At 42.5% G+C, this 121,896-nt stretch overlaps 3 protein-coding genes across 7 annotated transcripts; 1 reads left to right on the top strand and 2 right to left on the bottom strand.

Moving 5' to 3' along the window:
- Positions 1–2,581: 2,581 nt before the first annotated feature.
- On the bottom strand, positions 2,582–24,062 carry LAYN (layilin). 3 transcript variants are annotated; one of them, XM_076002499.1, is made up of 7 exons: positions 23,826–24,062; positions 20,596–20,893; positions 14,827–14,984; positions 8,706–8,738; positions 8,008–8,091; positions 5,695–5,794; positions 2,582–3,522 (listed from the first exon to the last, which is right to left on the bottom strand). In XM_076002499.1, the coding sequence occupies exons 1-7, from the start codon at positions 23,908–23,910 to the stop codon at positions 3,156–3,158; spliced, it is 1,125 nt and encodes a 374-aa protein (XP_075858614.1). In that variant the 5' UTR covers positions 23,911–24,062; the 3' UTR covers positions 2,582–3,155. The 3 variants fall into 3 exon arrangements, with proteins under 3 accessions (XP_075858614.1, XP_012605061.2, XP_012605060.2); XM_012749606.2 differs by having other exon boundaries at positions 2,599–3,522; positions 5,695–5,797; XM_012749607.2 differs by lacking the exon at positions 8,706–8,738 and having other exon boundaries at positions 2,587–3,522; positions 5,695–5,797.
- Positions 24,063–31,172: 7,110 nt separating this feature from the next.
- HOATZ (HOATZ cilia and flagella associated protein) lies at positions 31,173–53,053 on the bottom strand. The gene is made up of 6 exons (XM_012749604.3): positions 52,793–53,053; positions 52,253–52,291; positions 51,731–51,801; positions 34,053–34,112; positions 33,396–33,448; positions 31,173–31,529 (listed from the first exon to the last, which is right to left on the bottom strand). Exons 1-6 carry the CDS (start codon positions 53,016–53,018, stop codon positions 31,472–31,474), a joined length of 507 nt encoding a protein of 168 aa, XP_012605058.2. The 5' UTR covers positions 53,019–53,053; the 3' UTR covers positions 31,173–31,471.
- A 20-nt stretch (positions 53,054–53,073) lies between these two features.
- BTG4 (BTG anti-proliferation factor 4) lies at positions 53,074–73,847 on the top strand. Of its 3 annotated transcripts, none has more exons than XM_012749600.3 (6): positions 53,074–53,131; positions 58,990–59,202; positions 69,904–70,102; positions 70,573–70,710; positions 71,271–71,469; positions 73,346–73,847. In XM_012749600.3, exons 3-6 carry the CDS (start codon positions 69,930–69,932, stop codon positions 73,523–73,525), a joined length of 690 nt encoding a protein of 229 aa, XP_012605054.1. In that variant the 5' UTR covers positions 53,074–53,131; positions 58,990–59,202; positions 69,904–69,929; the 3' UTR covers positions 73,526–73,847. The 3 variants fall into 3 exon arrangements, with proteins under 3 accessions (XP_012605054.1, XP_012605055.1, XP_075858613.1); XM_012749601.3 differs by lacking the exon at positions 53,074–53,131 and adding an exon at positions 54,933–55,131; XM_076002498.1 differs by lacking the exon at positions 53,074–53,131 and adding an exon at positions 54,933–55,131 and having other exon boundaries at positions 69,971–70,102; positions 73,346–73,841.
- The last annotated feature ends 48,049 nt before the right edge of the window (positions 73,848–121,896 follow it).

The raw sequence follows: 121,896 nt of genomic DNA, 5'->3' as shown, positions 1-121,896 counted from the left end.
GAAAGCCATGAGGTGACTCCAGTGTTTCTAATTTCATTCTTACACTGTAGGGCCCATTCCAGTTTTCTTCCACTTCATATCTGCCTTCTGTGACAGTGAGAAACCTGGCTCTCCTTATCCTCAGTGTGCTTACTTATTTCATCCACCCCCTTGTATGCAACCAATCCCCCACTGTTGCTGCTGCCCCTCCCCTATGTGGGTGGCCTCCTCACCTACCCAGGCCACACCTGCACCAGGTCTCTCCTCTGCATGGGAACCCTCCTCACCCTGCTTGGGCCTGACACCCCACTCTGAGCTACCAAGTCCCCCCACCTCCTTGAGCACAGATGCTTACCATCCTCTCAATTTGGCTTTAGGACCCAAGTGTTCGGGAACAGAAAGGAAGGGAAAGGAAGGGAAAAAGGAAGGAGAATAGAAAAAGCTGCAAATAATTTTAAAAACAAATTATGGCAAGTTCTCTTCCACTCACTTATGTTCTGATATATTTTTCCGTGAGATGGAGCCTGGGTCTGTCTTATTTACCATGATAAGGTACTATGCCTAGTACCTAGCACATTTCCTAACACAAAGTAGGTGTGTCTAAAGCTTTCTGAATAAATAAATAAGGGGATAGCACAAGGAAAAAAATAAGAGCCTCACAGCTACCACGTTGGGAAATGCATATAACCTACAACCCAACGTATCTGAGCCTCAGCCTGAAGTCTGGCTGTGTGTCACATCTAGCACAGCGTGTGGCACTTGGTGAGTATTCAAGAAACTCTTGTCCAGTGGAGAGACCCAGGGGGTTATCTGATGCATGCATTTCCTCTGTCATTGTGTCACAGTGGAGCAAAAGTTGGGGAACTAGGTTTTAAATGATTGTCTTAGTCTGTTTTCTGTTGCTTATAATATGTGAAGTGGGGTAATTTATAAAGAAAAAAATTGATTTCTTATAGTTCTGCAGACCAGAAAGTCCAAGGTTGAGGGGCCGTGTCTGGTGAGGGTGTTTTTGCTGATGGGGACTCTCTGTGGAGCCAGTGGTGAGGGGCTGAGTATGCTCGCTCAGGTCCCTCTTCCTCTTCTCATAGAGCCATAAGTCCCACTCCCATGATAACCCATTAATCTGTTAACTAATTAATCCATTAATCCATGAAAGGATTAACCCATTCACGAAGGCAGAGGCCCTCAAGACCCAGTCACCTGTTAAAGCTCTCAACACTGTCACATTGCAGATTAAGTTTCAACATGAGTTTTGGAGGGGACAGACATTCAAACCGTAGCAATTATGAAACAGGCTTACTGAATTTCCATACGATACTAGCTCATCGAATAAGCTCAATGTTCAATTTGAGCATAGCAAACACTTAACATTTAGCAACTCTTTGTTAAATAAGGAAACACAATTATTAGAGATAGAAGTGGAGTTGGACAAACCCAGGATAGTACATCTTAGGAAGAAAAAAGAAATCGAATAACTAAAATATGGGGGAAGACAGCCTGTGTGCAAACACAGAAAGAAGAGATCTATGGGGCCCAGCAGAGATCACCCACAAATGACAAAGAGAAGATGCTGACGGTCCACTCTGATTGTAACCTTACCCCCTGTACAGATTAAGAACGGGTCCTCATTTCAAGAGTTAGCGATACCATTCAAGTAAGTTGTTAACACAGTTCACCAGCTTCTCTTTGCTTGTTACTATGTTTCCTCCTTCTAGGCGTTAGGAGTGCTTTCCCAACAAAAATTACTCAATTACTTTCTCCACCAGGGGGACTGTGAAAAAACGATTCCCACAAAATTTTAAGCTGAAACATTTAGGCTACTTTTTACATCACTCTGAAAGATACATTGTCCATTCATTCAATTGATACTGATTGCTACTCTGCAAGGCGCTGTCAGGGTTGCCAGGAGGTGTGATGGGATTCCTACCCTCGTGGGGCTGGCAACCTACAGCAGACAGAGCTGTGGGGCAAAATGAAGGATAAAGGGAAGGGTTATAGAGCCAGGGTGCCTGCAGCAAAATGGGAACTTGGGCGTTTTAGAGCAATGAATCAGTCCTTCGGACCATGTGCTCCCTGTTTATGCTTGAAATTTTGAACTGCAAAACACATTTCCTGGAGAAGGCAGGAATGATGTTTTTGTTTCCCAGCATGTTCACCGCCCCAGTAGGGCAGATAATTGGGCGGTGATTACGATCTACTACATTCGACACTGCTCTGACCCAGACTAGTTAACTCTGCCTAGGTTGTGGCTCCATAGGTTGCTAAACTTTTAAAAAATAAGGTATGTGAGGAAAGGTTAAAATAACATTATTAAGCTGATGGAGGGAGGTTGCTGGTAATTTAAATAATGGCTTTCAGACCTTCAAACTGTACATGACTGATGCTGGGCTGAGAAACTTTTCTCTTGATTTGAGACCAAAAGTCCCTAAGAAGCGGCAGAATTAGTATCATTATGAGTAATATGATGTCGATGCTGCAGTAAAACAAGCATGCAAACAGAACAACGTGGGCTGAGAGCACAGATACGCCTAGAAGCTGAGACTCAAATTTCAGTTTTAGTTTCTCAAGTTGGGTATTTCCAAGTTTGGATGTCAGGAGAAAGAAAAAAAAGGTCCCCGGAGGTCATATGCGGAGGGAGGGGTTGCAGACACAGACTAACATTCTGCTTCCTGCTTTTTATTTGATTTTATTCTTTGAATAAAACAGATAAGAGAATTGCCCATATGCAGGCTAGCCTGGCGCCTTTGGAAAGAGTCTGTAGTTTCTGTCTCCTTTTGATTCTATGTGCTGCTGCACACACAAGGAAAACAGGACGTAGAGGTGGCTTTTCTAAGCTCCACAGCTGACCTTAACCCGGCCAGGTAAAGCACCGTCCTTGAAAGTCAGATGTGACCAAGTAACTGACATTTATTGAGACTCTACTATGTGCCAGACCCTGGGCAACATACTTTCTCTCTCGTAAGGTAGAGCTGGGTGAGAGGCTGGGATAAAGGGTACAGCCAAAACTTGGGGGATCCAACAGGGGCTAATGGGGGCCACATGCTCAACCACAGGACCTGATCTGAGCATGTCCATAGACCTTCCGGGTATTCTCCTTATAGAAAATAGAATTTTGCTTCTCATTTCTTCCCTATTCTTGTCAGTTCAAGTCTTTTTTTTTTTTTTTTCCATGCGTCCTAATAACCATATATCTCATTTTCCACCCATCCGGACTCCTTGCTCCTCCCCATTCGGTCTGGGGAGGACTCGTAAATGTCGTTGGTCACAAATCCACTCTCCACGCTCACCAGAGTCACGAACCCACTTTCCGATGGGTTCACAGCCATGTTGTCATAGTCACAAGACGTGTCATCGGGGGTGGCTTCTCCGGAACACACCCGGAATGAAATATTCTTCAGGTCTGGCCGGGGCTCGGCTAAGTCAGCTTCACTTTGTTTCCTTATGACATTGTAAACCTCTAGGTCCGGGCTGTCCCCGACTTGGTGCTGAGAGGGCCAGATGGTGTGTGGCTCCTTTGTGCTGGGGTCGGTCTGCTCCTGTTTCCTAGGAACAAAGAAAACCAGGGCTGAGTATTCTAGGCCAGGTGATTGCGAACATCTCTGTGCTTCCTGCCCAGGCTGGAGGGAGAAGTCTTGCGCAGTCTCTAAGCTGCACTTCTCACCTGCTAACTCACAGGCTTTGCAGGGCGCTGGGTTGGGGTGGGGGACTGAGCCAGGGAAGGGTGGTTAAAGTGATTGTTGTATCTGTCATTCACTGATGCCAGAGTGTAGGACAGGGTTATCATCCTGGAGTCCCCAGAGTCCCCATAGAACTGAATGGGGAAAGAGATCACATTTTAAAAAATCCATCTCTAAGTGAAAATTGCCATATCCTTGCAGTATGACTGTAAGCAATGAACCAGAGTAGAATTCAATAACATCTTTGACTTGACCACCAACAGAAATCATAGATGTTTTCACATCACATCACAGTTAGTATAAATGCCCTGCAATATTTTACCTTCATCTCTACTTCAAAATTATGGTAATTGTATCCACCACTACATAAAGATGCATTAATAAAGAAGCACATATATTACCGAATTATATATTCATTTTTGGAAATATTTTGCTAAACAATATATAATAATAGTATAATTATTTCCTTTGCAACCCAATGTACCTTATGCATTTAAAGATATTGTTCTGGAAGGAGTCTCTAGGCTTCACTAGACTGCTACAGGGGTCTGTGACACACACACACACGCAAAAAGGGTTAAAAACCTTTGGGATAGACAGAACCCCACTCTAGAGTTGCAATTCCCAAATCCTGGGGAGGTGCTAAATAGATAGAGTCAGGAAGGGAAATCAACAACCAACTGCAGAGTAAGCAGTTGGAAAATATATCTGTAATTTTTTGAACTGAATTCTGCTTCTAGATTCAAAGGAAATAACTAATAAAAATGATCATAGTAACAGCTAATAGTTTTTTGAGTGCTTATGATAGGCCCATTCTGCATGTATTAACTGCTTTAACCCTTATAATAATCCTATAAAGAAGTTATTATTAACTGAAATAGCTTCTACATTGGAATCTTGCTAATTCATTTCAAATTAGTCATCAAATCTTAAATTGGACCTTAGTTTTCCCATTGTAAAATGGGAATCCTAGGCCTCTATGTATACCATGATAAGAGAGAATAGAAAGATAACTGAGAAGAGCTCTGGGCACCTAAAAAATGGTGGCATACGATGCTGACCATAATCAGAGGTTGTCTAGGCTACCTGCTGTAGCTATTAATATTTTGTGGCAATCTGTACTTGTGTATTCCATTAAAAGAAAAGTCAATTAAAAGGAATTGGGTGCTTTCATTTTAAATTAAGTGGTGTAGTTTCAGGTGTTTACCGGAATGCTTCGGGACAGTCATTTTTCACATGGCTCACTATTAATTCCTTCACTCCCTCCACAGACATTTTTGGAGTGAGGGCATGCATTCATGAGACGGCACTTTTTCTGGGTGACGTGTGGGTGCACAGGAGGTGAATAACACAGTTTCACTCTTCAAGTCATTTCAAATCTTTTACACATACAAAATAAGCAATGTAAGACCACTCTCTTCCCACAACTCAGCACAAATGCTTAGTACTTCTGAATGCCCTAAGCCTGTCAGAGAATGTACTCTTAAATCTGCAATGGTGATTCTCTTGGAGCTGCCACAGCTTCCCCCCCCCCCCAAATATTCAGGGGGTACAAATGTTTTTGGTTACGTGGATCACTTTTGTAATGCTTGAGTTGTGGCTACAGGTATGCCCATCACCCAAATAGTGTTCACTGTACCCATTAGGTAGGTTTTTGTCCCTCCCCCACCCCACTTGATTTCCACTGGGTTTTATTTCCCTTTGTGCACGTGTGCTCATTGGTTAGTTCCAATTTAACAATGAGTAGATGTGGTGGGTTTTTTTATTTTTTCTATTTTTGAGATACTTAGGAGAATGGTCTCCAGTTTCATTCAAATTGTTGCAGAAGGAATTAATTCATCCTTTTTTATGGCTGAGTAGTACTCCATGGCATATACATACACCACATTTTATCAAGCCACTCATGAACTGATGGGCACTTGGGTTGATCAAGATGTGGATCTTTGCGGTTGTGAACTGTGTTGCAATTCCATGGCTTTTAATGAAGTAACAACATCCAAATCTCAAAGAGGGCAGAAGACACAAAGGTTTTACTTGCCTTCTTCTACAGATCCAAACCCAGCATATGACTGCAGTGACCACAAGGAGGAGGAGAAGGGGGATGCTGGGGATTAGGATGTAGGCAAGATTCAAGGCAGCTTCTGAAAAGAAAAAAGCACATCATCAGCATTGGTGATTTTTCTGTGTACTTCAAACTGGGCTTAAAAAGGCATAATCAACACAGTATTCCAAAGAGCACATTCCTAGCAGGGGACAGATACACAGTCAGTTAGCAAAGAGTCTCCTAGTTTCAGCAAATTGAGCATTTTCTACTGTCCTGTGCCCTAAGTAATAACAAAAATAAGTTTAAATTTTTGGGTCTCTTGCAAATATCAGAAGGGTACTTTTGTTAATTTTAAAAACAAAAATTTTTTTTTCCTCAGAGAAAGGAGATTCTTTATTCTTCTTTTTTCTTAGCAAAGGAGGGGCTATTGGGGTAGTGTTGATACCTTTGCCCCTAAGGACAGCCACGGTAGTTCCCAAGGTGGGGGTGAAGGGAGAGAGAGGGACAAATAAGCAAGTCAGAAGTCTCGGTGTCAACACCAGGGAAGAGAAGGTCACAGGAAACACATGAATTAGACTATAAAACCTTCCCAACATTTCTGACTAAGACCAGCAGGACTCAGTTGGGTCCATGAGCATGACTGTGCAGTACACTTACAGGTTTGCTTTTCTGAACTTTCTAGTCTTTTTAGATTTAGAACCAAAGCCATTTCCCTCAAGGGGCTTTGGGAGGAATCAAGGGTTAGAGACTAGCCCCCTTCTTAATCCCACGGATTCAAGATTCTTGACCATCTAGGAGCTACTGCTTTTTTTTTTTTTTTTCTGTGAGGCTGCACACCTGACAACCATCAAAAAACCAAATCCTCAAAACCCACTTTAAATAATAACAATGCGCAACAGAAATGGTTCCCGCCTTTGCACAGCACTTTGTATTTTTTTCAAAGCATTTCCACGCATTGTATCTGTTGTATAATAAAGAATTTGACTGGCCTTTTTCGCTGTTCCTGGGAAGGAGGCTATAAGTCCTTGAAATTTCCCAAGTAACAGGAATGACTCTGTTATTCACAAGCCACTCAGACCGTACTGAAATTGATTGTAAGGAGATGTCTCGGGTTGGGGGCTGGCCATGCCAGAAAGCCCAACCATGGGATTACAGTGTTGGGGCTGTGAGCTGGGTGACATCAGCCTGACCTCCTCTGCAGACTGAGTTCCACCACACAGCCAATGATCAAATCAATCATGCCTATATAATGAAGCCCCAATAAAACCTCTGGACACCAAAGCTCAGTGGAGCTTCCCGGTTGGTGAACACATTAATGCACCAAGGAGGATGATGATGTATTCGGATTCCATGGGGAGAGGACAAGGAAGCTCCCCATTTGGCACCCTCCCAGACATCACTCTGTGTCTCTCTTCATTTGGCCATTTCTAATTTGTATCCTGTATAATAAAATGTAGTCACAAGTATAGTGTTTTCCTGAGTTCTGTTAGTTTTTCTGAATTATTAAAGCTGAGGTGGGAGTAGGTGGGTTGTGGTCACTCCTGGGTTTGTGGCCAGTTGGTCAGAGTGCAAGTTACATACAGCTGATGTCTGAAGTGAGGGCAGTCATGCTCTGAATTGGGCCCTTAAGCTATGGGGTCTCTGCTGACTCTGGTGGAATTGAATTGCACTATTGCAATATCCTATTTCATTTTGTGGACACAGTGATGCTCTCAAGAAAAATATTATTACTTCTATTATGCCCAAAATTAAACTGATGCACAGAGAAGAAAAGTGGTTTTTTTAAAGCTGTCCAGTGACAAAAACACAGATTTTTCCTCTTGAAACTTAGGGCAAGAATGAGATTGAAAGTCCATTAGCACTCCAATTTGTTATCCCATTTTATTTTATCTTTTATGATCTAACTTTTAAAATGTTTTTGCCCATTTCTCTATTTGCTTTGCAAATGACTATTAATCACAGATGTTATGCATCATGACTTGGGGCTTTCTGCTCTTATTTCTCCACATCCACTCTGTCCATCCTATCCTCATTCCATCTCCCATGACCTCTGGGTGGCTCTATCTTCATGCAGACTTTTCACCTCCTGTCTAGTCTAATCCCCACAATGGTCGTAGGATAGCTCCATTTACATATTTCACTGATGATAACCTTACATTTAGAATAGTTTTGCAAAGCCACAGATGTCCTGTCTAGTTCCATTTTTAAGTAGCTGTGGAAAAGAACCAAGTAGGGTGTTTAAACATGAGTAATTTGTGATCAAGGGAGTCTCCTTATCTATTTTTCCCAGGAGAGTTCTGTACCTACCTGTACTTTCTTTGAATGTTTCTTTGGCATCTTCTTCCTGTGTTTCTTCTGGAACTATGGGCCTTGCTGGCTCTATTTCCTCACCTGGAGAGAGACACATGGATTTGAGAATTTGGAGAAAGGCATCACAATCCAGGTATTCTCTGAGGTCCTACCACGTTCAAAGTCGGATGCAAAAAAAGCAGTAGCAATTTGACCAGTGTCTATAAACCTAGAAAAGCAAAGGGTTGAATTTGCTACCCTAGAGATTTAATTGTCTTCATCTTTTTGGTGAGACCCTTACTGCCAAGAATCTGGTACCAAGATAGCCAACAAGCAGCTGACATGGAGGCACCTAAAGTACTGCGGTGCCAAGGGAAGGACCAATGACTCATTTCTAGGACCATAAATTATCAGTTTGGCTCATTTCTTGTCTCATTAGATTAGATTATTCGTTTCATATTGTGAGTAATGCCAAGTAACAAACTGAATTTGCAACTGTTGCTTTTCAGCTTTGAGAGAAATAGACAACACTAGAGAGTGAGACAACGAACTAGTGGTCATGGCTACGTGTGGCGTACACCTGCCCAAATTGCCTGGGTTGACACCCAGTGGTCTTTCTGTCGAATAATCTGATCTAAAGGGCATACGGTTCTAAACCTATGAAGAGGGGCTATGAAACAGCCCCATTTAACTCAAGTCTCAAGTGACAGGCTTACCTCCAGGCCTCAGAGAAGGAACTGGTGGTTTCTCTGTAGCAGAAAGAAACAGAAACAAAAATAATAACTAAATTTTCATGCCATCTGAATGAAATCAGCTGGAGCATGGCATCCATTAATTTCCCCATTTAGTCATCCAATAAACTTTATTTACTGTTACCTGATACCAGGAACTGGGTTAGTAAGTCAAAAGAATTGCTTCTTCGCAAAGACTAGCATTCCCGGAGCTTTACTTCAGTGGCTTTTTCTTTTTTTTTTTTCTTTTCTTTTTCTTTTCTTTTTTTTTTTTTGAGACAGAGTCTCACTTTGTTGCCTAGGCTAGAGTGAGTGCCGTGGCGTCAGCCTAGCTCACAGCAACCTCAAACTCCTGGGCTCAAGCAATCCTGCTGCCTCAGCCTCCCAAGTAGCTGGGACTACAGGCATGTGCCACCATGCCCGGCTAATTTTTTCTATATATATTAGTTGGCCAATTAGTTTCTTTCTATTTATAGTAGAGACGGGGTCTCGCTCTTGCTCAGGCTGGTTTCGAACTCCTGACCTCGAGCAATCCGCCCGCCTCGGCCTCCCAGAGAGCTAGGATTACAGGTGTGAGCCACCGCGCCCGGTGGCTTTTTCTTTTTTACAAAGTATTTAAAACCTTTAAATATGAGAATTTCTAAATATTCACAAAAGTAGAAATTCTGTTCTAATGAATCCCTATGTGCCATTACACTTCAACTCTTATAGCTAATAATACAGCTAATAATCCCTACTCCTCCCCCACTATGCTCCTGGCCTGGATTATTTTAAAACAATCTAAGACATTTTATCAATTCATGTTGAGGGTGTTCTGGAGAGCAACAAACACTTTTTTCCAAGTAGTGGAAATCTCTGAGGGGCTAAGTAGACCACTGGCCAACACCAGGGCAGAGACTAGTGATCTAGAACTCTTGAGTCATTTAAAATATTTCAAAGAGCCTCAGGAAAGTCAGGCTGCGCACACAATCTACATCCAGTGTTTTTGCTTTTGGCTGAGAGTGTGTATTCTTGTATTGGCAGTGAGTGTCTTATGCTAATCAGATGCTCTGGAGTTCACAGGGACAGGGTTCTTGAGGACAAGACTTTAGAAATCACAGTCCTAAGCCATGATGTCATGCCTATTCTGAACTTTCATTCAGAAAGGACAGAAACTTTCTGTCATCTTCCCATAAGTGTATGTGTGTAGAGGTGATGCAAATTCATTTATTTATTTTAATAAAACCCACTTGAGTAATACATGCTATATGGTAGAAATCGCTCTAAGTGTTTTATAAAAACAAACTCAATTAATCCTGATAACAGCCTTGTGAGGTAGCCTTATTATTATTCTGGTTTTGTACATTAGGAAGCCAAGATACAGGGAGATTAAGTGACTTGCCCAAATCTCACAGCTAATTAGCAGCTGAACTGGGATTTCAGCCAAATAAATGCAAATGCAAATTGAGATGGTAAGGAGACATAACTGTGCTAAGTAGTAGAGATAAAACAGCAAGTGAGAAATAATCCCAGCCCTTTAATTCTTCCTAATCCTAGTTCATTCTACAGGATGGTCATAAAATCTGGAAATACAAAAGACTATCAATTAATATTAATTTTGTGATATTATATTGAAATGCATAGTATATTCAATGACATTCCATGATCTGTTCAAAATGTTGTCCCTCCACAGCTCAATCCAGTGTGCAAAATTGCAGTAAACGTGGCACATCGATGCAGCATTTCCATCCGTCTTGCACCTGCATCTGAGATGCCGCAGACGATTTGCGTCTGATTTTCCCTGAGTATGCCTTTAGCATATCCCAGTAGTAATCAAGTGTTCAGGTCTGGCTAGCATGCTGTCTCTCTATGTGGCCATGTTCTCAAATCTAATTGAGGGTGTTATCATTAGCCCCGCCCCTTGCCACCCAGGCATAATGGGGTGCCATCCTGTCGGAACCACTCAAGGGAGCTTCCCCTAGCCCATCAAGCGGTTAAACACACGCCAACCACGTGGTGAAGGGGACAAACTTGCAAACAGGCAGTTAAAGTCCTGTGTGTTGGAGAGTGCTAAGATCCTCATGGGAGGAACACCGGACCTGGTTTGGAGGGGCCCTGAAAGGCTTCCTAAAGGAAGTTACTTTTTAAACTTATTTTGAAATAATTTCACAGTTATGAAAATTTGCAAGAATAGTACAAAGAATTCTCACATATCCTTCACCTTATCATTTGACCACATTTCATTTACTTCATTATCCTCTCTCTCTCCCTTCTCTCTCTCTCTCTCTAGATATACTGTGTTTCCCTGAAAATAAGGCCTACCCATAAAATAAGCCCTAGCAGGATTTCTAAGCATTTGCGCAATATAAGCCCTACCCGAAAATAAGACCTAGTGATGGGCGTGTCTACGCAGCGTATCTGCACAACCCATGCATTTCATCGCAGAGCGGTAAAGAAGACAAGCAGCCCTTCTCATCTGCCCCATGACAGCTCTATTGCTCAACGTGAGAGATTGGGGCCAATGGTTCTAAAGGAAATAGAGTCGCAAGAAATTCAGGATGGAATTCGGGGTTTGGAGAGTTATAATGATGTTCCAGAAGAAGACAACTTAACTATATTTTGATAAATGGTAGATTGTTGTACTGTACTTAAAAAAATAACACATCCCCTGAAAATAAGCCCTAGGATATCTTCTTGAGGAAAAATAAATATAAGACCCTGTCTTATTTTGGGGGAAACACAGTATATATAAAATATATATAAACACATACATATCCTGATATCTATACATACGCATACATAATTTTTTTGAGAATAATTTGCAGATGTCGTACTCCTTTACTCTTAAAGACTTCAGTCTATATTTAAAAGGGGGGAGGGGCATTCTCTTACAAAACTGCAGTACAAACTGCAGTACAAGCCAGGTGCCGTGGCTCATGCCTGTAATCCTAGCACTTTGGGAGGCTGAGGCGGGCAGATTGCTCGAGGTCAGGAGTTTGAAACCAGCCTGAGCAAGAGCAAGACCCCGTCTCTACTATAATTAGAAAGAAATTAATTGGTCAACTAATATATACAGAAAAAATTAGCCGGGCATGGTGGTGTATGCCTGTAGTCCCAGCTACTCGGGAGGCTGAGGCAGAAGGATTGCTTGAGCCCAGGAGTTTGAGGTTGCTGTGAGCCAGGCTGATGCCATGGCACTCACTCTAGCCTGGGCAACAAAGCGAGACTCTGTCTCAAAACCCAAAAACAAAAACAAAAAACTGCAGTACAAATCAAAACCAAGAAATCAACATTGACATAATACTATAATCTACAGACCTCCTTCAAATTCTGCTAATTGTCCTAATAATGTCATTTATAGAAAATCATCATCATCATCATCATCATCATCACATTATGATCCAGGATCCAGTCCAGGATCATCTGTTGCACTTATTAGTTATGAGAAAAGGTGATGTCTAACCGGAACCGGGAGGGGGAGAATGAGTTGACTGGGAAAGGGGGAAGGGTGTTCCAAGCATGGAACAGCAATGAAGACCTCTTGGGGAACAGCATTGAGTGCAAAGGTATTGGAATAGGATGGGGAGAGGAATAAGAGTGGTGAGAATTGAGGCTGGACAGGCAGGCAAGGGCCCGATTGTGCCCATCTTTTCCTGGCAAGCTAAGGTATATGAACTTATCCTGAGGATAGGTGGCCACATAAAGCCAATGTGTTAGTTTTTCTCCACATGCCCCCCGCCCTCTGTTGGCTTCATTTTCTGTCCTTCTCTGTGTCCTGGGAGGTTGACCTCTACGGACTGTTTCAATGTGGATCCCTTGTCCTTTGATCTCTTTTTCTTTGAGGTAGAAACTTTTATTATCTCTAAATACAAAGAGGCAACTGAGGCATAAGAACCTTGCCCTTTGATCTCTGATTGGACTTAGCCAATGGGAGGCAAAGGCAGGAGATCAGAGGGTAGGAGGAGAGAGGTCTCTGTATTTACTCCCATATGGTTTGACAGTAGCATATACTGTGATAACAGCTCCTGCTGGGTGGGTCCTCTTCCCAGACCCCAGGCTTTCTCCCGGTTCTGCTAAAACCGTTCCCTCCCTTTGCCCATTTGAGCCTAGGTGTGGTAGCAGCTTCCACTATAGCTAGTTCCTGGGTGCTTTACCATCTCTTGCTCTCTGCCTACCCCTCAGCAAATATCCTTTTTAATACACTCTCCTCGTCAGACCCTTTGAGTGTGCAATGTTTTTCTTGCCAGGATTCAGTGTAACTAATACAGACAATAGCAAAAAATAATGAATATGATTTTTTTTTCCAAAAAAGGTTCCAAGTTCAAAAATAAAAGGCTATTAAAGCAAATTTCAAAACTTCACATTTCAAAAAATGTTAAAGAAATGCAAAAGTTTAAACCATGGAGCTAATAGAATATAATTAACAAAAGTGATGGAAAACCAGCATGTACCAAGTACCTTGCTTTCACTGCTTTAAAAAGGCAACCTGCTAAGCCAGTCTCCCTGCCTAAAGACAACTCAGTGGTGGGGAGGCCAGGTCGCTGGAAAGAAGAATTCATCTGAGAAGGAAAAAAGGGAGGACAAACATCTCTTAGCAGCAAAAATTGCCCCCAAAGCATGGTGCAATTCAAACGATTTTATAATGACAGGATTATTTAGTCCCAAACTAACTACCGTGTTTCCCTGAAAATAAGACAGGGTCTTATATTTATTTTTCCTCAAGAGGACACCCTAGGGCTTATTTTCAGGGGATGTGTTATTTTCCCCTCAAAGCCTCAGCTTACAGCATGCAAAGGATGACAGGGACCTGATGGGGACCTGACAGTGGGATCCAACCTTGTTGGTGGGGCTGCCCGCACCTTTCCGGTCACCCCTGGGATAGTAGCTGTCACGATGGGGCAGATGAAAAGTTCTGCTCATCTTCTTTACCGCTCTGTGACAAAATGCTTGGGTTGTGCAGATATGCTGTATAGCCACGCCCATCACTAGGTCTTATTTTCAGGGTAGGGCTTATATTGTGCAAATGCTTAGAAATCCTGCTAGGGCTTATGTTATGGGTAGGTCTTATATTCGGGGAAACACGGTAGCTCATAGCAACCTCAAACTCCTGGGCTCAAGCAATCCTTCTGCTTCAGGCTCCTGAGTAGCTGGGACTACAGGCATGTGCCACCATGCCCGGCCAAATTTTTCTATATATATTTTTGTTGGCCACTTAATTTCTTTCTATTTGTAGTAGAGATAGGGTCTCGCTCTTGCTCAAGCTGGTTTTGAACTCCTGACCTTGAGCGATCCACTCGCCTGGGCCTCCCAGAGTGCTAGGATTACAGGAGTGAGCCACCACGCCCGGCCATCACTCTACTTCTGTCAGGAAAGAATGCAGAATTGGGGCCAAGCAGTTGGCTTCAGGGAGGTGAGAAACTTCAAGAACAAGTGAAGGACCAGTTGATGTTTAAATCTAAATCGGTTATAATGGAGGAGTCTGGGAAACTCCAGCAGATTGAAACTATGGGGCTTGTAGCCAACTGAAAACCCTTAAAGATCTGGATGCAAACGTAAATTAAATTTGCAAGGCATAAATAGTGGATAGTCTGGGGAGATTAAACCTGCTCATCAAAGTGCCTGCTGTCTCTGCCCGGTGCTGGAGAAATTGGTGTACTTTATCATTTATCTCCTCTGGGTGTTACTATGTTTCCTTAAAGCCCCAGACAATAATCTCACATGGCCGGTAGAAGACTTGCAGGAGCAATGGCCAGCTTATTCCAAGCTCTTACAGCCAACCTCACATATGGAAAGAATAAGAATTTGTGGCTCTCCACTTAGAGGGCTTTTTATTTCCTGCAGTTCTTGTAAGTCTTCCTTCATCACATATAAGTTAGACCCTTTATTTATTTATTTATTTTTATCCCTTCTCTTAGCATCTGATAACCTTTCCTTTGCTGGACTCACTCCTCAGTGCGAAAGTGCCATTACATTTCCCTTTACAAGAATTCCCAAAGTTTAACGTTGCTGGCATTTGCAACAAGCTTTCTTAGAGACCACATGACAAATGCTGGGTACTCGCAGCTGCTTATGAAATGAGAGAGGAGGTTGAGAACTCAGCTGCACAGCTGGGGAGAGGATTCATTACCATCAGAATATTTGCAAATGAAATTGTTCTTCATGTTGCATCGGTCGTCGTTCCACTGGAACATGTAGGGGCCTCCGATGCCTGCGGGTGCCGATGGCTGATGGTACATGACCACGCAGACCTCGCTGCCGCAGGAAGGCTCGTCCACGTACCAGTGCCTGTAGGAAAGGGGTCGACAAAGTGGGCAGCTGGAGAAGGATACCCCAAGACTTCAAAGCCCTTGTTTCCCCATCAAGTTCCACTGAGCCATGAACATAAGCAGCTGCTTCAGAACACAATACAGAGACAGGGAGGAATTGAAGTGCTGCCAATAAGTAGAATTGCACGCTTTCTAATACGGACAGCGCAATCAGTCATCTGACATTTGCCACGGTCTCTTTGCAGGGAGGAATATATCATCATATGATGTCTGCAAAGTAATTATGAGAAAAAGCAGCTAGCAGAGCTAGTCTGGGCGATCTTATTTCTTTCTTGCTTTTTGCTAATTGGGTTTTGTTTCTCTCTCTCTTTTTTTTTTAGAGATTAGATGCACTGGGAAGAGGCATGGTTTATCTCACCCAGAGCTTGCCCTGCTCCCATCTCCCCAGGCTTTTCAAAGGCCACTGCTGCCTTCCCAGGTCTGGGAAGGAGGTGGGAAATCCAAGCATGTGAGCAAGACATTCCAAAGTATAGAGGCTGTCAATGCAAGTAAGAAGGTGGAGACAAGAGCGGGAGGAGCATTTGGTCTTTTTTCAGTTTTTAAGTTGTTTCCACTTGATCAGGCTGATAAGCCCCTCAGCCTTTATTGCCAGATGTCTTGTCATTGTCTCCCCAGCCCTGTGAAGGGGTGCACTGGTGGCCTTAGCTCTACTGTCTTGAAATTAAATGGTGCTGCCACCCAGCTAGATATGTGTGTGCCAGGTTAAAACCCTGGATCCCACAGAAGGTTTAAATCTTCAAGCACCTACCCCAGGTGTTGACTTAGAGCTGGGCTTTGAAGTCTGCTGGTTACTCACCTGAGCTCTTTCCTCCAGGGCTCAAGTCTTGCCCTGATGCTCAGAGCAGGTACTGCTGCTCTGCATGGCTCTTGTCAGAACCCCTCCATAGGAAAGAGACAGCTAAGAGACAGGTCCCTGTTGGCATCACAATAAGTCTCTGTTTGAGTCTGTGTTGCTGTCACCAAAAGGAAGATCCCTTGCTACACCCATTGGACTGAATTTCCTGGACGGTAGCTGAGCTTGCAACCAACATTCCTTGGATGCCATGCCTGGACAGCTGGGGGCCCTGAAGAGGGCTGGGCTCTGCATCTCATTAGTTATCCCATTATTTAGCCCATTTGCCAACCCTATTGGGCCTCTTACTCTGACTTTCCTTGTTCCCTTCCCCAGTGGCCTTATGGCTTTATGATATTTTGTTCCATGGATAGAAGGAATATTATGCTGACCACATAATTTCTAGACTTAAGCCAATTCCCAAACTCAGAACTCACTGATGCAGGGAGAAGCCAGGTTTCTAGTAAGAAGGACCCTGCAACACCATGGTAGGTGCACATTTTAATAATTTTCACTGTTCTTCCCCCAAAAGGACCTATGGCCATTTACTCAAATAACCATGCCCTGGGGAAAGAGGAATATCCAAATACTATGAGGACTATTGGACACAGGGTGCAAGTTGACATTAATACACAGACATGAACTGTTATCAAAGTTACCCATCAGAGTGGAAGCATATTGGGGCCAGGTATTAAATAGGATCTGGTCCAGGACCATCTCACAGTGAGACTCCAGCCAGTGATCATTCTTCAGTCCCCAAATATATGACATATTGGTAGTTGGTACAGTTCCACATTGGCTCCTTAGCTTATGGCGGGCAAATTGAGCTGCATGGTCTCTTGGTGCTCCTTGTCTAGTGGCAAGGGGCTATTTACCCATGAGGTAAGAACCATCATAGTGGACAAGGCCAAGTGGAAGTCTCTGAAACTGCACTTTCCCCCATCTTCACCAAGATAGTAAATCATCAACAATATCTTATCCAGGGAAAATGCATAAAGTAATGCCCCACTTAAAGAACCAGAGAATGCAGGGGTTACCCATCATATCTCTATTTAATTCACTAGTGTGACTCCTGCAAAAACCAGGCAGATCCTGAAGGATGATGCTAGAAAACTCAACCAAGTGGAAGCTGTAATTTTAGCTGCTGTGAAATATGTGGTATCTTTGCTAGAGCAGGTTAACATGCCCTCAGGTTCTTAGTTTGTAGATCAGGTGAACACATTCTTTTCCATCTGTATCAGAAAGGGGATCTGAAACAGTCTGTTGGAATAGACAACAGTATATACTTATGGTCTTGCCTCAAGGCTATGTGAATTTTTCCCACCCTCTGTCATAATATGGTGTGAGGAGACCTGGACTTCCTAGACATCTCGCAGAAAATCAGACAGGCCCACTATATTGCTGATATCATGATAATTGGACAAGATGAACAAGAAGTGTTTAGTGCATTGGAGACCTTAGTAAGACTCATATACTCCAGAGGGTTGACAATAGATCCTAGGAAGAATCAGGGACCTACCACTTCAATAAAATCTGTAGGTGTCTAGTGATCTAGAGGATACCAGAGCATCTCTTTCAAATGAAACTATTGCATCTTGCAATAATTTGAAGAAGGAAGCACAGCACTTGGCAGGCCTCTCTGGGTTCTAGAGGCAGCGTATTTCACACCTGGGAATACCGTTCTAGCATGTATACCAAGTGACATGAAAGATGGGCATCTTTGAGTGGGATCCACAGCAGAAAAGAACTTGGAAGTGGGTCTAGGCTGTGTGCAAACAGACTTGCCACCTGGGCTCCATGATCGAGTAGACCCTATTATTAGAGATGTAGTGGTGGGGAAAAATAATGCCATATGGAATTTGTGACAAGCCCCAATGAGAGAATCACAGTGCAGACCCTAGGATTCTAGAGCAAGGCCATGCCATCTATAGCTGAAAATTAGTCGCTTGTTCAAAAACAACTCCTGGCTTGCCACTAGGCAAGAAGCACCGAGAGACCATGTAGCACAACCTGCCCATCATGACACAGGCTTTGCCAGACATACCTCATCACAGGTTGGGCACGCCCAGATTCAATCCATTGTAAGATGGAAGAAATACATCCAGGACTGAAGGGCACTGTGTAAGCAGGGCTAAGTGGCAGTGTATGGTCAGGTAGAGCAGACTGCCCTGACACCTGCCACTGTTGGACCAGAGCCTCTCCCTCAGCTCACACCGATGCCTGCATGGAGGAATCCCTTATGACTAGAGGATTCAGGCAGCCAGAGCATGGTTCATGGGTAGGTCAGCTAAATATGGGAGTACATGCTGAAATAGACAGCAGCTGCCCTGCAGCCCCACTCGGAGGTGGCCTTGAGAGATAGTGGTAAGGACACATCCTCCCAGTGGCCAGAGCTTTAGTTGGTGGATAGAGTGATGCGAATAGACATATGGGAGTGAGCATAGAGTTTGAGAATCTTTCCATGAGATGTTAAAGCTCTCCAGGGAGCATCTACCATGGAAGAAGCACAAAACAACCGGGGAGACAAGACGACTCAGCCAGGGGATGCCAGCCAGCCCATTATCAACCACCCCAGTGCTTGAACAATAGATACATGAATAGAGTTGCTGTCATGGCAGAGATGAAGGTTATGCATGGGTTCAACAGATAGGCTCCCACTCACGAAGGCCAAATCTAGGTCCTGCTAATGCCAAACGTTCAACCTGCCAGCAACAGAGACCAATGTTAAGTCTATGACACAGCACTAACACTTGACGCACTTGAGCACCAATACCAACAATAACATGGTACTTGGTGACAGGTTGACTGCATTGGACCCCTGGAAGGGGCAATGATTCATTCTGATAGGAACATACACACAATCTGGGGTTTGGTTTGCCTTTCCTGCCTCAGGGCCTTAGTCAGCACCACGAACCAAAGGCTTACAAAATATTTAATCGACCAGAACAGGATCCCAAATAACATCTCATTGGACAAAGGGACCTACGTTAGCAAAGAAGGTGTGGGGGTAGGCACCCAGCCATGGGATGTATTAGTTATGTCACAAATTATACCATCCTGAAGCTGGCAGTCTGACAGAGTGATAGAATAGCTTGTTGAAAACACCATGGGAACATCAGCTTAGAGGCACTATTTTGTAGGGATGGGGCATCATCCGTCAAGATGTGGTTTACGCTTTAAATGGATGCCCTTAATATGGTCCTGTGTCCCCAATAGTATGAATACATAGGTCTGAGAGCCAAGGGGTGGAAGAATGAGTAGCCCTGCTTAGCTTCACCCAATTGAGGAATTTATGCTTCCTGTCTCTGCAACTCCAGGCTCTGGAAGTTTAGAGGACCTGGCTCCCACAAGGGAATACTTTTTGCCAGAAGATACTGCAAGAGTCTTATTAAACTTTGAGCTATCACTGCCACTTGAACACTTTGGGATCCTGTGTCCAGAAACCAGCAGGCAAGGAAAGGAGCCATTATCTTGGCAGGAGGTAATTGACTGTGATTATTAGGAGGATGTAAGTTCGCTGTTAGGTATTATGGGGATGTAGAAGGCACCCATGTTATGTACTTGGGTATCTCTTGGTACTCACTTGACCAATTTTGATGATCAATGGAAAAACGCACTTATTCCAGCCAGAGAAGTGTAAGGTGAGTAGGGTCTCAGACCCTTTAGAGATGCTGCAAGGTAAGCCATTGAGGGCAGCAGACAGCGAGGGAACCTAGACTGGATAGCAGAGGTGGCAGTCAGTATTAGTTGTGGCCATGCGACCAGCTGCAGTGATGGGAAGTGTAGTTCAACCTACTACCCCTGGTTTTTAAAGTTTCTCCCAGGAAGAGAGGTTTACGCAAATCCTGGAGGAGCTACTCCTAGAACTTGGTGAAGATGTGGGTCTGATCAGCATATAGGGTAGACTGGGACAGATGCTGACGTGCTGTCATACATGTAATAGGTAACAAATATGCATTTTAGTCTTCATTCTTTTGATGGGTTTAGACTTTTCCCCATATGATTATTTGCCATTTAGATTTTCTATTTTGTAAACTGCTCAGGTCTTTGGTCTCTTTATCTTTTGGGTTCTTAGTGTTTTATTGACTTATATAAACTGTTTATCATAAAATGATATTAACTGTTTGTTAGACTTGTCATAAACATTTTCCTAGTCTCATATCTGTCTCTTAATTTTGATTTTTTTTTTTTAATGTTTGTCCATGGCACTGCATTTCTCAGGAAGGGATGATGGCAATGTCATGGTGCCAGGGTTGGTATGAGTGACTCTTGACACTGGGGGTTAAGGAGGGTCCTACAAACTGAAGCCTTCCTGAAGTCCCCAGTCTTGGCCAATCCCAGAGATCTTGGCTCTCTGATTTCTTGCCCATTATAACAATTCTGTGTGGTCTGGCATCCTACCATGAATCTCAGCCCTGTGGATCTTCAGTCTCTCAATGGGGTTCTAGTCCAAAAGGCCATATAGCCAGAACCACTGACTCCAAGCATCGTGTGCATTGAAACAACACTGCTGGGTCATGCCCACCTGAACAGAGCTCTTTGGAGATCAGTTAGGCCCCAAAAGGCTGAGTTCACCACCCCCTCACCACACTGCTCTGGTCAATAGCTGTTCTGCCTTCTCAGGGCTCTGTCTGGCTGGGTGTTCTCTTCTTCCCACTGATCTGGCACCTTGGATCCAGCCTGCCTCTTTTTTGAGTTGCATCATATGAGTCGGCTGCAGTGGGTTCCACACACTTACCTAAATTTCGATGTGCTGCCATCAGTCCAAGCATAAAGGTCCTGGCAGGCTGTGCTATTGCTTTGTTTCTCCTCATGCCTCCTGAGCCCAATCCAGAAGTCACCATCAGATGCCAAGAGGTTTTCAATGAACTTTTCTATCAGTCTCTGTTCATCTTCAGACTCGATGCTGACTAGCTGGCCCCCATCCCTCCTGCAGGCTTCTTTGGCTTCCTCAAAGTTGAGTCTTCGAGAAGAATCATGGAAGTAAATGACTTTATAACAAGGCTTCTGTGTTCCTCCCCGGCAGACTGGCTGCCCTAGAGAAAAAAAGAAGCCAACCTGTTTCAGTATCCCTGAAAGTACACTGGGGCAGGGGTACTTGGAAGCATCTGAATGAAGCTATCCCTGGATAGAAATTCTGATTACTTGTCAGTGGACTGTAATCATGTCAGGTAGGGTTCCCAAGCAAATTAATATTCCTTCCAGCTGGGAGATACAGTGATTTTTAAAACTCTGTTACCCATATTGTACAGGGACATCATGTTTTGTTTATTCCATTACAGGTTCTTGAAAAGCAGACATAGTCGACTACCCTTTCAAAGAAAAGTAGGTGAATGTTTATGGTTTCACTGAAAGGCACACAAACAATACTTTCATTAGGGAGTCTCAGGGAATAGTGTGGCTTAAGGTGAGTATGTTTGTTTGGTGGTTCCTTCAGGTAGGAAAGGTATTCTGAAGTCAAGCCTGGGCTCCTCCACCTGGAACTCACTGTCCATGCAGCAGGACTGAGAATTTGCTCAGTATCTGGCGTAAGCAGAAGCTAAGAGGGTCAGATCCAGCGGGTTCTCTCCTACTGACAGTCCCTGACCTAAAGACGACAGTGAAGGTTTACTGGATTCTTCCTGTGTGCCATGAGTTATGGTAAGGGCTCTACATTTACATACATACTTTCTCTTGTTTAACTCTCAACAACAGTCCCCTGATGTAGATATTGTTTATGCCCCATTTTACAAATGAGAACACTGAGGCTCCGAGAAATTGGGCACGTTGGTTAAGGTCACACAGCTATCAGCAGCATCACCTGAGTCAGAACTCGGCTCTAGTTATAAAGTCATGCTGTGGTACCAGTGCACCGCACCGCCGGCTCCCCACTCCACCCCAGGCTCCCGCTGCCCTGGGAGCCCAGGTAATGTGTCTCATCAGGGTGACACCTGACTGCCGAAGACCATCTCAGACAAATGGGTGGAAAAGCCAGTAACAAATCATTCACCAGCGCACTCGGCCCTCGCTTGTGTGTGTGTGTGATTGAAACCTTGCTGCAACTCAGACGTCAGCCTCCCTACTCCTTTGTTCAATTAACATTTATTGAGTGTACACTCTGTGCCCGGCCCTGTGCTAGGTGCTGGGAAGACACAAATGCCAGTTCCCAGCCCACAGGAGCACCCGGTGTATGTTTTCTGGATCCAAATGTATAAAGTGAGAACCACAGATCACCAGGGGGAGTAGTCCCCTGTGACGAGAGTGCCAAACTGTGGCCTATGGCTGTGAACTGCTGCCACAGAGCCAGGGGTAAAGGATTTGGGTTTAGGGAACCTCTTCCCAGACCTTCTGGAATGGTCTCACTTTCCTAATTTGTTTTGCAGCTGTGCAGGGAGCCAGATAGCTTTCATCATTCCCAATCCTGTCCAGAAGACAGGGCAAAAGGCCACAGTCGCTTAACTACATTATTAGTGCTAAGTGGGAAAAAGCACGTGCAGATGATCCAGAAGGCTCCAGTGAATATTTTCTATTTCTTCTCTCATCACTTTTTATAAATAAATCCTCAATAAGCAACAAGTTATAAGGGATTTGCATCTTCTCCCTTTTCTTGCCACTATTTGACTATTGCTGCTAAATAGAGAAACCCTAACTAGCCTGGTCCACCAGCAAATTAGGAGGGCCCAGAAGCCAGACATTCTCCCAGGAGGTGCTCCAGAGAGGCTGGGCCGGGATGCTGCCTGGGCAGGAGCTTCCATGATTCCTTAGAGCTGGCTCCAAATCAGACAGCAGAGGAAAGGCGAACAACAGCCCCCAGGAACACGCCCAGCCTGGCCACCATCATAACATAAGCCGGAGTTCAATTTCCTGGCAGCCCCAGCTTTTCCACGCTGGGCTGTCAAGAGAACACATAACACCTTAAACCAGTTTCCTGTACGGTCCAGCCTGGCCACACATCCCAAAGTCAGCGGATGAAAGCTAGAGACAGCCAGAGCTGGAAGGAGGCCCAAGGGCCCATCTGGTTCCCCTGCCTTCAGGAAGTGTCCTTCTCTTCTCTTTCTCAGGAAGGGGAAGGGCGGGAGGGGCCTCTGTCCCCCACGACCAAGGACGGAGTCCCTGCAGCCCTAACCCAAGTGTCTCAGTTCAGTCGCCCTCCCCTTTTGCCGCCCTGAGCCCCACCCGCACCCTGAAACCACTTTCAGATTATTTAAATCAGCTTCGCAAGCCGGGGTCCCCGAGTGGAGGAGGTTCCCATTCTCCTCCGTCCCACTTGGCCAAGCTGTCGGTTCCTGCAGAGGGCACCCGAGAAAAGGGCGCGGATACTCTCCCCACGACCCGCAGAACAACTGGAAGAGGCGAGAAGCCAGAGCGCCGTACCTCCTCTGAGGTCCCGACAGGAGGAAGGAAGCAGAGTCACTCCCGGAGCCAGGCGCGGCTCGTCCCGCGCCAACTGCACTTCTTTCCCGATCTCTAAGCGCTCTCATTGTAGGCGCTGGGTCCGGCCATCCTCCCCCAGAAGAGACGAGGAGTGACAGGCAGGGTTCCCAGGGCATCCCTACCCCGCCGTGGCCGTGACCGTGGCCGCCTCCCGGAGCGGGCAGCAGATGGGGGCTAGTTGGAATCCTGTCCCGCGTGGGGACCCCTGAGACTACCTCGCCGCGCTCAGTGGAGCGGGCCAAAGGGGCACCCGCGGAGGCAAGTTTGCCTACTGCCCACCTCCCCTACCTCCTTTGGCCCAACCCCGAAACCCCAGGCCGGGAACTGACTTCGAGCGCTCCAGGATACGCAGGGACCTGGGCGGCCTCGGGAACCCGCGCTGGACACAGACGCCTGCTCCCTAACGAGGAGCCTCCGGAGGGCTGAGTGTGGGAGTGGGGCAGGGGGCGCTTCCCCCTTCCCACCTCGCGGAGGGCCGGGGAAGAGGGGGCGACCCCGAGGAGGCAGCAGCTGGGGAGTAAGGGGTGCATCAGCCGAGCCCGCCCGCGCACTCACCGCTCAGCAGGCGACCGCTCGCGCCCCGCGGCCCCACCAGCAGCGCGGCCAGCAGCACTGCCTGCAGCGCCGCTCCCGGCTGCATGGCCCGACTCTGGTGCGCCCCGGGACAGCCCGGCGCTACGGCGGCGGTGGAGCTGGCGGACCGGCTGCTGCATGCGCGACAACTGCAACCGCGGCAGCGGCATCTCCCGAGCACGGACTGGGCACCGAGAGGAGTGGGGGAGGGCGTGCAGTCAGTCGGTCGCCCCTCCGCCCCCTGGGACGTCACTGCGGGGAGGGCAGCCCCGCTGCCTGGCCCGCCCCCGACGGCCTCCTCCAGCGAGCTCGGCGCCAGGCGCTCGGCCAGCTGGAGGGGAGCGAGCTGCAGGGCTGGGGGCGGAGGGCGGGGAGCTGAGGGCCGGCTGCTCCCTGCCCGGTTCCGAGTTTCCCAGGGAGACCCTGCAATTGCCTAGGTCACGGGGCGGAGGAAAGTTCCAGTCTGGCTTCTCTGAAATCTGATGAAGAGTGCACTGTAGCTAAAAAACCGCACACACCTCACCCCTACTCCCCGGGACCGTAGCCAAGTTCACGCAGCTGCGCGGTCCAAAGGGAGAGGCGAGGCACCAATGCCTATTATTAATACCAAGGGCTCGGTGGGCCGCAGTCCCGGCACTCAGGGCTTCCTTCACCTTAAAAAGGAATGGTCGATGCAGAGAACAGATGCTCAAGCGGGCAGCGTGCCCACTGGCCGGGAAAGTGACGGGGCACAGCGCGGATAGCGTCTAGGGAAGGTGTCTGAGTTGAGTTCTCCAGGCTAAAAGGAGAGCGGCTTCCACCAGAAGCCAAGCGGTATCCCAGAGCTCAGCACGGAAAGGATTCTGCCTCTTGCAGGGCACATGATGGGAGGTGGGGGTGGTGAGTACGGAGTTCAGCCTTGGACCTCTGCCGCCAGGAAAGAATGAAACTATTTCCTTTGGAAAAGCTTTCCTAACCAACCTAGCCCTCAGTGTGTGCTGCCTCTTGTAAACTTCCACAGTAGTTGTGTTTTACATTGGCTTCTTATAGTCGACAAAATGTTTTCAAATATATTCAGACAATAAAGTGAGCCTCCAGTCTAAGGACTAAGGGACTCAGTAGCAGAAGGTGAGGCTGATTCCCTTGCCTTTCCTGCCACACCATGCTGTTGTGAAGCACAGCACCAGCCCTATCTGGGCCACAGACTGCTGGATTTTGGCTCCAGTTTGCTGCTCCTTACCTACTTGCTGCTTTTCAAAACAACAGTCAAGAAAGCAGCGATGTTTCCAAGGCCTATGGCCACTGCAATTCTAGACAAACAGGCCTGGACACAAACAAGCTGGGGGTGGGATCAATTTCAGTATAAGCTGAAAATCTGGGAAAGTTCTGCTATTGTGGAAAACAGCAGCAGGATGGGGACTGACCTTTATGGCATGTTCATTTACAGCCCTTCTCTATGTCCCAATTAGAATATCTCACACCCAACACACATTCTTTCTAGAAATTCTTGGTTATCAAAACAATGGAAGAGGTGAAGGGCACAGTCCAACAAGAAGAGATAACAATTTTAAATATATATGCACCCAACTTAGGTGCACCCAGATTCATAAAGCAAACCTTACTGGAGCTAAGCAAATGGATTAATAGCAACTCCATAATCGCCGGGGATTTCAACACCCCACTGACAGCACGAGACAGATCCTCCAAACAGAAAATTAATAAAGAAATAATGGACTTAAACAAAACTCTAGAACAATTGGGCCTGACAGACATCTACAGAACATTCTACCCAAAATCCACTGAATATACGTTCTTCTCATCAGCTCATGGGACATTCTCTAAGATTGACCATATCCTAGGACACAAAGAAAATCTCAAGAAATTTAAAAAAATAGAAATCATACCATGTACCTTCTCAGATCACAGTGGAATAAAACTAGAAATCAACCCTAACAGAAACTCACATTTCTACACAAAAACGTGGAAATTAAACAACCTCCTACTAAATGATTACTTCGTAAATGAAGAAATCAAGACGGAAATAAAAAACTTCTATGAAGAAAACGACAATGGAGAGACAAGTTATCAACTCCTCTGGGACACAGCTAAAGCAGTTCCGAGAGGAAAGTTTATCTCCATAAATGCCTATAACCAAAAGGCAAGAAGATCACAAATAGACAATCTAATGAAACGACTCAAAGAGCTGGAAAAAGAAGAACAGACCAACCCCAAACCCAGCAGAAGAAGTGAAATCAACAAGATCAAATCAGAACTAAATGAAATTGAAAACAGGAAAGCTATTCAGGAGATTAATAAAACAAAAAGTTGGTTCTTTGAAAAAATAAACAAGATTGACACGCCGTTGGCTAAGCTAACGAAAAGCAGAAAAGAGAAATCTCTAATAAGCTCCATCAGGAATAAAAAAGGAGATATCACAACTGATCCCAAAGAGATACAAGATACAATTTATGAATACTACAAAAATCTTTATGCACACAAACTGGAAAATGTGGAGGAAATGGACAAATTTCTAGAAACACACAGCCTCCCTAGGCTCAACCAGGAAGAAATAGATTCCCTGAACAGACCAATCTCAACAGCTGAAATAGAAACAGCAATTAAAAATCTCCCTAAAAAGAAAAGTCCCGGTCCAGATGGCTTCACACCTGAATTTTACCATACTTACAAAGAAGAACTAGTACCTATCTTGCAGAAACTATTCCACAACATCGAGAAGAACGGAAACCTCCCCGACACCTTTTATGAAGCGAATATTACTCTGATACCAAAACCAGGAAAGGATGCAACAAAAAAAGAAAACTACAGACCAATATCCCTAATGAATATAGATGCAAAAATTTTCAACAAAATCTTAGCTAACCGAATCCAGACACTTATCAAAAAAATAATCCACCACGACCAAGTGGGCTTCATCCCAGGGATGCAGGGATGGTTCAACATACGTAAATCTATAAATGCAATTCACCACATAAACAGAAGCAAAAACAAAGACCACATGATCCTTTCAATAGATGCAGAAAAAGCTTTTGACAAAATTCAACACCCTTTCATGATACGAACACTTAAGAAAATAGGCATAGAAGGGACATACCTAAAAATGATACAAGCCATATATGACAGACCCATAGCCAACATCATACTGAATGGGGAAAGATTGAAATCATTCCCACTTAGAACTGGAACCAGACAAGGCTTCCCACTATCTCCACTTCTGTTCAACATAGTGCTGGAAGTCTTGGCTACAGCAATCAGACAGGAAAATGGAATCAAAGGTATCCAAATAGGGGCAGAAGAGATCAAACTTTCACTGTTTGCTGATGATATGATATTGTATCTAGAAAACCCCAAGGATTCAACCAAGAAACTCCTGGAACTGATCAATGAATTTAGTAAAGTCTCAGGATACAAAATTAATACACAGAAATCAGAGGCATTCATATACGCCAACAACAATCTAATTGAGAACCAAATCAAAGACTCAATTCCCTTCACAATAGCAACAAAGAAATTAAAGTACCTAGGAATATATTTAACCAAAGAGGTAAAAGACCTCTACAGGGAGAACTATGAAACACTGAGGAAGGAAATAGCAGAGGATGTAAACAGATGGAAATCCATACCATGCTCGTGGATCGGCAGACTCAATATCATCAAAATGTCTATACTACCCAAACTGATCTACAGATTCAATGCAATACCTATTAAAATCCCATCAGCATTCTTCACAGATATAGAAAAAATAATTTTACGCTTCGTATGGAACCAAAGAAGACCCCGAATATCAAGAGCAATTCTAGGCAACAAAAACAAAATGGGAGGCATTAATATGCCAGATATCAAACTATACTACAAAGCTGTAGTAATTAAAACAATATGGTATTGGCACAAAAACAGGAATATTGACCAGTGGAACAGATGTGAGAATCCTGATATAAAACCATCCTCATATAGCCATCTCATCTTTGACAAAGCAGACAAAAACATACGCTGGGGAAAAGAATCCCTCTTCAATAAATGGTGCTGGGAAAACTGGATAGCCACCTGTAGAAGGCTAAAACAGGACCCACACCTTTCACCTCTCACAAAAACCAACTCACGCTGGATAACAGACTTAAACCTAAGATATGAAACTATTAGAACTCTAGAGGAAAAAGTTGGAAACACTCTCCTAGACATCGGCCTGGGCAAAGAGTTTATGAAAAAGTCCCCAAAGGCAATCACAGCAGCAACAAAAATAAATAAATGGGACATGATCAAACTACAAAGCTTCTGCACAGCCAAAGAAATAGTCATGAAAATAAACAGACAACCTACAGAATGGGAGAAAATTTTTGCATCCTATGCATCCGATAAGGGACTGATAACTAGAATATACTTAGAACTCACGAAAATTAGGAAGAAAAAATCAAATAACCCCATTAAAAAGTGGGCAAAGGACTTGAACAGAAATTTTTCTAAAGAAGACAGAAGAATGGCCAACAAACATATGAAGAAATGCTCAACATCTCTAATCATCAGGGAAATGCAAATCAAAACCACAATGAGATATCACTTAACCCCAGTGAGAATGGCCTTTATCAAAAAATCTCCAAACAATAAATGCTGGCGTGGTTGCGGAGAGAGAGGAACACTCCTACACTGCTGGTGGGACTGCAAACTAGTTCAACCTCTGTGGAAAGCAATATGGAGATACCTTAAAGCGATACAAGTGAATCTACCATTTGATCCAGCAATCCCATTGCTGGGCATCTACCCAAATGATCCAGTGACACTCTACAAAAAAGACACCTGCACTCGAATGTTTATAGCAGCACAATTCATAATTGCAAGGCTGTGGAAACAGCCCAAGTGCCCATCAATCAAAGAATGGATTAATAAAATGTGGTATATGTACACCATGGAGTACTATTCAGCTCTAAGAAACAATGGTGATATAGCACACCTTATATTTTCCTGGTTAGAGCTGGAACCCATACTACTAAGTGAAGTATCCCAAGAATGGAAAAACAAGCACCAGATATATTCTCCAGCAAACTGGTATTAACTGAGTAGCACCTAAGTGGACACATAGGTGCTACAGTAATAGGGTATTGGGCAGGTGGGAGGGGGGAGGGGGGCGGGTATATACATACATAGTGAGTGAGATGTGCACCATCTGGGGGATGGTCATGATGGAGACTCAGACTTTTGGGGGGGGGGAAATGGGCATTTATTGAAACCTTAAAATCTGTACCCCCATAATATACCAAAATAAAAAAAATAATTATTAAAAAAAACAAAACAAAACAAAACAAAACAAAAAAAAACAATGGAAGAGAGAACTGTTAGGGTGAAAAGAAGCACTTGAGTTAGCATCTGATGTTCTGTTTCAAATCCTGCTTTGCTTCATTTAATGTCTGTGTGGCCTTTGGTAAGTCCCTTTGTCTCTAAGTTTCAGTGTCCCACTGGTCCATGTGTGTTCCCAAGGGGCCGATACACGGAACAGAGCTGCTCCAGGCCATTGACAGACTTGCAGGGAGAAGCAGAGCTGCCCTAGATGTGGTAGCCTGGATCAGAGCTGTGTGGCTGAGCCTGGGTCAGCCAAATGCCCAGCTGACCTGCAGATGTGTGAGCAATAGTTGTTAGCAAATGTTGTTTAGACCCCGTTGTTACGCAGCATTGTTGCAGCAATAGCTAACCATTACACCTGTCAATGCAGGGAGGTGTTACCAGGGGAAAGCTGGTTGCCAAGAAAGCTCACAAAGTGGAATTTTTCTTGGTAAAATTACCTTGGTCCAGGATCCAATTCTTAGTTTGACAAGCTCAAGCTCAATCTAACTGGCAGACTAATATACACATTGAGAAATATAACCATCTGGTAAACTAATGTTTGCACTGACCTCCTGAGCACATATTCTCCCCTCTGGGCAAAAAAAGATTTCTCAGTGAACGTGGAATCAGGACAGAGAGAATTAGTTACATGATTTAAAAGTTTAGGCTTTGACAGCCTGCTGTGTCCATCTTCACAACTGAGATCTATCTGTCTGACAGACAAATACATCAGTCCGACAGGGTACCTTTAGTTCTGGAAGGTGCTGGGATGGGCCTGCCAACTGATAACTCTTTAAATTTCCCTTTTCTAGGCCTGACTACCTTCCTTTTGTTTCTAACATTTTTCTCCAAACAGTATTGTGGCAAGAAACTTGTAGTTGTCCCCTAATATCCATCCTCCATGTCTTTTAGTGATAGAGTCCCTGGATTTCAGCTAGGTAGATTCCTCCCCTCTACCCGCCCCCCGCATCTAAAGACTATTTCCAGCCTCCCTTGCAGCTTAGTGTATCCCCGTGATTAAATTCTGACCCACAGGCCCTCCACTCCTCTATTGGCACTGTGTACGGGAGCTGCATCTTGTGCAGGCTATGCCAGGAGTTGCAGGTGGAAGGCAACAGTGACAGGAATAGTGGTCCTAATTAGAACTGCAGACACTGGGGAAGAGCATATGGCCCTGAGTAGGATTGCCATTTGGACAATACAGAAGGGACAAATCCTTAATCTTCTCTTTTCCAGTATATACCAAAGGGAATAACTCTTTAAATTGAGGGAGATTTGCACTGGAATTATGTACGTGTATGTAAAACATAGGCATATGAAACTAGTTTTTCACAGAACTAGAAATAATTCATTTCTTTTTTTTTCCAAGACAGAGTCTCACTTTGTTGCCTGGGCTAGAGTGCCATGATGTCAGCCTAGCTCACAGCAACCTCAAATTTCTGGGCTCAAGTGATCCTCCTGCCTCAGCTTCCTGAGTAGCTATGACTACAGACATATGCCACCATGTCTGGCTAATTTTTTCTATATTTGAGTTGTCCAGCTAATTCTTTGTATTTTTAGTAGAGACGGGTCTTGCTCTTACTCAGGCTGGTCTTGAACTCCTGAGCTCAAACTATTCACCCACCTTGGCCTCCCAGAGTACTAAGATTACAGACGTGAGCCACCACGCCTGCCCTAGCAATTCATTTCTGACTTCAGGCTTGTTTTAGAAACAGAATAAACCAAATTTTGCAAAAAGGGATTTTTTTTTAAACAAGAAGACTTTGTTTTCAGGACTGCCTTTTCATCCCTGTTTCCTTGCTCATTGTTTTTACTGGTGGTCTACAAGTTAAGGTACATAAATCCCCTGTTTCTTATTTATCTGATATTCATAATATAGATCTAATATAGAAATTCTAGAAACACTCTTCAAATAAAAACAAGATAAATAGGAATTAGAGAACATGTAAGATGAGAGAGATGATTATGGTGTGATATCAAACATAGTGGTATCCAAGAAATAAAATAGACACAAGTATTCAATAACTGGCAAAATTCCTAGAATTCTGCAGAGTTTATTTTTATTTCTTTGTCTATTTTAACACAAGTATTCAATAACTGGTAAAATCCCTAGAAGTCTGCATATTTTACTTTTATTTCTTTGTCTATTTTAACACAAGTATTCAATAGCTGGTAAAATTCCTGGAAGGTCTGCATATTTAACTTTTTTTTCTTTGTCTATTTTAAATGTTTCAGTGATCCCATGGTCCTGATGTATGAGTAGGTTGTTTCACAAATGAAGATATTAGTGAACCATCTTCTACCATGTGTCAAGCAAATTAGTTCAAGGCTTTCACTTCTTCTTGTTCCTCTTTATCTGACTCTAATATCACTTTCCTGTTGGTAGTAATATCAATCAGTTTCAATACATAGAACTTAGCAGTTGTGAACATGATGTAGCATGAAAACAACTTTTGAAAATTTCCGCAATAAAAATTCACTGTTGTGGATTCTGAATATGCATTAGGTTTTATGACCAAGTGTAAACTTATATATGGGAGAAATGATTATTATACTGTGAAGTATGATTTGGAGGGCATGGGAGTCCTACTACCTTAAATATATTTTGCTCACCCAAGAGTCAAACTCCTGAGATTTCATCATTGGTAATTGATTTCTATGGATTACCCATTGTTCCATTTATTCAGCCTTCTTTTAAAGTGCAAATATTCCTGGGGTGGATAATAAACATATAGCCACTAAAACCTTACTATGAATATACTTTCCAGTTCTTTCTGATAGAAGGGGACCCAGATTATCCTAAGAGCTGTTGAAGGAGGGTTCGTTAAGGGAGCATCTGTATATGTAGAGAGAAAAGGATGAAGGGAGAAAAAGGAGGGCAAAGCTAAAGTATTTTACAATTGTGTCTAAAATACTTACACAATTTTTTAAATGTTTATAAATTAATATATAGTTTAAAAACATCACTTTTAAAATTAGCTAATACTGAATTACATGATATTTTTGAACTAAAATTTTTGTTACAAATATTTTGTGAATTCCAACATATAGGCAGTGTGCTGGCAGTTTGGGTGACCCAATTTCTTCTCATGGAGTTAATAATATGGTTATAGACAAAACAAAAAGTATGTGAAAAGTTAAATAACTTGTAAGAGTTACATAATTACAAAATATGGGCACAGAATAGCGTATTATTAATTGACAAGAGAATGGTAACTATAAGAAGTTTAGAGGAAGAAGATGTCACAGCGAAATGGAATTCAAGGCTTTGGATGGAGGAGGGAGTTAATATTGACATATAAAAGGAATTAAGTAACTAAGCATTTAAATTATTAAGAGAATTATCTGTTCAAGCTGTGAAATAATGTTTTAGGTAAAACTAACAGTATTATGTTTTACCATAGGACAGTTGCTGAACATTGTATAGACAATACACCCAGGTGATTACATGATCTTTTCATTTTTTTCAGAAGTTTTTAAAGTTAGTGTAAACATATTCATTCTTCTTTAAGCATATAACTTTGACAACATTAAAGGAAGTCAGCATCAATGCCAATAAAAGAAGAATAAAAATTTTATTACTTTCTAAGTATTCTTCCCTGAATGTAGTATGAAACAAATATTTGTGAAATTAATGCCGAGTTAGCCACATTGGTTTTCGGTCATAATACAAAAATGGAGAGATTTCTCATCAGTGGTGCATTAGTGATAAAATGGTGCTAGCTTGTTTCCTTTAAACTCTTCTAGATCATTTTGCTAGTCCTGTTCTAACATTATTCCAGGGATAAGGGTATTAACTCATCACTGAGAGTTTATTGCATGAACTTAGCAACCTTAGTTATGCCACTGGTGGGCTCAGAGCTGGAGAGCTCGAAGACCCGTTATTTCAATAAAGAAGTGTGGGGCAGGTATGGGTAGGGAAGGGGGGAGCCAGGAGGGCATGATGGCAGGTGACTGCAATAGCACAGGAAGAAAGGGAGGGACAGAGAATGTGTGCAGAGCTTCAAGGCTGGTCTGCTCTCCAGTTTGCACTAACTTATGTTTGTATATTCCATAGATAGGTAAGTGGGTACACAAGCTTTAATAGCTATGAGGAGAAGATATTATTCAAGGCAACAAATTTCTAACATAGTGGGGTGGGTTTTCAGAAGATTTGAGGGAAAGGGCAAAGTAAGAAAAAAGAAGTGCTTTCCTACACAGTATGTAAAAAGATGAGAATATTTATGCCAGAAGTAAACTTACTTTGCTTTGGGTACTTTTACCTTTGGTTTATAAGGAAGAGAAATTAGTTCTTTCTGAAAAAAATAAAACAAAAATCAAAAAGGTAAGATTTTACTTCTTGCATGGACTGAAATTTACTCACTTGAAAATAATCTGATATAAAAACATCACATAGTTTATAAATATTAGCTTCTAAAATCTGGCAACTGTGGGGTTGGAAATGTTCCAGATTAGGGAATTTGGGGTTCATCCAGTAGTGTATGTTTCATATATCCACAAGCTTACCTAGTGCTATTATTATTTTTATTAGGTTTGTTTTTCTTTACTTAATATTTATTTTTGTATGATCTAAGCAAGATAAATAATTATAAAACAAATACTAGCACTGAAGTAGCCCATGTTAATATCCCACAGCTTTATAGTATGTGGACAATAAACTCCACTAACAATAACACCTCATTTCTTATGACAGCAGAGTTGTAAACTCTGGAGGTATCTTTCGTTTATCAAGGATTGCCAAATTATCTGATGTCTATACCCTGTCCTCCTCCAGTACATGGAAGGCTCTAGACTATGGGTATCTTTTATTTAAGGGGTCAATCTATAAAACCTATTTATAGATTGCCACAGTTCATACCCCCAGATAGATTAATCTGAATGGCTCACTATTGGGCTCACCGAGATCCTTTCTTCTCTTTGTTTTCTTAAGAGTTGGAGAATCTCTTCTCTCGTTTTAGCCTGTTTCAAGGAAAAAAAGTGAATGGGCCTTTTGACTCAATAATAAAGCCTATGCCTATAGAAGATAGAATTCTTCCATTTTCTTCTTATATTGGCAGAATTTTAATATACATTTTTAATGATAGATTTATGCTTTTTTATTTGTACCAAATCCAGTTTTTATTCCAGAGAATTCTGCTTTACAAAATGATTTGATTTTGATCCTAAACAGAGGTGGGTTTTTTTGGCCCATCTAATAAGAACTAACTTTTATTAAAACCTTACCACATGAACCATGCTAAGAGCTTTATAGACATTATGTCATGATTTTCTTATAACAACTCAGAAGTTTGACACTACTATTATTTTACTTTATAGGTGAGGAAACTGAAGCTTAGTAAGGTTAAATAACTTACTCATAATAACTATTAAGTGGCAGAACTGGATTTGATCCCAGGTCCATTGGACAACAAAGTCCAGGCTATTGACTATCACACTAACTAAATAGTAGCAAGATACAGCATCAGCAAGCCCAGACAGCATGCCGCTACCTAAATCCACAGTAAAGAAGGCCGCTTTTAGTTGCTTGCATATGGGAACAAAGCCTTATTCTCTCACCTCTTCTTTCTCTATCTTAGATATTGAGACATGCACACTCTCAGGTAAGTTTTCATAAAGATACAAAACTAATTTAGTGCAAGCATGAAGATTTATCAACATGTAAACTATAAAAACAGGCAGATATAGGTTCAACATTTTTTTCATATACTCAGCCTATATTAAGTTTTGGAGATAGCCAGGGAGAAAAAAAATCACATCTGGTGTATTTGAGAACAAAAGAAAAACCTGAGAATGGGACAAATAAAACTTGTAACTTCAAATCGCCAAATAAAATGAAAGAAATTCTATCTGTATCAAGGCTAGAAGAAGTGAGACTATGACACAGATTTGTCATAGCCAAGTAAAGATTCTAAGTCATCTATCCATCCAAATGTATTGAGCATGGTACAGTTTTCCTAGGGCCGTTGTAACAAAGTGCCGCAAACTGCCTTAAAACAGCAATATTTATTCTCTCACAGTTCTGAAAGCTAGGAGTTTGAAATCAAGGTGTCAGCAGGGGCATGTTCCCTCTGAAACCTAGAGGGTTTCTTTGCTTCTTATTTTTTTTTTTTTATTTTTATTTATTTATTTTTTTTCTCTCAGGCCACAAAGTATCTGCTGAAAGAAACTTTGCTTCTTTCTTGTGTCTGCTGGTTTGCTGGCAATCTGTGGTATTCCTTGGCTTGCAGAGCTCTGATCTCTGCCTTGTTGTCACGTGGCATTCTCCCTCTGTGTCTGTGTCTTCAGCTGGCCGTCTTCTTATGAGGACTCCAGTCACATCAGATTAGGGGCCCACTCCACTCCAGGATGGCCTCTTCTTAACTAATTTCATCTGCAAAGACCCTATCTCCAAGTAAGGTCACCTCCTGAGGCACTGAGAGTTAGAACTTCAATATATTTTTTTTGGGGGGGCATATTTCAACCCATAATGAGCACCTATGAGATAACATTGCTGTGCTAGTGGCTGAACAAAATATAACTCCTGCCTGCAAGGTGACTGCAGACTTAGGGAGACAAAGACAAGTAAATAGTTTAAAATGTGCTATGATGGCTTTAGTATAGGGTACAATTAAAGGACTGAAGATCAGGAACCCTTAATTCAGAGTAGGGTGTGCTGTGTGTGTCAGGGGGTTAGGGTAGGGACTCAGAAGATGTCCAGAGGAGGTGACGTCCCCACTTAGACCTAAAAGTGGTAGTTGCCAGGTAACGATGGAGGCAGGATAGGGAAGAAAGCTTTTGAGGCAGAGAAAAGAGGGTATGCAAAGCCCTAGAAAGTGCTGCATTGCTAAGTAGTTCTTCAGGGTGATTCCCCAGTCCTGATGGCTTGCTTGGGAAAGAAGGTAGAAACCTTAGGCATGATCACCGAGACTCATGAGAGGAGGAACCTGTGCTGGGCAGCTGTAATCAGCATCTGGGCCAGGCACACCCAGTGCGCCTTTTGCATCATTCTGTTCAAGTCATACGAATCTTGCCTTTTATAAGCCTACAGAGTTTTAATTTTATTTATTTTGAGACGGGATTTCTACTTTTTACTTGAGTTTTAGGCATTATATCTCACAGTTACTGAAAGAAAAAAATTCAGGGTACTTTTGAAAACTAAGCTAAGTTTCTGTCAATTGCACAGATTGAATAAAATAATGTCTATAGATAAAGACCTGGGATATTTTCAACGTACGTATTCAATGTTAGCTTCTTTTCCAACTGTTCCATTACACATGTACTCAATTGGAATTAATTGCTCTCATACTGTGATTACATAGCACTTTATATCTTTATTGATTTTACTTTCTCTGCTTTATCTTTTAGTTGCTACCATGTCTCTTTCATAATCTTACTCATCTTTTTATCCTTCCTTAGAGCTTAGCAGTGCTTTGTATATGAAGTTCAATACATTTTTGTTGAATTGATTGAGTCATGACATATGAATGCAATTATTGTATTGTCTAATACACAATTATTAGCCTAAGCAAAAAGAAAAAAAAGTTTTAGAAAGTGAAATTAAACAGTGGGCATGTTTAGTTCTTAAAATCTGCTATGAACAAAATTATATGATTATTTTCTATGTAACTATTGGGAAATTGTATGCAAGTTATACTATAAATACTTCTAATATAAAATGACAAATATTTAGTTATAAGATTCAAAAATAATAGTAGAATAAAAGATATATTCATTCATTTTTTTCCTTAGACTTCAGGTTATTTTTTATTATAGTGGATTTTAGTAGCTAATCAGTTTTATTATAAAACATAATGCACTAGAAACAAAGATTTCAAATGTGATTTGATTTCTGCCTCCTGTACACGTTTCCTGGAAATAAATAACAAACTACTATAAACAACTGTCATCTAAACAAAAACATTGTGGACTATTCTAAGAAATCTCTGCCAGGAAAGCTAAATATAATTCAGTGGTAAAAAAAAAAAATCCTTATAATTTACATTATTAAGAAGAATAATTTCCTTGTTAATTTTATAAGAATAAAGGAATTCTCATTTCTAATCATAGATGTTTTGGTTGGGCTCATTAATGGAATTTTATATTTATAAGACAAGACATTTTAATCATTTAATTAATTCTTAAAATAATACTATAAGGGGTCAGAATTTATATTTATATTATCTTAATAGTAAATATTTACTTATACAATTTATTTATATTTATGCTCTTCCTAAAAAAGTAAATTATGAAGTAAAATCAATTCCAGGAAATTAGGATATCATATGTATATGATATCCTAAATATATAAATTTAATGTCTCATAGATGGTTAATGAATTTTATTGCCACATTAAGAGTTAAATTGCTCAGATCTCTCTTTTTGGCTTTTCAGAGCCAAATAACTTGGGCGGCAACATGGATTGGTGGAGTCAAACACATTTGGGTTTGAATCCCAATTCTGCTGTGGGATTAATGGCAAGAACTATCTTAACTATTTTCCATGGTTCCTCCTTTCCTCCCTCCAACTGTACAGTAATCACCAACCTACAGGTTAGAGGTGTGTGTTCTTGGGTAAGTCAAAGAACCACTTCTCTGACTCTTGGGTTTCTCATCTCTGAGAGAGGTGGTTATGAAAATTGGAGATAATACAATAATTGCTTAAGTTGTACACGTGGCATATGGTGGACATTTAACAAATCATAGCTATGAATAACATAATACTATTATTATTATGAGAGAAACATTTTCTTCCAATGATTTCAAAGAGTGAGGGAAAAAAGAGAAGGATGGATTGTCCATCTTCTGTGTATAGGCATGAAGGAATGTAGATTATTCAACTTCTGACCTGTGGGTTAGTTGGTGAATACAGTTGGAGGGAGGAAAGGAGAAACAACGAGGGAAGTCTAAGATATTATTTGCCATTAAATATGCAGTACAAATTCCTCTGTCTATAAATTCTCCAGTGTATTATAAACTTTTCCTCAGCTAATCTTCAGTTATATAAAAAAAGCTCTTAATAAACACTAGACTTTATAAGAAAGGCCCTTTCTTCTCAAGACCTGCTTCTCATATAAAACTGGCATTTCTTCCTTGGATTATGATTGAAATTTTTTGACTGAAATATTCATCAAAAATAACATGAGACAGTGTTCATTTCTCTGAGTATCTATCCATACTACCAAAAGAAATATTCTCTTGAGTAACATGGTATGAAAGCCAAATTACTGAATATAATTTTAAGAATGTCTTAGAAGAGTATTGAATTGATTCCAAAGTCAGCTCTTTGCTTAGTTACCTGGCAATCATCCCAACACTTAGAGAATCAAGAAACTCTTGAAACCAGTATGGTATAGTAGTTACAGTTAAGTACCTTGGCACCACTGCCAGATGGACCTGGGTTCAAACCCTGTCTACTATATTTTAGCTGTGTGACCTTGAAAAAGTCACTTACATGTTTCAGCTTCTTCATCTGTAAAATGGGGGTAATCATAGCACTTTTAGCAGATGTGTTCTCATGACTAAGTAAGAATGTGAGTAAAGCACTTATGAAGTGCATGGTATATAGTCAGTTCTCAAAAGTAGTATCACTATAAGAGCGAGAGAAGTAGATGGTCTGAGAGGGAAAAAAAACATAAAGAAAATAGACTATGAAATATTGGGGAAAATATTTTAACTTAAATAAGAATTAAAAATTTTTAATTATTTCCTTTGACTATAAATGCAATACATATTCATGGTAGAAACATCAGAAAATGTGAAAAAAAGCACATACAGGGAAATAACGTTTAAATAAATCCTCTGCTAAATCTAAAATATTAATATGTTTTAAAATTTAAAACATGTAAAAATTTCAGAAGAACCTTAAAGATGTTCCAAAATAAATAATCTATGAGTTTTAAAATAATACATCGAAGGAGAAAAGGCAGCCAGAGAAGCTGCAGGCTAGCTTAATGATCATAAATAAAAAGTATGCTGAGTGATGAAAAGAAGAGAGGAGTTCAGTTAAAAAAATAAATGGAGGTTGGATGTGATGGTTTATACCTGTAATCCCAGCACTTTGGGAGGCCAAAGTGGGAGGATCACTTGAGGCCAAGAGTTTGAGACCATCCTGGGCAACATAAGGAGACGCCATCTCTACAAAAAAAATAAAAGCCAGACATGGTGGCATGTGTGTATCGTCCCAGTTTACTCAGGAGGATGAGGTGCGAGGATCGCTTGAGCCCAGGAGTTTGAGGCTGCAGTGAGCCATGATCACCCCACTGCACTCCAGCCTGGATGACAGGATGAGAACCTGTCTCTAAAACTAAAATTAAAAAATTAAAACAAACAACAAATGGAGACATGGAAGTAGGAATGAGCTTATGAGCTTAAAGGTGCTTAAGGATGGCGATAATTCTTGCTCGACTGGAATAAGGTGTATGTTTTGGGGACTCGGAATATAAAGGGTAGACTAAGTGAATAGGATCATATTGAGGACCTAGACAAAAAATATCTCCGTTTAAACTTGATTTAGCAGAACATAGGAACCATGTTTTTGACCTTAATATAATTCAGTTAGAAATAAAAAACAGCTAACTTAAAAAGACCTCATACATTAGAAATTAAAAGGCATACTTCTGAATAATTCATGGGACAAACTAGAAATCAGAATAGAAGTTTAAAAATACTGAAAATGGGATATCAATTGAAAATACTATATAGCTTATGAGATGTAGCTAAAATAGAACTTGGAGGCATATTTGCAGCTTTAAATTCTTATATTAGAAAAGAAAAAATGGAAAATTAAGAAACAAAGTGAAAGAGAAGGAAGTGCAAAAGAAAATAAGAACTAACTCAAAGTTGAAGGAAGAGGTAATAAAAATCAATTATGGATAACATAGAAAATAAACATATGTTCGAGGATAATAAAGCCAAATTGGTTTTTTGAAAAGACTATTAAAATCGATAATACTTTGGCATAATTACTTGCAAAAAAGATACAAGTGATTAGAAATGAAAAGGGGTAATAACTAGTGCTACAGCAGAGATTAAAAAGATGGTAAAAACACTATGGAATTTTTAAGTTTGACAATGTAGATGAAATGGACAATTTCCTAGAAAAAAATAACTTAAACTGGTTCAAGAAATGAAAAAGCAATCCTGTTTAGCTACCCAAACACAGAGTAAGAGCAAACCAAACCTATAGCGATTATGCCGACTAGGACCATCCTCATCCTCTCAGGTAATTTCAGTTGCCATTTAACTATCAACTGGGTTCTCCTTGGGTTAACTTGGGTCTAATTATTGTACTATTCATCACTTCCAATAGCGCTTTGGCTTCAGTAATTTAGCGTCTATACTAGAGCCTTTTTTCTAGGTTTTCAAAGGGTATATATAGGTGAAAAGATTGCTTTCCCAGTTGATTTTTTTTTTTTTTTTTTTTTGAGACAGAGTCTCGCTTTGTTGCCCAGGCTAGAGTGAGTGCCATGGCGTCAGCCTAGCTCACAGCAACCTCAAACTCCTGGGCTCAAGCAATCCTGCTGCCTCAGCCTCCCAAGTAGCTGGGACTACAGGCATTCACCACCATGCCCGGCTAATTTTTTGTATATATATTTTTAGCTGGCCAATTAATTTCTTTCTATTTATAGTAGAGACGGGGTCTCGCTCTTGCTCAGGCTGGTTTCGAACTCCTGACCTCGAGCAATCCGCCCGCCTCGGCCTCCCAGAGAGCTAGGATTACAGGCGTGAGCCACCGCGCCCGGCCCCCAGTTGATTTTTGATACAGTTCTGGTTGAGGACCCCGTCCAGACTTTCAGAATCATCATGACGGTGATTCACCTCTTAATCTACACTTGTAGAGAGAGGGATTATGATAAATTTAATTACTTTTTATTTACTTGTAAAGGATTAACTTTGTCTATGCAGTTTTTTGCTCTGTGTTTGAAATTTCAAGATGTATCTTCAGTGGTGATTTTTGGTTTTTGCACATATGATTAAGGGAAAATATTATGAGAGTCTCATTTTAACAGTATGGGAAGCCAATCTCCATTGCATCTTTTACTTAGGGTGTGGGTACTTGAGAACCACGCCTTTAGTAATCTATTCATCATCCTGTGAGATTTCCCACTTTAGTCAAAGCATTTCCTAATAAGAGGTATATAGAGTCATAAAGTGGTATAATTGACATTGAACACTCAGAAGTGGGGAAGGAGGTGAGGAATAAAAATCTACCTGTCAGGTACAATGTGCACTATTCTGGTGATGGGTACAATGAAAGCTCTGACTTCAGCATGATACAATTCATCCATGTAACAAAAAACACTTGTAGCCCCTAAATCTATTGAAATAAAAAAGCATTTCCATTTAATACTAAAGTGTATTTTGTACCCGCTAAAATTTTATGTTTCAATCGTGGGTTAAAAAAAAAAGAAAAGGAAAGCAGAAAAGATTAAAAAATAAACCTTCATTGAGTAACTACTAGGTGTCAGGCCTTGTGCAAGTTCCTCCACAAGTTATTTAATCTTCATAACACAGTGAGGTAGGCCCTGTTAATTATTATTACCTATTTACAGATAGAAGGAACTCGACCGCATAAAAATGAACAACTTTTTCTTGGGGTCACTTAACTAACTAGTAACTGGCAGAATCAAGGATTCCATCTCACTTCCAGTCTGTTTGACTCCATATCCTGTGTTTCTTTTGCTACACTTCTTCAAACACATTCCAGAGGTTTTGGAACACACACACACACATACACACACACACACACACACACACACACACACACACACACACACACACACACAATGACAGAATAGTTTCTTCTTCAATCTTTATTCCAAAAAGGAAGAATTATTTATGATTAACCATGGTGAAGAAGACAAATATAGTCTCTGTTCTCACAGAAAAATTTCTATGCTAGTAGAAAATTAGTGCTATGAGAATACAGGGCAGGGGGAGCTAACCCAGCTCAGGGCAGCCTTGATCAAAGTGAATTTACTTGTTTGATGGTATCATGTAGCACTTTGAAAAAAGTGGGTAAAGGGTAAAGAATAGTTGAATTATGAGGGTACTTATACACTGATGAGCTTTCTAAGATCTTATTTAATGTAATTAAATATTGACGATAGGATTTTTGATTATAAGTTAACTATAAAAAGGGAATTACACTCCAAATTTAGAATATTACCTATGCAGAGCTAAGGTTCTATGATTTAACAGAGATTAAAACAATTATCTGATTTTTATTTTCTTGAGGTTCCAGAATTTTAATTTTAATTCCCTACTAATGACTGGGAGTTCCCTGTCCCATGGGGTACTATGGAATTTCAGTTCTTATTCTACACAGAACCTTAATCCTCCGTAGATTCCATTTTGCTTCTATGTTACAAATGCAATCTTGAGGGAGGTGAGAATTATGATTAGCTTAAAGTAGAACTATTTATCAGTAAAAATCTCACCTTTGGGCTTGCCTTTCAAAAGGCAGTATGCACCTCTTGACTTTGTTGATTTCAATAACAGAATGCTTCAATTACGAATTTACTACCATTCCCTGTGCCTATGAACTGAAATCTGCTATGTAAATTCTATAATAGCCAATTTATATCTACTGTAATTATGAGATATAGAACTGTTGAACCTCAAATGATCTACTATGCACTTTAAAAGATAAGCTGAATAATCAGTGAAAAGGCTTTCTCCAGTACTAATCTGATTTTAAAAGATAGATCTAACTGCAGTAATCTATGGGAGTGCATGGAAGATGTTATAGCATTATTAATCAGAGAAAGGAAGAATGCTGACTTGCAGGAAAATGATGCAGATCTAAGCACCTTTCCATACCTCCTGGAAATTGCTTGATCCTGGCTCAGTTCCTAGCTCTGACATACATAATTTTCATTTAAAAAATAACAGCTTACTAAAATGAGAAAATCATATCAGTCATTACATAAGAGGGAGTCAATACAATTCTTTTTAAATGCAGATTTCAATAAAGTATGAATTTGTCGTGAGGAAGAAAAAAATGTGTATTTTCTTGGTTCTGTTATATATATATTTAATGGAAAACCAATAGTAATTGCCTGAAGAATGTAGCTCTTGTTTTAAAACATTCACACATAAAAATGCACACAGGGCAAAAGTATAAGTGATTTAAAAAATGCTACTTTAAAACTGCTTTGAAAGGCAATAAGTAAGATTTGAATTTTAATGTTGAGAAAAATATGAACATAAAATAAGCACTACATTTTAAAATTCAATAAAGTATATATATATAAGGGATACCTCTCTTTATATGATTGAATTATATGCTATTGATGATTCAGTTTGGTATAATTATCAAAGCGTGTCCTTAGCAAACAAAAGACTACTGAGTCTTTAAGATTTTCATCATGTTGATGGTGACATAGATATGATGAATGGGTGAATGGGACTGACCTCATCTTTCAGATATGTCTTTCCTGTCCTGCCCATAAGGACTTAAGGAGAGAGTGGGGGATTACCCACACAGACGACTCTTAAACTTTATCTCTGGCCCATTCTTCTTTGAGTTTCTAGCCCATATATTCACAGGCCTATTTGATAGCTCTACCTGCTTATAACTGGATAAGTCTAAACTAACCTTCTAGCCCCTCCTCCCCCAAGAACCATCATGCCTTCATCTTGTTTCAGAGAATGACACCATCCATCCTGTTATACAAGCCAGAAAGCTGAGTTATCTCTGACACTTTGCCATGCATCATCTTCCATATCCAGAATATAACGTGAGTCCTACTTATTTTACTTCCTAAATATCTCTCAAATCCATCTACTCTTTCTCACCCCACCCACACCATCCTAATCCGAGTCATAGCACCTCCCAGCCTAGAGTTTTGCAATGGCCTCCAATCTGGTTTTCCCACTCCTACTCTGGGCACTCAAGCCATTTTCCATATTATTGTCTCCTGATCTCTTTCAAGCAAATCTGATATTATCAGCCCCCAATTTAAAACCCTTCAGTGGCATCTTAATATTCTTACTATAGACTAATCTTCCTCTAGCATTACCAGAAGACCCAGATAATGCAAAGATAATATATAAAACATTGTAACCACAGTTAAGAACTATCTTTTTTCTTTCTGTTTTTAGTTATTCAGTCCTCTAAAAATGTATCGTTTATAATAAAAGTTTCAAAGTTTTGATATCCTATCCCAATTACCTTCTAAGTTTTAAAAAATAAATTCTTAAATTACTGTTACAAATGAAAATTTGCACATTTCCCTTAAAAAGTTGTTTAACAGGGTTTATATCAACCGTAGTTAAGTCAATTTGTTCATCTCATATATTGATGGTTCTAAACTAGTTTTCTGGGCATGGCAGTAAGGAATGACACAAATGTTTAGTAATGTGATTGGAGTTGGGGGAAGGGTATACACTGCTAGGAGTTTGTTTTCTTTCTTTTTTATTTTTTTTGGCCAAGCCTCTCTTTTGTACCAAAGTTCTACCATATGGAATATCATCTTGCCTCCTGTGTTCAATTACCAGTCTCAATTCCTTGTCTAGCATTCCAGATACTCCAGGACAGTGGTCTTGCCTTATTTTCCACTCCTGACCCTACATTCCAATTCCCATGGCGGGGTTTCTCTTAAATGCTGTTAAACTTTGGCACCATGTTTGTAAACTATCAAACAGACAATGCTCTGTTCATCTATTGTGACTTTCCTCTGTGGCCTACAGACTACAGTATACTTCCACTTCTGTCTGTTGCTCCTGCAACCTGTCACTCAACTGACTACATGTCTGTTCAGCACCTATAACCCTGTGAGGCCTGTGGGTCTTGGTTAATGCTATTCTGGCCACCCTCCTATTAAATGAGAACCTCATATGACATGTAACTCAAGCTTAAAATATACTGTTGACTTATCCACATTGAACTCATGACCAATAGCACTATATAACTCAGGCCTGAAAGAGGCTTATCTAATGCATATATTTTCTCCGTACAGCACATCATAACCTTCTTGCACTTAGGAATACTAGGCAGCACTTCAGCATGTGGAGGCCATTTTAAACAGCAAAATCGCCAAGAAAAGCAAAAAATGTGGCACTAAACCGACAGCAGAAGGATGCTTGTAGTGTGAGAACTGAAACACCAAGGCAGAGCGTTACCTTGTTTGACCTCAGCTGGGAATGTCTGTGTTGGGCAACTCAAATTTTTTTACCACTTTGTGCATGTCTGCAAATGACCATGAAAGTGCCACAGTATTGATTTTGGGGTTACAAATGAATTGTCTAACAGCTAGTAAGCAAATTTGCAAATAAGGAATCCATGAATAGCGAGAATCTACTATTTCACCAATACAGTGGTTTGGGACCTATAAAATTTCAAGAGCCAAGTAGACAAATGACCATATCAAATACATTATCACAGAAAATGATAAAGTGATGAAGTAAATATAGATACATAAATTATTTAGCCTTATTATATAGCTCTAATGTAATCTGCCTAAGGACCTTTTCATTTCGCCTATAATAAAGGCAAAGGACAAAGGTAGATTATGGTCTTAATTTTAGGTGTGTCATGATTATTCTCTGAGTTACATGAACCACCAAATAATTCTAGTTCTTCAATAAATCCTATTTGATTTACCCTACTGCTTATAAAGTGTTTGCTAATTAGAAAAATAAGGCTTCATGTAACTGGAACCAAATTGATAGTTCTGCATTTATTTTTAAAAATACATGATCCTTTTTGCTTCATTTTATTGATGCATTTAATAGTTTTATTTAATTATGTTTTATAAGCAGATAATAAATGTGGATTCTTGCCCAACAGTATCTTATGGTTTAAATGGCTTTATTTTGTTCTTAAGGTGAAGTGTATAGATAGATAAAGTATATAGGTCTCTAGAAAAAAGAGGAAGAGATGCATTTGGGGCATGGCCATATTTAACTCTGGGGGTGGGTTTATATGATCTTGTATCTCATTTCTCTCTCAAGTATGTTTTCATGGACTGTAGATGTTACTAAAGAAGACTTAGGGGGAACCTCATCTATCAACTGAAAATGTTCCCCAAGATTGAATAATTTTTGAAAACAAAGTGGCACTACAGATGATGTGAAAGAATAAAACATATTTATATAGTCTTATAATTCTCACTTGCTACCAAAATACTTGCTTATTTTATAAATGCAATCTATTTTTATGACTCTTCCACTTGAATACTTTGATGAATTAGGAACAAAAATAATTTAAATAACTAAATATCTTTTGTTGGTGAAAGGGAAATCCATCATTTCCTATTTGTATTTGTTTTATAGAGAAAAAGAAAATTTGTAAATATTACATTAGGGTCGGATAGCAAAACTAAAAGCCAGGGCTGGGCACGGTGGCTCATGTCTACAATCCTTGCACTTTGGGAAGCCAAGGCAGGAGAACTCTTTGAGGCCAGGGGTTTGAGACCAGCCGGAGCAAGAGCAAGACCCCATCTCCACAAAGAAACAGAAAAACTAGCCAGGCATGGTGGTGTGTGCCTGTAGTCCCAGCTACTTGGGGGCTGAGGCAGGAGGATCGCTTGAGCCCAGGAAGTGGAGGTTACAGTGAGCTATGATGAAACCACTGCACCCTAGCTGGGGAAACAGAGCAAGATACTGTCTCAAAAAAACAAAAACAAAAAATACAAATAGAAGAATCCTAAAAGCCAGGTAACACTGTTACTGAGAAAATTTAAGTTTGTTTAGGAAGCCAATCCCTATCATTTTGACACAAAAGAACATTTGCTTTTATATCTGAGTACCCTGCCCATGACAAAGGAAATTCCCTACATCTTTGCTTTGGCTCTTTGAAGCTGACTTATAATGATTCAGAATATCCCTTTCATTACTTTGAAAGTGTAGGATAATAGATGATAATGTTCAAAAGTTTTCCACTTTCATGACTCAGTGTCTAAAAATACACCTTTGCGAAACTTCTAACATTCTTCTTTTACGGAATACACTAGTTTCTCCTTATCCAGGGTCTCAAGACCCCCAGTGGATGCCTGAAACTGTGGATAGTACTGAACCTATACATACTATGTTTTCTTCTATACATACATACCTATGATAAAGTTTAATTTATAAATGAGGCACAATAAGAGATTAATAACAACAATAATAAGATAGAATAATTATAACAATATATTGTGATAAAAAATTATGTGCATGTGGTCTCTCTTTTGGCTACTAGTGACTAACAGGCGGGTAGCATATGCAGTGTGGGTATGTGGGACAAAGTACTGATTCACTACCCTGGCAGGACAGAGTGGGGTGGTGAGAGACCTCATCATGCTACTCAGAATGGCATGCAATTTAAAACTTATAAATTGTTTATTTCTGCAATTTTCCATTTAATATTCTCAGACCATGGTTGACCTCAGGTAACTGAAACCTTGAAAAGTGAAACCATAGATAAGGGGGACTACTGTGATATTCTCATCATTGTGTGACTTGCTTCTGGTTCAAGGAAAGGCCATATAAGAAACTTTTGAGGAAGATTTATACTATGGTCAGTTTTGGTTATAAGAATGTGTAATAGAACAGATTACAACTCCATTCTCAATACACGGCTTATCTAGCATGTTGTTCTGCAGATTGTATATTTTCCTTGAAAAAAACCTTTGGTTTATAATCACTCATGTTAAAACTTTGATTCCAGATGGACATTTCCAAATATGTCAGCTATATAAATGCCTTAAAATACAACTATAGCCTGGTGTGTTGGCACATGCCTATAGTCCTAGATACTCAGGAGGTTGAGGCAGAAGGACTAAGATACCATCTCCAAAAAAAGAAAAAAGTATTACTCTGACCTCTCTTTCCTTCTCCCAGCAAATAAATTATTTATAATTCTTTTTATAAAGAGATAGTCAGCTAAAGAGCTTTCTTAAAGGTGGCAAAACTAAAAAGGAAATTAGTTTTATGATTTCAAAGAATTAGCTGACTATTCATTTATTATAATGTTTTCAGACTACTTTAGAACTCTCAGAGGAAGAATAATGGTCCAGTATAGTGCTATAAGATTTCCTTTATGGACACAGTAAGCCATCTAATCTTGACAGACTCAATTGTTTTTGATTTCCTGCCATGGATATCCATCACAGACACAGTAGTTGTGATTAATAGCATTTTGTCCGCTAACCAAAAGCATTTATCATAATGTATACCTAGAAAATATTCTAAAGTGGAGAATAACATTAAAGTTTTAAAAAACTTTAACAACTGAAAAATCAATATTTGTTGAGTAGAGAGGGTTATAAAGGCACTTTTAGGAAAGATGGAAAATAAATTTTTAGATTTTCATTAATTTTAAGGAGAAAGTGGAAGAATAAACCTTAAAGAGATTTATGGGCAATTTTTTCTCATTTTAAGATGAAAATTATACTTCAAATTTATTTATCAATATATATGTACAAGACATGTAGATGAGTCTCTTAAATAGATAACTGTATTAACATATATTTTATTAGTTAAAAAGATACCCTTCTTCATTTATTTTCTACCATACAGATAAAAATTCTAGAATGGTGGGAGCAGCAATGCAGAGGGAGTACTACAGACTTAGAAAAACAGTGGTAACTAAAAATATATTTTGCTTAGCTTAGTGTATACCATATAACATACACTCTGTAAGTTGGTTGTTATGAATAGTACACTATAATATCTCAGGGTATCTATTAATATAAGAGCATTCAGTTATTGCAGGATTCTCTTGGTTGCCCTTTTGCACCGTGGCACTGTTTGAATAGAACTGTCCTGTATAGCACTAAACTTTCCTATATACTCAGAAGGCAGAGTTTCAGTAACATTCTCTTTCCCGCTGGCTTACTGTTTTGTTGGGCCTCTTATCTTCTACTCTCATGAATAGCATCACCTTCTATACTGCATTGCAGGGCCCACTTGGCTTAAGGTATAATTTGGCTGATATTGTGGATGTTTAGGTATAGCCAAAATATATTTTTCTTACTCATCATTTTGGTGGCATATATTTGAAAGGGTAAACAGTTTGCCTTGGCACACTATACAGAGTGGTTGGGAGCAGAGAGGAAGGGGGGGAGTGGTTGGAGAAATCAAATTGTGATCAGACTGGAAAGGAGTTTGAACATGCTGAGGAGTTTGGTCTAGATCTTGTAGAAAATGGGCAGCCATGGGGAGAAAAAAACAAAAGTAGGAGAGCGGCACAATCATATTTGGATTTTAGGAAGACAACTAGTAGTACATTATGAGGGATTGGTGTGTGTATTCTTTGCCTGACAAACTCTATTCATCCTTCAAAACTCAGTGCCTTTGGGAAGATTTCTTGATTTTGATGTCCTTCAATCATAATAATATATCATAATTATAATAATGTTTTGGGGGGTCTCACTCTGTCACCCAGGCTGCAGTGCAGTGGCCTCATAATAGCTTGCTGCAACCTCAAACTCTTGGGCTCAAGTGATCCTCCTGCCTCAGCCTCCCGAGTAGCTGGGACTATAGGTGTGTGCCACCATGTCCAGCTAATTTTTCTACTTTTTGTAGAGATGAAGTCTTGCTCTTGCTCAGACTGGTATCAAACTCCTAGCCTCAAGCAATCCTCCCACCTCAGCCTCCCAAAGTGCTAGGATTACAGGTATAAGCCACTGCACCTGGCCTGTGTATCATAATTATCAACTTTAATTGGCCATCTCCTCCACCAGGTAGTAAACTCCTTGAGATCAGGGACTACATCTTATCTTTGTATCCCCAGCATCTAGTACAGTATTTGCACACAGCAGGTTCTCAATAAATATCTGTGGAAATAGTTGAGTAATTAATAAACTAACAGAAGGACCCAAGGCAAGGAAACTATAACATTAATAGTTGTAAGATTATTAGTGTAACAACCCATTAGCATTACGTCCACAACTCTTAACATATTGTCTATTTTACAAAAGCTGATAAAAATTGATAATAGTTTGTTTTTAACCTTTTATTTCTAATCCCTTCCTAAAATGAAATAAAAATGAAAATTAAACTCCAAAACTACCAATGAAGTTGACTTTTAACAATTTTTTTTTTTTTTTTTTTTTTTTGAGACAGAGTCTCACTTTTTGTTGCCCAGGCTAGAGTGAGTGCCGTGGCGTCAGCCTAGCTCACAGCAACCTCAAACTCCTGGGCTCAAGCGATCCTCCTGCCTCAGCCTCCCGAGTAGCTGGGACTACAGGCATGCACCACCATGCCCGGCTAATTTTTTGTATATATACTTTTAGTTGGTCAATTAATTTCTTTCTATTTTTTTAGTAGAGACGGGGTCTCGCTCAGGCTGGTTTCGAACTCCCGACCTTGAGCAATCCGCCCGCCTCGGCCTCCCAGAGTGCTAGGATTACAGGCGTGAGCCACCGCGCCCGGCCTAACAATTTTTTATTTATGGCAAATTAGGTCTTTTTCCCCCTATAATGTCTTGAATAAATATACAGTACATAATATCCTAAAGAGAGAAGAAAATGCTGACTAATTATTTCTAATCATCTAATTTGTTTGAAGAAATCACCAGTAGTCCACAAAGTGAATTAATGTGATTAACACACTCAAATGCACTGGTCTGTAATTTATGTAGAATTTCTGATAAGCCTTTCAGAGTTTGCCAATATGTCTAATGATTAAAGACATTAGGCCAAAAAGAATCCTTTATCTTTGCTTTTATAGTATAGGAACAGTTACAGGAATAGAATTTATCCATTAACCAAACACAATGTTTCTATAAATCACCGTATTTATTGCTGAGTTAAAGGCTGTGCCAGTATCATAAGCAAACAAGGGATGTTGCCAAAAAGAGATGTATGCTCAGTTGATTTGACCATACCAATGTGTTTGATTTCAGCCTTTAGTCAAAGTGGGTCTAGATGACAGACTCATTCTTCTGATCACTTAATTTTGACCTATTAATACCAAGACAATCAATTCTATTTGATTTTTCCTGTTCTTACAATATTTCTGTTCTTAGAACACTGTATATGATTTGGGGCCTTACTGGGTAGAAAAATGTGTGAATCTAATTAACATCTTTCTCTATTTCTATCTGGTTCTGTTGTTCCTGTACATCCTTGGGCTTTTGCTGAGATTGAGAATAGTCAAAGTTTAATAGAATTCCTTAACTTCAATTAAAATCCTAAGAAAGGCTTTTCCAATTTGCTGACGCTGACATACTAGAAATAAGTTGTTTTTTTTTTTTTTTTTTTTGAGACAGAGTCTCGCTTTCTTGCCTAGGCTAGAGTGAGTGCCGTGGCGTCAGCCTAGCTCACAGCAACCTCAAACTCCTGGGCTCAAGCAATCCTACTGCCTCAGCCTCCCGAGTTGCTGGGACTACAGGCACGAGCCACCATGCCCAGCTAATTTTTTATATATATATATTAGTTGGCCAATTGATTTCTTTCTATTTTTTATAGTAGAGACGGGGTCTCGCTCAGGCTGGTTTTGAACTCCTGACCTTGAGCAATCCGCCCGCCTCGGCCTCCCAGAGTGCTAGGATTACAGGCGTGAGCCACCGCGCCCGGCTTAGAAATAAGTTTTTATATACATGTTTTTAAAAAATCAGGATTATTTGGAAATTTAATAAAAATCAGATCATCTTTTGAAATATTGGCCTACCTTTTGAAGATACTTTTCTTTCTCCTCAGATTTCTGAATCTTTATGACTTCAGCAATGAAATCTTTTTCCTCTAAAGAGAATAAAGTCAAATTCAATATGAAATATGTTTTATCATGATTGTATAATAACATTGATATAAAATAGGATAAGGGATAAAAGATACTAACACAGAGTAGGAAGGTAAACATACATGCTGTGTCATGAAACTTTATAAAACAGTTTCATAAATAATTGGAAACTGAATTAATTAACTGGAGCAGATGAGCAAGCCTGAGTTCAGAGACAAAAAAAAGGTCTCCAAAGAAAATATATCAGAGATTTCAATTTCTATATTCCTATTTAACCTATTATGGGATTTAGGCATTTTGTTCTGGATAAGTAGGGTGGTCCCTGAGGCAGGGTCTTAGGTATGCGATTCAGAAAGTTATGCCAAAGTGTGTAGCGGTACCTCTGTACTTACTACCTATTTTCTTAAAAAGCTAGGAGTCAGGATGTTGAAAGGCATAAAACTTGGTACTTACTGCCATCCTCAAGGCGAAAAGACTGGGGTTGATTTTTATCTAAAAAATTCAAAGGGAAAGTAAATAACTCATCAGACATAGCACGACATTAAAGGTATTTGAATTTTCTGTACCTATAAAAATTGCATGATAACAGTATCCACATCCTAGGCCTCACTAAAGGCCTCCAGATCAGGGAACTTGGTTCCTCATGTTGACCCCACCTTCAACTTTCTCTAGGGCTTCCATGTTTAAATTCAGTTATAGAAACTACTTTTCTTAATATCCTTTCAGCCAACATACAACAACACCTCCTCAGATTATTCTATACTGTTTACTTACCAAATAGATGCCATAATTTCAGGGACGCTTAAGATGTATTTTTTAAAATGTCACAAATACACCACTGATTCTTCTTGGGTGGAAGGATTGCTGGGAAGGTTCAGGAACTATATGTACCTATAATTATTTGTATATACCATCCAGACATTCGAAATGAAAGATTCTTATTTTAGTTGGTCCTGGCGGATGTCACTAGCAGGAGGCAGCTACTTTACTCACCAGACACATTGCTCTTAGAGGTCCCTGTCACCGGCAGCCGCTGACTGCTGCTGCCGCACAGCACCAGCTGACTCTCGTTAGTGGGATACATGGACGCCGAGATCCAGAACTGCTTAGCTAGGTTGACATCCTGTTCCAAGGAGCCGGCGAACACCAGTAGTCCCGGGGAGCAAACTTCGTGGGACTCCTCTGGGCCGCCAGGACCTCCGCTGGGCCCCGTTTCCATGGCAACTCAGGACGCTTCTCCCGGCTCCCTCGCCCCTCCCCCAGCCCCGCCCCTCCGAGAACCGCCAAGTTGGTCACAGCCACAGCCACGCCCTGAAGCCCTCAGTTTCCTCGGTAGGTGTTGGGGTCCAGTGCGCGCCTGTGGGCCACCTGAAGCCCACTTCTGCGGTGACCCCAGGCTTCGGGACCAGTCCAAACCTTGGAGTCGATATATGGGAGAGTCAAGACAACAGCTTTGGGTCGTGCCCTGTCCTGTTGGAGGCAGTGGGGGAGCACTTCAGCCTCTTATATACTCAGTCGGCCTCCCTCACCCCCTGAGATAGCTACATAAACTTTAAATCCCTCAGCCCCATCGCCCCAATCCCCCCTCCCAGACCGATTGCCCGGCGTACAGGACGCGCTTCGTGAAGGTTCTGAGACCTGCGCTGGAGAATTCAATAGGGCGGCTAGAAGCCTAGCCCGTGGGAGCTAGAGGCCTGAACTGGGCCACAGGTACCCGTGTATATAGTTTTAGTCATTTTTTCCCCCTCCCCTAATCCTTTAAGACAAATCTTAGGGAACAAGCTAGATTTAAATTTTAACTGCATTTAATAATGATTCCCACTATAAGTTGCCTAGAGTGCAACAGTTGTAAATGATTACTAAAAGAAGGGATCTAATGAGTGGACCAAGTCCCTTCAAGTCCTTTCGAATTATGAAAAAAATTTGTTAACGTATTCTTATAAAAGTATTATCGTGTGTGTGCGTGTGTGTGTGCGTGTGTGTGTGTGTAGCTTCCCCCGGAGATTTTGTTACACAGGAACAATATAGCCATTTCAGAGATAAGAAAAGTTGTAATTACTGTGGCAGGAACTGAGATGGACAACATAAAGCCAATCTGGAAAAGGAAATGGTCACAAGACAATAACTACCATTTATGTCTTTAAGGCACTTTATTCCTTCAAAATGTGACTAACAATATAGTACACAGAGTTCAAAGTTGATAATCACAAGCACATATAAAAAAAAACATAGATCAGCTAAGGAAAAACCTTATTCCCCAATATATCTAAATCTTTTCTGTTAAGTCTGAAGGAATACTGACAAATAAATCTATATATGCACATTCATACATATCACATAAACACTGTATGTTTAGTAGCCAAAATGTTGATGTTTCTCTTGGCTGGGCCCTTGGTTAACGTGGCCATGGATGACATCAGCATATTCCAGTGCCCCTCCTCTCCCCCCACCAAGCACATTGGCGATGCCCAGGCAGCTCATTTGGATGAATTCCCAAATCTTTTTACCTGGCCGTGTGGTTAGTGATTGGTACTATTAGCAATCAGCTAACTACACTGCCTAGTAACTAGACTCACAGGAAACAACCGCTGTCTCAAGTCGGTGGCCCCTCACGCTGCGACAGGCAAGCCACCGGTTAAGCTGCAGCTCGCTGAGTTCTGCCGGCGTGGTCAACACCCTACTAAATAACGAAAAGACAGGCACAACGCATCAGAGCACACAGGGTTAACCGTTACGAGGGGGACTTCTCCTCGCAGTTTCCATGCCTTTAAATCTCAGAGCCATATAAAGCTCCACGGATCTCGCTCTCCTGGCGTTTGAGGGTTGATTCACCTCGTCTCGGCTGCGTGAGGCAGCTAACCATTTCTCTCCGGCCAGAGAAAGTTTCCGGGGGTTCCCCGGCACTTCCCCGGCGCGCTCGCGGGGCGGCGCAGCGCGGGTCCGACGCGACGCACCGCACCGCCGGCGCGGCGTCTCCGCCCGGAGGCTGCCCGGCGTCCTCCTCCCGGCAGGCGGCGGGTGATGCTGTGCCTTGTTTTGATGGCAGTGGAGTTAGTGATTGTAAGCGCCACAGTACAATCAGCTAATTACACTGCCTACAAACCGAGCACCGGGCGCCCGCGGCTGCAGCTCCTCCCGGACGGTCCGCAGCGCCGACGCGGTGTCCCCGAGCCGGCGGGCTGCGGGGTCGGGGCCCGCCCGGGCCTCCCCACTTCCCCCGGGGCGACGCCCGACAGTGGCCAGGGGCGCGAGGCCAGGGCGAGGGGCTCCCCCCGAGGACACCTCCGGGCCCACCGGGCACCCTCGCCGGCCGCGCCGCGCCCCGACCCCAGGTGACCCCCGGGCCTCCCCTTCCCCGCAGTGTCCCCCGCACCTCGCAGGGCCCTCCCGCCCAGGTTCCCTTCCCGCTCCTTTCCCCCTTCGCTTCCCCGGCCCCGGCTCCCACTTCCCTCACGCCCGGCCCGACCCGCCTCAGAAAACTTCTCCTCGGTTCCCAGCCCAAACCCCAGTGCCGGCTCTGCCAACCCCGTGCGCCCCGCAGCTCCGAGTGGCCGAATGACCGTGGCCGTGGCTGGCCAACCGCCCTTGGAACCCCGCGGGCCGGGGGGGCGGGGCGGGCGCAAGATGGGACGGTGGGGGAGGGGCGGCGTGGGGGAGGGGAGGAAGCTGCGAGAAAGGGGCTGTGGGCGGGCCCCTGTGGGGCCTCCAGGGAAGAGGCCTAGGCGATGGAAGCACAGATTCTTGAGAAGTTTCTCTTCCTGATATAGCTGGAGGGGCACAGAGCTCCTCCCCTTCCCGGTTCCCCAAGAAACCAACAAGCTCACCCAGTTTTCATGCCCATTCAGTATTGTAGGTTTGAATTTTCCAAGCGGAGGTAGGCCCGGGTAGCCTGTGACTTGCAGGAGGACCACCTTGGAGAGGCCCATCTGCACCCTTGCAGTCTGCTGGGGACTTGGTCTCATACTGGGTAGAGGGCCATGCAGTGGGGTGAAGGCTGGATCTGCTGGTCAAATAATGAGCTGGCCAGCTTGTTAGATAGATCAAAGTATGGTGGTCCTCTGGAGATCAAGGCCACAGTTCAGTACTCTCAAGGTCAGTCTTAGGCAAAATTATTTAACTACCTGTTGTTATACGCTAAGCACCTAGGTCTCTTCTTCTATTAATACCTTTACATGTACAATCTAGGTCGTGACACAAAGCAAACATTATTTATCATTCAAGACAGTGTATAATAAATTACTAAACTGGGTAAGCTTAACTGATAGAAATAGAAATGGGGCCCGTCAATGAGAGCTGTAATAAATAGGTCAGAGAAGTTTTATGGAGGGGAGACATGAGTGGATCCTTGAAGCAAGAGTAAATTTGGATATCCAGGGTGAGGCCTGTGGAGGCCGGAGAAACAATGTCTTGTGACAGTTACATTTTCCTGTTATCACAGTTCCATGTCCGATGATGTAGATGTGTTTGTATTTGGGGTAGGTTGGGCGAAGGGGACAGTTCCAGAGAATTTCTGGGAGCTCTCTACTAATAATTCCTTCCTTTGGTCACCCCTTCCCCTCTTTTCCTTTAATGAATGAATCAGGAGAGGATAGGAACATTCTCCTTATCCTCACTTTATAGAACTCATTGGGAAATTCGAGTAAAATATGGTCTTCACGCACCCAGTATAGAGTATTCATTGTCGACCAGGAAGGCTTAGTTCTAAATTATTTTCCACAAAAGAAAACTTCCCAGCCATAAGTTGATTCTCTAAAAGCAGCAAACTGTCTTACAGATGTCACTAGTAACATGAATAGGGGCAGGTAATCTGGATCATTCAACACAAATTCCAAACTCACACTATTAAAACACCAGAACTTCCCAAGGATATTTAAGTTATAGCATTATCTTTGCATATGAAAGACAGCACTTTTTTCCCCCCAATGCATACTTTAAATACCAAAGTGAAGAGAAGGAAACCAAAGTATAAAATGTACAGTACAAAAAATTTAATTATAAAAATTAACTTGTAAAATTAAATGATAAAAGACAGGTCATTTCCAACTAGCTATATTTTATATTCATCTTATCTTTGGGATAGGCACAACGTTGTAGCACATGTCATATAAATCACACTCACTTAAATATACATGTATAAATAAAACCAGAAGTGGTTCCATTAACAATATGCAGACTTATAAATCTTGATTAGGATATAAAAACAATTCTGTCCTTTCAAATTGTTAGTCATTTTTACCCAGTACAATATTCCGTTATTCCCAAGTAATGTTTTTTGATTATTAGTTGCATCTTAAATATCTTACCTCACCTGGATTGCTGCCATCCACATTGCATTAGATGCCTTGAAAATTGGATTTTTTAAAACTTTCTTCAAAGGCAATAAAAAATAAGGAAAACTCAAATATACAAGTCATCAAGATGCATTGCCTACTGAAGTAATTTTGAAAAAATGCAGTTTATTTTGTATGTAGTACAACTAAAAAATAACGACCCAAAATGTGTGTGGCCTAGTTCTATTTTTTTTAAAAAAAAGAATGCTTGTTCTTAGGGTTGCTGTTGATTTGGCCTGCAGTTACTAGAGAAACTCTAAGGATCTCATTCTATTTATGGTTCATGTCTAGGCATGCCTGGAGACCAGGGAGACCCATGATTTAATCCAAGTAAGAATGCTTGTGGTGTTTTAAATGCCCAAACAGAAGATTGCATTTGTTTTAGATAGCACCAGGAAGGCACCTTTCAGGGGAATTGTTTACTGTTTTAATTTCTGGGCTTTTGGTGATCAGGGAGATGGGAAAAGGAGCTCTTAGGAGAGGAGGTGAGGTTGGTGATTAGGAGGAAACTAAGAACAATATAGAAAACAAAATACCTTCTACTACTTTAGCTCTGGCAGATTTATATTGGCTCAATTTACCACTCCTAGATACAAGACTAGAGTGATGGGAATTGAGAATTGTTAATACAAAAGGTTGGGACAAGGTACTCCTTCCCTTCACCACATGCAAACACACCATCTGAACATTTCCTGTCTCCTACAGCTTTTGAAGAATGTTGTTATGGGAGGAAGTGGTGAAGAGTCATACTGATTAGAAATTACTGGATTTTAGCAGCTTCTTTTTCAATCTGTTTTTAAAAATGTGTATTTTCTCTTGGGAAATGAAAAACCATATTTTGGTTTTTATAGAGAGCAATAAATGTCAGATTACCTTATTAACGTTCATGATAGTATACTTAGGGACTAGTTTATATGTTGAAGCAAGACTAAACTGAAATCAGTTTAGTGCCTTTGAAGTACTAAAAAAATCAATGAATCTATTATGAGAGGAGATTTTATTTTGAGCTAAAATGAACTGCCAGCAGTTTTTATAATTCCATACTTCTGGTTCCATTTCATTGTACTCTCATTAGTAAGAGTGTACCAGATTCTTAATTAGCTTCTTGTTTATATTTATTGATTGATCAGCACCAGATGCTTTCAGTATAAAAATGTTAAATTAATTTATCTTTTAGGTAAATCATAATCTAACAAGATAGGCTTTATAAGTAAACTTGCTGGAGCTCTTAGTTATGGCTTCAGCAGTAGGAGCAAACATGTTGCATATTTTCCAACTTAAGAGAACAGAGTCCCTAGAGATTTATGTTGGGAGATAGACAGTTTGTATAGATAATTAATATAGTCATGTTATATTAATTATGTTAATATAGAATACTATGTTAATATTAAGATAATAATTTATATTACTATATTAAGAATACATGTTTATGTTTTATATCTGTGGTCCCCAACCTCTGGTCTGGGGAGTGATACCAGTTGGTGGCTTATTAGGGACTGACTGGGCCACAGAGCTCCCCCACCAGTCCTGGAAAAATTGTCCTCCATGAAACTTAGGAACTGGGGACCGAATAGCCAGGAGGTGAGTGGTGGGTGAGCAAGTGAAGCTTTATCTGTATTTGTGGCTGCTACCCATCGCTCACAGTCTGAGCTCTGCCTCCCCCTTCTCCCTCACCCCCGCCCCCATCCCTGGAAAAACTGTCTTCCATGAAACTGGTCTCTGGTGCCAAAAAGATTGGGGACAACTGTTATATATTCTATTTATGTAATATATAATTATATTTGTATCAAGATGGTTCTATTAAAAAGTGCTTTAGGAACCATGATGGCTAATGTAAGCTTCATTATTGCCAACATTTAGGAAAAAGGAAGAAGAAAATCACCAAAATTTGGGACACAGAAAAGGCTGTATGGAAAAGATGTGATCAAGCTGAGTCTAGAAGGAAAAATATGACATAGCAGGAGCAATTGGTGAAGGAAAAACACAAGCAAATTCATAAAGACTGTGATATACGTGGCCAGTTGGAAGAGCAATGAGTGTGTCCCCATTGGGGAAATAAGATTAGAGAGGTAGGTAAGTTGGGGATAAGTCATGGTGGACTTTAAATGTTAGCCCAGGGAGGTTTAATCTCATTCTGACTGAGGAGTCCCAGATGTGTACAACATGTTGTTTTACAAAGATTAATTAAATATTAATAGCACAGATTGAAAGAGGGAGAGACAGAGGAGACTGAAAGTCCATTTAGGAGATTATTTTATTAATACTAAGTCTGAATATGGATATGAAGTAATGTAGAAAAGATGGGATGAATGATACTTTGTGAAGAAACTTTACAGGACTTGGTGATTGCTTTGAGTGGAGAGAGAGAACCAGATCAACTTCCAGATTTTGATGACAGACAGGTAGAGATGTTGAGGGGGCAAATCTAGTCAGAGGATAAGTATGATTTTGAGTGTAGGCAATTTTAGTTTTAGGTAAATAATGGAGGAATACCATGGTGGAGTTATGTACATGGAGCTGGAACTCTGGCAAGAGACCAGAACTGAAAAAAGTTAGCAGTTTTCTGAAGCTGTGATAGCTGAGGTCATGAGGACAAGTGGTTCTCCAAGGGAGGTATGTTGGCCTTTTCTTCATTGACCTGCCAGCACCTGCTGTTGTTGTTCAACAACCCAGGACACCAGAGTGGGTGGCTGCAGCAGTGTATTATTCTCAAATAGGGAACAGAATGAGGAAAGCAGAAGGCTCAGGACCAACTCTGAGAGGATCCCTCTCCTAGTCAGGGGCCGGCAGGAGGAAGTAAATCTTGAGAAGGGTTAGCCCACAGGAGAGGACTCTCCCAACAGCCAGGCTGTCTACACAGGGTCATTCACACAGATAAACTCAAGAGAAACTGCTGCATCGGCAACCCCACATCGGAAGGTCTGGTCAGTGGAATCAGCTGTAGCGCAGCAGATGATTGGAGTGGCCCTACCAGAATGTTCTTTATTTATTGAGTCAGTGAAGGATCCATCATCTTCTCTAGGCTGTAATTAAACAGATTCAGTTTCCTGGCTCCTTCCTGCCCACCACTGATTGGCCTCTGTTACCTCTCCAAAAATACTTTAGGTAGATTTTCAAGTAACTTTACAAAAAAGAGGCATCATATAGTATATTTTAGGATTCATTTAGTTTATCAGTAAAAAAGTTTCACTTAGAAGGTTAGGCCACACTAAACATTTCTTTTGAGTTCAAATCACCGTTGCATAGCTGTAGAATTTTATTAGGTAAGATTTTGGGATATGCAATTTTGTTTCAATATGTGGTTTGACCATAATGAGACTGAGTTTATGTGTGGGTTGTGGAATCAGTTCATAGTTTTTATAAAATGTTGCTACTTTCTTGCTGTTATAAAAAAATATTTACTTTCTTTCAGAAGTGGAAATTTGCTAAAACATTGGTACTTTTCACCTCATTAGCAATGGCATTCATTTGCAAATGAATAAGTGAGTCTAGGGATGTAGCTTGTAGTTTAAGGAAGAGAAACTAAAGCAATCAAATAGGGCAAATTGTAAGATTATTATATCACAAGTCCAGCAAATTTAACATTCAATTTAGATGATATTTTAAAATTACTTTATTTCTAAGGTTTTATAAGCATAAATATTTTCGGCTTATAGGTGAAGTTTAAAACCAAGAAGACAAATGTAGAAACAGATTTTCAAGGTTTACCTTTATTGGTAAAGTTTGGGGCTTGACTATACTTTAGTGATAAAGTTGAATTCCCTCATTTTAAAATGAGGAAATGCAATTCTAGAAGCTGTTACTTGCACAAGGTCATTTCGGTCATTGTTGTGTTTTATACCATTTGATTCTCTGTTACAGGCATAATAAGAAGGTAAAATATGTCTATGCTGCTTTCCCTTCTTTTTGTTCTTCCTCATTCCAGATGGCCAGAAGCTCCATATGCCTCATTTTCTATGGTTCCTTACCCAGGTTTCATCCCCTCACCCCAAAAGAGCACCATCCTGTTGTTCCACCATGAATAACTCATCTAACATTTTCAAAAAGAAATTCTTATTGTTGCAAAAGGCATTAAGTCATCCTTCTTCATGGCTGAGTAGTATTCCATGGTATACATTTACCACATTTTGTTAATCCACTCATGAATCGATGGGCATTTGGGTTGATTCCACATCTGTGTAATTGTGAATTTTGCTGCAATAAACATTTGAGTGCAGGTGTCTTTTTGATAAAATGATTACTTTTCTTTTGTGTAAATACCCAGTAATGGGATTTGCTGGATCAAATGGTAGGTCAACTTTTAGTTCTTTGAGGAATCTCCATCCTGTTTTCTGTAGAGGTTGTACTAATTTGGATGGAACTGGAGACCATTATCCTAAGTGAAGTATCTAAAGAATGGAAAAACAAACACCATATGTACTCACTATTAAATTAGAACTAATTGATGAGCACATATGTGCATAAAGGGAAGTAAGACTCAATGGAAATCAAGCAGCAGGGAGAGGGGAGAAGAGGGAACGGGCGAAAATGAACACTATCTTGGTGATGGGCACACTTTTTAACTCTGACTCAAACATTGCAAAAGTAATCCATGTAACCAAAAACATTGGTACCCCTGTAATACTTAAAAATAATAACAAAAAAGAAATCCTTGAAAGACAATGTCTTAAGCAAATGTCTTATGTTGAGAATTTTGTACATCACACAAGAACAGTGGGAGAATTATTTTTGTCCTTCAAATTTCAGCATTTTCTCTTCTACTTAAATCTGAGGTTGGTTTAGTCTGGGCAAGGTTGGACCTTCTGCTAAATTCTAACATTTTTTCAGTGGACATTACTGATTGGGTGTTTAATGCCATTGCGAACTCAGTATTCCTCAATTTGAATTAATCACTGTTTGTTTCATACTGGCCCTTCCACTGAACTCCTTAATTCTTTCAATGATAACATTAATCTCTTGGTTACAAGTGCTTGAAACTTGGAGTAAATTTTGAATATTCTATGTCTCAAACTCTGCATCCAAGTAGCCACTTGTGTATATATTTAATTTTCTCTTCTAGATTATAAGCCTCTTAAAAGGAAAGTTGAATTTTGTTTTTCTTTTTACTGCCCTCCCACAACTTAGTGTCTGTGTAGGAGGTGGGCAGTAAATAGTCTCTGAGTGAATGTTAATTAAAACAGAAGGTGTAATTGTCATTAACATAAAGGAGGTGATTTTAAATAAGGTGTGAAAATCATCATAAACAAGTAACCAAGGAAACCTTGGATGATATTTAGTTTCTATTTGATTGTTCTTTCCTGAAATCTAAGTACATTGTTATTCTACTGTTCTATTCATAACTTCCAAGGCCTGCCTGGGCCTGTTGCAGAAAATAATGCTAGGAGAGGGTCCAAAACCTCATCAGCTAATGTGCTTCATCAACTCAAAAGTGCAATAGAACAGTATGTCATCCGGGAAGGGGAAGTAATGAAAGAATTGTTAAACATGTGGCACCATTTTAATATTGTAAATGCAAATACAAACCATTTGAAAAGGAAAAGTTTGTATATTTGCTGATGCATATGTTGCCTATAGTTCAGAAGCAAATTTTATTTCAGCAATATGCAAGGAATTGTCCTAATTTTCAGTTTTGTCCCTTTTAACATTAGTTTAAAAAATAATCTTTGCAAAATTATCTCAGCAAACAGCTAGAAAAAATGAGAAATAAATCATGCAAATTTGTCATAATGATCTCTGTTAAGCTTAAGGCATTATTAAGCAATCAAAAGTGTGAAATAAATTTAAAATCTCCTTGATAGGTAGGAGATATCTGTCTGAATGATTTCCAGTTTTGGTTCACATTAGAATCACTTGGGGAGCTTTAAAAAATTCCTGATGCCCAGGTTGCACCTCATACCAAGTAAGTCAGAATGGCTGGGCTTAGAGGTAGGAGGCAGGCATCTGTATTTTTAGATGACTTTCAGGTGATTCCAAAGTGCAGCAGTTTGAGAACCCCTACCTTTGAGGAAGGGGGAATGAGAAGTGAATCATGGACGGCTGAAATTAATAAGATACTATGACTGTGGAAGGTCCCAGTTTCACCTTTGTTTTATATTTATATGGTATGGGCATATAGTAGACATTTAAATATTTACTGAATTTTTGAACTAATCTTAATTAAATCTTAAATCATATCATTAATAGATATCGAGATACTCAGCCATCCATTTCAATAGTCCTTTTAAAATTTTAATAGCTGTATATATTTTGGGAGTGTGTGTGATACTGATAACCTGTATACAATATGTAATGATCAAGTCAAGGTAATTGGGATATCCATTCCCTCAAACATTTATCTTTCCTTTGTGTTGGGAACATTACAGATCTTCTCTTCTAGCTATTTTGAAATATGCAATAAATTATTTTTAACTACAGTTTCCCTACTATGTTATCAAATACTAGAACCAATTCCTTCTGTCTTCAGGTATCCCTTAACCAACTTCTTTTTTTTTTTTTTTTGAGACAGAGTCTCATTTTGTTGCCCAGGCTAGAGTGAGTGCCGTGGTATCAGCCTGGCTCACAGCAACCTCAATCTCCGGGGCTCAGCGATCCTACTGCCTCAGCCTCCCGAGTAGCTGGGACTACAGGCATGTGCCACCATGCCCGGCTAATGTTTTCTATATATATTAGTTGGTCAATTAATTTATTTCTATTTTTGGTAGAGACGGGGTCTCGCTCAGGCTGGTTTCGAACTCCTGACCTTGAGCAATCCGCCCGCCTCAGCCTCCCAAAGTGCTAGGATTACAGGCGTGAGCCACCACGCCCGGCCCCTTAACAAACTTCTATAGACCTTATACTTACCATTTCTCATACCTCCCAAGCATCAAAGAGACTACAGTAGCCAGTGTACTCCCTAATGTCTGTATTCCATCTCAGTTCGTCAGTGGTGAAAGTTTTAACAATGACACCACTCCAGCATGCCAGGAGCTACCCATATTCCTATCCGACTACCACTGGTGATGAGGTCTTTCTTCCAGCCAGCGCGTTAGTAATCCAGCTCCAAAATTCCATCTTAGAGTCTGCTTCCTTAGAAAACTGGTTCTGTCCTCGATTAGGTTTCTTAGACTCCAAGACGGGGAGTTGCATGTGGAAGGTTTATGGGGGAGTGCTCTTGAGACACACGTCTACAAGGAAGTGAGGAAGATAGGATTGGGCAGAGACAGAAGCGAGTAGTGAGAAGTTGCAGCTGAGGCCTCCACCTTATGTTGTATGTCTCTGCAGATGGGATGGCCCTTCAGAGTTGTTGCAGATTGAGCCAAGAGGTCCAGGTTTTTTGTGCCCTAACAGTAGCCAGTCAATGGCTGCAGGGTACCCCTTAGAAGCAGAGGATAACCTTAGGGGAGGCAGTTCCTGAGGCCAGTTCCCAGGGAAATGTGCATCCATGAACCATGAGCATCTGGGGTGATTGGGATAGTTGGCCCGGAAGAGGAGAACTAGGTGGAGGACCACAGTACCTACTACTGTGTTCAAATTGACTTACTTTGGCTAATTGGAGCTCTTCATGTTAGTTCTTGTATCTTCTGATATGACCCATTGGTTTTTTACAGCTTCCTTGCTTTCTGGCATAATACATTCCAGGCTCATCTAACGTATTACCTGAACTGGAGCTAGAATCAGCCATGTATCCAGGGAAAATTTCCTTTTTAAGTGGGGAATGGTATTTAAAGACCAAACCTTAAAATTTGTACCCCCATAATATGCTGAAATAAAAAATAAAAAACAAAATAAAAAAAAATGAGTGCTAGGTTTGCTTATTGATTCTAGAGGCCTTTTCAGGAGACAGAACTAAAAAGTATATTTTTGAAAGGAAAGAAAACCACAAGTTCATATTAATATTGCCATTTCAAAATTTAATATCATAGGATTTTTACTTAATTTCTTTGATTTTATACTGATATATCCTTTTTCCTTATATGAAAAATCTTAGTTCCTAATAACATTGAAACAAGTATTCGTGTTATCCCACTCTTGTCTCTTTCTCTGCCTCTCTTTCTGTCCCTCTCTCTTTCTATATGATAGTTTCAATATAATACTAATATATATAAACAATTTACTATAAACAATTAGGCTATAAAATGATTATTTTAAAAGATAAATTTTTACAGTGCTGTCTTCAGAATATATTCCAATGTGTTCTAGAGTCACTTGAAATATTTCTTTTTTGTGTGACCAGTTGTCACTAAGATGTAATTTTCTTTTTTAAAAAATTATTATTTATTTATTTATTTTGTAGAGATGGAGGTCTCACTGTGTTGCTCAGGCTGGTCTCCAACTCCTGGCCTAAAGTAATCCTCCCATCTTGGCCTCCCAAAATGCTAGCCACCATGCCTGGACTAATTTTCATCTTGTTAGTAGAATGCAAGCATAGTAGATCCTAAAGATTAACATATTTAGTTTTCCATTCATTCTGAACTTTTATGTGAAATTTATTTTACCATTATCTTTCATGTTATGTATTTGCTCACATCACCGACAGAGGCATCTTGTTTCGCCTTTTTTTCTTGATAACGCAGAGGAACTAAATTAAGACAGGGAGTAATTCTGTAAAACAGAGATATAGTAAGACTAGTTAATTTGCCATGACCATAAGGAACAGTGGAGAAATAAGTATAACTTCAGCCTCTTGAATTCATTTTATGGAAGGAAATGATAGTTTAAAAACAGAAAAGTTATCAGGTTCAGACCATGAATATTACCTTAGAGTTTGTAATCCCATGAATGAGTACTAACTTTACATGTATAATAGTGGTTTGTACTAATTAGTATGAGAATTTTGACTTATACTATTTTATAAAAACAAAATGACTGTAATTTATACTCTCAGAGGCTAGGATATAAAGCTTATTGACTATGAATACCAGACTCATATGCTACTCTGATTATAATTACCAGATTCATATGCTACTCTATATGTAAATTTTGACCTGTTGATTTATAGAAACTACAAGTTATATAATAACAAAAACCTTTATTACTTTTTAAACAACTTTTTATTTGTCTTAATAACATTAAAGTAAATATTTGCATTACTCTAATTAATCTATTTATAGAGCACTTACTGAGTACCAGGTACTCTTCTAGGCATTTTACACTTCTCATAACATCCCTAAAAGGTGGGCACTGGTAGTGTATCTCTTTTATATAAATGAGGAAATTGAGGCGCTGAGAAGTTAAATAACTAGCTAAGGCCACACAATAAGTTGAGCTAGCATCCAAAGCCAATAGTTTAATTCCAAAGCATTAGTAGGGTACATTTTTTACCATCTTTTTATAGATGCAAATCTCGAAGATTAGACAGTTTGAGAAACTTCTCCAAATCTCCAGTAAACTAGAGGACTGGGACTTGGTCCCACAATATTGATTCTATAACTGATTTCTTAACTACTCTGCTGTACTGCCACCCTGCTTTAATACTTTATCTATTGTAGTTTTGAGAACAACCCTGTGAGGTCGCTGTTGTACCTCCCGTTTAACAGGCAGGAAATTAAGTTGCCCAAGGTTACACCATAGTGAGCTGCAATTCACTCTCAGGTCTGCCTGACTTCAAAGCCCATATTCTTTTTTTTTATTATTATTTATTTTTTTCAGCATATTATGGGGGTGCAAATGTTAAGATTACGTATATTGCCCTTGTCGCCCCTCCCGCCTCGAGTCAGAGCTTCAAGTGTGTCTATCCCCCAGTTGGTGCACATCACACTCATTATGTATGTATATACCTATCTCCTCCCCCCAACCTGCCTGACACCCGATAAATGTTATTCCTATATGTCCACTTAGGACATATGCTGGTGAGTACATGTGGTGCTTATTTTTCCATTCTTGGGATGCTTAACTTAATAGAATGGGTTCCAGCTCTATCCAGGAAAATACAAGAGGTGCTATATCACCATTGTTTCTTATAGCTGAATAGTACTCCATGGTATACATATATCACATTTTATTAATCCACTCATGTACTGATGGGCACTTGGGTTGTTTCCACATCTTTGTAATTGTGAATTGTGCTGCTATAAACATTCAAGTGCAGGTGTCTTTTTTGTAGAGTGACTTTTGTTCTTTTACTGGGTAGATGCCCAGTAATGAGATTGCAGGATCAAATAGTAGATCCACTTGTATCACTTTACAATATCTCCATATTGCTTTCCACAGAGGTTGAACTAATTTGCAGTCCCACCAGCAGTGTAGGAGTGTTCCTATCTTTCCACATCCATGCCAACATTTATTGTTTTGGACTTGTTAATAAAGGCCATTCTCACTGGAGATAAGTGATACTCATTGTGGTTTTGATTTGCATTTCCCTGATGATTAGAGATGTTGAGTATTTTTTCATATGTTTGTTGGCCATTTTTCTGTCTTCTTTTTGGAAAGTTTCTGTTCATGTCCTTTGCCCACTTTTTGACAGGGTTGTTTGATTTTTTCCTTGCTGATTTTCCTGAGTTTTTTTTTTTTTTTTCTTTTTTGAGACAGAGTCTCGCTTTGTTGCCCAGGCTAGAGTGAGTGCCATGGCATCAGCCTAGCTCACAGCAACCTCAAACTCCTGGGCTCAAGCAATCCTCTGCCTCAGCCTCCCGAGTAGCTGGGACTACAGGCACGCACCACCATGCCCAGCTAATTTTTTCTCTCTATATATTAGTTGGCCAATTAATTTCTCTCTATTTATAGTAGAGACAGGGTCTCGCTCTTGCTCAGGCTGGTTTCGAACTCCTGACCTCGAGCAATCTACCCACCTCGGCCTCCCAGAGTGCTAGGATTACAGGCGTGAGCCACTGCACCCGGCCTGTTTCCTGAGTTCTAAATAGATTCTAGTTATCAGCCCTTTATCAGATGTGTAGCTTGTGAAAATTTTCTCCCATTCTGTGGGTTGTCTGTTTGCTTTCTTGACAGTTTCTTTGGCTGTGCAGAAGCAAAGCCCATAGTCTTAAACACTATACTGTGCAGGGAGGGAAAGATGTCACAAAACGATAGCATTAGTGAAAAAGAGTACTTGTCAGTTCAGTGTGAGGCAGTGGTGTGATGCCACTGCCGACAAGGTGAATGCCACCTGAGGCCGAGTCCTAGAATACAGTATCCAAAGGGAAGGAGGCGAGGGTCCCACACTAGTCTTTGTGGGTGGAGCACACCTGGAGCAGCATGTGCAAGTCTGGGCCCCACACTTTAAAAAAAAAAAAAAAAAGAACTCACACACCTGAAACTGATCTGGATGTGGGCAGCCAGAATGGGGAGCTGACTGAGTAACATGTCTATGGGAAGAACTGATAATAAAAAGCTGAGAATATTTAGGCTCCACAAAGAGAAGAATAACTATATTTGAAATAACTATATTTGAAACGTCATCGTGTGGTGGAAGATTAAATGTAATCTGTGCCATTCCAGAGGGAAGAACTAGGCCGCACATATAGAAAATCAGAGGTGGATTTGGCTCCGTGTAGAAAGGAGGGACTGACTGGTATTTGGAGTTTCTAAGAAGTGATATGGGCTTTCTTGTAGGAGTGAATTCTTTTTCACTTATGAAGAAACTGAATGACCACTAATCTGGATGTTAAAGACTTACATATATCAGGTGTGATGATTCTTAAATTTTAGTGAGTATAAGAATCCCCTGGGAGGAACTTGTTGAATACTGATTCCCAGGCCTTAACCTTTAGAAGAATTACTTCAGCAGATCTGGGATAAGGCCTAAGAATCTGCATTTTAAACAGGCAACCCAGTGAGTTCAAACCAGGTAGGTAGTTACTGACCCACCCTTTGAGAATTAGTGAGACTAGATAAACTTAGATCTCTTCCATTTATTCTATGAGTAAACATTTAAGTAAAAAAAAATATGCGTGGTTAACATGGTGACTGTTCAAAGAAAGTTGTCTTAAGTTTTGTAAAAGATCCAAGACAAAATTCTTTAAAATGTTAAAAGAATTACAGATGGAATTATTGGAATGTAGAATATTAGGCTATGGAAGAAGGCTTGATTCTTACTCCATGTCTTGAAAGATATGATTTTAATAGCAAAATAGAAGATACAGAATCCAGTTTGAAAATCTTTAAGCACTTTAAATAATGAAACTACTCTACTTATGCTGAGGAACAATCTGATGGAGACCTGGAAAAAACTATATGATTAACCTAATGTACATCACCTGTTTAAGGTGAAACACTAATCAGCCTTTAGGGCCCAGGCTTATATAAACTTCAGCCTAGCACTCACAAGCAGGTATGGGCGAGAGTTGGAAGCATAGAGCTGGTCTTCTGACTCTGGCCCACTTTTTGTTGGGGCTAAAGAGCTTTTGTTGGTAAGTATAATATAGGCTTGATTAATATCAACTTAAGGTGTGCAACTTGTGAACCACATTTTAGAATTACTGTCTCCTGAAATGTTTTGCTCTTTGTAAATAATGTTTTTTAAAAAGTGGTGTTTGGTGTAATTTACTGTCCCATATCAGGATCTTTTCCACTTAAGTTGCATAATGATGTTTCATTTATTTCTTAAGTGTTTTAAAATTTTAAAAAGATTTTTTTTCTCTTGGAAAAACTTTAAAGATGAGCTAGTTGAGGAATTGGTGTTCTTGGCTGTTTTGTTGATTGATAGTGTTGTACTTCTTAGTTCCCGAAGGGCTTCTTTATAGAAAATAATTTGTCTTAAGCTTAAGGCATATAAAATTTCCAAATGGCAATCCTAGACTGACGGTACATTAAACCCTTGTTTCTACTTAATTTATTCTTGCTTCCTTTTGATGGTTTCAGATCTCCTTATAGATTTTTCTTGAATCATGAGAGATGAAATTGCAACAACAGTTTTCTTTGTCACAAGATTGGTGAAAAAACATGATAAGCTGAATAAACAGCAAATAGAAGACTTTTCAGAAAAGCTGATGACAATCCTGTTTGAAACATACAGAAGTCACTGGCACTCTGATTGCCCTTCCAAAGGGCAAGCCTTCAGGTGAGAGCTAGTGTGCGGTATGGCAAAGGGGAGGAAGGAGGCAAGCAACAGCACCTGCTAGGGGAATGCAATAACAACAGTTTTATGGGCTCAAATTCATTTGTTTGAACATGGGCTTGAAAGGAGGAGATGTGGTAGATGACAGCGTAGCTGAAAACAATAGAGCAAACCCCTTTATGTGAAGTGGAGTAAACAATTTCTAACTTGCATTTGCCACGAAAGATAAGCCGTGAATATCTGGTGAACTATTAATAATTATGTGACTTAATGATGCAACACCCATTCTGAGTCACTGTATCAAAAGTTGATTGTGTCTTGCTCTTGCTTGTAGGAGTGGAGGTTGGAGGCAGACGAGGGAAAAGTGGGGGTTAGGTGGGAGCCGTGTGTATTGGAGCAGTACACCCACAATGTGATTCTCCTGCTGAAGCCTGTAGTCATGTCTTCATCTCCCTTTCCTCTTTTTAAAAAAGATGTATCAGGATAAACAACAATCAGAATAAAGATCCCATTCTGGAAAAGGCTTGTGCTGAGAGTAATGTGGATTTTTCTCAACTGGGACTTCCGAAGGAGATGACCATATGGGTAGATCCCTTTGAAGTGTGCTGTAGGTGAGTAATCTCACGGTCTGTGACCCCTGGAAGCCTCAGGTTATTCAATCAGCTCTATACACCTTTGCGAAAGATGCTGCCCCAAAGCCTTGGGTTAGCAGCCAGGACACTTTTGGTTAAGATTTTAGATGCAAAATTCTGTCAGATACCAGACTTTCATTAGGTGTGGTTGGAATGGGGAGCACAAAGACTTTGCAGAATATTTGAAATGTGACTTGAATCAGTGCACCCTATTGCAAACTGTAGATTTGTAACTTTAATTATTATAGGCAGTTTCAGGAAGGAAGAGGAGTTATCAATCGTGGGGCAATTCAGACCATTAGTTGAATCAAAATAAACTGTCTTTTTCTGAGCAATTAACCAAAATAGCTCTTACAGAATATCATCAGTAATTATAACAGAGTAGTAGCTGAAGATCATAATGCCCTTCATTTTTTTAGGCCTATCCCTTTTAAAATAACTTTTTGTAAGTTAGCATATTGTCTCCGGAAAAGATTAGAGATAAAAACTTGTGTGAAGTTGAATGTTTAATGCATTCTTAAATTTCTTTTCTTACTTAGGTATGGTGAGAAAAATCATCCATTTACAATTGCTTCTTTTAGAGGTAGATGGGAGGAATGGGAACTATATCAACAAATCAGTTATGCTGTTAATAGAGCCTCATTAGACTACTCCTCTGGCACTTCCTCCGATGAAGAAAGCTATAGCAAGGAACCTCGAATCATTCCTAAAGTCAGCAATCCAAAGAGTATTTATCAGGTCAAGTGTGTTCCAGTTCTTTTCTATACTGTTTTCTATTCTAATTCTAGAATAGAATTCTAGAATGTGCTCACTGTAAAAATAACAAAACAGAAAACAAAACCGTAAAAAAATCACAGTCTTAGTCTTCTGGCAAAGATTTATTCTCATACACACACATGTGCCCCATGTCTTCCCTTTGCTTGGCTGAGTTCTTAGGATCTACACAATCTTTTGTTGTCCCATTTTTCTGTATAGCATTTGAAGACACACAGATTTCCTTCCACTTGGATTTATTCAGAATTAAATATTAAGGTTAGTGGGCTTTCTTTTTGTTAATCAAAAATAACATGGCATTTATAGAAAACTTGGAATACTTAGGAAAGTTCAAAGGTCTATAATCCTGCCATTAGAGCAGTTTTTTGAAACATTTTTTTAAACCACAACCCTTGAAAGATATGCACATTTATCTAAAAGTTACATGAAACAATACTTTTCCTCCCAATGCTTCCAATTAAATTTAATTGATTTCAAGCACCTAATTGGATTTTGTGACAGTATTATAAGTGTTTTACTGATCTAGAATCTCTGTTAAACTTCATGTATAGTTGTTTGTATATTTTCTTAAATTAATTGCTTATGTATTAGTTGTTAAAGCAATTGTAATTTTTAATATTTGAATATTCATTTGCTTCCCTTGTAATTTTATTATTGGCAGACATTCTAGATTTTAAAAGCTGATAACTTATATAGTGATATATCTGAATTTTAAGTTATTTCTTGAGATTTGATTCCCAGGAATGGAATTACTGTGTCATTGAGTATGGATATTTTACTGGTTTTATTATGTGGCCAAAGTACCATACAGAAAATTGTATTTCTTTGTAGTCTCATCGGCTGTGTGTAAAAGTGTCTGCTTTACCCTTATTCCTATAATTCGCTATTCTCACTTAAAAAAACAGAATTTGATAAAAATAATACACATCTACAATAGTATTAGTGAAATTAAACACTTAAATTGCCATGTGCCCAAATGTTTTAGCAATTACTGTCTTATGAATTTTCTCTTCTTTATCCATTCATTCCTAATTCCTAATGTGTAATTTTTAGGTTCCTCATAGGTCACAGAAGTATTTCACCCCTTTGTCATATTACTGACAAATATTTTTCCCCTAGTTCTATAAACCATATGTGTCTAGCTTATATATAGTTCTATATGTATAAAGTTTAAAACTATATAGAGAAGTACAGTAAGTCCTCAATGTCGTGGAACCTGTTGTGCAGGTTCTTGGAAACTGCAACTTTAAACAAAAATGTATAATGAAACCAGTTTGTCTCAACATTATAACAAAACATTGCTATTTGAGGACCTGCTGCACTTCACTTAAAGTCAATTTTCACAATGCTATTGACCAGGTTACATGAGGACTTACTGTATTTCTATGCTTAGAAAGGTTACCTTCTATCTAGAAATCAGATCTATAATCAGTTACATCCTTTTATGTGGTCCATTAAACATGTGTATCAGTCATCTGGGATGGATATTTCTAGGCCTTGGCCTCAGATCATGAATAACTAGTTTTGGGTTGGGCTGGCAGAGTGGGGTGGGGATGGAAGGGGGAGAAACCCAAGAATATATACGAATTTGAGTCAACGTGTTCTTAAAATTTTTAGTTGGCTTAAAGAATTACTTTTGTTAAAAGGTACAGTATAAAGTGACTTACTTTTTACCCACACCCCAAGTACTAGTGAATTTTCCAAAGGTGGTTATCTACTTTCATTTGTACTCCCTGTGTTTTTGAAAGGCTGAACTTCCGAGTTATGGTTCATATTGAGTCCTTAGAGCTACCTTATTAGAGATATTCATGCTTTCTTTTTTTTTTTTTTTTTTCCCTAGGTTGAAAACTTGAAACAGCCCTTTCAATCTTGGTTCCAAATTCCCCGAAAAAAGAACGTGGCAGATGTCCGCGTGGGCCTCCTGGGAAACACCTACCATGCAGCGCACAAGCACCCAAAGTGTCAAAGGCCTGCTGTGCGCCAGGTGGACAGGTACCACTGGGTCAATGCAAACCGATGATGCAGAGACTGGGCACGTGATGGGAGAGAGGCCAGAGGAGTGGCTTTATTCTCTTTTAGATGAAAATGAGTCTCAGGTTGAGAGGCCCGTGAAACAGAAAAAATGAACATATTAGCAACTAGGGTGCACAATGGTGAATCCTCTCACATAGATCATGACTCTGTTCTTAGCTGTACTTTTAATTCTTACTTAATTTAACATGAAGTTTTATGTAATATTGATGAATGTACCCAGTAAGGTAGTAGGATGAAGATATTGACCTGTGTTAAGATTCAATGTGCTATGAAAAGTAACAATTTAAATAAACGTACTGTGTTTTTAAATACCTTCCTCGTTCAGTTTGTTGTAAGAAGTTTTAAAAGTTTGTTTTCTCATTTGCTTTTTTTTAAAAGTAGATCTTCACTTAGGGAAGAGTGATCCTGACATATAGTATTCTAACTTCTATTTCATTACTCGCTATAAATTGTTCTATTGCTCAAGTCCAGTAAGAACTTGTTTTGAAAATTACTTTTTAAGATACAAAGTTCCCTTCTTTGTGTGTCTTTTTAAAAATCTGGTCTATTTCTAAGACTATCAATTGGCTTAATGACTTATTTTACAAAAGTGATGCATGTTCATTATAAAGATTAAAACTAAGCAGAAAAGCATACCACCAAGAAAATAAAAATCCCTACTACCCAGCTAGAAATGACCATTTTTTTTTTTTTTGAGACAGAGTCTCGCTTTGTTGCCCAGGCTAGAGTGAGTGCCGTGGCGTCAGCCTAGCTCACAGCAACCTCAGACTCCTGGGCTCGAGTGATCCTTCTGCCTCAGCCTCCCGAGTAGCTGGGACTACAGGCATGCACCACCATGCCTGGCTAAGTTTCTATATATATATTAGTTGGCCAATTAATTTCTTTCAATTTATAGTAGAGACGGGGTCTCGCTCTTGCTCAGGCTGGTCTCGAACTCCTGAGCTCAAATGATCCGCCTGCCTCGGCTTCCCAGAGAGCTAGGATTACAGGCGTGAGCCGCCGCGCCCGGCCTAGAAATGAGCATTTTTTTTTTTAATTTTAATTTTTTTTTTTTTTTGAGACAGAGTCTCGCTTTGTTGCCCAGGCTGGAGTGAGTGCCGTGGCGTCAGCCTAGCTCACAGCAACCTCAGACTCCTGGGCTCGAGTGATCCTTCTGCCTCAGCCTCCTGAGTAGCTGGGACTACAGGCATGTGCCACCATGCCTGGCTAATTTTTTATATATATATCAGTTGGCCAATTAATTTCTTTTCTATTTATAGTAGAGACGGGGTCTCGCTCTTGCTCAGGCTGGTTTTGAACTCCTGACCTTGAGCAATCCGCCCGCCTCGGCCTCCCAAGAGCTAGGATTACAGGCGTGAGCCACAGCGCCCGGCCTAAATGAGCATTTTTAATATTAAATTGTGTCCATCTTTACAGTCATCCTGTGTATATGAACAGATGTAAGACTTGATGTATAGATAAGCGATTTGATAAAAAAAACCATACTAGAGGAGCTAGTCATTAAATATTTCAATTTAATTTTGCTTGATCTTAGCAAAACAAACAAAAAACCCCTCAAGTGTAACTGAAAGAATTATTGAAACATTCATTAGCTTTTCTAATAAAAATTATTTTATTAAGTTTTCTCTAAAACTAAAGAAAAAAGGAAAACATCAGGAGGCTGGAACAGTCCTTAAAACTCTTTTCCAAAATTTTATACAGTATTGATTAATCACTTGTTGCTATGCCAGCTGTAGAAATTACCATTCTTAATTTTTTCCCTTGTCCTATGTCTTTTTCTTTTTTTCTTTTTTGAGATGGGGGCTCTGTCACCTAGATTGGTATACAGTGGCATGCTTGTAGTTCACTGTAACTTCAAACTTCTGGCCTCAAGTGATCCTCCTGCCTCAGCCTCCCAAGTTGCTGGGACTATAGGTATGCACCACCACTCCAGACTAATTTTTTTATGTTTTTGTAGAGACAGAGTCTTGCTATGCTGCCCAGGTTAGTGTTGAACTCTGGCCTCAAGTGAACCTCCTACCTTGGCCTCCCAAAGTGCTGGGATTACAGGCATGAGCCACTGTACCGGGCCCTATGTCTTTTTTTTTTTTTTTTTTTTTTTGAGACAGAGTCTCACTTTGTTGCCCAGGCTAGAGTGAGTGGCATGGCGTCAGCCTAGCTCACAGCAACCTCAAACTCCTGGGCTTAAGCAATCCTACTGCCTCAGCCTCCCGAGTAGCTGGGACTACAGGTACGTGCCACCATGCCTGGCTAATTTATATATATATATACATATATTAGTTGGCCAATTAATTTCTTTCTATTTTTTTATAGTAGAGACAGGGTCTCTCTCAGGCTGGTTTTGAACTCCTGACCTTGAGCAATCCTCCCGCCTCGGCCTCCCAGAGTGCTAGGATTACAAGTGTGAGCCACCGTGCCCGGCCCCTATGTCATTTTTAATGGCAAGGTGTAACATTTATGTTCTGTCCTGAGACAATTATTCACATAGTTCCATATCTAAATAGAGTTAATGTTCATCAATAATCTCTACGTTTGAAATATGGTTCATCTTTGGGTGGCTGGATTTTATTGCTAAAAAAGTTTCACGAATGTCTCATGTTATATTCTGTGAATTTATTTGTTCTCAAGACTGTCTCAGTTCTTTTACACTTTAAAGACAATTTTAGGCCATGCTTGCTTTCCCTTGCAACTTTATAGATGTCATACTAACCTAGCATTATATTTAATATATTGCTGTAGAAAAATCTGAGGCCAACTTGATTTCCCTAATACCCTGCCACTCATACTACATGTGCATTTACTACTTTAGGTGATTTCCTTTGTCCACCAGTTAGAAAAATGCATTTTCTATACTTGAAGTATGTTTCAGTAAATTATTTTGTAATAATTTTTCTTGAAACATTGTGTGCCTTTCTGAAATGTAGACTTAGTTCTGTAAAGCAATATTTAGTAATATGATCTTTGAACATTTTCTTGATTTCAGGGCTATCAACTGTCTTTATGCTGGCTCATTTGTCCTTTATATCTATTATTTATCTGATTGCTTTAATCTTTTTTTTAAAGCCATGATTATCTTTAGCCTTCTGTCAGTTTCTCAACTCTGACTAGTCTGTTTCTTGTTTCTTCCTTATTTGTTTTGTAATCATGATGTTTTAGGTTTCAATTAGTGGCTTTCTCTATAGTCTACTATGTCATCTAGTTTTATTTTAATCATCTGTTTCTGAATGTTTGGATCAACATTCTCATTACATTTTTTGAGCACAAGGCATCATAGGAAATCTGTGCTCTGGGTTATGATTTCTTTTCCACTAGTCTCTTCTGTATTTTGCATTAATCTTTTTTGTTGTAGTGTTAATACAGTTGTTATGCTGGTTTTTCTTTTTTCTTTTTTTTCTGTTCAGCATGGACAACTCAATCTAGAATTTCTATTTGGTATACTGTGGATAACTCCTTTTCTTTCCTTATAAAATCAATTTATCTTCTCTGCTGGGCTTAGATATTCAGTCTACTTTTATATAGCCCAAGGGGGTGTTAGGTGTTGGTGGGGGAAGCTTAGCTGGGGCTGTGTGAAATCTTAGGAAAAAATGAGATTTGCTCTTGTGGTTTTTGTTAAGTACCTTGTACATTCGTGTTCCTGGCATAATAAAGACAGAACTGTGAGTTGATTTGAGCCTACTCCTATGGCTTCAGGTGGTTCCACTTTTAATTCACAGTGGATTCTTGAAGCATGTGCTTTTGCCAGAGTATCCTTCCTGGTCACTTATCTCTTGGGCTCACTTATGTTTCCCTACCATTTATTCCTATTCCCCTCCCCCTACCACTCACTAGAGAAAGGTGAGGATGACTCTGTAGTCCATGTTTCTACAAATTTGATATTGGGGAGAATTCTTTCGGCTGCTACTTTTTGATGTTTGTGGAATGAAGAAATGCCCTTGAGGTTTCTGTTGGTGAAGTTTGTCTTTGCTAGATTTTATGGTTCTTTTTGTTAGATATTGGGAAAGGATATTCCTCAATCCAGCTTCACTTTATTTGCCAAAAAAAGTCTGACTCTTCCAATTTCTGTTTTTAGTTGTTAGAAAATCCCCAACCTTATTGGTCGGACCTGTTCCGAATCATGCTGTTTGTTCTTAGCTGGGCCCTCATTGTTTTTCAGCAATTCCTGTTAATCTCCATTTAAGCTGTATTGTGGTTCCTTCTAAATCTATTTTACCCCATCCTCCTGTACTCTTAGCAGGGAACTTGAGTTCTTTTTGTTTTCTCCTACTTCAAAACCTTAGCTTTGCCTTCTCCTCCTCGCTCATCTCCATTTTAATGTTTTACTCTTTTCCAGCTCTTTGTATCTTCTTTCTACAACTAGGCACTTTTGCCTCATTTTTTGGTTAGGTGGTTCTGGATCCAGGAAGTCAGTTGCATTGGAGTGGACCCACCTCAGTTGTGAACAGACTTGTGCTTTGGGCCAGTGGCTGAGTGGATACAAAAAGCTGTGACCTTGAGTCCCAGCTTGGGTAAGAATACATGCCAGCAGTCATGCCAGTGTGGACGAGAGGGGGCTTGATTTTTTAGCTTCATCACTTTAGGCACAGCTCCGAGTAATCTTTTTTTCTGTAAATGATGATTCTTTAGGGGACATAATAGCATTATCTTGCAGGACAAATTCACCTACCTTCAATGGCATGTTAGGTCAAGCTTTCTTTGTGCCAAAAAAGTGAGTTTATCTCCTCTTGAAGAGCCTTGTGCCATATAGCCTGACAGTTGTTGGGAATCTCCCTGGATTGCTCTCAAGGCGACCATGACACTAGATTACTGGCCCCTCAGCAAACCAGCTCCTGGAGGTGATTGTAGTATTTTCAAGCCTCCATGTGTGTGCAGATGAGTTCTAGTCTCAAAAAAATGAAGCAGAAACAAGACTACTGGCAATGGGCTTAAGCTTTAGGATGCTGGTGTGTACGTACTTTTATCTTTAATCATCAAGTTGGAAATGCTGGTAACATTTCATTTTCTGTGCCTCCCTACCTTCTGCCCTTGTGCAGACAATTGCCATTAGTTACCTGAGTATTGCAACAGTATATTAGCAATAACTGTTTCTGGCCTTGTTCCCTATCCCAGTGTAATACGTTCTTTATCCTCCAGTTTAAAGGATAAATAAATTTTTCAATTAGGAAAATATTCAAACTCTGGACTATGGCTTACCATGCTCTTAATGACCTGAGTTCCTGCTTATCTTTTTCAGCCTAATCTCTTGATTCTCCTTTTTAACCCTATTATTTTAAAGTGTTCTTGATGGGGATAGTTTTCTCTTTCCTTTTCCCTCTGTGCTCACTCTTGTTCTTTGGGTGTCACCTGAGAAGCCATCTCTTCCAGGGAAATGTCCTGATCCCCAAGTCCAGCTTACACTAATGTCTTAGGGGCCCCTATAGCATTCGGTCTGCCCCTGTGAGAGCACTTATTGTGTTATAGTTGTTAGTTTCCCCCAACAGACTGTGAGACTTCAGAGTACAGATACCTCATATTTCAATATGACATTGGCATATAGCAGTGAATGATTTTATTGGTGATTAAATGGTTCCTAATAGATACTTTGATGCACAGCATTAAATAATGATTGTTGGTTGATCATTCTCCATGAAGTAGGAAATCTTGTGTTTTAGGCCAGGTAATACTTTTAGTATAGAAGACAAATTGCTGTAAACAAATATGAAACTATTCTTTACATGTATAATTTATTGGACTGAAAAATGAAAGGTTAACTGTATAAAATAGTTATTAGATATAAAACACAGCATCACACTTGGATATGACAGAAGACGAGGTGATTTTTAAAGAACTTTTGGATAGAGGGTTTTATTAACAAAGAATCTCTTGTAGTTTATGAGGTTGGTTTTAAAAAACTTCCTGCAGCCAACAGAGATGACAAATCTGTGGCATATGTTAGCACTGCTGTACCCCATGCCCATGATGGGCATTGCTAAATCAATTCCAATATTCTGACTTGGGTTTGGAGATTGCCTCAAAATTCTTACAACTCAGTTCTGGAGATGGCCATTATAACTAATTGTTCCAGGTTGGTGCTCAAGAAGAAATCAGTTCCACACTGTGCTAGGATTTGGCCCAGAGGGAGCCATCCTTGAGCTTTAGAACTGTGTAATCCCTTCAGAGCCTCTCATGAGGCCCTGAAGCAAATGTATAGGAGAAAAATATAATGAACTATTCATATATAGTTTTGCTGTGATAAAAGTCAATATACTTCGAAAGCCCCAAAATACATAAATATTACACCTGTTAGCAATCAGTATAATACCCAAATTAGATCTTCCTAATCTGCACTTTGAAATACTACTACTTTTTCTTTTAAAAAAATTTTATTTCAAGACAATTATAGAGTCACATGCTGTTGTAAGAAATAACATAGATCCCGTCTACTCTTCTACCTGATTTCCCCTGATGGTAACATTTTATGAAACTATAGTACAGTGTCACAACCAGATATTGACGTTGATGTGGTCATGATACAGAACATTTCCATCAACACGAGTAGCCCTCTTGTTGCCTTTTAGTCCCATCCACCTCATCCTTTTCTTAACACCATGGCAACCACTAATGTGTTCCCCAATTCCATAATTTTGTCATCTCAAAAATGTTATAAATGGACTCACAGTGTAGACAGCCTATTGGGATTGGCTCTTTTCACTAAGCATGATTCTTTGGATATTCTTCCAGGTTGTTGCATGTATCAGGTTTTTTCTTTATTGCTGAGTAGTATCCGTGGTGTGGATATACCACAGTTTGTTTAAACATTTACCTGTCAAAGAACAGCTACATTGTTTCTGGATATTATGCATGAAGCTGCTGTAAACATCCATTCATGCAATATATGAACTTAAGTTTTTATTTCTCTGGGTTAAATGGGATAAGTGCAATTAACGGGTCATAGGGTTGTTGCATGCTTAGTTTAAGAAACTGTTTCACAAAGTGACTGTATCATTTTATTTTCCCACCAGTGATGCACAAGTGATTCAGTTTCTCCATGTTCTTGTCAACGTTTGGTTTTGTCACAATTAATTTTGGCCATTCTGATAGGTGTGTAGTGATACCTCATTGTGGTTTTAATTTGTATGTCCCCTATGGCTAGTAATGTTGAACATCTTTTCATGTGCTTATTTGCCAACTGTATATCCTCTTTGGTAGAATATCTATGTGTATGTACTGATCATATTCTAACCAGGTGGGTTTGAAGTTTGAGAGTTTTCTATGTATTCTAGGTACATAAAGTCCTTTTTCAGATGTGTGGTTTGGAAATATTTTCTTCCAGTTTGTAGCTTGTCTTTTGTATCCTTTTAACTGGGTCTTTCACAGAGCAAATCATTTTAATTTTGATGAAGTCCAAGTCATTAGTTTTTTTTTCTCTTATGGATTGTGATTTGGTATCAAGCCTCAGATCTTTGCCTAGCCCTAGATCCTGAAGATTTTCTATTTTTTTCCTAAAATTTTATACTTGTATGTTTTACATTTAAATCTATGATCCATTTTGAGTTAATTTTTGTATGAAGTATGAGACTTAGATTGAAGTGTTTTTTTTTTTTTTTTTTTTTTTTTTTTGCCTATGAATATCCACTTCAGCACCACTTGTTAGAGACTATCTTTCCTTGATTGAATTGTTCTTGTACCTTTAGAAAATTCAGTTGGGCATGTCTGTGTGGGTCTATTTCTGTGTTGGATACTCTGTTCTATCAATCTATGTGTCTCTTTTTCTGCCAATACAACACAGTCCTGATTGCTTTGGTATATAAGTCTTGAAACTGGGTAGATTGATTCCTCCCACTTTATTCTTTCTAAAAATTGCTTTAATTATTTTTGTTTCTTTCCTTTTCCACATAAATTTTGGAATGATCTTGTCTATATCTATGATAAAATCTTGCTGAGATTTTGAAAGGGACTGAGTTAAACTTATGCCAATTTTGGGAGAATTGACATCTCTACTATGCTGAGTCTTCCAATCCATGAATACAATTTGTTTCTCCATTTATTTAGATCTTCAGTTTCTTTCACCAGTATTTTTTGGTTTTTAATATACAAGTCCTGTACATGTTTTTTAGATCTACACATAAGAATTCCATTTTGTGATCAACTATAAATGGTGTTATATTTTTCATTTCAGTATCTACATGTTTACTGGTAATATATACAAATATTATTTTTTTTTTTGAGATAGTCTCGCTTTGTCGCCCTAGGTAGAGTGCAGTAGTGTCATCATAGCTCACTATAATCTCGACCTCCTGGGCTCAAGTGAGCCTCCTACGTCAGCCTGCTGAATAGCTGGGACTACAGGTGCATGCCATGATGCCTGGCTACTTTTTTTCTTTTTAGTAGAGACAGGGTCTTGTTCTTGTTCAGGCTGGTCTCAAACTCCTGAGCTCAAACAATACTCTTGCCTTGGCCTCCCAGAGTGCTAGGATTACAGGTGTGAGCCATTGCACCCAGCCTAGAAATATAATTTTGTGTATATCTTGTGTCCTGTGACCTTGCTGAACCCATTTATTCCAGAATTTTATTTTATTTCTGTGTAGATTCCTTGGGATTTTTCTATGTAGACAATCACATACGTCATCTGCATATAGGGATAGTTTTATCTTTTTCTTTTCCAATCTGGATACCTTTTTAAAATACTTCCTTTTATGCTGTACTCTACTGGCTAGAACTTTTGGCTCTATGTTGAATAAGAGTGCTGAGAACAGATATCATTGCCTTGTTTCTTAAGGGAAAGCAGTCTTTCGCCATTGAGCACTCATCATTTTTGTAGATGCTCTTTTATCATGTTGAGGACATTCCTTTCTATTCCTGTTTTTTTGAGGGTTTTAATCATGAATGGGTGTTGATTTTTGTCACATGCTTTTTCTGCATTCATTGATACCATGTGATTTTTCTTTAGCTTGCTGATTATGTTGATTTTTGAATATCGAACCAGCCTATATTCATAGAATAAGCCCTACTTGATTATGGTATATAATTCTTTTTATATATTGTTGAATTTTATTTGCTAAAATGTTGTTAAGGATTTTTGCTTCTTTATTTATGAAGGATATTGGTCTGTAGTTTTCATTTTTTGTACTGTCTTTGATTTAGGTATTGGGGTAATATAGGTATAGAAATACTATCATATATAATCTATGATACACACACTATAAACACATCATAAAATAATGTGCCTATCTTATGAATTCCAACTGGAAAGTAATCCCCTTCTCTTGTATTTTGGGAAAAAATTGTGTAGAATTGACATTAATCCTGTTTTTAAATGTTTGGTAGAATTATATGATGAAGCCATCTGGGCCTGGGGATTTCTTTTTTGAGAATTTAAGAGTCATAAGTTCAATTTCTTCAGTTGTTATAGGGTTATTCAAATAATACATTTCATATTGGGTGAGTCGTAGTAGTTTGTGTTTTTTTTTGTTTGTTTGTTTGTTTTTGGAGACAGAGTCTCACTCTGTTGTCCCAGGTAGAGTGCAGTGACATGATCACAGCTCACAGCAACCTCAAACTCATGGGCTCAAGCAATCCTTCTGCCTCAGCCTCTTGAGTAGCCGGACTATAGATTCGTGCCATGACACTTGGCTAGTTTTTCTATTATTTTATTATTATTTTTTTTAGTAGAGAGTGCATCTTGTTCTTGCTCAGCCTGGTCTTGAACTCCTGACCTCCAGTTGTCCTCCTGCTTTGGCCTCCCAGAGTGTTGGGATTACAGGCATGAGCTACCACACCCAGCCTAGCTTGTGTTTTTTAATGAATTGGCCCATTTAATCTCTCAAATTTATGTGCGTAGAGTTGTTTGTAGTGTTTCCTTATACTTTTTGGTGTCTGCAAGGGTCTGTAGTGATATCCCTACATTCATTCCTGATACTGGTAATTTCTATCTTCTCTTTTTTCATTGCCAGCCTTGCTAGAGAGTTGTCAATTTTATTGACCTTTCCAAAGAAACAGCTATTTGTTTTTTCTTTTCTATTGTTATTCTGTTCTTAATTTCATTGATTTCTGTTCTTCATTATTTCCTTTCTTCTGATTGCTTTGGGTTTATTTTATTCTTTTTCTAGGTTCTTGAGGTGGGACTTTAAATTATTGATTTGAGATTTTTCTTCTTTTCTAATGTATGTACTTTGTGCTATCAATTTACCTCTCAGCACTGCTTTAGTTGTGTCTTGCATATTTTGATATGTTTTCATTGACATTCAGTTCAATGTCTTTTATTTTCTTTGAGACTCCTTCTTTAACCCTTGGATTATTTAGAAGTATGCTGTTTAGTTTCTAAGTGTTTGGAGGTTTATCTATTTTCCTGTTAATTTGATTCTATTCTGGCTGGAGAATACACTGTGCATATTTTCAGTTTTTATAAACTCATTGAGGTTTGTTTATACTCCAGGATATGGTTTGTCTTGATGTGTGTTCTGTGGGCACTTGAAAAGAATGTATATCCTGCCATTGTTGGGGGTGAGGGAGTGTCCCATAAATATTAATTAGATACTGTTGATTGATGTTGAGTTTTTTTATGCCCTTGCTGATTTTCTAACTGGTTTTTCTCTAAATTGTTGAGAGGTGGTGTTGAAGTCTCCAACTATAATTGGGATTTATTTCTTTCTCCTTTCAGTTCTGTTAGTTTTTGCTTCACATGTCTTGAAACTCTATTGTTTTGTAGATAAACATTTACGACTGCTGTGTATTCTTGGTAGATTGGCCCTTTCTTCCTTATATATTGTCCCTCTCTGCCTCTGGTAATCTACTTTGATGTCTGCTTTATCTGATACTAATATAGCCATTTCCTTCTTTTGATTAATGTTTGTATAGTATATCTTTTTGATTCTTTTACTTTCAACCTGCTTCTTGCATTATATTTGAGATGAATTTCTTATAGATGGCATACAGTTTAGTCTTATTTTTTAGTTCACTCTGCCAATTTGTCTTTTAATTGGTGTTTTAGACTATTTACATTTATTATATTTATAGATATGTTAGGTCTTGAATCTGCCATTTTAGTTTTTGTTTTCTGTTCTTTTTCATTTCTCAATTTCCTTTTTCTTACTTTATTATGGGTTACTTAAACTTTTTTTTTTAATTCCATTTTGGCTTATCCATGGTGTTTTTGAGTGTAGCTTTTTTAGTGATTGCTCTAGGTATTGCAATAGTATCAGTATCTATATCTATGTCTATATCCATATCTATCTATATAAAGATATCTATCTATCTATATATGTATATATCTTGTCATAGTGTGTCAGTGTTTTATCAGTTCAAGTGAAGTATAAAAATCTTTTGTCTCACTATCCTCCCCCATTTATACTATAAATGCATTAAATATTTCCTCTATATTCATTTAGAACCACAATACAGTGTTATATTTTTTACTTAAACTGTTAAGCATAATTTAGAAAACTGAAGAGAAAAAGGAAAGTCTATTGTATTTATCCATATTTTTGATTCCTGTGTTTTTTCTTCCTTTCTTCCCTGCTGATGTTCCAAGTTCCTTCTTTTGTTTCCTTTCTGTTTTGAGAACTTCAGCCTTTCTTTTAGGCTACGTCTGTTTGAGACATATTCTTAGTTTTGACTCATCTGTGAATGTATTGTTTTTTTTCTTCATTTCTGAAGAATATTTTCCCTTGAGATAGAATTCTGGGTTAACAGTTGTTTTCAACATTAGAAAAATATTGTGCCACTTCTTCCTGGATTCTGTGGTTTCTGATGAGAAATTTGCTGTCATTGTAACTATTTTTCCTCTGTAAATAAGGCATCATTTTTCTGACTGCCTTAAAAATTTTTTCTTTGCTTTTTTTTTTTTTTAGAAATTTGATTATGACATATCTTGGTGAGGATTTCTTGGGGTTTTCCTGTTTGAGATTCATTCAGCTTCTTGAATCTGTAGGGTTATGCCTCTTGCCAAATTTAGAAAGTTTTCAGCCATTATTTCTCTAAGCACTTTTCCTCCCTGACCCCTTTTTCTTCTTGTGAGATTTTGATGGCTTGAAAGCTAGATCTTCAGTACCATGTGTCCTTGGAGTTCTATTCATTCATTTGTTCGGTTTTTTTCCTCCCTATTTTTCAGATTAGGTAATCTAAATTGTTCTATCTAAAAAATCCACTGATGGTTTTACTCTTTCCCTTCCATTTTACTGTTGAGCCCATCCACTGAGATTTTTATTTTAGTTTTTATATATTTCAGTTCTAAAATTTTCATTTAGTTGTTCTTTGTCCTCCATTTCTTTGCTGTGACTATATAGTTCTTTGCTGAGACTTTTAATTTCATTTGTTTCAAGCCTGTTCATAATTGCTTGAAGTACTTTTTGATGCTCCTTTAAAATCTTTGTTGTAATTCTAACATCTTTGTCACCTTGGTATTGGCATCTGTGGATTGTTTTGTTTCGTTTTTCTTTTTCTACTTAGTTTGATATCTTTCTGGTTGCTGGCATGACAAGCAATTTTTGACTGAAATATGGACATTTTTGATATTATGAGACTTGAGATCTTATTTAAACTTGGTTTTAGCTGGTTTCCTTTGACCCCATTCCAGTGGGGAGAGAAGGGAGTGCCCCCTTGTTACTGCCTGGTGGGGGCAAAAGTACAGGTTCTTTTCTTGCCCCCTACCATTACCTAAGGAAGTGTCCCTTATTACTGCTGGGTGGGTGTCAGAGTTTGGGCTCTCTGCATAGTCTCTACTATGCAGGGTGGCGTCATTATCACTGGACAATGACAAAAAACCTGACTCTCCACTTGGTCTCCTCTGATTCCACACCAGTGGGGGGGGGAGGGGGACTGTTGGGGGAGGGGTTATTACTGCCATGTGTGGGTGGATACCCAGACTTCCCACATGGTTTCTGCGTGGTTTCACTGATACCATGGGGTGGAAGAGGGTTTGTTACTGCCCCAAGGGGATGAAAAGATGAAAGTTCCCAGCTCTATGCTCAGTCTTCTCTGGCATCACCTCACCAGGAGGTTGGGGCAGCTTATTCCAGCCTGGCAAGGATGGAATTCTAGTTTTCTGTCTTGCTAGGCCCTCCCTTTCCTGGTCCTTTGGCTAAAGAGCTGGCATTTGGGGTGTTTTATAGTGTGTGCTCATTGGTGTTTATGGGTTGCTGGCTTCTTCATTTCCAAGTCTGGAATATTTGAGGAGAAAAAAGAAAAACCCGTGGAGCTCACCTCCATATCCTCCCTTGGGTTCTGAGGTCCCTAGCCAGTCTGCCTTTATCTCTGTACCTTTCAGAGTCTTATCTTTGTTTTATATAATACCCTGGGATTTTAGTTGAACTTGGTGGGAGAAGTAGGGAAAAGCATATCCATCTTCCTGGAAGGTGGAATGCTATGTGTCACTTTTGAAATAATAAATAATTCCTAAGACAATGAAATCTATTTTGGGAAAAGTTTTTTAAAAAAATAGTTGGTAAAAAAATATGGCTTTTATATTTATTGAGGATTTTTTATCCTTTTTCTGGTTAGTGGGCTATACATGTGTATGTGTGTATGTACACACACGTTAATTCCTTAAAGATAACTAGAATCTAGATTTTTAAAAAGAAACTTGCTACTGATTTGATTCAGCAATAAATATATATAATGCAGCAAGAAAGAGAATATGATCCCCGTCTCTTGTAATCTGTGACATTTCCATTAAGAAGCATGTGCTTACTAAAAGCCTGCAGCTGTTAGTGTATTATTGGAAATCGTATGGAGGGCCCAAGAAGTCAGCCAGGAAATTAATAGGATCATGTTCTGGTAGGTGCTTTGTTTCGCCAAGAATGAGGAATAAAGAGAAAAGGTCTTTAATTTCTCTACTACTTTTTCTTTGACACATCCCCCAGAAGCCCTGGACTCTTGGGTTAACTATCCTAAATGGTCTTGTATGTCTGGCTTAATTAATCTTCACTCTGCTTTCTGGGAAATACATTTCAAAATTTATGTGAGTAGCTAAATAAAGTTCTTGAGGGCACACACCCAGTATTAATCAAATCAAACTAAGACTTACCTTCTCAAAGTATTGGAGAGTCTTTAATCTTGTAAAGTTATTATTCATTGGTTTGAGGGTGTGCTCAAACCAATGAGCTGGGTGAATTCCCAGTTCACAGAAGAGATGGGAGGACAGCTCCCTTGTAGCCCACTCTTATGGGCAACCACCATTTTAGCATTTGTGCTATGAAAGCTGTAGATGATTTTAATGGAAATGGTAACTAATGAGGTGCTGTAAGGCTGACAAATCTGGTAGTACTTGATGAATAATATAACTATTTAACCTAATTATTTAAACTGAATTAAGATAACTAAGTAACCAGCTTCTAACAATGGAGAAATCAAAATATAACATCAGTGTAAGGTGGGAGAAATGGAGGAGTTAGATATTGGGAGTTGACTCTGAGTATATATATTCTTTATCGCTTGATTTAAATATCCTTGTTAAACTTAATTGTAAATCTTCTTGTCATGTTATCTTGGTGTTGTTTATTTTCTCTAAACTAACATATCATTAGTATTTTGATTGGTTGGATGTAGAGCTAAATCCTCAGCCATCTAAGGACATCTCTTGGTGACAAAAGACATGCAGAGCTATAAATGTTATACCAGGTGGACAGTAAATTCTGAAATTAGTTAGCATTTATTACCACCCAAATGTTTGTTTAAATTAAAATTTCAGTTCTTTACTAGTCTACCTTCCTTGCATTGCTTGGGAAAGTCACTAACAATTGTATGTGTATATATATTTTCTCCCTTCTGCTACTCATCTTGGGGCACAATAAAGAGAATTTATGCATGTGAGAGCAGTTTGAATTGCAGGCCTTGGATTTGTAAATCAAGAGAGACTTTTGATTTAGAGTTTGTATTTTTTTTTTTTTTTTTTTGCTTTTGTTAAATTCATGTGTTGGTGGTGGTGTGTCTCCTGACTGACATTCCAAAACTTCAGTTTCAAATGACTGCCTGTCTCTTTGAGGATATTCCAACCAGGCTCTCCAAAGTGAATTTTATTGTGCTACCTTGCCTATATGTGTATGTATGTACATGTATGTATGGATGTTAAGTGCTCTCATTTTAAATCACCAAATATTATACAAATATATCCATCTACTTTGTGGTTTAGTAATAGACAACCTTAGTCAGCCTGATTAAATAATGATACACACAACATTTACATTTCTAGGAGATTCAGTCAGCATCTCTAATGAATATTTTAATAAGATATGTGGTCTAATGATCTCCTTTAGTCACAGTGAAAATATCAGCAGAGTCCTCATCTTCTGTGGCAAATATTAGCCCCTGTTATGTTATATACACATGTAAACTATAATACACGTTTATGTGATTATACATAAATATTATATTTTCAAGCAATTATCAGCTTCATCAGATGTTGTATAGATGTATTTAACACCTTTTAATCATGTAGACTAAAATGAGATCACCTTTTTCTTTCTAGATCTAAAAATAAAACAAAAAGATAAACATATAGTTTTTTAAAAAATAGTCCACAAAATGGGGAAAAAATAGTTGCAGAATAAAGAATTCCTACAAATCAATAATAAAAAAATATATAGGCAATCCAATGGAAAATGGGCAAAAGACTCGAATAGGCACTTTACAAAAGATATTCAAATGGTGTATAAATATAAAAGATGCTCAGTTTCATTAGTCATCAGGGAAATGTAACTTAAAACTACAAAGAGATACTATACACACAGACGAATGAATAAAATAAAGATGTAAAATACTAGGTTCTTAGAAAGATGGAAAGCAACCAGAACACTCTTCCACTGCTGGTGGCAGAATATAGTTTGGAACTCTAGTTGGTATTATAGCATCTACTAAAGCCGAACATATCCATGCCCTAAGACCCAGGACTTCTTGTCCTAAGTATATACCTGGCTAAATATAGTCACATAGTCCCTGGAAGGTATACAAGACTGTAACAGCCAGACAGGAAAATACCCACATATGCATCAACAGCAGACTGAATAAATAGTGATGCAGCCACACAATGGAATACTGTTGATTCTCTTTGCTGTATAGTACAACTACACGCAACGATATGGATGAATCTCACAAAGTTGAGCAAAATAAACAACAGATAAACTCATTGTATAATTCTATTTCCATCAAGTTCATGAATATGCAAAAACAACTTAATGTCTGAAGTCAGGGTAGTGCTTACATTCTATCTGGGGGAACAAAGGATGGAGAACGTGCAGCCTACTGATTTCAAGATTGTTCTTTATTAAGCACCAGAGGAGGAAAGAAAAGCTTCATCTTTCTCTGCTGCACCCCTTTTAATAAAAGGATTTGTCCTATAAATTTGGATTCAGTCAAAAGGCCGCAACTTAAGGACCTAGAAGGTCACATGTGGCCTTAAGGCCGCAGGTTCCCCACGCCCGCCCAGGTGCTCCTGGGAAGCTGGTAATGTTCCGTGTCCTGTTCTGGAACTGGGTATGTGGGAATGTTCACCGTGGACTGAATTCATTGAGGTGTAAATTTGTGATTTGTTTACTTTTAAAGCTGCTATATTTTAATAAAGTCTTAAAAGTACTTTTCATCCAAAACATTGTGATAATTTTAAATAAAGTGGATTGGGGGCCAGGGCTGGAGTCAGTGCTCAGTTATTTCTCTAGGTTGCTAGTTTCGGATCTGGATCTCGACATGTTAGGTCACCACTCGGTGGAAAATGAAGACTGGGGGTTCTTTGTTTGCTAATATAATCCATCGATTTTATAAAATGCTAGTGTTGGTGGTTTGGAACCCAAACACTTGATTTTCAAATGGTTATGATTAAAAACCTTTGGTAAAATGGCAGTATCATTGTGCATCATGGTGTAGTGGAAGAAAGCCTGAATTGAGAAGGCAATGGACCCGAGTTCTAGCTACTTTTCGTCCTTGTCCATTGGGTGAATGGAGGCAAGTCTGATCCTGGATCCCTTCCCTCTAGGATTAATAATAATGTCCCTCTGAAGGCAGAGGGATAAACTCTATGATCTCTTGGGTCCTTCCTAACTCTGAGATCTAAGCTCCATCATTTGTTGGTACTGGGAAAAGTCTTAAATAAAGTAACTGGAGATGTAACTTATTCATACTGCCATTAATTCCCAACCCTTTGTTCTGACGTGTTCAATTATAAATATTGCTCCAAACACACAATCATAAATTTCAAGCTATATAGCAAAGTACAATTTTAATGCTGTTGATCATAAAGACATCTCACCTTTTCGTCACACCTAAATTGATCTCTTGGTTTTCTTAGCATCTGTTGCTCTGCAGCCAGGATGCTTTTCAGGAAATGTTCCATATTGGTGAAGAGGAGAAGATCTTTGTTTTTCTTAATATACTGTAGAGAGTGTAGAGGACAGAGTTCAGACTTTTGTTCCCATTTCCTTCAAGCACTCTTGGGTATTCTTAGCCAGAATGTGGACCTGAGAGTACTATTTACAATTCTGCTTTTAAAATAAAATGAGACCTCTTCATAGATGGTAGTTGTCAGAGAACTAACACCCCAGCTCTGCAACTATCTTTGTGTCTTGGGAAAGTTTTTTTTTTTTTTTTTTTTTTAACACTTCTAAGACTTCTCAGATTCCTCATCTGTAAACTAGGAATAAAAGTAGCTTCTACCTTATAAGGGGATGAATGAAAGGGAATGAAACAGGAAAGGTTAAATGAGATAAGGCATGTAAAACTCTTATCTAAATATCTGGCATGTGGCTAGCATGTAATGCTATTTATCTTACAGTTACTCTGGTAGATCATGGCATTTCAGTATATGTTTCAGGCTCTGTATAAATCTACTTATTCATTAATATAGTAAATACGTCTAAAGCCTACTGTGAGCCTGGCACATGGGCTGCATGAGGAAACAAAACAGACACCTTTGCCCTCACGGAGTTTACATTCTAGCAGGGGAAAGAAAATAACAAACAATAAGCATAAGCAAATGATGTAGTATGTTAGGAAGCAATATAGGGAAAAGAAAAATAGAGCAGAGTAAGGGAAAGCTCATGAGTAGGAAGCAAAGAGGGTTGCAAATTAAGATGAGATAGGATAGTCCTCACTGAGAAGGTGACGTCTGAACAAAGACATGACGGAGGTAAGAGTCAGGCATGCTGTAAGCCTCAGACCAGGGTTTCCTGACCTCAGTGCTATGGACATTTTGGGATTTTTGTTGTGGGAGTAGTTCTATGCATTGTAGGCTGATTAGCAGCATCCCTGGCCTCTACCACCAGTTGTCAAGACCTCTGCCCCTGAGTTGTGACAATAAAAAACTCTCCAGACATTGCCAAATGTCCTATGGGGGACAAAATTGCTCCTGGTTGAGAACCACTGGCTTAGAGAACAGTGTGTCCTAGGCAGAGAGAAGCCTTGGGAGTGTACCTGGTGTGCTGGACAAACAGCAAGGAGGAAAGTGTGGCTGGGGCAGAGTGAATGAGGGGAAGAGTGGTAGGCGAGGGGTGAGAGACAAGAGGAACTTGGCTTCCTTGGCTTTTACCCTGAATGAAATGGGGGAACCAGAGCAGAATTTTGAGCAGATTGGTTTTCATGTTAAAAGGATCGCCTCGACTGCTGTTTAGAGAATAGACTGAAGAGAGACAAAGGTGGACTCAAGGAGACCAGTTAGTAGTTAATATTATAGTCATCCAGGCAAGAGATGGTGGCGGCTTGCACCAGGATGGTAAAGTGTAGTTGATGAGCACCGATCAGATTCTTGATGTCCTTTGAAGGCAGCACAACAGGGTTTCTGATGGATTGGTTGTGGGGTGTGTGTAACAGAGACAGGTTTCAAGGAAGTCTTTGGCATGAAAAACCTAATGGGGAAAGTTTTGGGTGAAGCAGATTTGGAAAGATCAGAAATTGGGTTTTGGACATGTTGAGTTTGAGATACTTATTAGACCTCTGAAAAAGTGAGATGTCTTTATGATCAACAGCATTAAGATTGTAATTTGCTATATACCTCCAGGTGGGGATGGGCAATAAGCAGTTGGATAGGTGGGTTGAATTAGAAGGTTGAGTTGGGGCTGAAGATAAAAATCTGAGAGTCATTGACATATAGACAGGATGTAAAGCTAGAAGATGGGGTGACTTCCCTCCAGGGGAGTGAATCCTGGCCCTCCAACATTAACAGGTCAGAGAGAAGATGAAGGGTCAGCAAAGGACACCAAGAGGAAACAATCATAGAGGTGGGCCGATGTCCTGGGAACCATGTGAAGAAAATGTATGGGGGAGGAGAACGTGATCAGATGTGTAAAATGCTGCTGACAGTCAGGGACAGAGAATTGACTGTTCTCTGGGCTCTGTGGGAGCTGGGGTGTAACAGAACTCTGCGGTCTGGACAACCAACATCATTAGCAACCATAAAGCAAACCTCTGCCTCAGTAACCAATGGAGATTCGATCATGGAGAAATGCATATGGGACAGTTACTTAGGAGTCAGGCGAGATCTAGAATCTAGTCTCAAATCCACCACTACTAATAGCTTCGTAACTTCGGCAAAATTCCTTACTCTCTTTCTAAATACATAATGTGGCTAAAAATAATGTATACTACCGACTTTGCAAGATTGCTGGGTGGATCAAGTGAGATGATATACGTAAAAGTGGCTTTGAAAATTATAATTTGATGGAAATGATGAAAAAAGATGTGCTCTTGTTTATAACTCAAGAATGGATTGACTTTTAGTGGAGGAGGATATTTTTAAGACCATAGACTTAAATTTTGTTATGATCTTTTATTTTTAATGGTTACAAGGCTGAGATAGTGTTCATTGTACCTGATAGGTAGGTTTTACCCCTCCCCTCTGCCTCCCTCTCCTCTTCTTAATTTTCTATGACCTTTACATCTCTTTGTGCCCATGTGTGCCCATAGATTAAATCCCAATTATTAGAGAATACATGGGGTGCTTGTTTTTCCATTCCTGAGATACTTCACTTAGATAATGGTCTCTATTCGGATGATGGGCACACTAAAAGCCCCGAATTAAGCATTATGAAAAGTGTCCATGTAACAAAATCATTTGTACCCCCTTATTATTTTGAAATTTAAAAAATCTTTAAAAAAAGGCTGAGATAATTTCATAAAAGTGTTTTGAATAACACAGTATTCAGAAGAATATTATTGTCAAGCTTGCACAGGAAACAGCACACTGTAAGTTTGGGTAAATATGCTACCACTTTGGTATCTCAATTCAGTATGAGTCACAGTGAGTTTTACAGATAGAATTCTGCTGACTTACTGATAATATGTTAGTGAGACATGAAGTTAAGTAACTCATGGACCCACATTTGCAATCCATGACTCAATGTAACCACTGTCTGCCCTGTAGGATATAGAATCTAAAACCATTTGTCATATGTGGTTTGAGAAGCGGGCTGAGTGTCAGGGCAGTGCAGCATCCGGGCAGGCCAGAAATATCTGAAAGGTCCTACACTGAGGCATTTACTTTGTGAAGAAGCCAATTTTAATCAAGGCCATGGGATGTACGTGATAAAGTTAGTTACCTCTTCTGATGATTCTAGCTCCAAGCGAGACACATGCTTCATGTCAATGAGTTTAGAGAGAAGATCCCTTTCTCTCCCAGAGATGGACTGTCCTTCCAGCAGAATAGCACTGATGCTTCGGTCAAGTTCACTGTCCCTGGAAACTGCTGACATCCTCAGTGTGATGGAGAATGTGTCCCTGAAATATGCCTTCAGCCCCTGGCCAAGGAAGGGGTGAGAAGGCAGATCAGGAGGACTCCTAGGCAACTGCTATTAAAGCTTTAAATTAATAGTTGAAAGGAAAATGGGCCTTGAGGTTTTTCATTCTCACTTGTCCTCACCACGGGCTATTATTGTCATTAGCAATTCGGGTGGGGTTTGTAGATTGCCAATTAGATAGCCACAGAAAGCTGAGATGCTGTTCTCCTGGGAGGACCACTTCTGTCAAGAGCGGTGCATGCATTTTGTCACATGCTGCCACAGGAATTTTGATGAGGAAAGTCTTCCTGGACAGGCAGTAGGAACCAAAGGTCACCAATAGGAGGACTCAAGCAGTTTTGAAATGTTGCAGAGCTTAAAGCATTTTCCCGGGCAATGGGCTCTGAGTCACAGAGAAAGAGAAGCAAAACTCTCTGCACATGTTATAAATAATACCTCATAAAATGACCTCAGAAAGGCAGGGTTGGAGTCCTGGTGGGGGTCCCCGGCAGCAATGTGGGCCAGGCAGTGAATCAACAGCAGAACGAAGTTTCCCACAGACGCCAAACACTCTCGCCCAATAAACAGCGTGTTTTCAGCGCTCTGGAGAAATTATCCAAGCACAGAGAGTCAACCTCAGGGAACACTTCCACTGCCTCTTTCTTTCTCTAGGTTTATGGTATATGGTCTAAAATCAAAATCTCTGGGCCTAATGGAAATTTACCGAAGGGAAGATTCAGATTACCAGGGAAGAATCACTGTTTCAGTTCGACTCTCTGAATAAGTCATTTTCTCTGCTTTCTCTCAATTTTTCCTGCTACCTCCATCTTACAGAAAACAAACTATTAGAAATTCAGGCCAAAATTACTCATGTATCTCTGCTGTCTTTTATCAGTGTCCTACAACTACTGTTTCCTTAAGCAGTGGTTCTCAAACTTTCACGTAATAAGAAACACAAGGGAGTGATTCTGTTCTTGGGGCCCATCCCAGAATTTCTGGTTCTGTGGGTGGAAGGCATTTCCATTTTTACCAGTTTACCAATTCCATTTCCATTGCCAGGTGGTTAATACTGGAGGTCCAAGGACCACAGTTCGAGAATCACTGCCTTAGAGGGCTCTCAGCTTTCTGTCTTCCGTGGCTTTATTATAATCAAGTTCACAAATCACCAGTCCTGCCTAATTTGCAATCACTCCGTTGTTCATTCTCTCAAGATGCAATAGGTTGGCAGGGAACAACCTTAGGTAATTTGGAATCAGACAATCTGAGATCTGTCCCTTGAGTCAGCTGTGGGTGGTAGCACAGAGTAATTGTTAAGAGAATGTATTTGGTGTCAAATACTTGAGTCTCAACTCTTGCTAACACTGTGATCTTGGGGAAGTTAGCCTATCTGGGCCTCACTTTCCTAATTCATGAAATGGAGATAACAATAGCACCTACCCCATAGTGCTGTTGTAAGTTGTAAATGAGATAATGCATGTGAGGCGTCTGACACGCAGCACTCAATGAACCCTGACTTTGTTTTCCCATCAGTAAAATGGGATTAAATTCTTGCCTATTTCATAGAGTTGCTTTGAGGATCTGGTGGAATAATGCCTGGAGAGTACCACACATGAGTGTTTTGGCCTTATTAAATCCCCTAACAATCTACTAGTCAAGTGTAAAGTGCTTTCTAATCCCCCAACATTGATTAGCAGTCCCTCCTCTCAGAGTTGTTGACCAGCAGACAGTCACTAGTGTTTACGGTCTAGATACAACATCTTAGAGTTACCAGCAAGGGACTTGCAATCTACATATTTGAGGAACTACCAGGACAGGAACAAATTAGACTGTTTTCTGTAGAAAGATGCTGATAGTGCAGGATTTCCTGAAGCTGGAACCATGACTCTTACGAGAAATACCAGTTTGGAACCACTGGCTCTCATAATGACAGCGATCTATTAATGGGCACAAAGCCATCATGCCTCTCCGGGCAAGAGCCAGGACATATTCATTTCACTGATTAGGGAAAGCTCTTACATGGTGACGTTTATTATGCCTTAGCTAAAAGATTTATTTCCAAGAGGGAATAAAGTATGTCAGGATTTCAGAGAAAAATGCTTTATACAATTTGTTCTTTCTGCTTGTGTTTATCTTCACTAGACCCCAGAATTTTATAACCCGCATCTGGGATTGAATTTGCAGCACCTGATAGAAGAAGGAGCCTTGGAAGGCATTGCCGGAGGCTTCCGTGGCAGGAAGATGGGAAGCGATCTGTAGGGTGATTTCTGGAGCCTGAAAAGAATGCAAACCAAACGAAAACAATTTTATCCTTTTACTGAAAAAAATTCTCATGCAAAAAAAAGTCCAATTCCCATGCATCAGCCAAATTGATGGGACGTAAATGCATTGGAGCATCGATTTAAATTGTAACAAGATAAGTAGATTCAGGATACACTACAGGAAAATGGAAAGAGTATTTAGGTATTTAATATTTATGCTAACTATGACAATCAATTTACTTCTTTTCTAGGTAGAGGTGGACTAGACTGGCAGGCAGGCATGAGGGCTCTTGAGATTTAATGCCTGGATTCTAACCATGGCTCTCTGCCTTTTTGGCTGTGTGATCTTGGGTAAATTTACTCAACCACTCTCTGTCTTTTCCCTTCAATTTTAAAATGGGAAAAATAACTGTATCTGTGTCTTAGGCTTTTGTGAGGATTAAAGGAGTTAATTCATGTACATCATTAGATCATCTTCTGGCATTTTCTGCTTAATTCATTCTGCCTATGATTAATATCATTTGAAATACTAGACTTCGAAAGAAGAGATTGGAAAGTTCACCGCCCCAGGTGCTTAATCCTAGAGAAAATCCACCACTTCAAAGCCTCCTTCCTGGCCACCCTGACCTTCTTGGCTGCACCTCCACAGAGAGGCCGGAACCCAGACTTACGTGGAGCTGGGGGATGAGGAGCTGCAGGAGGGAAAGGCCATACTGGTAAACCACAAACTCCCTGGCAGAAAGGTCTGTGGGTTGCACAGTTATCAGCTCTTCCTTCTGCACCGTCTGAGGTTTTAGGACATCCTGCAAAGAGCTTTTTGGGTCTACGGAGATCAGGAGAAACCAGTAACAATTTCACTGGCTTTTTCTGTATAGTTATGATATGTCAACAATAACAAAACAACTGAGCTTAGGAAAAGCTTACTTGCAACAATCTCTCCATCCATCCTTCCATCCATCCATCCATCCATCCATCCATCCATCCATCCATCCATCCATCCTCCTGTGCTATACTGTGCCTCAGGCTCTCCTGCTTTTCTTTATGGAAAAATGATTGAGTTTCAGTTAATAGAAATAGAGGAGCCAGGACCGAATGAGGGTCCAGAAAAGATGGCAGCAGGTTTTCTTCTATTGCATTGAGTTGTTTGGAGCATGAAACTCAGAACAGCGTCAGGCACACAGTAAGCACTCAGAAAATGTCAGCTGTATTAATAACTTACCCACAATATTGTCTCTAATGGGCTTTGAGTATTTAAAAATTTCTATTATCTTTTCATTCATGAGAGGACGATAAAAAATGGCCTGGGTAGCAAGATACAGGAACAAGTGTGCAACCACCAGTTAGCACACCTGTGTTCTGGCCCCCGTGATTATGTAAGACCCCAAGAAAGTCACTTAGCTTCTTTGAGCATCAGTTCTCTCATCTATACAAATGTAATTAATGATCTTCTATTCTTTTATGGAATTTAGAGTAGGGTTTCCAGGTGTAATAAAACAATGCATATAAAACTGCTCTCAAAATTACAAGGTCAATATAAGCGTAAGACAGAAAAGGTTGAAGTGGGCACGGGAGCTCTTAAAGGAGGGCCCATGTCAGCTCATCTTCTTAGTTCCCCCCAAAGGGAGGAGGAATTAACAATAGGTCAAGTTATGGAGTCAGTAAACATTTTCTTTAAAGGGCCAGATCATAAGTATTTTAGACTTTGCCAGCCAAGAGCCAACACTAGGGTTCAGAGTTAGTGTTCTCTGTCATCATGGTAGAAATGTGGCCTTGTTCTTCTACAAAGCCTTCTCTTGCTTCTCTTGGAACCCTGGGATCTGCCCTCCTGGGGACTCATTGGAATGTGTTGCCTGCATCTCTCTCCAGGCACTGCCCTTAGGGTGTGGGATAATCGTTCATATGGGGAAGCAGGTCAGGAGCACAGGCTCTGGGGAAAGCCTCCCTGGCACTGAATTTTAGCGGAACTGCTCATTGGCAATGCGATCTTTGACTACCTACTTGACCTATCCAGAAGCTTCAATTTCCTCATCTGTAAAATGAGTAATGGTACCAACTTTCCTAGGTTGCTGTAAAGATGAAATGAGTTAAAATATCCAAAGATGTAGAATAGTATGTGGCTTATTGTAAAGCACGCCATAAACACTTCATTCTTCTTTTGACATTATTTTTCTAATCATTTAAAAATGTAAAACTATTCTTAGCTCATGGGCCATACAAAAACAGGTGCAGGCTGGAGTTGGCCCGTGGGCCATAGTTTGCTGATCCCTGCCAAGTTCAGGGGTGTTCATGGAGCTATGCTGACTATGGGCGGCTGAAAGGCACATGCTTGTTTTCTGTTACTTCTCTTCTACTTGGGAGGCAGGTGAAATGTAAACTGGCTCTTCTGGGCAGGCCAGCCACATTCTCTCTTGACTTCCAATTCCCACGGGTGGTATTGGTAGAGCGATCTGGGGTCCCTTTGGGGGACGAGGTCTTCTTCTTTTGTTGTTTCCTCTGTTTCTCTACCCGTGTCTCACACTTTCCCATTAACTCCTTGTGACATGTGGCTGGCTGGTATGGGGTAAGATCCCAAGACTTAGATTCAGTGTTTGGTGGGAAGTGGAGGGCCTTCAGGAACTCCCTTTTGGAAATTGGCCAAGTTGTAATTATAATGGTACTTTGGTTCCTGTTTGTTTTTCCTTATATGGAAAAATCACTTGGGAATCTTAGCATGGGGGTGGGGAGAAACGGATGTTTGGGAGGCAGATTTCTAACAGTCCTAGTTCCTGGGGGTTGTGCCATCACATTCCTTCGGAGCCCATGATAATTCCAAACAGGGATACCAGGGATAAGGAGGTCACCTGGTTTGTGAAGCTCTTGTCTTTGCAATCCAGCTTCTTCCTTGTGGATTTGGGACCAGATGTCTATTTTCTTCAAGATGGATGGTGAGGTCCAGGTGATATCAACTTTATCTGCATCTGGACAGAAGAGAATAAAATAGTTATTGGAGTGAGGTCGTAGGAGAATGGCCAAAGCCAAAAAGAACCAGATAAAGCCTCACGTGTGACGGGCAGCCTCTGAGAAGGCCCAGTAAGCCTCCCATGTATATCTGTCTATGCCCTGGATAATCCCTTCCGCTTGAGTATGGGTTGGGTCTAATGATTTACTTCAAATGAAGAGAACATGGTAAAAGTGAGGGGATGTCACTTCTGAGATTAAGATACGAAAAGACTGTGCCTGCCATCTTGCTGCCATCTCGCATTCTCTTGCCCACTTGCTATGTTGTGAGCTGCCCTACAAAGTCCATGTGGCAAGGAAGCGGTGTCTCTGCCCAACAGCCAGCAAGGACTGAGGTCTGCCAGCAGCCACAAGAATAAGCTTAGAAGCGAACCTTCCCCCAGGTAAGCCTTGAGATGACTGCAGCCCAGGCCAACACCTTGATTATAGCTTGTGCAAGACCCCGAGTCAGAGGCACCCAGCTAAGATACACCCAGTTTCTTGACCCAAAGAAACCATGAGAAAATAAATGTTTGTCATTTTAAGTCATGTCATTTTTGGGGCCATTTGTTACACAGCAATAGCTAACTAATACATTGGGCTTCTCTATATTCTTCCTAAAGAACCTGTCATGGCTACACTCCTATGGTGCCTGAACCCCCAATTGTAGTATTAGGACTTATAAAAACATGTGGAGGTTTGGCAGAAGAAGGAAATGATGGAATAGTGACCAGCCTTACCTGTTCCTGGCCTCTGATCCTCCAGCCCCGGGCTGTGGCCTTGAGCTCCTGCCAGCACTGCAGTGAGTTGCTTCAGGAATGGGATCAGCAGCGGGCAGGCAGCAGCCTGGCCCCTGAGACAAGTGGTGCCTGTCCCATAGAATATGTCTCCAGGGTAATTCTCCAAACACACTGGGGTTCCCGAGGCAATAATCTAGGATGAAATAGAACTGAGTTCTGTGCTTGGTTCCACCTATCCCACATGGCTGCTTTGGGAATTCCTCTCTGAAGCCCCCATCCGAGATGGAAACTCCAATCTGGGCTAAGTCCAGAGGTCAGTACCTGGGCATGCAAGAGCTGGAGGCGGCTCAACTCCCGTCGGTACTGCAGCTGAGCGAGGGCCCTGTCCACGAAGTTCTGTCTCTCCCTCACCATGTCCTGAAACTCATCCAAGAGATGCTGAACCACCTGGAGCACAGAGAACGTAGTGCTCACTTTCACAACAGGCCTTCCTTCTCTTTCCTCTTGCTCCCCTCCCAAGCCTGTCCTGTTCCTTGAATATTACATTGTCCTGAAGAGCCACATCTGATGACATAGGAGGATGTGCTCATTGCACATGGGGCCCCTGGGCAGCCTAAGAGCCTCACCTTCCTGGGACGGTTCCAGGCCTGTGGGCTCTGGTTCCTACTTTTCTGCAGCCGTGTCTCCTCTTCCTGGCTCTGCAGCCTCCCAGCGGCTTGCCTGAGCTTTTCTGCGGCCTGCCTTAAACTCTGCAGGACCTTCTGCATGCCCAGCACCACCTGCGCCTCCTGTTCCCACTCCTCTCTGTCTGCTGCAAAGGGCAGAGAGAAGGACCACGTGGCAGTGGCCATGGCCAGGGGTAGGAAGGAAAAGACAAGATGGTAGTTTACTGGAACCAGGGGAAACTGCCAGGTAAACGAGCTTGGCCCGGAGCCAGGGGAGATGAGCAGAGAAGGAAGGTAGGAGGGGCTCCCCGCTGGGCAGCTGTGGGTGGTGGCATCAGTCCCAGGAGATTTCTGCTGTGGGATCTGGGCCTAGGAGATGCTGTCCCACCTTGCGAGAGCAGGCCCCTCTCTGGGCTGCTGTGTGTGCTCAGGGCTCTGGCTCTCCTCTCGGTCTCCTGCAGGCAGCAGGACTCCAGGGCCTGGCAGGCCTCCTCGGCAGCCCCCAGCTACAGAGGACAGAAGGCGCAGAGGAATGGGCCTCCGAGGGGGAGGCAGGAGCCCTGGGCTGGGCCACCTCATGACGGTCCCTCCTGCCCCCCACTCCATCCTGCTGAGACAGGTAGGGGTGGCTGAAATCTGGAGCCTGGGGTTGGGGCATCTTGGGACTGTGTCTTCCTGTATCAACCCTGGGGCCTGGGGTTGGGACATCTTGTGACTGTGTCATTCTCATGCTCGGGGCGTTGGGGGAAGACAAGATTCTACACTTTCAAAGAGAAACCCATGCAGTCTGGGCGGATAGGTGAGTGGAGACCACGGTGGCGCCTCAGGGCCTCACCTGCTGCCGGGTGCCGTAGTCGCCTGCGGTGAGGGGGAGCTCCCGGCTCAGGTGCCACAGGTGTTCGGCCAGCCGCCCCTCCTCCTGCTCCTGGCGGCGCCAGTACTGCTCCCGGGCCCTCAGCTCCCGCTCCAGGACGTCCAGCTGCAATGTCCTGCCAGTTTAGGGCTCACCGGCTTTTACTGCTCACAGCCGCGTGGCCTGGCTATAACTCCCCAGAGTCCTCAAGACATGGCCCTCTCCACCCTTGGGCATCTGTGACGGAGTTTGGTGAGGCAGTTGACTCGGTTGTAGGTGGAACAATAATAACCACACACTCTCCTCAGTCTCTTCAGTCCTTCCCTCCCTCCTCCTAACTCCTGGGATCCCCAGAGTCCCCTGTGCCCCAGTCCCGGCCCTCGGGAAGGCCAGAGGGGAAGGGCGCATGGTCACGGGAGCTTGTTCTCACCCCCCTCACATCATGCCCTTATGCGGATCTGTGAAAAGGTGGTGTCAGGGCCAGAATTTAAATTTCTTGGCTTCTAACAAGAATCTTATCACACATCTATCTTTGTTTCTGAAGCTGAACTAGACTGAGGATGTAAGGGGGGCGGGGGGGGGGGCCCTAAATCATTTTCCTCTTGGTGGAGCTCTGCCAAGGGCTGAACGACTGCAATAACCTCCTGGCGGGGCTTCCTGCGCTGGTCTGGCCCTGCTCCCAGCCTGCCTCTGCACGGCTGCCAGGGGGCTTTCTAGAATGCTGACTATGTACACACGTATATAAACATAAAGATGTCTGGCACAGGTGTGCCAACCGGGTAAGTGGCTGTGTTTGGAGGCAGAGACTGGAGGGGAGGAGAGTAGTGTCTGAACTGGGGGTGGGAGGGTGCCCGGGGGCGCTGATGGCGGGTGGAGGGAGAGGACTGGAGAGAGGACCCTTTGCTTCTTCATGTACACACTGCAAACCCGTAGTAGGCTTATGAGTCATTTATGTTTGTATTGCTTGATGTTTTTCGGATTTAAAGTCTTAAATTCACACTTGATCCTATCACTTGTCTACGTAGAACCCTTCAGTGGCTCCCCATGGCCTTCAGGATGAAAGTCACATTTCTCACACTTGCAGGCTTTGCACTTGCTGTCCCCTGAGGCTGGAGTGGCTTTCTCTGCCACCTCCTTCACGTTTCAGCCCAAGTGTTGCCTTGCTTGGGAAGCCTCCTTTGAACTCTCCTCTGTGTGGCTGACACACCCCTCCTCTGAGCTCCCCTAACACCCGAGTAAATCACAATCACAGTGGGAACCTAGGGCCAGCCAGTTCCCTGGGGACAGGAGCCCCGTCCAGTTGTCTCTGTGTCTCAACACCTAACACGCTGCCTGGAACATAGAAGGCTCTCAATACGCAGTCGCTGGATGAATGAATGAATGAATGAATGAATAGCATAAACTCCTCCTACTTACCAGACCAGGGTCTCTCACTCCCCGAGGCAAGGCCTCCAGCACCTGGACCACGGGCACCACCACCCTGGCAGAGGGATCCATTTGAGCACCAATGACGGGACCAGGCTCCCCAGTCAAGGGGTCTATGGCTTGAGCCCCGATCGAGATTGGGACGAGCCCTGTGGGAAGTCAGGCCCACCACTGGCTTTAGTAACCAGAGATGGAGAAAGAAGGGAGAAGCAGTTGCGGGAAGAAGGAGACATGGCAGGAAGGGAGCCAGAGACACCTCCTGGACTCCTTTTACCCCCGGAGAGTTCTGAGCTGGATCAGGGGCTTTCCGATGGCCACGGGCTTTGCAGGTGGGAATAGGTTGTGAGTTTCTGAAGCGCTGGTCTTTGAAAAGACCCAATTTTCTAAGGGAGGGATACACGATTCGTGGCCCTGGGGGTTTGGAATCTCTGGGCACCTTTATGTTAGGCAGCAGCAGCCCTGGCAGAAGCATCAGAATGACCCCATCCCTTGGCTTGTGAGTACCCCTGCAAGCTATACAGGAATTTCTCTCCCCAGGTTGAGCCACATCCTGGTCCCCCTGGAGCTTTCAGAGGTCCCAGATTGCCGCCTACCTTTGCCGTCAGCGTCCTCCATCGAGCCTGCCAGGGGTGTGGCATTGCCGGAATTCCCATCATGCTCCATGCCCAGGATGGGCACCATGAGCCCCGAGCCCTCGGGGTCTGGGATCTCCATGCCATACAGCACTGGGACCCACCGCTCGGTCCCGGGGTAGCGCACCGTCCCTAACACGAGGGGGTGGGTGTGAAGAGGAGGAACTAGGGGCTGGTTAAGCACCTCCCTGAAGCCTGTCCAGGCTCATAGTGTGACGTCCCTGACCAGAGCGGCCTCTCTGTAAAGACTGCATGTGCTGCCTTTGTGCCCAACGTAGCGTCCTGAATTTAGAAGGGAAGAAAGGACGATACCCCATTGCTTGCTTTGGAAGAAGCAAGTTGAGACTCAAATTGAGTGGCGCCAGACCTTTTGAGAAGCTGAGAAGCTTCTAGAAGAAGGGGATTCATATTCTCAGACACCTCCACGTGTCAGAACCTGTGCTAAGAACTCCATATAAATTATATTTTACTTGGTCCTACAACTAAAACTATAAAGCAGGGGTCCTCAAACTTTTTATACAGGGGGCCAGTTCACTGTCCCTCAGACCGTTGGAGGGGAGTTGGAGAGTGCGGCGCACATTCCACACATGCGCACTGTGGGCCTGGGACAAGTCGGCTGCTGAGCAGGACAGGCAGCGGCAGCAAAAACACCCGGCGAGCCAGATAAATGTCCCCGGCGGGCCGCCTGTGGCCAGCGGGCCGTAGTTTGAGGACCCCAAAGTATTTACTACTTTTATCTTTCTTTGAGAGATGGTAAAACAATAACAGAGGGAGATTAGTAACTTGCTCAAGATCAAAAAGTTAATCAATCGTGGGCAGGTCTTCAGACTCAAGTCAGTTCTGACCCAAAACCCTAGTTCTTTTTTGTCATATCATGGGCAGAAGGAAGCTTCTAGAAAGACTGAATTCCTGCCTTTCCTTGTATCAAGGCTATAGGGAGGTGAGTGGGCTGTGGGAGGTGAGTGGGGAGGTGAGCTGCTTTCCTGTGTTTACTAATGGGAAGTTAAAGGCTGTTGCAGAATGAGAGTGAGAAGGGATGAGGACTCAGGAGATTCAGGCTTTAGGCCTGGCTTGGCAGCTTACTGGCTAGAGGACACCAGTGGGCAAGTCACTGAACTCCCTGAATCTCAGGTTCCCCACTCTAAAATGGATGTTATAACACCCAACCTGTTACGGTGTCTGGTGAGTCTGACATAACAAGAGAATGCACACTTTACAAACAAAGCATAAGACCCAGTGACATGGGCAAGAGATTAAGAAAGGGATGCAGCCAGGCATTCACGGGGTCAGGGCACGAAGTGGTCGAGTTCCTTCTCTTCCCTTGGGCATGCATATGCATGGCCACTGAGGCTGCAGTCCTGTTCCTTAGCTTACAGGCTGAGGGGCTCCAAAGCACTAGGTCATTCTGGGCCTGGGATTTTGGGGCCCAAGAATCTTTGGCCCAGATCAACCCGTACCTATCCTGCCGCCACTGGCTTCAATGCCACGCGCTGCCTCCAGCTGTCTCTCCAGTCTCCGGGCCTGCTGCAGGACGTGGTGCAGACTCAAGGCCAGGGCCTGTCTCATGTCCTTGATGGCGACCTCCAGAGGCCCATGTACACCCAATCCCGGACTCTCTTGGTATTGCTGGAGCACCACAATCACTCGTCTCTGGGCCACCAGCACATTGGCATCCAGCAGGGCCTGCGACCCTCCCATGTGTGGCAATGTCCGGCCCTCCTGTCGGGAAGCCCCCTGGAGCCGGACTGTCTTGCCGCTCAGTGGCTCCACAAAGCTGTCACCAGGCAGCATGAGGTTCCCCAAGGCATCTCGAAGCCCTCCCAGTGCAAGTACCTGCCCTAGGAGCAAGAAGCCAAGAGGGCAAGATGGGAAAGGGACCCAACAGGGATGCAGGCAGGTGGGGGTAGGAGTTAGCTGCAGGGGGGAATAGAAGGGGTGAGGGAGAGGGCAGGGCTTAGAGTATGGTGGTGCCAGGAGGAGGAATGACCCTCCTTGGTTGAAAAGCACCCATTTACTTCGACTGCACAACCACCTCGTTTCCCTCTCCCCTCCCCAGGGGCACTGGATGGAGATGGGGACAGGGAGAGGGAAGCTGAGAGGGGAGGGAAGGCTGGGGATGAGAGGCAGGGTGAAGATGAAGGGTGGAAAGATGGGGGTGGGTGGAGTTTGCAGCTGGCCCAGAGCACAGAGGGTGCAGGGGGTTGAGAGGGGGCAGGGGCAAGCCAGGCCAGGCAGGGAGGGGTGGGAGGACCGCACTGCGGGCTGCCAGGAGACCTGTGTTTTCATCCAGGCCGACTCCCAGGATTGGCGAGACGCCGCCTGTGGCTGGATCCTCCAGGGGGCCTCCCATCTCTAGAGGGGCCAAGGTCTTGGTGAGGGGATTGCGGTAAGTCCCCCCAAGAGTGAGCCACTGCCTCGTTTGGGGGTGCAACGTCACAGCCAGCACAGGCACCTCGATGCCAGTGTCAGGGTCTGTCATGAGAGCCCCCAGCTGGGACGTCCTATTCAGCTGCAGGAGGGGCAGGCATGTGGCTGGGGGGCAACCCGTGGCTGGACAGGTTGGGTAGGGCACATAGGGCAGGACGGCAGCTTCTGATGTTCGCACGCCACCTGTACAGGGAGACAGGGAGCCGTTGGCACCCCCTAACATGCCGGCTTCCCTCCCTAGCCATGCAGAGCAGGGGCAGAGGGGCGTCGGACACCTGCTTTCTTTCATGGAACAGCTCTGCCCAATCGCGGCCCCTCTGCATCCAGCAAGAGCGTTACGGTGAGGAGGGTGAGAGGTGTTTACTTGCTGGCCAGCCCCGCTGTCCAAGGAGAGAGCCCTGTTTCCCATGCTGTGCTCCCTGGGGGTTCATTCCAGAGGCCCCCAGTGAGCCCCGCCCCATCATCTCTGAAGCCCAAGCTAGTATGGGGCGAGTCCGGGGGCAGGATCTCACCAGCATTGGAGTCAGTAGTGGGCACCAGGGTAGCTCTCAGCAGGTCATAGCCCAGGTGTCCAGCCTCAGGCAGCACCCGCCCAGTGTCAGGGTGGATGAAGTAGCCGGGGGGTACGGGCCCTGCGTGGCCACTGGCTGGAAGCATCAAGCAGTTGGGGCCAGGCACCATCAACTTGGTAACGGGATCCACGCTGATGTCATCAGTGACCCCGTGAGGACCAGCGGTGGCTGCAGGAGGGCCAATGTTGCCTGCTCAGCCCTGGGCTGGGGGCAAAGGGGCAGGCTGGGGGCTCCCTTGGCTGGTGACTGGAAGTTGCTGGTGAGAATCCCAACCCCCCTCCCCCCCAGAGGGGGCTGCTCCCAGGGCAGGGGTCTCTTCTTTTGCTGAGTCTGGGGCAGGATTCCACATTTGGGATATTATGATATCATGTTGCAGAATGGCAGAGACAGGAAGGACCTTAGGAAATGGTGGTGACAGCCTATAGGGTGACGAGATGGAGCTGTGGGACTCCCTCCTCCTCCCAGGACTCAACACACCTGTAAGTCCCCAAGGCAAGTCCAGCATTCCCCAAACCTGGCGGTTTGCATTCATCTGCCAGGCTTTTACTTGCAGGAAGTGCCACCTGATCTCTAATTTATGGTACTTTTGTTTGTTTCCTCCTCAGGTCTTCCCATCTCAGAGGCTCCCTTTTCTTTTGTGCAGGGCACTGCACAGAAAGCACCGCCCGACTTTGGGGGTGTCCACTTTGTTTTGCCCTCCTCCACGCCTCCTCCCCTGCAGGCTGTCTTGGGGGTGGAATTGGAGTTTCTGTAGGGCCTGTCACCTTGAATACGGGGCCAGGTTTCCAGGAGGCCCTGGCTGAGGCCGAGCAGAGCTCACCTGGCTGCAGCAGCTCTGCCCCAGTGCCGGTGCCCAGGACGCTCCAGGCCTTCAGGCGGTGGCCCTCCTGCAGCACTGCCTGGGACAGGTGGCCCAGCACACTGTCCAGCCGGGGACTCTCCCTGCAGGGGCACAGGGAAGGGTACATCAGGGCGCAGGGGCCATCAGAGATGGGAAGAGGACGCTTTGGTATGGCCGGCTCTCGGACCCCAGGAAGCCACGCTCTCTCCTCCCCTGGTTCATGCCTGGCTAAGTCTGAGCCAGGTTGACCAGATACACACCCTTCTGGGTTCTGGTTTGTCTGAGAGGCCTCCTCTGACTTGGAGTCCGTCGGTGCCTTCAGCAGCCGCCGAGCCTCCGTCAGCGCCGAGCAGAAAGAGGCCCACTGCTCCTGCCTGGCGCGGAGGTCTTGGCGAAGGAGCTTCAGCTGGTGACTGAGGCTTGCCGCGTACTCACCCGCCAGGAGCCCCCTCCGCCTGGCCTCCTCCTCTGCCGCCCTGGCAGCCTCTTCCGCAGCCTGGGTGGGGGACAACCTTGCCTGCTTACCTGCAGGGCCTGCAGCCGCCAGGGGCTGCAGACTCGGGACTGGACGCCCAGCTTCCCCTGGGAACCGCGGAGCATCCCGCACCGGCGGAAGGGGACAGAGATTCCTAGGGATGGTGGCTGGGGGTGGTGGTGGCTGTGGCTAACACCCCTAGGGCCAGGGAGATGGCACAGGTGTGAGAGGCGCTGAGAGAGGGACCCTGGGCCCCAGCGAGGGGAAGGAGTCACATTTAGGCACAGAGACCAGAAGGGGAAGTGTGAACAAAGCCGGACCTGCTGCTGCTCGCTCTCTGTGCTCCCCAGAAGCTGGACAGCCGAGGCTGGGGTGCGGCGTGTAGCACCCCACAGCAGCCGCAGAGAGCGAGCTTCATTCAGAAGTTTGAGGTAGAGGAGTTTGAGCTGCAAGAGAGGGCGGATTTAGCCTGCACACTGTTCCCAGAGCCACACAGCCCTTCACTGCTGCCACTGCAGCACCCCCTGCTGCCAACAGCGGGAGAGACTCGGAGAGCCAGCCCCCTGGGACATGGGGACCAGGCTGGTCCCAGCAAGTCCCAGCACCCACATTCTGCTTGGGGACCCCCTGGCCCACTTTGCATACTTGGACTTCTAGTATATTCTCTTTGCATCCAATGTCTGTCACCTGCTGGCGTGAATTTGTTCACTCAGTTGGGCTGCCAAAGACAAAGGTGGCCTTGGTAGGTTCCCTACCAGCTTTCTGAAGCCCTATGTTTCATAATACCGGTCCTAAATTTAATCTGAAATCTTCTATCTCCCTTGCCCATATACTCACCTTTTTTTTTTTTTCTGATTCCTTATCTATAGACTGAGGATTTCTTAGGCTCTATGTCCCATAACCAGTTCTCCTGGAGATGCATCTATTCCTAGCCCCATGGGTTTCTCCAGCCTTGGGTGGGAGCATTGCCCAGAGCCCCCGGTTACCTCCTCCTTGGTCTGGCTGAGTTTGGTTGTCACCGACAGAGACTGCCTGAGCAGGATCCCAAAGAAAGCTTCTGTGTCGAACCACTCCAGGTCCACCTGCTCGTCCTCCTCCCAGCTCCCACCTGTAGGGGATGGGAAGCAGGAGTGCCCTCCTGGAATGCAAATATGAGCTTCCCTACAAATCTTCGCTGTATCTTCTTCCTACAGATCCTCAACAGTCTAGACACAACCTTGCTACTAAAAGCGTGGCTCTTGGGTGGGCAGCATCAGCACTGCCCAGGAACTTGTTAGAAATGCAGATCTCAGGCCTCATCCCAGACCTATTGGCTCAGAAGACCCCCAGGAAATCCATATGCACATTAAAGTTCTAGAAGCACAAACTTATTCCAATGCTGCTGTCTGAGGACCGTACCCTGAGCAGCAAGGGTAACAGGTGGAACCCTCAGCACGACATACAATACATTCTGCAACTTGGTCCTCTGGGTAGCACTGGTCACTCCTTAACTTTGTACATGGGTATATTATTTTTCTTTTGGAAATTTTGTATTTAGTTGTCTCTTTCCCCCTCTATACTGTGTACTCCTGGTGCCCGGCAGAGTCTGACATACAGTGGCCACTCAATAAGTCTTATTGAACAAGTGAGCGAATGAACACAGAGGCATTGAGCGCTGAGCAGTCTAGGAAGATGAAACAGGAAGCAGGAGCTGGCCTGTTGGATTTGGGGGGTGCCTCTGGGATTCTAGCCCAGCCTGTCACTCACCGGGACCTCCCTCCACCTTGCGGGTGGCAGAGTCTGGGTGCGATTGGCCTCTCCTCACTGACGTCATCCTGGTCCTTGGGGAAGTGTAGGCGTCAAGGTTGTATCCCTGCTGATGGCTCCTGAAGGTGGGATGGGGAGCAGCCTTCCGAGCCCAGCTCAGGCCGTGACACTGAACCTGCGGGGCACATAACGGGGTGGTGGGAAGGAAAGGGGGTCCTGAGGGAGAAGCATCCCCTCAGAGACTCTGAAAAGAGACAGGTCCCAGCTCAGCTGTGGTTAGGGGGCGCCTCATCCTCTCTTGCTTGGACTGTTCTAACTGCCTCGTTTTCTGTAGCTTTTCCCCTCTAATCCATCTGCGTCCTCCACCCTATTGCTGGAGTAAAAATAAAAGTCTGATCAGGTTTTCTCACTTGCTCAATATTCTTATCCACTGCCTAGACTGCAGGGGTCCTCAAACTTCTTAAACAGGGGGCCAGTTCACTGTCCCTCAGACCGTTGGAGCGTGCGGTGCACATTCCACACATGCGCACTGTGGGCCCGGAACGAGTCGGCTGCTAAGCAGGACAGGCAGCAGTGGAAAAACACGTGGCAGGCCAGATAAATGTCCTCGGCAGGCCGCCTGTGGCCCGAGGGCCGTAGTTTGAGGACCCGTGGAAATCCAAACTTCTTAGCAGGCTCTGAGACCACCCACAATTTTGTCTGTCTCCCAGTTCCAGCCTTATCCCTGTCCTTACCCTGAGCTCCAGTGGCGGACGACACATTTGGTTCCGAGCAGGTGAGTATCGTTTCAGGGCTCCGTGCATGTGCTCACGATTCTCCCTCTCCCCTCCCATTCTCCTTCCTCCCCTCCCCCAGCTCACCAACCCCCTTGTCACACGGGGCCCACATTGTTACACTCTCCTATTTCATTTAGGGGTCACCTCTTCTCGAAAGTCTGTCTTTGGCCGGGGCACCCTGGACACTCTTTAGCACTGTTGCATAGTATAATATTTGCTGACATCTAGCTGTTTCCTGGTCTGTATTCTCCCTACTTAACTTTGAGCCCTGGCAGCGCGAGGCTGCACCTTCCGCACCTCCACAGCTTAGCAACTATTGTAATCATGCCTGTTGCAAATAGGGCCTGGAAGAACCGTTTGCAGGGGACCGGAGAGGGGGTCCTATGGGGTGGTTATGACGTCGCTTGTCCAGCTTTCCTCACCAGCAGAGGCAGGCAGAGCCCCAGGAGCAGCACAATCTCCCCCAGCACTCTCGGCCAGTCAGGCCTCTTCGGGGGCCTGTGGATCTTGGCGATGCCGGCTTGGATGAGAAACCTGGGCGTAGTGGCGGTGAAGGGCCCTTCCCCAGAGCACCGGCCCCCAGGCGGGAGGGTGCGGAGGTACTGAGGGGAGAGAAATCTGTTCAGTGTTTGTCCCACTCTCTGCTGGAGACTGGCCCTGGGGGCAGAGCGGGAACCCAGGCCTGGCAACACTGCACACACAGTCCACTGTGGAAACCCGGAAAACTCGTGCACAGCATGTGACTCTGCATGTGGGGCAGCTGTCTGCATGTGCCACAGCTAGGTCAGCACAATCTCTTGGATGTCGTGCTGCCAGGTTGAGACACTAAATGCTGTGTGTGGCACAGACAGCAAACCTAGGTCAGTGGTGACATGATGTGCAGGTCACAGGGATAAAACCACATGCAGGTAGGCTTGGGATATGGAGAGGGAAAGACAAAGTGGAGGGCTGGGAGGGATGGCCAGAGGTCCTAGGCCATTCCATGCGCCCATTGTCCCTAAATACACACGTGTGTACCCGTCCTTCCGATCTTCCCCTCCTTGCATATCGCGTGCTGGGCTACCGTGAAGTGAACCTTGGCATCCCCAGGATCATCTGTTAGGACCACGGGACCCTGACACTTTGAGGGGGGCATGCCAGGCATTTCCTGCCTTGCAAATCTGTCTGCAGTGGTTATGAGGCATATTTTTTTAAAAAGAGGGGAAATGGTGGGATGTCTTAAATGAGGCAAACTGTCACAGACAAACCATCTTCCGATGTGGGTTGCTGCTCAGACGAAAGACGTAGACTCCAGGCTGCTGGAACTGCTGCAGAAAGAGGAAGGGGCTTTGCTCATAGCGCGAGGAATCCTCCGCCAGGGCCCGGAAGCGCCCCCAGTCGAAGTGCTCCAGTGTGTTATAGAAGTGGCCCCTGGGGAGAGAGGAAGGAGTATGTGGCCTCTTGGCATGGTGGCCAGTGATAGCATTTCCTCTCTAGGGCCTCCGTGGGAGTGGGGCTGTGACCCCTCGACACTCACAGGTCATATTCGGGGTAATGCTCTCGAGTCACCAGGAAGGCCAGTGTGTCGTTGGCTTGGAGGCAGACTGTGGGGTTTCGGATGCCCGGCTCTGGGGGCAGCAGGTTCCCAAGGTGTGTGGAGTTGAAGTCCAGTGACCGGGGAGAGGTCACATGTCCTTCCCCTGAGTTTCCTAGCAAGAATCAGAGCATGGGGAAGGGCTGCCACGCTCCTGACACATTTGTGCTAGGGCCTGGGAAGGGCAAGGGGAGGAGAGGAGGGGCAACAGATGGGCTGCAGTGCTCACCTGGGTCCTGGCCTGGACGCCTGGGGTTCCCAAGGGGCAGGCCGAAGGAGTGCAGCAGCTCACCACCTGGTCTTGTCAGGCCCAAGAAGCCAAGCCCTGGAACAAGACAGGGCCCTCCCTGACACTGCAGGGACTGGGGTGAAAGCTTTTGCTAGTGCACGGATTCTATCAGAAGCTGTCCAGCCCTGATTTGCACATGGTAGTTTCAACTTTCTGAAAAATCGAGGGATCAGAATTCCCATGCACCTGGGGGAGGTGTTGCCCCGTCACCCCCCAACGTTTGCACTTGGGGCAAAGCACACGCCATGGCAAGGGCAATGCTTGCACGCGTGTGGTCCCCAGCTGCACGCCTCCCGCTAGCCTCCCTCTGTCCAGCTCTCTCACCATCCATCCTGACCACAAACACTGGGACAGACTCCTGCCCTTGGCGCAGGTTGCAGGGGTGGCCCACGGCACGTGGGGAGGAAGGCCGGTCCGGAAGGTAAAAATCCTGGACAAGAGGAGAGCCAGGGTCAGGTCTTCCGTCAAGACACAGAGTCAAAGACTCACCTGGCAGAGAGCTGGGGAGAGCACAGGGCCTCCCCTGAGCTGAGTGTCCTGAGGGGTGGAAGGGAGGTGGCGGTGGGACTAGTTCTCAGAACTCCACGGGGTAGTGGCAACCTGGGGTCGTGACCTCTTGGACAGTTTCCATCCTCTTTATTGAACACTCTGACCTCTGCTTCTTCAAGGAGTTTTATAGGATGAAAATAAATCAACAAAGTGGTCCTACTCTGGTTTTGGAACCTCTGATGTACGAGAGGTTGTGCCAATAATGTGGGTCAGTGAGCAGCGGGCCCTGGACCCTATGCACAAGCTTGTCTTATGTGCACTTTCTTTGCAGGCGGAAGTCACAGGCCCTGGCTCAGCGCGGAGTTGGACCTCAGGGCACTGTACCTGGCTCTCAGTGCCTTCGGTGATGGAAATCTGTGGGATGCCTCCAGGACAGCGGAGCTGCAGGACCTGTCTCTGTTCCTCTGGGCACAGAGGGCCGCACATTCCACTTGCATGTTGTCCCCAGCACAGGCAGAGCCCCAGGCCTCGGTCATAGCCGTGGGCATCTCCCGGTAGGGCGCACACCTGCACAAAGACAGACTTCTTGGGGACACCTCCCTGGTGGAGGTTCGCTCTAATTCTCTCCAGCTACTTTTGGGAACTGCCTCAGAGTGCAGAATTCTGGCCTCCGTATCTCCAGGGAGGAGCTTTGGAGGGGCAGGAGGGCAAGGGTGTGGTTTATGGGCAGCCTCCTACCTCGTGGGCACAGTGGTCATTCCACTGCCCCTTGGTCAAACACAGCCCCTCTTGGTTCTGGGCGGCTCCATCCTTGCAGCTCTTGTGTTCTTGCTGGACACAGCCCATGGGCTCCCCAACATCTCGGTAGCCTGGGAGGCAGGGGCACCGGCTGTCGCTGGGCTGGGGTGGGGAGGGGAGGCGGGAATGCTATTTCAGGTTGGTTGGTTAATATTGGGTTGTGGTGAACCACACACAACCCTTTGCTGTGACCCTCTCTGAGATGGGCCAAAAGATGAGGGCAGGGAGAAGGAGGCAAGGGACAGTGCTGGAGAGGGGTGAGGTCAGAGGGGAAGTGCTATGGCACATGCTGATAGGGTCCAGCCGGGGCCACCATTTCAGTCAAAAAGAATTGAGAATTTTAGTAAAGGAAGACTTCACATGCACATGTTTTGGCCTGCAGAGAAAGTTCGAGTTGGAAGGGCTTGGGCCAGGGTGTGTTTTATGAGTAATCATGGCAGAGAACAACATAAAGTCTGTCCTTTTCTTTGAGGAGGTAGATTTAGCAAATAAAAACACAGGGTGCCCAGTTAAATTTGAATTTCAGATGCACAATGAATACTTTTTAAAATTAATAGTATAAGTATGTTTTGTGCAATACTAAAAAAATGTATCCGTTATTTTTCTGAAAATCAAGTTTAACTCGATGCTCTGTATTTCATCTGGCAACCTGAGCCAACTCTGGTCAAATTATACCGGAGCTGAACTTGACTTGGGACCCAGACAGTCCTGGAAATGCAGCCTGCTGTTGGGCCCCACTGCCAGAGGACATACCTGGAACACGCGCCCAGGCTCCCGGCAGACACACGTGTTCTTGCCCTCCTCCGGCTGGGTGGCCTCCGAGCCACAGGGGAAACAGGCAGGCTGGCCAGGCCAGGAGTTGAAGAATCCCGAAGGGCAGAGTTTGCAGAAGGGGGTGTTGTGGGGACCCTCTTCAGAGAGGAAAGTTCCAGGGGGACAGGGAGCAGGTGGTGAGCTGGGGCAGAGCCCACCTGTGGGGGACAGCCATGCAGTAATTAGGGCTAAAACTTAGCGTGCAGGAGCTGTGGGTCCCTGTGATCGCTCAGGGGCCCAGGTGGAGCCTTGACTGCTCTCTTCTCCCATTATGTGGCTTCTGACCCCTAGCCCAGCCCAGGTGTCTCATAAAGCCAGCATCACCTCTCAGAGCTGTTTTTCTGTCCGTCAACTTTACCCTCAAGTCCTTTGGTGCAAATTCAGCCCCAGCCCCTACCCTCTGGGCATCCTGGCAGGTCCAGCTCTTCTTTTGCACAAGGTGTCTCGTCTCCGCAGTCCTGAGGATTCTCCCTGCTCAGGCACGTGGCACTCTGGAGGGCAAAGCAGAAGAGAGCTACAGAGACCCCCCATGTCCCTGGGATGCCCCCAAAGGGGAGAACTCTCCCCTTGTGGGCGGGGGCAACAGCAGCAGGTAGAGAGGTAAACATAGAGGTGGGGGGAGGACAGACACTAAGGAAGACCCTGGGATTCAGATGGAGACACAGGGAAGCACAAGGCAGAGGCACAGTGCCAGCAACACTAGGAGAGGACAAGATAAGGGTCGCTGCATAGGACAGGGACCGAGAGATCTGGACGCGGGATGTGAACGCAGAGAGAAATGCCCAGGCAGGACAGCCTCGGCCAGTCACGGGAGCTCCAGGGAGGACTCCCTGAATCTTTCATGAAGAGGAAATCTGAGATCCTTTGAGCAGCTTTGGCCCAGACAACTTAAATGTTCCCACTCTCTTTTTCCTATTTCCACACTCCTTTTCCTTCCTAGAGAATCTGGTCGTGTGTGTGTGTGTGTGTGTGTGCGCGCGCGCACATACACAAAATTGGGCTTAGTGAGGTCAAGGGACATCCCAGCTCCCTCCTTCTGCAAAACAAAGCCGGTAAAACTACTTTAAATATCCTCTGTGTGCAAAATCCTGCAGGAGAGATGCAAAGGGAATAAAATAGGAGCCTTCTGCCTTTGGTGCACGTACAGCCAACTTTCAGAGGCCCGCATGATGTTAGCATTAGAAATGACCTTGGAGGTCATTTGGGTCTCTCGTCCCAGTTTACAGAGGAGAAGACTGGGGCACAGAGAGACTGAAAATTTTAACAAATTCACAAAACCAGCCAAGTGCTCTTAAAGAATATGTACACACAAAGTAACTGGAAACTGTAGAGCAGCCAGTGAGCCCCTGGAAGGACCACGTGATGTGATTCATAAAGCATTCAGCAGGTGGTGGTGAGAAAAGGCCCAGTCCTGGCCTTGCCATCAATTAACCTTTTGAAGTGGACAATACTACCCGGCTTTCTTTATAGCTGTTGTGGAAATCAATCAAGCTACCAGGTGAGGCAGGGCCCGGGAAGCCATGCCGTGGTGGCAGAAGGTCAGTGCTGATGGGTGAGCTGTGGCTGCAAGGAAGGGACCCCAGGCTCTGGGACTCCCAGGGCCACCCAACTTGCAAGTCCAACTTACAGCATGTAAAAGGGACTTCTGACTCCATCTCAGAATAGTACCGACATGGGAGAGACTTAAGCAAACTTATTACATTACTTTGTCATCAGGCCTCAGTTTTGAAAATAAGAAGTGGTGCATCTGATTTGATTGGTTCATCAACTTTTCCTCCGAATGCCTTATGACTTGGTTGCTTCTAAAAAGAGACCCATTTACCCAGGACAAGGTGTCCCCCTAGTGAGGACACGTTACTCACTCACTCATTCATCCTGCAGACATTTATTGTGCACTTACTATATACCATACCAGGCTTTCTCTGGGGCTGGCGATACCTAAAAGAATGTGCTGCAAGCTCACAAGGATTGTCGGCTTCTGTTTGTAAAGCTGGGGCTGGAAGGGGAATTACTGGGGTGCCGAAGTACGGGCTCCTTGCAGAGACATATTTGAAGGGGAAGAAATTAAGATCCCCAGGAACCCGTGTTCTGAAAAAACATAGCATACTTTAGTGCTGTCCTATAGAAATATAAAGCCAGCCTCATATGTAATTTTAAGTGGCATGTTAAAAAAAGTAAAAAGGAATAGGCGAATTAACTTGAGTAATATAGTTTATTTAACTCAATGTTTCTAAAATATTACTTTAACACGTAATCAATATGACAACTAATAATGTGATGTTTTACATTATTTTTTTTTTTGTATTAAGTCTTTGAAATTCAGGGGCCATTTAACACTCACAGCACATCTGCACTTGGACCAGCCCCATTTCACGTGCTCAATAGCTACAGGTGGCAAGCGGTTACCATCTTGTTCAGCACAGGCTGACTTCTCCCACAAAGCCACTTCTCTGGGGGTCTTCCTGGCCCAGAATGCCCCACCCTGCACATTGTTTCAGTCACCTGCTTTGTCCTTGTCCTTCCAGAAGGTGGCACTGTGAGCCTGCGGGAAGTGGTGAGGGTGTTGGGAAAGGGCAGTCCAGTGGAAGCAGAGGAGGAAATGCTGTTGCATGGGGAGGATGTGTGTGTGTGTGTGTGTGTGTGTGTGCGTGTGCGTGTGTGTGCGTGTGTGTGTGTGTGTGTGTGTGTGTGTGTGAGTGTAGGTTAGTATCATCTTAATTATTTTTATGGGAATTAATTTTAAGGGTAATATCTGTGTAATGTTTTACCAACAACTCTAACACTTTACTGTCCATGCCAATCACCTGGGGAATCAGTTTAAGACAAAGATTCTGGTTCAGTACTATAGACTCAGGGTCCTCAAACTTTTTAAACAGGGCGCCAGTTCACTGTCCCTCAGACCGTTGGAGGGCCACTGGAGAATGGCGCACATTCCACACATGCACACCGTGGGCCCAGGACCGGTCGGCTGCTAAACAGGACAGGCAATGGCGGCAAAAACACCTGATGGGCCGGATAAATGTCCTCAGTGGGCCGCATGTGGCCTGCAGGCCATAGTTTGAGGACCCCTATAGGTGATCTGGGGTGGGGCCCAAGATTCTACATTTCTAACAAGCTCAAGATAAAGCCGAGATCATAGAACCATGCTTTAAGTAGCAAAGTTTTGCAAGGAATTTTGATATGCACAACATACCTTTTTGATACAGTGAGCTTATACGATGGACACTGCAGTGAACTCTATTTCATCATGTAAGAAATAGAGGCACGAAAAGGTTCAGTCATGTGCCTAAGATCATTCCATTAATAGGAGCTGAGGGCAGAGGCGGAACCCAGGTATTGTGGCTCCCAAGCCTGTTTTTTCCATATCAATTACATAAATTTCCCAGGTGGCAGGTGAGTTCATCTCATCAATCTTCCTTCCTCTGTGAGAAAACAGGTGAGCTTCCTCCTGCCCTGAGATCTTAGGGGAAATTCTGTAACCTTTTGGTCTCTGTCCATCCTGTGTCCATTATAATCATGGCTGGTAGCTGTCTATACTCCCCTTCCTTCTATGAAATCAATCTCCAGGTAACGTTTTACCCAGTGAGTGCTGACAGTGGGGCTGTACTTGGCTGGTAACAGGGCCCTCGGGTCCGAAATAGGATCAGATTTCTTCGGTGGGTAGAGACTACTAGAGCTGGAGGGGACTCTAGGGGATATACCCTTTATTTTATTTCACAGATTCAGAAACTGAGGCCCAGAGAGAGGAAGTGACTTGTCCTGGGTCAACACTAGACCATAAGGTCAGGTCACTGGGTAGGATTTCTAGGAATAGCAAACTGGAAGAGATTATAATAAAGTTCATATTTGTGGAGTTGTGCTTCAGCTTCCTGAGAGTGGAATATCTATGGAAATTATTTGAAATTCTGCATGTGAGATTTGTTTCTTATTATTACTTAATCAATCATTTTTTTTTGTTATCAGTAGGAACTTCTGGATATTTGTTCTATATTTTGGGTTGAAAGGGTTTTTTTTTGTTTGTTTTGAATTTTTTTGCTGAAAATGATCCAGCATGGATTGGCCAACAAGAACTCTTTGAGTTGGTTACTGGGTCTTTTTGATATACCTCATGATTGTGGGGTTTTTTTTAAATTTTTGAGTACTTTCCTACTTTTTTGGCACTATGAGATGCCCCAGGCTCCTCTTGTATATTCCTGCCCTGGTCCTAGAGTCAGTCATTTTCCCAAGGAGTTCAGACTCCTTTTCTTGGAGAATGGTCTTAGAGACCAAGATCTGGGTGCTAGGTGTGCTCTGGTCTCTTATGTTTCAACTCACTTTCCCTTCCCTTTCTGTTAACTCTCCTGTCCTCTGCTTATGGATCAACGGTTTCCCAAGAAGTAATCACACATTCGAGTCAATAATGAAGAGTCCTGACTTTGTACAAGAACTTTGTGGGATCAAAAGTGAGGCACAGTCACAGAGCTTACAGTCAAGTGCGGAAGGCGATGGACGTAAACAGTCCCAGTGCAGACACGGGTGGAAAGTCAATCTTAAGGAATTCCTAAGAAACTCATGACTAACTAAGCCTGTGGGATCTGGGAGGTCTCTGAGCTGGGAGTAGAAAGAAGAAATGTACATTCTCTATAGTGTTTTCCCAAACTCATAAGCTCTCCCCCAATGGTGGCACCTTCGGGGGGCCCCTCTCTGGAGGGAGCAGCCACTGCCAACACCGGAGCTGTGTCCCTGTCCCCCCGACAATGCCTCTTTCCTTCCGGTGTGCACACGAGTGGACTGTATTCCTTCTGCCCAGAGTCCCGAGAATACATGCGGTAATATTTTATTTCTTAAGTTAGGTTAAGTGTACATGGGAGTTTGTTATCATAGTCTTCATTCCTTTTTATATAGCTGACATATTTCATAACAAAACTTGAAGTGTATTTATGAAAAAAATAAAAAAGACCGCTGCCTGTGGTTCTGGCCCATGTGACCCTGCACCCTCGCTCCGAGAGCAGGCACTGCCCTGCCAGATGCCTGCCACTCCCAGCCTAGAGCCAGGGACAGTGCAGCTGGTTTGGGCCAGATGGGTCTGCCGGAGCCTGTCCGACCAGGTGTTGCTTAGGTGCTGATGTGACTCAGTGCCTAAGCGATGTGGCAGAGAGAAGCCTACTCTCCCTCCGTTCTCCTTGTCCCCCCCCATCTCCGTGACCTACCTCTGACTCTGGAGACCCTCAGAGCAGCAGCATAATGACTCCCCTTCCCTACAGCAAAAACTTGCTGTGGAGCCATTCTGTAAGGGCAGGGATGGGACTTCCAGTCTGGGCATTAACCCCTCTGTCTCGTGGCAGCATCTTTGCCTCTGTAGTGACCCAACTCAAGTTTTCTTATCGCCCATCTAAAGCCATCTGAACAAAAAGCTGAAAAGGGCAGATCTGGGTCTGGCAGCAACTGAGAAAAAACAAAGGACCTGTCAGCAGCCACAGCAGGTGAGAGTCCCCGGCCTAGCAGGGGTCAGCTGGAGATGCTGCCCGGGCCACAGCTAGGGTGTTGGTTTGAGTCTCTGAGGAAGGAATGAGTGTGATGCCAGCCCCTAGTGCATGCGGGCTGGTAACTGTGATGTTCTATTTGCAAGGTTAGGTTATTCAGCCTTTGGGCTCAGGAAATTCTGGTGCCGGACTAGTTATAGGGGCTGGTGGCTCATGAGAAGACCTTTGTACCCGGTGTGACAGATTAAAGATGTCTGAAAACTCCCTCCTTTTGAATCTGCATGACAAATACAATGTAGCAGAAGTGAGATTCTGGAATCTCTGAGGCTAGGTCACTTGAAACCTTGTAGCCGCTGCACAATTCTTTTGCAACACTCTTCCTGGAGCCTTTATCACCATGGAAGGATTCCCATTCTCCTGAGACCACCAAGTGGGTCAGGCCATATGCAGTCCCTTTGGTCAACACTCCCAGCTGAGCCAAGCCTTCTGGCCACACTCACTGAGACATAATCCATGAAAGCAAAACCACCTTGTACCCTAGATCAATCCATCTGCCGGCTGAATACCAGAGTAACCCCAGTTGATGCCACATAGAGCAGAAGATTTGGCCAGCTGAGCCCCGAACAGATTTGTGAGCTACAGCATTGCGAGATGTAATAAAATGACTGTTGTCTTATGCTGCTAAGTTTTGAGATTGTTTGTTAACACAAAAGCAAACAACTGAGACAGCCAGGGCACCCCCATTCAGGCCACCAGTCTAATCACTAACTTCCAAATCCTGCATCGATATAAGAGACAGGGGGGACCACAGCTCATTCTCAGAACAGCCTGGCAGAGAGGCTGGCTGAGGGGTTCTAGCAGCCCCTGGGCTGGCGCCTTCTCCCGGCTCCACCCGCCGCTGTGCTGGGCTCTCTTTAAGGAGCCCTGTGGGGTGTCCAGATGAGCTCACACAAACAGTGCAGGTGCAGGCCTGGCCCGTAAACCACAACGACGGGCCTGTGCGGCCACAATGCGCCAGGCAAAGCCTCCAAAAGGGGATAAAGGGCGATTATTTGTTTAGCATCATTAGCAAGAGTCCCAGGACCCGTGAAAAAGCAAAGCAGAAACTTTTGTATTAAGGAGATTAAACCTTAAACTCAGCTGAGAAGGCTCTGCTGTATTGAGTGGCTTTGTCGTGCCTGGCATTGTGTGATTATATGCAAATCACTGGGAGGCCTCGCTGGGTGCTGACCACAGAGGCTTAGCTGCCTGGCTGGTGGGTGTGTGGGAGAGGGGGCAGCCCACGTGCTGGTCAGGCAGCACCCAGCACCCTGGGCTGGGGACGTCTGCTTGTCCTCAAGCTTAGGGAATTAGGGATTTGAAGATATATGCTTAACATGTTGACCGCAGGTTTCTAATGGGTGGACAGGAGTGTAGGGACAGAGGTGCCACCAGGAAAGTATAAGTGAAAATCAAATGCAATGTCCAATCAGCATGAGAGAGGTTCTCATATCCAGGGACCTTCTGACCATGTCACCTGGGTTGTTTTCTAGGGTAATGCATGTGGTTACCAAGGAGATGGGGACGTGTTTTGGCTTTCTTGTTTTCTCTCTTTCCCAACCCCTGGCCAGGATCCCTAGTGGCCGATCAGAAGAAAGACTTGGGAGGATTATTCTGGATTTATTGATCCAGAAAATGTTTAATGTTTACTCTTGGCAAGGTACAATGCTGGGTGCTGGGGGAAGGGGGTGGTGGGTGGTAGGTGAGAACAGAGAGGAAAAAATCTCTCTGTTGTTCAGGCATTTACAGATAAGGTGTTTACCCAGGTAACCAAAATGCCTGGCAATACTTGGTAAGTGCTGGGGGAAAGGGCCCATGAGAGTGCTTGGCCTCTGACAG

This window comes from Microcebus murinus, chromosome 4, assembly GCF_040939455.1.
Source record: "Microcebus murinus isolate Inina chromosome 4, M.murinus_Inina_mat1.0, whole genome shotgun sequence".
In the NCBI taxonomy this organism is placed as follows: domain Eukaryota; kingdom Metazoa; phylum Chordata; class Mammalia; order Primates; family Cheirogaleidae; genus Microcebus; species Microcebus murinus.
This window is presented reverse-complemented; position numbering and strand designations above follow the sequence as displayed.

What these genes read in the sequence shown, in the direction of transcription:
- BTG4 (XM_012749600.3), top strand. Translation starts at nt 69,930, where the DNA reads ATGAGAGATGAAATTGCAACAACAGTTTTCTTTGTCACAAGATTGGTG. An exon ending in TCCAAAGGGCAAGCCTTCAG is followed by an intron (nt 70,103 to 70,572) that starts GTGAGAGCTAGT and finishes TTTTTAAAAAAG; the next exon opens with ATGTATCAGGATAAACAACA. An exon ending in ATCCAAAGAGTATTTATCAG is followed by an intron (nt 71,470 to 73,345) that starts GTCAAGTGTGTT and finishes TTTTTTCCCTAG; the next exon opens with GTTGAAAACTTGAAACAGCC.
- HOATZ (XM_012749604.3), bottom strand. Translation starts at nt 53,018, where the DNA reads ATGGAAACGGGGCCCAGCGGAGGTCCTGGCGGCCCAGAGGAGTCCCAC. An exon ending in TTTTCGCCTTGAGGATGGCA is followed by an intron (nt 51,802 to 52,252) that starts GTAAGTACCAAG and finishes TATTCTCTTTAG; the next exon opens with AGGAAAAAGATTTCATTGCT. An exon ending in AAAGAGAAGAAAGGATCTCG is followed by an intron (nt 33,449 to 34,052) that starts GTGAGCCCAATA and finishes TATTTTTTTCAG; the next exon opens with AAAGAACTAATTTCTCTTCC.
- LAYN (XM_012749606.2), bottom strand. Translation starts at nt 23,910, where the DNA reads ATGCAGCCGGGAGCGGCGCTGCAGGCAGTGCTGCTGGCCGCGCTGCTG. An exon ending in TCCTTCTCTGAGGCCTGGAG is followed by an intron (nt 8,092 to 8,705) that starts GTAAGCCTGTCA and finishes GTCTCTCTCCAG; the next exon opens with GTGAGGAAATAGAGCCAGCA. An exon ending in AACATTCAAAGAAAGTACAG is followed by an intron (nt 5,798 to 8,007) that starts GTAGGTACAGAA and finishes TTTTCTTTTCAG; the next exon opens with AAGCTGCCTTGAATCTTGCC.